Consider the following 144179-nt stretch of genomic DNA (forward strand, 5'->3'; position numbering starts at 1 on the left):
CACCCTCATTTTTTAATCAAATTGATTGAAATTTTGGCCAAGCGATCTTCGACGAAGGCCGGACTTCGGTATTGCATTTCAGCTTGGTGGCTTAAAAATGAATTAATAACTTCGGTCATTAAAAATCTGAAAATTGTAAAAAAAATTATAAAACGATCCAAATTTACGTTCATCTTATTCTTCATCATTTCCTGATTCCAAAAACATATAAATATCTTATATTTGGATTTAAAAACAAGCTCTGAAAATTAAAAATATAAAAATTATGATCAAAATTAAATTTCCGAAATCAATTTAAAAACACTTTCATCTTATTCCTTGTCGGTTCCTGATTCCAAAAACATATAAATATGATATGTTTGGACTAAAAACACGCTCAGAAAGTTTAAACGAAGAGAGGTACAGAAAAGCGTGCTATCCTTCTCAGCGCAACTACTACCCCGCTCTTCTTGTCAATTTCACTGCCTTCGCCACGAGCTTTGGACTGACGATGCTACGAGTTTACGGTCTTGCTGAAAAATTGCAGTGCGTTCAGTTTCATTTTGTGAGTTCGACACGGCTTGACTAAATGTTGTATTTTCGCCTTACCGCGCGACTTGCCAGTTTCCATTTGCCGTTCATCTACGAGTTATTCGTGACATTTGCCAAATGCAACAGAACAACATGGTGAGCAATTTAGTGGCCAAGGCAACAGTATTAGGCAACATAAATGATTTTGGTGAAATTAGCATTCATGGAATTGCACGGAAATGACAGTGACCTCAAGTGGTATATAAAGCTCGCAGTATTCGGCCGAAAAAGCGCGCGGCACACATACAGACAGTGTCACAGGCGGTGACACAGACAGACAACTTGACACGCATGCACGCACACACGTACGCTAGCACACACACACACACACACACACACACACTTGAAAACACGCAAAGGCACACACACTGGCACACAAGAACGCTTACACACTAGACTATTAAATCCCAACGAGATGCATTCATGCAGTAGACCTACAGCAATGTTGATTGTCAGTTGCGATTGTGCGTGCAAATCTGTGAGTGTGTGTGTACGTGTGTGTGTGTGTGAACGCGCGTATGCGTAGTTGTCACTGTCACGTGTGTTTGTGTGTGTGTGTATGTGACTGTGTTTGCGTCACTGACTCTGTGTGTGTGTGTGTGTGTGTGTGTGTGTGTGTGTGTGTGTGTGTGTGTGCGCATCTGGATGTGCGTTCGCGCTCGTTTGTACACTGTGTGTGTGTGTGTGTGTGTGTGCGCACTGATCTGGGTGTGCGTTCGCGCTCGTTTGTACACTGTGTGTGTGTGTGTGTGTGTGTGTGTGTGTGTGTGTGTGTGTGCGTCACGGGTCCTTTGAAAAGAAATACAAACAGTGTGTGTGTGATTGTATGTGTGTGTGTGTGTGTGTGTGTGTGTGTGTGTTACAGAGAGAGCGAAAGAGAGGGAGAGAGAGAGAGAGGGTGACAGAAAGAGAGAGGGAGTGAGGGCGAGAGAGAGAGGGAGTGAGGGCGAGAGAGAGAGGGAGAGAGAGCGAAGGAGAAAGTGCCAGCGATTATCACGCCGTAGACGGTGGCACGCCTAGTTTTTTCCACCGCAGGAACAACACCCAATTCGTTCCCCCGCAAGACGAACAACATGGTAGGTGTCTCCAAATCAATGCCTTAAAATAGTAGATAACCAGACTTTCTAGTATTGAAGTTTATATCATACTGTTCTGTACTTTATTTTGCATTGGATCAGCTAGTTGTCTTACCATTTACACTCTCGTGTACTACATAAGAGAAGAAATGTCATCAAGACAAGTCAGAAATACTGTCTCCCACGTTAAAAATGTTGAAATAACACAAAGCACGGTCAACAGAAGGGCTTAAATCTTTTTGCTGGTCAAAGTCAAACTACTTGTGGATACTGCTCTTCATTTTTAAGTTTAAGCTTACCTTAGTTTAAACTCACGATCGGTTCAAAGATCAACAGTGAAATTTGACGGGGTAAGATCCCCCGCAGCTTGGTCGATTTGCCTACTACGCCCCACCGCAACACTAGGGTAAGATCCCCCGCCGTTATGTTTATCAGAAAAAATGACATACAGCTATAATTTTTGTGTAAATCCACTAATTATGGATGTGATTGGACTCTGACATCTTCGGATGTACTCCAACATTTGGCACGAGCAATAAGTCACCGATTAACCATTGTTTTAGTGTGTGTGCGTGTGCGTGTGTGTGTGTGTGTTTGCGCGCGTGCGTGCGTGTATGTGTGTGTGTGTGTGCGTGCGTGCATGTGTGTGTGTGTGTGTGTGTGTGTGTGTGTGTGTGTGTGAAAGAATTGCACATAAATATGTCCACTTTACACAGGAAGCTGTGAGGTTGTTACTTTTTGCTTTGAGTCCAGAGATATACTCTGACAGGCATGCAAGACTTCATATGATGAGGAGAATGGTTTGTACTTGAAGGATTGTGCTTTTTAACAAAGCAGAATTATAAAACAAAAACAAAAAGCACTAAACTCTCTGTCTCTTTTTACATTTAGTCAAGTTTTGACTAAATGTTTTAACGTAGAGGGGGGAATCGAGACGAGGGTCGTGGTGTATGTGCGTGTGTGTGTCTGTGTGTGTGTGTGTGTGTGTAGAGCGATTCAGACTAAACTACTGGACCGATCTTTATGAAATTTGACATGAGAGTTCCTGGGTATGAAATCCCCGAACGTTTTTTTCATTTTTTTGATAAATGTCTTTCATGACGTCATATCCGGCTTTTCGTGAAAGTTGAGGCGGCACTGTCACGCCCTCATTTTTCAACCAAATTGGTTGAAATTTTGGTCAAGTAATCTTCGACAAAGCCCGGATTTCGGTATTGCATTTCAGCTTGGTGGCTTAAAAATTAATTAATGACTTTGGTCATTAAAAATCTGAAAATTGTAAAAAAAAATAAAAATTTATAAAACGATCCAAATTTACGTTCATTTTATTCTCCATCATTTTCTGATTCCAAAAACATATAAATATGTTATATTTGGATTAAAAACAAGCTCTGAAAATTAAATATATAAAAATTATGATCAAAATTAAATTGTCGAAATCAATTTAAAAACACTTTCATCTTATTTCTTGTCGGTTCCTGATTCCAAAAACATATAGATATGATATGTTTGGATTAAAAACACGCTCAGAAAGTTAAAACAAAGAGAGGTACAGAAAAGCGTGCTATCCTTCTTGGCGCAACTACTACCCCGCTCTTCTTGTCAATTTCACTGCCTTTGCCATGAGCGGTGGACTGACGATGCTACGAGTATACGGTTTTGCTGAAAAATGGCATTGCGTTCAGTTTCATTCAGTGTGAGTTCGACAGCTACTTGACTAAATGTTGTATTTTCGCCTTACGCGACTTGTTTCTTTTTTTGTGGTCATAAACAAAACAAACCTGATTAACTGCGTGTCATATAAAACTGTCGAGCACACTTATTCTTGAATGTTATGGAAATTAAAAGAAGTTGTTCCTCTGCAAGTGTGTGAATGTAGGCATTATAGTAGCCTATATGTGTTATATGCAGTTTCCATCTTGTTGAGCCCGACGCCTATGCCTGGCAAGACCAGAGCGATGCTTATACCGCTTCATGCACGCATTGCATAAATAAGCGTAGCCAGTAGAGTGGGTGATTTGGTGGTCACGAAGATTCTTCTCATGAACGACTTTTGACAGGTTTGGCACTAAAACCCCGGCTTTTCACCCAGACATATATGCTTGTCCAGACTGCGTTTGTGTGCGTACGATTTTTTGCAAACACCACACTGGAAAGGTTTGGTGCCTGCATGCTTGTTCATATGAGACTGGTAATCTACCTGTCGACCAAACCTCTTGTCACAAACTATGCATACAAAACGAGATTCGTTGCCATGTTTCTCACGTTTGTGATTGTCCAATGTTCGCTTGTGTTTGTATGCTGATCCGCATTCGTCACACAAATGGAGGAGACCAACCTTCTTCGGTGTAGAAGTCTGTAAAGGGACTGTCTCACCTATAGTCACCTCACTACTGATGTCTAGGTAGCTGTCGATTACTTCCCCAGACACCTCCCCGGCAGATAGCGTGTGGTCGCTGGTCTCCATCTGTCAAATAAAAACGCTTCAAACGGGTCAGTTTTGCTGTGCATGATGTGCTTTTTCAGCGCGCATGTGCGGGGGGGGCGTAGTAGGCACTCCGGCAAAAATGCGGGGGACCTTATCTGGTGTCTGCGGGGGACCTTACCCACTGAGAATCGAGTACCACAAAATAACGCTAGATTAGAGCAGCTTATCCACGATGCTGGTGCCTCAAAACGCGCATACAAGGCTGCAAGGTATCGAAGATTAAACTGTGAGTATTAAAATAGTGCTTTAAATGGTAGTTCTAGGTTAATTTGTACGAAATTGAGACCTCTCTGTATAATTTTCACGGACTTCGGCAGAAAATCGAACGCCACTGTTCACGAGTACACAACAAGACATAAGTTACATATTATACATATAGCCTAGGCAATTCTGCTTCAGAATATCTATACTTGATAATGTGATTTGCCACAACGTACCTTCACAGGGCAATTCCTTTGCGAGATAACAAGTTTGCTTCCGCGTGCGGGGGAACGAATTGGGTGTTGTTCCTGCGGTGGAAAAAACTAGGCGTGCCACCGTCTACGGCGTGATTATGGTACATTATCAAATGGCAAATGATCATCATGTGCACGACTAAGCCTCGTGTCACAGACAACCCGACGTAAAACATGACGTGTACGTATCCATGCACAGAATAGCGCATATAATGAATAATAAGTATCCTGGAAAGTACACGCGCACAATGGAAGGACTAAACGCAACAGATGCTTTACGAAAATGATGTATTATTAACTCATGTAACATGGAAGGAAAGGAGCATCACTTCCTCCCACCCTACTCAACAAACTGACACACAATCAAACAACCAACCAATCATCTCACCAATCATCTCACCAATCAACAAAACGAAGTATTGAACATTTTTACACCCCCGGTATAGGGGTGTGTATAGGTTTCACTCGATGTGTTTGTGTGTTTGTGGCGGTGTTTGTGTTCGCAAGTAGATCTCAAGAATGAACGGACCGATCGTCACCAAACTTGGTGAACAGGTTCTATACATTCCTGAGACGGTCCTTACAAAAATTGGGACCAGTCAAACACACGGTTAGGGAGTTATTGGTGGATTAAAATTATACAACGACTTATAGACGGACACCCCCGTTGGTCAAAGGGAAATAACCATTCTCACTGCCACCAACTGAGAAGGTTATTTCCCTTGACGGGGGTGTTTTTCCTATCAGAGGAATTTCTTGTTCTTCTCAGATTTATCTTCAATGGCTAAAAAGCATCGCCTATAGCCACATCTAGAATAGTAACCTATCGCGATGATAATGGTGTTGTGTACAATGAATGATCTGCTGCCTATGATTTTAACAGTTCTGACCAACAAACTCCGAGTCCATTAGGACACAAGCTGCCGATAGAGACCAAACAAACATGTCAAAACGGGGCCAGTTTTGCTTATATTTTTTTATGGCAATGCCAGATACCAGAACTATTGCCAAATTTGGCCCTATTCTGGCCCAGTTCTGGCATCATACACGATTACACATTGGTATTTTGATGGGCCAGTTCTCGGATTTTCAGTATCGACCATTTTACCTTCTGGCATGGCATTACTAGGCCAATTTGGGCAAGCCATAATTGGGCCTGATATTGCATATGTCACTAGTGGCCCGATGCTGGGATTTTGGTAGCCGCATACATTTGCCAGAGGTTGCCAGTAAAACCTCAGTACTGGGCCAATGTTGGCATGTTTCTTTGGGACGGGCAAGGGGTAGTGATCATTATGGAAGACGGGGCAGGTGAGGGTCATTTGACTGGGTCTTTTTTAATGGGGAACTTCGAATTATTTACACATTGATTGATTATTTGGGGCTTTAATTAATACATACAAAGAATACAAATTGCGCGCACACAGACACACACACACGCACGCCTTGAAAACACACACACACACACACACACTGACACACACACACTTGCATCATACAAGTTTTAAACCTACCAAAAGTGTTTTTCAGTATAAAAGTACATAAGCATCCACACATTTTACCCCCAAAAAATTCATTCATAGAATAGTAAATGTACATGATTGCAAATACATAGTACGGACACATGTTTAGCATCACGATGTAAATGCCCGTAGACAAGAACAGGCATATATTGACAGCGATGCAGACACATATCAGAAATGGCATATAATGTTGCGGTCATCTGGAGTCTCAAGAGGTGATCTAATTCCATCGTCATTCAGTGGCTCACCATTTAGATTGACATGTAATGTAAGTTACATTCAAAGCAGAAAAAATACACACGACAAAAAGCTCTGAGTAAGGCCAACAAGAAATTCCTCCGAGGTAGGAAAAACACCCCCGTCCTTACCATTCTCACTGCCACCAACTGAGAAGGTTATTTCCCTTTGACCATTAATATGTTCCTCTATAAGTCCTTGTAGAATCTTAATCCACCAATAACTCCCTAACCGTGTGTTTGACTGGTCCCAATTTTTGTAAGGACCGTCTCAGGAATGTATAGAACCTGTTCACCAAGTTTGGTGACGATCGGTCCGTTCATTCTTGAGATCTATATATATGCGAACACAAACACACAAACAAACAAACAAACAAACACATCGACCGAATCCTATACACACCCCTATACCGGGGGTGTAATAACTACGATGGCGAAGAAACTACTACCACCCCTAACCACTCCACCCCCAAGCCTTGTATACAGTTATCAAAAGTAGGGTCTCTCTAACAGTGTCCTAGACCATTAACTACATAGCCTAGACTCATACTAAAGATATCATTCTTCCTGAGTAAACCTCGAAAATGACAATAGACCGGGTCATGCTTGTACACAGGATAAGGGCTTCTTTGAAACTGGACACATACCAGGGTGGATTGTGTTGTTGCTGCTAATTTAATGTCGTTACTGACATGGGGTAACTGAACGAAAATAAAACAACAAACACAGTAGCACTTTGTTTTGTCCTGAATTAAACGTTCCTAAAAACAGTAGCACATAAGCCTATACACGATAATCATGTATGCACTATCAGAAAATGTTTCATGGTGGCCACGGTCAAACAGGGAATGGTCTTTATGTGCTTTGTGAAAACTTCAGATACAAACTGACGCGTTGAAGTAGTCTCAGGCTGCGTGAAAACTAAACGCCGTGACGCACTTAGTCTCAGGTTGCGTCAAAACTGTAAGATACTTGGTTAGACCAGGGACCTATATTTTAGATAGGTCTATGGTTAGACGTATTCTGAAGCTGCAAGAACATAGTATGGAAACGCCTAAACGTAGTCAGAAGCTGAGAAAAAATGCATGTAAATTCTTCAAAGGCTGCCTGAAAACTTTATGTAAATGCGTTGACGTAGTCTCAGGTTACGCGAAAACTACGTAAATGCGCTGACGAGTCTCAGGCTGCCTACAAAAATACTTGATGGCTTTCAGTCCTAGATCTCATAGATCTATGATATTGTTCTTTATTTATTTCTGATCGCCAGAGTCTTATGATAAAAGGCAATGGGACTAAAACCGTAGCAGGGTGAACCGATAGGTATACCTAGTATACTTTCTTTCTTTCTTTATTTGGTGTTTAACGTCGTTTTCAACCGTTCAAGGTTATATCGCGACGGGGAAAGGGGGGAGATGGAATAGAGCCACTTGTTAATTGTTTCTTGTTCACAAAAGCACTAATAAAAAAATTGCTCCAGGGGCTTGCAACGTTGTACAATATATATGACCTTACTGGGACCTAGTATACAAACTAAAATGTCCCCACATATATTATGTATACAGAACTACTTGTACATCTGTTTAGCGCGAACATAAAGTAGTTTCATTGCATTGAGGAGGTACATGTATCCTCATCGTCGTTCCTCCTGCTCATTCACATAAACGGCAACGACACGAACAAGAACAACCACACATGTACAGAATTACACATTCATATACTGAAACGAAAACATACATTCTTGGCTAAGCTTCAGTCACGTGATATTGAACAGACATTATCTACAACAAGCGATGATGATTTTTATTTTTGTTTGCCAAAATTTACTCTAATTTCTATTCAGACCGTCCGATAAATTCATACGCAGAAAATAATTATTCCGGGCCATTTTAAATTTACCATAGGGACATGACACAGTAGAAGAGAGATCAGGCACTTAGATTAGCCAGCAGAGGATACCTCTGTTAACGCTTGCCAGCATTGACATACGTCTGTATTAGAGAATCTGCCTTCAAGTCAATACTCTGATATATATCCTAACAATTGTTTATGTCTCTGTTGGTCAGCCATACAAATCAGTAGTTCCGTGTCTATGTAGTGGCTTTACATACACCGTAGTAACTCCATGACGTTGATGGCTTGCTATACACATTGGTACTTGGATCCATGCCCATAACCGTTTTCCACACACGACAGAAGTGTCAGTGTTTTTTTTATGGCCAGCCATACTCATGTACCAACACTTTCCACACTCACACCGAGTGACACACTCACACCGAGTGACACGCTCACAGATTCCATTCGAATATATCTCATGACCTGCATTGTCACCAGTCAGTCACAGTTAGCCCTGATGACCCTCGAATCCAACGCTCAGATATCCGATTCGAATTTGTCATGATGATCGACACCGTTACGTCCGTCATAGTTCGCCTTGATGATCCTGGGATCCAGCTCCTCGTCGTCGTAACCGCCCAAACGGCTCCCCGCACGGCTGCCCGCTCGGGACCTCCGTGAGTCGTCATAGAATGACGGCGTTCCCGCCCGACCCATGTTGCGCGTGTGGAAAAGCGCGTCATTCTGAGCGGAGTAGCTGACGACAGAAGGAGGCCCTCTAATGCTACCGGCCAGGTTCATGTTGCTGTAGTTGTAGTCTGCAGCGGGGGGCGGGATGTACTCGTTGAAGAGTCCGATGACGAAGGCGGCGACCATGGCGGTGATGGAAGCGACGACGGAGAGGTAGAAAGCCCAAGAGAAGGTGAAGAAGACGTTGCGCTCCACCTCCTCCCTCAGCTTGCCCACGAACACCATGCAGAAGATGAACGCCGTCAGGCCTAGGGGGGAGACACAGCACATAGCGATATTAGTGCTATGGTACAATAGGGTAAGGTCAAAACACTATGTTTTTTCTTGTGTATGTTACCAGCTTGGTTTGCTGCTTTGCCTTGTCTAAATCAGTGTTACGAGTTTCATATCCGCCTGTATGCTTTCTGATGTTTTGCATGCTGCTTTTCTTGGTATGTTTGTCTGTACGTTTGTTCACTTGTGTGCTGATTGCTGCTGCACGAGCTTTTTCGCTTCGCTTTGTATGTATATGTATGTTTTTCATTGTAAAGCGCTTAGAGAACGTCAAGCGCTCTATAAATCTCCCATATTATTATTATTATTATTAAGATGAACGCCGTCAGGCCTAGGGGAGAGACACAGTATATAGTGTTATTACCAATTCAGCCGTGCCCCATATGGCTTTTTGACCAATCAGGACGGATTCTAGGTGACCCTCTAAATGTTATAACGTTCAGACAGGGACCCTTGTTTATCACGCTAAAAATTAACAAGACAAAGTAAAAATGTAATTCAACAATATCAGAGTGATTTAGTCTAAAGAATGACACTTCAAATGCTGTCAGGTCTTTATCTAAAAAATACCGAAAAGCGAGTTTTGTCGGTGGGTGCGTAACGGAACAGCAAGGCACCGCCCATCGTCTGAGTGTGCAATGCCGACCGCTCACTTGAAATCTAAAATACTGATGATCAAAGTTCGGAAAAATCAAGTGAAATTGTGCCACTCGCTTTACATCAAATGTATCTTTACGTCATTTCCCATCCGTCTGGAGTCGGTTCTAAATCTGTCGCTCTCTGTTCAACGAGAAAAAGCGAAGCAACCGAAACGCATGTTCAACATGGTTTATCTTGTGAGATTGTTGTGTGTCAAAGGCATTTGACCTGTGAATATTCATCACGTCAGGTGTGTTACTCTGATTGGCTGACTCAGGTCACGAGAATTCTTTGACTGACAGGCATAATCAGGTAGAAGCGCTCAAGTTCCCATTGCGGCTGTTCTGTCTAATTCGCGGGGTTGCTTCGAAATTTCTTTTGGTCGAATTAAACGGTAATAAAACCGTTATTTCTAATATATGCTGACTGTTAGCAAATGATAACAGACATGTCTCACAAACGATATCAGCATTCGCATAAAAGGCTCATGCTTGATATCTTTTTTCTCGACATGTCTTGTTATCATTTGCTAACAGTCAGCATATTAGAAATAACTCATAATATTAGTGCCATGGTACAATAGGGTAAGGTCAAAACAACATGCAGAAGATGAACGCCGTCAGCCCTTGGGGAGAGACACAGCATATAGCGATATTAATGGTATGGGCCACGGTATACCAGGCCTGGGGAGACATAACAGAGCAGGGGGGGGGGGGGGGGGGGGGGGAGACACAGTACATAGTAGCATTAATGGTATGGGCCAAGACAATCTTCGGGAAATTGTTTGCCCGTTTACTCTGTGTGGGTAATGAACACTCCGCGCACTTTCCCAATTTTGAAGCTTCCGCGCATGTGAAACTCCCGCGCGTGGTGTATATGTAAGATGCGCGCGTGTTTTAGCAAAATGTGATGTGAAACTAGCGCGCGTGTCTTTGCTCGGTCAAATGTGAGACATTGAGACATTAACAACTGACACTTGTATATCCATGAAAACTGACACTTGTATATCTATATATTGAACACGTCTTTATTACACAGACAAGTCGATAAAAACGAATGAAGACTTTTCCAGGCCATGGACTTGACGTATTCCTTCCTGTCGATTTCCCCCGTGTTGTATCGTTGCTGCAGTCTCCCCAGTTCCAGCAGTTTCTGCCTTCGTTGCGGCCTCGGCCGCGTGTGTCCCTGTCCACTGTTGATTGTGCTGATTTTAACGTATGTGATTGTTTGCACCTCTTTCAGTTTCTGCATGAATTCGTGTATGTTGGGATGAGACACGTAAAACTGATCGTTAAAATGTCTGTGGAAGGACTCACATCCATTTGTGGTCCTGGTTAGTGAACAGTCAATGAGCAGTCAGTGAAAAGTGCTAACCGTAGGGACTGTGAGTACGCGCGCAAGTTGTATGAGCCGAACCAGTAATTCGTGCGCGGAAGTTACAACCCGATATTGCGCGGAGCATACATGTATTTTACAAGCGCGGAATTTACATATGCGCGGAAATTACCGGCTGCGCTCTGTGTGTGTGTAGTGGGGGGGGGGGGGGGGGGAGATAGATAGAGAGAGATAGATAGAGAGAGACTCGGAGAGAGAGAGAGACTCGGAGATAGAGACTCGGAGAGAGAGAGAGAGAGAGAGAGAGAGAGAGAGAGAGAGAGAGAGAGAGAAAGAGAGAGAGAGAGAGAGAGAGAAAGAAAAAGAGAGAGAAAGAAAAAGAGAGAGAGAGAGAGAGTCTTTATTGTCATTTTTTTAGCAAGTCGATGAACGGGTACTGAAGAATCACTGCAAAACGTCACTCCAATATTGTCTCAATGTGTCCCATACCTGCAGCGCCTGTTGTAATTTCCAGAATACGGGTACGATTACCCGGATGTCGGGTGAAGCAGTTGTAGAGCGCAGCATAAATACAGGCAAAGATGAGCGCCATGGCAGCCAGGATCTCAAACGCCTCTACCACGTGTACCCAGCCTCCTGAAAATACCAACACATCGGTCATTAGCCTGAGTATGAAGCCATCGCAACCATAACTGTAACCATATTACATCCAAAAACAGCTTCGGACTGCCTGGTAAGGTTCTTTTATCAAGTTTCCGAAAACAAGAAAGGTGTTTTTATCTATTTTTTAACACTAAATGAACAAACAAATGTACAAACGTTGTTACAGGGTTGCCTCGAATAATTTCTTATGCCAATATAATTTATCAATGAATAATACTACTTTTTTCGATTTCAATATATGTTTTTTTCACACAAAATGAATCTTGGGCTCAGTCTCCCTTCAGCAACAATAACAACTGAGACAACAACAACAACAACAACAACAACAACAACAACAACAACAACAACAACAACAACAAGTGTAGTTATGTACAGAATGACAAACAGTGAATATTATATATGAGGGCCCCAAAGGGGGGGTATCATCACGATCACGGGAAGGGAAATTTTATCTTTCACGATCACAGTTACCTTGATTTTTGTTTTCACGATCACGAACACCTTGACGAATAGAGGATCATAGAGTGATACAGCGGTGAAAAATGTACGTTGAAAATAAAATGCTTTGCAATAATGCCCATCACGATCACGAAAACAAATCACGATCACGATCACGATACTTGATTTTTTTGTCATCACGGATGACAGGCAAAGTCCCATCACGATCACAGAAATGGAAATTTCGGCAATCACGGTCACAGAAAGGTCAAAAATCGCCAATCACGATCACGATTTTAAACCCTTTGGGGCCCTCATATATGTACAAACCATATTAATTATTATTTGCTAAACTTCAGTCACTCGGTACTTTAGTAACAACACACTTTATTAGTGTATACAAGCAGCGTACATTAATCAGGTTTCAACAAGAACAACAACAACAACATCAACAACAACTGCAACAACAACAACAACATTACCAGCCAATCAACTACGAGAATCAATTAATAAACAAGAAATGTGCACCCATTATCCTAACATAACAACATGTTAATTGTTATACATACCCATTGACGTCAAGTCTCTCAGATCATCAAAAGCTGTCGAGAAGCCAAAACTGCAACGGGTGTAGTCGAAAGGCTCTGCACCAACTTTCCTCAGGTTATATTTACACCCCACCAGTACCCCTGCGAAAAACCTTTCTTCGCGGATAGCGATGATCTCGTGGTTGTAATACAGCCAATAAGGGGAAACAATTCCGATGACGAAAAGAACTGTGGCCGCGACCAAGAGTGCTACCCCTGTTTGGTAACCTCTCGAGCGCATTCCGAACGCAGTCATTTTGACTGATTTTTGGCTGCAGTCCTTCGTAAACCTTTATTCTGGACTAATTACAACGTCCTGAGACGACTAAAAGTTTTTGAAGGGTGTTGTTTTTGGTCAATAAAAGCAAGTTTTAGTACAGCAAAGGTAATCCCTGAGGCGATGAAATATCAGAAAAACTCCGTGCATTCACAGGCATGTGGTGGAATTGAGGCCCAAACCCACCACAAAGAATGTATTGTTGAGAATCCGTTGATTGGGCTGATCAGGACTGAGAATTTCTAGGTGTGATGCCAAAGTAAAATAGAGCGGTTTGGAACGAAAACTGAGCAGTCCAACTTGGCAACAGCCTAGACCTACTCCGTAGAAACCCGGAAATGAAGATTCGATAAGAGTGAATCACATACACACACAACGGATCACACAAGACGCAGGTGAGACATTAATCCTTTACACAGGTCAAACTTGATCCATGTCCATTCTAAAGTCCACCACAACATAACCACAACACAGCAAATTATTGGAATTCCAACGCGGCTGACATTTTGTGTCCGCGACACACACACACACACAGACGGCTGACACAAAAGCCAATTCACTACGCTGTGGGTTGCACGACAATGCGACGCAGGTAAAAATGGGTCACACACCTTTGGGACAACTCGCTCAGGTGTGTAGAGAAAGGCGAACGCGGTTATCGGTCGTAGTTCCGGCTAGCTGAAACCGGTTTTCGTTTACGTTTCAATGTGTTTTAACCAGTACATTTAAAAATCAAAACTTGACTAAAATTAATGTAAAAAGCTACAGTAAAACCGCGAAGCAAACCCGGTCACTTCAACATTTCAAACGTTCAAAATTGAAATAAGTTTGAATAATAACGTAGTAGCTTTGTTGCAACACAAAAACCTGTCGAATCCTATTTGTCTACAATAACACTGATGATGGCTGATGCACTTCTTTTTCGGTAATTAACACACACTGCGACAAAATACAAAACATTTTCGGTTGATGCAAATACTGGTTTTTAAGGTGATTTTTTTTTATAATCAGCGAAAATTGACACCCCGGAGATCTCGAGTGTGTGCGGCACCTAGATTTCAGAAAAAATGCCAACTAAACATTATAAGCACTATTTTTGACTTTTATCAACCGAGACTCATAATAGTGGACACCATGCACACCTACTGCAAGTAAAGTGATGATACATTTTGCTCGTCATCTTAATCATCATATCATAGTGCGTCACCCACGCCGCGTCAAAATGATTTATATACGTCACAAGTCTTCTTGTTTTTCTTGCAGATGCAGGAAGAGTCAACATATTGATTGGTACTTTTTCGACGAGACTTCTAAACGGGAAACTTGCTTGAACTGTGAGTTGGTTATTTCTTTTTGATTATTCTCTAGATATCTCTGATAGCAAAATGTCTGTTTTTATTTGACAACCGACTCAGCGGTAAACTGAACGTACGAAGCAATTACTTCTCCCAGCGAGTAGTGAACACCTGGAACAGTTTGCCTGAAGAGGCAGTAACAGCACCATCAGTCAACAGCTTTAAGACCAGGACAGACAATTTCTGGCGCCACAGTACTTCTATGTACAACCCTACCTGCCTAGTCTAGATTGTAGAACAGCCCGCCACGCATGCTACAGTCTAGTAATAGGACCTATGTAAAGGCTACACAGCCTACCACATAGTAAACTTCAAGTTCAAGTTCAAATTCAAGTAAAAGGTGGCGCAGAAGAAGGTAACAATGTCAATGTATTTCACAATAATGTGCAACTCAGATGTCCTATATTTTACATTTAATCAAGTTTTGACTAAATGTTTTAATATAGAGGGGGAATCGAGACGAGGGTCGTGGTGTATGTGTGTCTGTGTGTGTGTGTGTGTGTAGAGCGATTCAGAGTAAACTACTGGACCGATCTTTATGAAATGTTACATGAGAGTTCGTGGGAATGATATCCCCAGATATTTATTTTCCTTTTTTTGTCTTTGATGACGTCATATCAGGCTTTTAGTAAAAGTTGAGGCGGCACTGTCACACCCTCATTTTTCAATAAAATTGATTGAAATTTTGGCCAAGCAATCTTCGACAAAGGTCGGACTTTGGTTGCATACACCGATTAACAGTTCCGCGGCCATTTTAGATTCGTACATGCGCACATCTTTTTCTACGAGCACTTTTGCTTCTTCTTCCTTTTCCGGTTTCCTGTTTTTGAGAAAATGCGCATCCGCAGATTGTTTTTTTCGAGAGTGTTTTCTTCTTCTTCCTGTTCCAGTTGATTTGAGAAGGCGTAGATTCAGTCGGCAGAAAGTGCAATCTTGTAGTCTTCCAGCCCTGAAGTTGCTTTTTTTTGAGTGTTCGAAGAAAAAGTGTAAAGGTTCTAAGGATTACATCGGGCACACAAACATGCGATTTTTCTTTTTATCCCCCTTTGATTTGAACGCGTGCGCAGATCGTTTTTTGCGAGTATGTTTGTACTTCTTCCTCTTCCGCTTTCCTTCTTCGTTCCATGTAAACGCCGAAACTGTTAACTGGTGTATTTCAGCTTGGAGGCTTAAAAATTGATTAATGAGTTACTGAAAATTGTAATTAACATAATTTTTTTTAAACGATCCAAAAACAATTTTATCTTATTTTTCATCATTTTCTGATTCCAAAAACATCTAAGTATGTAATATTCGGATTAAAAACAAGCTCTGAAAATTAAAATTATAAAAAGATATGATTGAGATTAAATTTCCCAAATCGATTTAAAAAGAATTTCATCTTATTCCTTGTCGGTTCCTGATTCCAAAAACATATAGATATGATATGTTTGTATTAAAAACAAGCTCAGAAAGTTAAAAAGAATAGAGATACAGAAAAGTGTGCTATCCTGCTCAGCGCAACCACTACCGCGCTATTCTGGATTGTCAATTTCACTGCCTTTGCCGGGCCACGAGCGGTGGACTGACGATGCTACGAGTATACGGTCTTGCTGAAAAAATGCAGTTCGACAATGCAGTTCGGGGAGCATATCGCCTTTTGTCTCATATTTATCAACCGCGGCCTTCGGCCTTGGTCGATATAAAAGATGAAACAAAAGACGACATGGTCCCCTTGGACCAACAAAAAAAAGCTGGTCTGTCAACAAGCTACCAAACATCTTATATTATCGTCTCTTCAATAATAACAATTCTAAACCCGTTCTTAATTTTACAACGCTAAAGTTCAACATTACCATTTGAAGCTTTGGTTTTGCGTAGGGGAAGGGCTCCTAATATGGACCGGCTCCTAATATGGACCACCTCCTGTTCTGACAAACTAACGGCGCTAGAGCGCTCAAAAAAGTTTTATTCGCTGTATTCACCCTCTCTGGATAACTTGCACATGTCAAAACAGTTGCAGAAACACAAATCTCAAAACCGTTGGGCTTTTTCTCTTTTTTTCGCTTTTGGCAGCGTTCACTCTAAATTTGCCGCCTAAAACGGACTCATTTCTGTCCACAGTCAAAGCTTTTATCACACAAAAATTGCTATATATGACAGCTAAGACCGTATTTGTTATATGTTAGCAGGTTTGACCCCAAGTTTCTACTGCAAACAGAAAATAATAGCAAAATCTCAAAGTATGTGCGAGTCCCCTAATATGGACCACCTTCAACAAATCGAAGAAAAAAAAAGCTAAAGGCTATTTTCATTATTTCATTAAGAAGCTTGCTGGAAATAACCTATAACTAGCCCTCGAGATTTAAAAAAAAAATAACAAAAAGTCTTCTTTTCGTGGAAGTTGATAATTTCACTTATTTTCACTCTGTTTTTAATAAGCTGCTTCAGTTTCCTTGTGTGCTTCAAATAATGCTCTCATCAACCCGAAACAGATAAATCTAAAGCATACTTTAATTAGTCTGACTTGTACAATAAGTTGTATCATGTTATTTTGAAGTAAATGGAGCTTTTTACAGTGATTCGTGAAGGCCGCTTCACTGGTCCATATTAGGCACCCAGGCTCCTAATATGGACCATTTGTGATTTTGTTCTGTATTTAATTTTTGCTGAATGTCTATCAAAGCTATTTCACTCTAATTAGGCCTAACCGTTAACCTAAGAGAGAAGGACTACCAAACACAAAACGAAACTTCTTCGGAAGAAAACAAGCTAGTTATTAGCATGAAACAAAAAGTGGTCCATATTAGGAGCCCTTCCCCTACTTCTTTAATTAGAGACGGTTTCTTGCTTCGCGCCCTCGAAAGTTCAAGCTTTTATTACTGACATGTTGAGTATCACCTCTGTAAGCAATAGTGTAAAGCATCTCCTGAACACTATAGGGTTCGTTCGAGTCATTGGTTATCAAAATTGTATACACCGATTAACAGTTCCGCGGTCATTTTAGATTCGCACATCTTTTTCTTCGAGCACTTTTGCTTCTTCTTCCTCTTCCGGTTTCCTGTTTTTGAGAAAATGCGCAAATGGGGGAGCTCACTTTTTGGGGGGTGTGAATTGCAGGCGAGGTATAACTATTAGATCAGACTGTTGTGATTGCATGAGATTGCTGTGTCAGCGGTTGCCTAAGTTTACTTCCATCACAGGTTTGATTAGGTTTTGTTTTAATCTCACAATAAATTATTGTCTCTGGGTTGCAGGTAAGGGAGCAGTTCGTCGTGCTGTCTACAGAGAAGAGAAGGCGTGGCGGTTTGCAAATATTCTATCGACTGAAGATGTCGGGACTTCACTTTCCTTTTTCCATTGCTTTAGCAACACTTTTCTTTCAGATCCCGGTTTCCTGACGCGAAGTCCTCTCTCACATACACTCTTGCCGGATCGGACGTGACGTTTATAGAGATAGATTTCTTGACTGATTCGGAAAGGCATAATGAGCAATTAAGCCTCTTCTTTCGTCTACAAACGTATAGTCTTAATTAGCATAAGGCATTATATCGGATTGTTTGACAAATGGAAATTCGCGGAAGTCTACAAATACGATTTTTTGGAGGTAAGAATCAAGATTTTCGGGAGATACGACCTGATAGCTAACAGCAGATTTGATTATACCGAGAGACACTAGCTGCAAGCACATTGACAGACAGAACTTCATCGACAGACAGCGGAGAATATGAAAACAGATTCCAGATACATGAGAATTTTAGACACCCTTTTTGCAACTAATCACAAACTGAGCAGAACTTCAACACCCATCTAGGTTAATTAGGCGTTTTAAGCGTTCTCTATGGCAGATACCCTGCCGCTGATTCAAGCGAAGAGTATGTGAAAGCGTTCCCTAAAGCTGAGAATCTAGACAACCTTTTTTTGCAGCTGACCACAGAACCTGAAACTAGGCAACCGACTCCGTTTTTGTAAGTTGAGAATCTAGACTCCGTTTTTTGTGTGTAGAAGATGTGAAAGCATTCCATAATTATACTGATATAGCTGAGAATCTAGGCTCCGTTTTTGTCTAAGTTGAGAGTCAAGACTCCGTTTTTTTGCAGAAAAATGTGAAAACATTCCATATAGCTGAGAATCTAGACTCCGTTTTTTGTAAGTTAAAGAATCAAGACTCCGTTTTTGGTAAAAACAACAATGTTAAAGCATTCCATATACTGATATAGGGCCTAGCTAAGACTCTAGACTCTGATTTTTGTAAGTTGAGAATCAAGACTCCGTTTTGTTGTAAAAAAAAAAGTGAAAACATTCCATATAGCTTCCGTTCCGTTTTTTGTAAGTTAAGAATCAAGACTCCGTTTTTTGTTAAAGAAAACACCAATGTGAAAGCATTCCATATACTGATATAGCTGAGAATCTAGACTCCGTTTAAATTTTTTTTATAAAAAGTGAAAACATTCCATTTACTGATATAGCTGAGAATCTACATTCCGATTTTTGTAAGTTGACAAGAATCAAGACTCCGTTTTTTTGTAACAAAAATGTGAAAACATTCCATATAGCTGAGAATGTAGACATCGTGTTTTTGTTGTAAGTGAGCAACTGACCGCAAAGCGAAACACCCTCCCTCCTGCTCCATCTTAAAAAGACGCTTTGACTGAAGTCGTCTCCAAAGAAGACAGCATGTCGCGTACTCGAGACAAGAACCCCGAAGACAGCGACAAGACCGCGGAACCTGAGGGCGTGACCAACCGCGTTGGCGTGAGCTCTAGATCCAGCGAGAATAACGTCCAACAGCGACAACGACTGGGGTCGACGTTCGACTCGTCGTCTGGTGGCGTGTTTGGCAGGGTAGGTGTTGGTTTGCACACGTTTCTTATCATATCTGCTCGTCGGACCCTGTAGACGTTTTCTATGGCATTCCGTTTGTCAAATAATTATTTGGATACTTTTTCATGTTTTTTTCACCAGTTTTAGCTAAATAATCATTATTTAGAAGCTCATGTGCTAAATAAGTAATTGTTTATAAACAATGTAAAACAATTCTAAATATTTTTTTGTTTACGTAAACAATTCATTATTTACCTAAACAATTCATTGTTTACGTAAATAATTCATTGTTTACGTAAATAATGATTTATTTACGTAAACAATATATTATTCAGACTTATATTACATTGTTTATAAAGAATCAGCAATGTTGCTAAATAAATCATTATTTACGTAAACAATGAATTATTTACGTAAACAATGAATTGTTTTGGGAAAGCAGTTTTCATTATTTAGGGGAATCAAGAATTGACTTCTAAGCTTCATTTTTTTTCTTTGTGTATATACTATAATTCAATACAAGGTATCTCCAAACATTATTTATCAGAAAATGTTCGTAAATTTGTTTATTTTACAAGCTGAAATTGCCGTACGAAAAGAACTGAATGCGAAAACAAACAAAAGGTCAAGGTCATAACCGGGAGTGTTTAGTGTTTGCATTCTCTCCCTTGAAGTTGTTGAAAAAAAGTTTTCCGTCCTAAGTTTTCTGTTCTGTCTCAACAAAAACTTTCTCTTTCCATTTCTCTTACTGCATGATTACACTTTTTTTTTTATCTGTAGGTTACACAACACAACACAACTTGGTACAAGAAAAATGTTCATTCAAAATGAACAGCGTCGATGCAATGTCCACCAAAGATTTATTTTGGGAAGTGTTAAAAGGTTAGGGTCAAAAGTCAATGAATTGCATGTTGTGCTGGATATATAAATTGTTTATTTCAGTCAATGCTTGCTATGAATTGATCAAACAGCCACAAGAAAAAAACAAGTCGCGTAAGGCGAAATTACTACATTTAGTCAAGCTGTGGAACTCACAGAATGAAACTGAACGTAGTCCGCCGCTAGTGCAAAAGGCAGTGAAAGTGACGAGCCTGTTTGGCGCGGTAACGGTTGCGCTGTGCTTCATAGCACGCTTTACTGTACCTCTCTTCGTTTTAACTTTCTGAGCGTGTTTTTAATCCAAACATATCATATCTATATGTTTTTGGAATCAGGAACCGACAAGGAATAAGATGAAATAGTTTTTAAAACGATTTCGGAAATTAAATTTGATCATAATTTTTATACTTTTAATTTTCAGAGCTTGTTTTTAATCCAAATATAACATATTTATATGTTTTTGGTGTAACCGTGTGCCGAAACACTACGATCACCTCGGGAAGCGAAGTGCAATCAAACAGGTTTGAAAATGTTAGGGCTAATTTCTTAGCCCTATAAAAACTGTTATGCAAACCCGAAGGTTTCCATGAACATACAGACAATCGGAAACTACCACACCCTATCACAAACAGATTTCCACAAACCACGGGTGTTGACTTTAAAGGCCAACAACTCGGGTGCAGAGTCTGCTGTGAAAGGAGCGGTAGCCTCCCCTGTCACAATCGCCCCCGTTTGAAATGAACTTCGTCCCGAAGTTCCGAACCGGGAGACCACTGTCCATCCCAAGTTCGCAGAATGGGAACAGCACGAACATGTTCAGTGGTCATATTATGCCATTACCTGAACATATCATGCCGAGTCCCATCCCTGCTCGCAAGCGCCAGATGTAACCGTGTGCTGAAACACTACGATCACCTCGGGAAGCGAAGTGCAATCAAACAGGTTTGAAAATGTTAGGGCTAATTTCTTAGCCCTATAAAAACTGTTATGCAAACCCGAAGGTTTCCATGAACATACAGACAATCGGAAACTACCACACCCTATCACAAACAGATTTCCACAAACCACGGGTGTTGACTTTAAAGGCCAACAACTCGGGTGCAGAGTCTGCTGTGAAAGGAGCGGTAGCCTCCCCTGTCACATTGGAATCAGAAAAGGATGAAGAATAAGATGAACGTAAATTTGGATCGTTTTATAATTTATTTATTTTTTTACAATTTTCAGATTTTTAATGACCAAAGTCATTAATTAATTTTTAAGCCACCAAACTGAAATGCAATACGGAAGTCCGGCCTTCGTCGAAGATTGCTTGGCCAAAATTTCAATCAATTTGATTGAAAAATGAGGGTGTGACAGTGCAGCCTCAACTTGTACAAAAAAGCCGGATATGACGTCATAAAAGACGTTTATAAAAACAAAAAAAAAACGTCCTGGAATATCATTCCCAGGAAGTCTCATGTCAAATTTCATAAAGATCGGTCCAGTAGTTTAGTCTGAATCGTTCTACACACACACACAGACAGACACACAGACACACACACGCACATACACCAAGACCCTCGTCTCGATTCCCCCCTCTATGTTAAGACATTTAGTAAAAACTTTTTATAATGGGGGGCCCGGGTAGCTCAGGTGGTAGAGCACTGGACTTGTGATCGAGAGGTCGCTGGTTCGAATCCAGGCCGGGACGGACACGGGTCAACTTTATGTGCAGACCCAGAGACGGTATCCATCTCCCACCCCCGTGTCACCACAATGGCACGTTAAAGATCTTGGTCATTCTACCATAAGTGCAGATGGCTGATACCACCTAAACACGCAAACATCAAAAAGCCGTGAGGGCGTAAAACTCGAATCGTATAAACCAATTCATGTCCAATATAGCCCCTTAAAATTTACTTTTTTACTTTTTAATTAAAAAATAGAGCTTGTTTGAAACAGGTAGAAAGGAAGAGTTGATATTGCGTACGTGGGAATGTGGTGAAAAAGAGTGCTAAAAGTAGTAAGTCGGCCTCAGATCCATTTCAAATATTTATTGCAGAAAAACAAAATACAAATTAAAAACAAAACCACAGAACCATTACCAGGTGTCATAGGAATGTTTGAAAACAATAGTTTTAATTTTACACTGTAAATACAGGAATCAGAATTAAACACCTCAAATTGGCACATGCATAATGAATCACCTGGAATTGCAACAGGGAGATACTGAAGTAATTGGAAACAAACACTTGAAATTGACAGAGAAACAATTGAAAATATATTACTGACATGAGCGTACAATATTTTAATGGAAGTGCATTTTTAGCACGAAGCATCCGCAGGAGGATGCACTAACAATTACATAGTGCCACAAAATGTGTACGAACATTTCACAACCGTGCATTATTAGCACAGAACACATACATGGGGGCGCACAAAACATTATTGTACCATGATGATGATCGGGATTGTTGAAGATCTTTTCTTGGGTATGACCGCAACTGATCCAACCAGCCGCATCTGAACAAACGACGTCGAAACGGCGCGAAACACGTCCTCTCGGTTGGTCTCGGATTGACTCGGCTCCTCTCGGTCTTTTTTTGTGTGTGTCTTTTTTTCTTTTCCTTATGGTCGGAGTGGTATATTTATGTAGGCCTACATCTTAGATTAAAAATAACACCCGAAAGCTGTGTTTAATCGTTTCGCGTAAATTGTACATTTTTTTTCAGCTTTGAAATTGTTTTGGCTTGGAGAGTCAGCGCGCTTTGGCTTGGAGACTAATTCTCCACAGGCACGTTCTTCCCAACCACAGATACCAGCGTCGTCCGCGACGCTGGAATGAGCTCTGACGCGATGACGTCACACAGTCGTGTGCAGAGTTGTCCGGCCTTGCCTCTGGCATTCCGGCGGATGACTCGCGAGAAGGCAACACGCGAAATCTGCACTCTGAATCTTCCGCATTTATCGACATGGTCTCTAGTTGTAGTGTTAAACATTGCCATAACAGACAAGATAGAGATAGGGACAGAAGATTCTTTTCTGTTCCATTTGTTGTCAACGGAAAGGGCAAAGAGACAAGGGATTTGACTGCACGACGCGGGCGAGAATGGTTGGCACAGCTTCAGCTGAAGAATTTCAACTTTGAATCAACAGCTAGGAGATACGTGTGCTCTGATCATTTTGTCAATGGTAAGTGTTCTGCGCGTTCTTAGAATCCGGTTTCATTCTAGAATGGACCGGGTCCAGGTTGGAATTCTAACCCTGCGCAAGTACAGGGGTGCCATTCTAGAATGAAACCCTTGTTGCTGGTCCATTCTAGAATCGGCCGTGCGCAAGGTTGGAATTTGGGTCCAAGTTGGAATAGTCATTTCAGTTAGACTATCACACAGCCAAAGCCACAAATGTGGATTTTCTGTTTGTTTTTGTTTTTTGTGTGTTTGGTTGGGTTTTTTTCTCTCGGGTTTTTTACACTTTACTCAAAGACATCGTGAATTGGGATTGTGATGTTCTGAAAGTGATTACGATTTTGAGAGACACTCAGCACTGATCGCTACGAACGGAAATTTCCGGACTGACAGTGTTTTGCAGATCTCGCTTGTAACTGGATTTTCTGTTTGTTTTTGTTTTTTGTGTGTTTGGTTGGGTGTTTTTTTCGGGTTTTTTACACTTTACTCAAAGACATCGGGAATTGGGATTGTGATGTTCTGAAAGTGATTACGATTTTGAGAGACACTCAGCACTGATCGCTACGAACGGAAATTTTCGGACTGACAGTGTTTTGCCGATCTCGCTTGTAACTTTTAATCTTATTCATATACATGAAGAGTTTGAAACGTGGGCATATCACAGTTTGGAAGCAGGGATTCTGATAGATTAAATAAAAACTGTCAAACTTTTAGGCATGGAATTCCCCTTTGAGAGTATTTGTTGTGGTAGTACTACTACTATGAATTGCTTTCAATGTTTTCCCATAATATTATAAAACCAGACAAAAGTTGTTGATTTCTGTTTTTGTTAATGTCAACTTTTTTTTTTAAACCTGTGACAACAGCTCTATAACTCACTCTGTCCTTCTGTTGGTCTGTCTGTCGGTTAGTCGGTCTGACCGTCTGTCTGTCTGTCTGTCTGTCAAAAAAATTGTCAAAAAAACGGACATTTCCGAGAGGGAGACAGCGCTGACATTGCAAGCGGCCGAACCGGCTCTCATCACAAAAACAACTGCCCTGCAAACATTACCGCCCTGGTAGTCCCCCTTGCTATGGTCTGCCTTTGTTTATTGCGTACTCAGGAGTGTCAACTTTCTTGACATGACATGACATCGCAAGATCGCCAAAGGATTTTTTCAGGGGTAGACAAATCAGCCCCATTTTATCAAAGGGAAGGTGCAGGTGGAGACTTCAAGGGAAGACAACTCTGTCTTACCTACAAACATTACGGCCCCCTTGCTTCACGCATGTCAACTTTCCTCAGAATGGACCAGCAACAAGGGTTTCATTCTAGAATGGCACCCCTGTACTTGCGCAGGGTTAGAATTCCAACCTGGACCCTGTCCATTCTAGAATGAAACCGGATTCTAAGAACGCGCAGAACATAAGTACTCATGCTTTTGTTTACCTGCCTTGGTTAGTCTGTGTTTTATGCAAGCTGTGTTGTGATGGTAGTGTGCAGACAGTCGGTCAGTCCTGCACCGAGTGCAGTCTATGACTGAGTGAGTCAGTCTTACACTTACTCTCAGTATAACAACTTATCATGGTTGCCCAAAACCATGACTTGTGAGAAGGTGTGAAATACTTGGATTTGATAATCAGAATTTATTTGAACACTAAATGGTCATTGTTGATACAACTTTATAGTTCAGTTTTAAAGGGTAGATCTGTGTCTAGATTTACTCATTCATTTTGTTTGGGTGACTTATTTTTAAAATAACTCCCAATCCATAATTTACAATACATTTGCCTTTGATTTTTTCTGCAGGGCAACCATCTGTGAGAAGTAAACACCTACTTTGAAACTTGGGTATGGTGCGGGACACAGCCTGACAGCCCAACAAGGACAGTACCAGAGACTCAAGGAGAGGAAGAAGCTTGTGGGGAGTGAGTCAACTCCTTCTCACCCTAATTTAGCAGAGGATGCTGTTGATGGCGAAAGTGAAGGTACTTCGGATACAGCAGAACTGGCTGCTCCTCTTCCCGAGAGAGGTGACTGTGGCGGTACTTACTGCCAGACTGAAACCTATGACAATTTTGCCTGGATTTCTAAAGATGAAGAAAAGCAGCAACGGGATGAACTAAACAGGCTGGTGCTAGAAACTCGGGAACTTAAAGACGAACTTGCCAAGAAAAAAAATGACACTTGATTCTTTGAGGGACAATGACGATACTGTACGATATTTTTCTGGGATTTCTAATTTCTTCACACTTGTTACATTATTTGATTTTCTTGCATGGCATTTGCCAACACACTCGCGCAGAGCACTGACACAGTTTCAAGCTCTCATTCATGCATGTGATATATGTTACAGGGAATAACAAAATTTAGGGAATAAGCTTAATCACTGAAATTTTAAGGGAATAGGCTTATTCCCTGTTTCAACTGGGGAGTAAGCTTATTCCCTAAAAAAATCAGGGATTTAGCTTGTACCCTGAAATGGGAGATCATTTTTTTGGCTTATTCCCTGATTAGTTTGAAACACACAAACAGAAAGACGTGTACATTTTATCATAAATAAATTCGATATCAGTGAGCTTTGATCACTCTTTAAAACCATCTTTTGCTTGGAAATGAGTTCTTTCTTGACTTTTACTCACTCTCTTGATAAATACAGAATGATTTCGTGAACTGTTGTCGGTGTTTGTGTTTTGATTTTTCCTCGGGCAGATTCAGTTCAATTGAAAAAGTCAGTCGAGTCTGTGATTCATATCAAGCAACATGGACGCAAAAGAACAAGTATTTCTTGAGGAAGTGCTAAAAAATAAGGACAAAGCAAATAGATTACTTATGACCAGAGATGAGTACCACAGAATTTTAGATGAAGTGAAGGAAGCAGCAGCGACAACAGCTACTAAAACCCAACATCAAAGGCACCTTCTAAGAAGGTATGAAATTCTTACCTGTGGGCAAGTATCCAAACTCGTTCTAAAGCGAAAGGACGAAACTGAGCAACCTAAACACTTCATATTTGTTGAGGAAATGTACGATGTTTTAAAGTGCATCCATGTTGTCACTGGCCATGGTGGCCGTGATAAAATGTTGAAAGAGGCTGGGAAAAAGTATGCAAACATAACAGAGGCCAGTGTCACTTTGTTCAAGTCTTTGTGCGTTCAGTGTCAGGAAAAAAAAAGAAGACCTACGATTAAAGGCATTGTTGTAAAGCCTCTCCTGTCAAAGTCGTTTGGATCAAGATCTCAAGTGGATTTAATTGACTATCAGTCACTTAAACAGGGAGGATACTCATGGGTTATGGTCTACCAGGAACATCTTACCAAGTTTTGCGTGCTTAGAGCCCTTACAACAAAACGAGCAGCAGAGGTGGCATACCAACTTTTAGACATTTTCCTTCTCTTCGGAGCCCCGCAAATTCTTCAAAGTGACAACGGTGCCGAGTTTTGTGCCAAAGTCATCACTGAGCTAAAAGAATTGTGGCCTGATTTGGTTCTTGTCCACGGGAAGCCCCGACATCCCCAGTCACAGGGGTCTGTTGAAAGAGCAAATTCCGACATTAAGGACATGATGACAACTTGGATGGCCGACAACAGCACAACAAACTGGACAGTGGGTTTGAAGTTTGTACAATTTCAAAAGAACAATAGCTATCACTCAGGTATAAAGCAAACACCATTTGCTGCATTGTTCGGTGCTGATGCCAAAATCGGGCTTACTTCAAGCAGCATCCCAAATGAAGTTCTTCAACGACTGCAAAGTGAGGATGACCTGCAGGCTGCTCTGGGATCTCCAGAGGCTGGATCCTCAACGCTCATGCTGGGATCTCCAGAGGCTGCACCCTCAACGACCGTGCTGGGATCTCCAGAGGCTGCATCCTCAACAATCGTGCTGGGATCTCCAGAGGCTGCACCCTCAACGATCGTGCCTGGACTTCCAACGTCCTTACTACAGCATGAGGTAAGCTGCTTATTTACTCTCTCTCTCTCTCTCTCTCTCTCTCTCTCTGTTTCATTATTTTCCTCAGATATAAGAGAGGTTTGCCCTGAAATGGGGCAGGAGTCTGGGGGCAACGGCCACATTCAGTAACCGACGTAGAAAACAATGCAGTATGCCTGAAAAAAACACTAAGCATTTAGATTACAATATACATATTTTACAGAGAGAGAGAGAGAGAGAGAGGAGAGAGAGAGAGAGAGAGAGAGAGAGAGAGATGCATGAGACAGGAAGAGTTGCATGAGAGAGAGAGAGCGAGAGAGAGAGAGAGAGAGAGAGAGAGAGAGAGAGAGAGATGCATGAGACAGGAAGAGTTGCATGAGAGAGAGAGAGAGAGAGAGAGAGAGAGAGAGAGAGAGAGAGAGAGAGATTTGTGGGTTGGGGGGAGGGATGGGGGGGGGGGGGGGAGGTCGCCTTTATTTCAGAAAAATGTTCGTCACCTTATAATTATATTCCATAATAATTTATTCGCCATAAAACAATATATCCAAAATTAGTCTTTTGGCATGTCATCATTTCCAAGTTAATAATTGTTATTTCAGGTCATGGACTTCGAGCCAGGATCTTCAACGCCACCATCGGGACGTTCAACCCCAGGACATTTAACGCCAGCATCAGGACGTTCAACCCCAGGACCTTCAACGTCAGCATCAGGACGTTCAACCCCGGGACCTTCAACATCAGCATCGGGACGTTCAACCCCAGGACATTTAACGCCAGCATCAGGACGTTCAACCCCAGGACCTTCAACGCCAGCATCAGGACGTTCAACCACAGGATCTTCAACGCCAGCATCAGGACGTTCAACCCCAAGACCTTCAACGCCAGCATCAGGACGTTCAACCCCAGGATCTTCAACGCCAGCATCAGGACGTTCAACCCCAGGTCCTTCAATGTCAGGAATTGATAAGCATAAAAACAATATACTAGTCTCTCGTAAAAGGGCCTATCAGGCGCAAGAAAATCAGGCTGAAAGGATGGTGAAAAGAAGCAAGCGAATATTTCCTGAAGCTGAAGTTGGAGACTCGGTGACAGTCCCAATACCAGCAGTTGACCATGGGAGATCTGACCCAAGAAACTTGATTGGCATAATCAAAGACAAAGACGACAAAGGCCTGTACACAATTGTGGTTAAAAGTAGGCCTGTACACAATTGTGGTTAAAAGTGGGGTGCTCCAAGGCAAATATTCACGAAATCAATTTGATGTTTGCACATATTCCATGCACAATCTACAGGATATGAACGAGGAATGTTCTATTTCACTACGAGCAGCTGTGAGGCAAGAGTCGAACTGTGGGGGACAGGGGTACATAAAATGTAACTGCTCGGGATCAAAACGGTGCAAGACAAACCGATGCTCTTGCTTCAAGGCTCGCATGGCTTGCAACTCAAGATGCCATGCCCTCTTGACGTGCTCCAACAAAAATTGAAGATCACACTTTGAACGTGCTGTGGTAGATTGAAGAAATAAAAAAACAGAGCTTTGGACTTCAATTGTTTGCTTCAAGTCGCGGATAAAGTATGAAGTCAAGTCACTGTAGGTGATTTTCATGTTCAAATTTATACAATCTGTACTTTGCATGATTTGAATGTATACGTTCGTGTTCATATCAACCAGTCCGCAGAATATGTAAATGTTTTGACATGTTGCCCACTTCTTATTAGGGCTTTCATTGTTTGTGTGCAGCAATATTTTTATCTTGTATTTTGATCCTTGTGTATTCATGAATAAACCAATGTTTAAAGCAACAAATCTTGTATTAGTGTTTCTGTTTGTGTGCTTTAAACTAATCAGGGAATAAGCCAAAAAAATGATCTCCCATTTCAGGGTACAAGCTAAATCCCTGATTTTTTTAGGGAATAAGCTTACTCCCCAGTTGAAACAGGGAATAAGCCTATTCCCTTAAAATTTCAGTGATTAAGCTTATTCCCTAAACTTTGTTATTCCCTGTAACATATACGCCTTAACACACCTCTGCAACACCTGGCATACATCTTTTCTGTGTCAAGAACAACTGCCAGCAAAGTTTTTCACGAGACTGTGCATATCATGTACCACAGACTGCAGCCACTTGTTTTCTGGACAGACAGGCGAAGTATAAAGACAAGTCTACCGCCACAATTCCTTCCCTATCCATGGAACAGAGTAGTCATCTTGAACACACACGGCCAGTACCGTGTAACTGGCCTTGGCACGGAACGATCCAAGGGGGGCAATCTCAGTCATCTCAAAGAGGGAAATCCAAACGCAATCCGCTTTGTTCGATTTTATGGGCTTGGACGATAGAGAAAAATAAGAAAAGCAAAAGCTGGAGTCCAGTCTGGACGAAACTGCTATCAAGAACGCAGAATTGCTTTTTCTGAGGTTTTTTTTAGCCGTAAGCACCATGTTTATCGGAGCAGGAAACTCTTCCATAGTGAGGCCCCTTTGTTGGTTTCACTGCGGCCGCATTGTGAACAGCAGTTGAACATGGCGCTTACGGCTAAAAAAAAACTCAGAAGAAATTAATTCTGCGTTCTTGATAGCAGTTTCGTCCAGACTGGACTCCAGCTTTTGCTTTTCTTATTTTTCTCTATCGTCCAAGCCCGTAAAATCAAACAAAGCGGATTGCGTTTGGATTTCCCTCTTTGAGATGACTGAGATTGCCCCCCTTGGATCGTTCCGTGGCAAGGTCAGTTGCACAGTACATGTACTGGCCGTGTGTGTTCAAGATGCAGAGTAGTGTCCATTATTGACTGTTTTGAAATATATTCATTGAGAGACCCTCCAGTGTTGATGCTAGTGCACTCACCTGGTCAAACTACAAGCACAACAATACAATTAAATACCTAATATCAATTACACCTCAAGGCCATAATTCTTTTATTTCTAAAGGGTGGGGTGGGCTTTCAAGTGACAAGCACATCACTGCAAATAGTGGGTATCTAGACAATATTGTACAAAATGATGTGATTTTGGCCGACAGGGGATTTGACATTAATGAACTAGTGGCTATGAGAGGTGCACAAGTGAAAATCCCTGCCTTTACAAGAGGGAAGAGTCAGCTTACAGCTTATGAGATAGTCAACACGCAAACTAGCTAATCTGAGAATTTATGTTGAACGAGTTATCGGTATTCTTTGTGGAAAGTACAAAATTCTGAACTCTGATATTCTGACTGATCTTTTGTTTGCAAGGGAAGAGGAAAAAGTGGTAACACTGGACAAAATAGTCACTGTATCATCTGGGCTTGTCAATGTTTGCACTGGTATCATGTGATTCTTGCTGTGACGCTGCATAAACACAGCCTCGTGAACTGAAGGCATTGTTTAGACTAGAGAATATGTTAATTAAACTGTGGTGTATTGTATCTGATTCTGATGTCAAGCATGAGCAGTAGCAATAGTCTTTCTGTTATGTTTTCACTGGACGGAATCTTGAATTTGAAGATGAAGGCATTGTTTAAAGAATGTGTTAATTAAACTGTGGTGTATTGTATCTGATTCAGGTGTCTCACATGAGCAGTAGCAACAGTTTTTCTGTTATCATGTTTTCACTGGATGGAATCTTGAATTTGAATATACATGTGTATATGATCTGACCTGCTGCTATTTCCTTCCAATTCAAGAGCAGATTTCACTCTTTCTATCACACACACACACACACACACACACACACACACACACACACACACCACTTTAACATACACTTTGAAATCATTTTGCATAAATGTGACATGTATTGACACAACTGACAAAGGTTGAATTATGCTGATTAACCTCAAAATAGCTCTACACAGGAAACAAGATAAGGAGCATTGAAAAATTAAATGGCCTACACTTGAAATGCGAGCACACATTTAAACTACCAATAACATGCAACTGCAAGCAACACTGAACATACCACTACCAGTATTGCAGGTATGAAGCCAAAGTGAAGAGAACACTTTCACTAAATGTTCAAAATTGAAATAACATACTGTGGGTATGTGAGTCATTAACTATTCATTATGATCAAAGACCTGTGCGCTTTTTTGCAGAAATAAATGTGTTCAATTTTGTTGTCATCAAAACAGAACTAGTTGATAATAGAAACTAACTTTCAGTTCCACTGCCAATTTAAACACTGTATTACTTGACTGTACTGATGCAGAACTACGCTGGACCACACACTCTTATTTGTTCCCTAAATCAAGCAGCCAATCCGTGTCACTGGAAACATTGAACAAGGAGAATGAACAATATACCTGGCTGAATAAGTTGATAATCAAACTGCTCATGCATGATTCTTTGTTATTCACAGCAGTGGATGTAAAACAATCACAAAATAAGGTCCTGTATGCATCATAATTTATACTTGTAGCACTTGATTTTGTATTGTGGTCGGTGATCCTAAACAAAATGTATGTCTACATCTGTGCATGATTTTACTTTAAGAATAAAATGAAACAAGAATGGAACAATTGATGACTTCTCTGTGAGTGTGAACTGTGATTTAAAACATTACATGCTCTCTTTTCTCTCCCTCTCTTCTTCTTCTTCTTCTGCGTTCGATGTATTCTCTCCCTCTCTACAACTTTACTACTGCCACTTTCTATGTGTACAGTCATACATGATGTTTGTTTTCCCACACACATGAGCAAGCGAGTGGCATTGTCACTGTTTCTTGCTGCGTTTCACGGCTGGTGTTTGCAGCTGCTCCTGGTTCACATCCACTGCTTGTAGAGGCTCAGCTTCTCTGTCCAGCCAGTTTCCAACTAGCTCTGGAAGAACTGCGAGTCTGAACACTTTCAAAGCTTTCTCCACACACATTGCCCAAAAATCACAGTCAGGCAATACTCGGACAATAACTTTATCCACAGTAGTCCACACCATGAAATCGCAGTAGGAGGAACTGGTCATAACAATCTGGCACTGTACTTGACTAAAGTATGGGTGGTCTTTGCGCAGACAAAGCATCCCCTCACTGTTAGATTCCAAACAGAAATGGCGGTCTGCCACAGCACACTCAACAGCTGACTCCTTGAAGGTGAAGGGACGTGTGTGCAGGTTTCTCCAACTCCGGCCATGCCGGTTTCTCCAACTCCGGCCATGCAGGTACAGTGTGCTGCCAGTATGTTGCCATCAGAAGTGGTGATGATCCAAGGAGAAAGTGCTGGTTCATTAAGGCGTTGTGAATGAAGAATCTGAAAAATAAATTGAAGGTCGCACAAATCAGCATTCAGCTAGGTCAATCGAATGAATATAACTCTAAGACGCACATAACGTGCTTTACAATAACCTTAGGCCTAAAAAAAAAATAGGTGTGGTTACGGTAACCCGACCTACCCTATTTTTAGGGGCCGATCCTATAACTTTTTATTACATTTGTCAAAAAAAAAAAAAAACCGAGTGCAAAAAACGCTATGAAAGCGAAAGCGCCCGAGTCGCACACTTATTTCCCTGTCAAGTAGGTTTAATTTGTACACATTAGAAAAAAAAGTTTAAAAAAAAAAAGTGATTGCCTACCTACCTACCCTATTTTTTTTGGCTATGTTACCGTAACCACACCTTTTTTTTTTTTGGCCTTAACAATGAAAAGTAAACAACAGATTTTTAACTGAATATGAACATGAAGCTCATTATAAATTTATATAATATTTTGCAAGCTATTTCAAAATATAAATATATTCAAGACTATCTACAGCTTTTGTCGTAGTCCAGAATACAAACTGAAGCGAAGAATATATCAAAGACAAAGCCTCAACACAATATCCTGAACTGCAACTTGTGATATCAGCAACACAAGACAGAGAACACTCACGTTCATTCATTATAAACTGAAAGCACATTCTTACCTTTGCAGAAATGACAGAGTTCTGGGCTGTAGCACTTGACATCCCTCACCCAGCCAGAGACAAAAAGTCGGTAGGAATCAAAACTGTTGTAAGCTTTTCAGCTGCTCACATACATGTGTATCTGTATGCATGCACTCTTGCCAAGCACAAAATAATTTACGATGTTGATGTAACTCAGTTCTGGCAGATCGTCCGGATTTGCTGACCAGCACCTGGTTGAGAATGTCATACGGATCATTCCCGTCAATCTCCAAAATCTTCTGGTGGTATCGCCGCCTCTCCTCTGGTAACAATCGCTCAGAATATTTTCGCTTCTCGCCCGATCGCAATGTTTTGCATGAGGCCTGTGCATGAGGCAAGGGAAGTCACTCCAGAGTCTTCTCGGAACGCGTCGGAGGCATTGTTTCCCGTTTTTCAACGGTTCACAGCTGTTTTTACTTTTCTCTTTGAAATGAAACGATGAAAGGAAGAGAAATGGAAGGACAGGCATGTTGTTGGGACATAAACAGAACAGAGAACATAAGGGGGAAAAAACTGTGTTTCAACAACTTCAAGCAAGAAAATGCAAACACTAAACACTCCCGGCAGGGAAACACCTTAATTGACCTTGACCGTTGACTGTGTATGAGATCAGTTATTTTCGTACTCGGCTTGTAAAATAAATAAAATAATATCCAAACAACAGCTATTTTAAGATAAGAGTGTGTGGAGAGACCTTGTATTCAATTATAGTAATCACTGAAAGACATAAAACTTAGTTCAGAAGCGAATCCTAGAAACCCCTAAATAATGGAAAATGTGTTGGCTAAACAATTCATTGTTTACGTAAATAATTCATTGTTTACGTAAATAATGATTTATTTAGCAACATTGCCGATTCTTTATAAACAATGTAATATAAGTCTAAATAATATATTGTTTACGTAAATAAATCATTATTTACGTAAACAATGAATTATTTACGTAAACAATGAATTGTTTAGGTAAATAATGAATTGTTTACGTAAACAAAAAATTATTTAGAATTGTTTTACATTGTTTATAAACAATTACTTATTTAGCACATGAGTTTCTAAATAATGATTATTTAGCTAAAACTGGTGAAAAAAACATGAAAAAGTATCCAAATAATTATTTGACAAACGGAATGCCATAGTTTTCTGGTTAAATATCACCTTAAAAAGATACTCAGCCTGGCTAGAAGAGAGAGAGAGAGAGAGAGAGAGAGAGAGAGAGAGAGAGAGAGAGAGAGAGAGAGAGAGAGAACTTGACCTGCCCTGTGACGGCTTAACTCTTTGGAATTGTGCTGTATGATATCCCACACACACACACACACACACACGCACAACCTCACACACACACACACACGCACGCACGCACGCACGCACGCACACTGACAGACTGGCACACACACACATACACACCCACACACACACCCCTCCTATACACACATACACACGCACACACCCACCCCCTCGCCACCCCCTCACACACACAAACTTGAAGATTTAGAGTTGGTTACAGGTTGCAACCGCTCAAGAAAAACATTCCGAAGCAACTCTTCGCAGACAAAGGATGAACAATTACTCCGCAACTGTGCAGACCGCGACTTTGGATGGGTCCTCCGCTCGCAGGGTATTATATAGTACAACAGTGGAACCCCCCCCCCTTTTTAGGACCCCCCCCCCCCCTTTATGACCTTTAAAAATCTGAAATAAATCAGGTCTTAAAAAAGAGGGAGTCTTAAATTGGAGGTAAATTTACCGGGGTTATGAACTGAAAATCTGAAAAAATCAAGGTCTTGAAAAGGAGTATGTATTACATGGGTGGGGTGGGGGGTGGGGTGGGGGGGGGGGGGGGTTCTACTGTAGTAGTAGTCGTAGTCATAGTCGTAGAAGTATTAATGGTCATCTTATAAATGGTTTTACAATAAACGGCCTCATCACAAAGATTTGCACTCTAACGCATCTGCCAATTTTGTTTAAAGCGTGTAGAATATTAGTAGCTAATAAGCAGCAGTAGCAATCGGGAGGGCTTCTCCGTTCACAGGGTGGTGGACGTAGTTGCAATGATAATAACAACACTAATAATAATATTAATAATAACAATTCTATTGATGATGGTGATGATAATGATGATGATGATGATGATGATGATACTATTGATAACAATCATAGAATTATTATTTACCTATGAATCACACACACAGACACACACACACACACACACACAAAACATACAAACACACACGCACACACACACACACAGACACACACACACACATACATACACACACATACACACACACCGCATCACACCACCCACGTACATACCACATCACATAACACACACACACCCACACACACACATACCACACTACACACACCAAGCTACAGACACCACATATCCATGCACACACATCACACCACACCACACATTCAACTCTCACACACAAATACACATCACACCACACCACACAACACATTCACACACACATCACACACCACACGCACACACATACACACAAACACATACACACACCCAGCTAAACCCACAAATACACACACACCACCTCAACACACCACACACACATACACTCACTCACACACGCACAGAGAAACGAACGGATATTCATACTCAGTCCGTGTTTCCATCAAGCAACGAAACACGATACGCAAATACACCCCAACCCCCCTCCCCCCCCCCCCCCCCCAAAAAAAAAAAGAAAACAACAACAAACAAACGCCCCCCCCCCCCAAAAAAAAAAAACCAAAAATCAAAAACAACACACACACACCAAGGAATTAGGTCATTTAGAGCAAGCCGATGATTGCATGTGCATCACGTGCAGATGTTGAAGACGGAGAGGTTCGTGCTCCCTGAACTGACAGTCAAGGACCTGTTAAAGCCGAATGAGGACCCATACAGCTCGAGCGGCAATGATGTCTTTGGTCTGACGTCCAATGCCGTCTGCTACAAGGGCTGGGCTGTGTTACGGCCATCTATGAGTGACGTAGTTGACCCATCATCAGAACAGACTGACCGGTGAGTCCATCCTGTCAAAGACATGACACGATCCGAGTTCTAAATAAATAGGGATAAAGGGACGTTAGTGCTCTTCTCAGTCTCGACGGGCGGGGTGGTCTTGTGGATAAGACATCGGCTTCCTTATCGGAAGGTCGTGAGTTCAAATCCCGGCCGCGGTCGCCTGGTGGGTTAAGGGTGGAGATTTGTTCCGATCTCTCTGGTCAACTTGTGTGCAGGCCTGCTAGTGCCTCATCCCCCTTCGTGTGTACACGAAAACACAAGACCAACTGTGCACGGAAAAGATCATGTAATCCATGTCAGGTTTCGGTGTGTTACAGAAATACAAAAATACCCAGCATGCTTCCGCCGAAAACGGCGTATGGCTGCCTGAATGGCGGGGTAAATAGGGTCATACACGTAAAAACCCACTCGTGCAAAAGCATGAGGGAACGTGGGAGTTTCAGCCCATGAACGAAAAAGAAGAATAGAAGTTAGCACTCTAAATTCACGAAGAAGTGGCTTTGATCCTCATAATTTCATCATCATCATTTGAGACATAAGTCATACACGACTACATAAAAGAAAATTGCTAGCCAGTGATAGAAGCCTGACAAGAATCTAGGCAGAGATACGTACGTCTGTCGGCGACATACCGGACCGCACAGGAAAACTAACTAGCCTGTGAATGGATCTTGTGAAGACATAAACTTTTACGAATTCATAAAAGAAGATAGCTAGTCCATGAATGAATCCCGATCAAATATATATGACTCCATAAGAGTCGATGGCGTGCTCGTGAGTGCATCCTAATAAGGGGCTGGGAAGAGATACATCGTCTGTCAGCAACACATCAGACCCCGCAGAAAAACTAGCTAGCCTGCGAGTGAATTCTGTGAAGAAATAAGACTCACACGACTCCATAACATTTGGTAATTTCATATAGCCCTGTAAGGTTTCTCTCGTGGAAATTCGGATTGCCCAGTTTCTCCCTGGGAAAAGCGAACTCCTGCACAGGACGGCGATACTAATTTTATCACTAACACTGATTGGTGTAGCTAGCCCGTGAATGAATCCTGCGAAGGCATAAAACATACAAACACACTTCCGTAAGAGGAAATCAATCATTCAATTAACCAATTAATCCAAGCGGAGCGCGGGCGGAGCCCGCGCGTAGCGAGGTAGTTTTTTTTTTCATCTCCCAGCACTGAAATTTTTTTTTGCCAAGTGGTGTCTGTCTGTGAACATTGTTCTAGAATTCATCTTTTAGCACAATATTAGCGACACTGTTTGGACAATTCTATTAAAATTAGGCGTACAAACTGATTTTGTTTCGGGGAATCCTCTCAGAGGATCAGAATTTTCATATAATATCATCGGAAGCTGTTACAACGGGAAAATGTGAAACTTTTGTCACTTTTTAACATGGAATTTCATCTTTGAGCGTTTCAAGCGGACTTTAATAAAATAGTTATTTGCGAATTAAGCAGCGGAAGACACTCACCGGTTCAACATGTGTATGGTCATTAAACCTCAAAACATTTCAGTAAGTGGTTTAGACAAACACCTCCGACATGTGAGGGTGACTGGTTTGTAGCTGAAGAGTTTTTTTCTAAAGTGTGTTCTAAATACAAATGACGTACTGGTAATGCTGTAATGAGTTGTTCTAATCTTGTTCTTGGAACTCTTGCTGTTCCAAGCTTGTTCTTAGCAAGTCTTGGTGACGAGAACAAAGACTATCAATGAAATCTTTAGAAATAACCTCTGACAACGACGACGATGACGACGACGACGACGATAACAACAACAACAACAAATGACATCGACGACGACGACAACAACAACAACAACAACAACAACAACAACAACAAAAACAACAACACAAGAACAACAACAATCACGACAACGAACATGACAACAACAACACCAACAACTACGACGACAACTGGAACGACTGGGTTATGATGACATCACCAATGATTTAAAGGCCGTTAAAAAATCGTTAAATCCTATTTCTTCACTGATTCTTATGAAATTTTAAAGGTAGGTTTGTTGTCCCCAACTTATTTTCACTCCATACTTTTCCAGAAGAAAAACATAATTTTGGCAGTTAAAAACCGTTAAATTTCAATTCTTCACCGATATTTATGAAATTTTGTGGGTAGGTTCGTTGTCCCCAACTGATTTTCACTCTATACTTTTCCAGAAGAAAGACATAATTTTGGCAGTTAAAAAACGTTAAATTTCAATTCTTCACCTATCTTTATGAAATTTAGTGGGTGGGTCCGTTGTCCCAAACTGAATTTTAAGACATACTTTTCCAGACAAAAAACCTTATTTTTGGCAGTTAAAAACCGTTAAATCTCAATTCTTCATCGATATTTATGAAATTTTGTGGGTAGGTTCGTTGTCCCCAACTGATTTTCACTCCATACTTTTCCAGAAGAAAAACATAATTTTGGCAGTTAAAAACCGTTACATTTAAATTTTAACCTATCTTTATGAAATTTAGTGGGTGGGTCCGTTGTCCCAAACTGAATTTCAAGACAAACTATTCCAGTCAAAAAAACTTATTTTTGGCAGTTAAAAACCGTTAAGTCTCAATTCTACACCGATATTTATGACATTTTGTGGGTAGGTTTGTTGTCAGATTTGACATGATGGCAGAATTGAAAGTGTGAGATATCCTGATGTTTCACAATTTATGCTGCATAATTCAGCCCCATAGGCGCTTGAATTTTAGGTGGAGTTGGGTTTTTTTTCAGCCCAAACCAGTAACCCCCACATGGTTTTCATGTCCCTTTCTGAGAGACTTCAAGAAGTTTCAATTTGACGTCATGATTAGCCTGCCGCATTAGCAAGTATGAAAACACGTCATCGATGACACATTTTAAGACAGAGAGAGAGAGAGAGAGAGAGAGAGAGAGAGAGAGAGAGAGAGAGAGAGAGAGAGAGAGAGAGAGAGAGAATCATGTACACACAGATGGACGACTTCGCTTGGGGTATGTACTGCCCGGCAGTACACATCTACTTAATTAATAGATAAATAAAATAGTCAGTCAGTCATTCAATCATTTAGTAAGTCAGTCAGCGAGTCAGTCAGTCAATTAATTCATCCCGATTTCTTTTCACCACTTAGACGTCCACTCACTCACTCACTCGCTCACTAACTCGCTCGTGCACTCGCTTGCTCGGTCATTCACTCACCCACTCACTCACTCACTCACCCACTCACGCTCTCGTTCACTCACTCACGCACTCACTCACTATACTCAGGCAAGCAACCCCCCCTCTCCCCGCCCTCATTGTGATCTGAAAGCTGTGTTTGTGTGTGTGGACAGACCCAACAGGGAAGCACGAACACGAACAGTGTTTGCGGAGCGCCCCAGTATCCTGACTGATCGGCTGGAAAACTTCAAGGAGCTGTATAAATCCTATGAGGTACCTTGATACTTGTGGTGTTTTTTGTGTACAGTAGAACCCGCTTATAAGAAATTCAAGGGGACATCATTTTTGCTTTATTTCTTTTATCCGAGGAAGTTGTGTCAAGGAGGTAACAACTTCTTTCTTATAACCAGTGCCTTCTAATAAGGGAGTTTCTTTCATCCTGAGAATTTTAAGTGGAAGAAAGAAGGCATTTGGCAGGTAAATGAAAAGTCCTTTCTTGTAAGCGATGTTTCTTACAAGCGATGTTCTTTTTGGTGGGTTCGACTGTATATGTTTTCCAATGCTTTTGTTCAGAGGCTTATATTTTTTGATAAATCGCCTTTTGGTAAGGGGGCCATTACCAGTTTTTTTTTTACAAAGTAATTTTTCGTGAAGGCATCTATATACGACTTGTGTCTGTCTGTCTGTCTGTGTGTGTGTGTGTGTGTGTGTGTGTGTGTGTGTGTGTGTGTGTGTGTGTGTGTGTGTGTGTGTGTGTGTGTGTGTGTGTGTGTGTGTGTGTGTGTGCGCGATGCATGGCCAAAGTTCTCGATGGATCTGCTTCAAATGTGGTGGGCATATTCAGGTACACCCGGGACAGGACACAACCTGGTCGATATTTCAACACGTGCTCTCAGCGCGCAGCGCTGAACCGATTTTGGTTCCACCTCAGCTACCCGGGCCCCCATACCGACACACCAAAGCCGCTAGACCACATCACAACGCCAAAGTTCTCGGTGGATCTTTTTCAAATTTGGACACCGTATTCAGCTACACCCCGGACACAATATCATCGATGAGATATTTCAACACGTGCTCTCAGCGCTCAGCGCTGAACCGATTTTGGGTTTTCTGTTCATTTCACCATTCCCAGTAACTCTTCCTTATCTTCTCCAGTGTTTTGCGTTTATCTCCCTTCCTTCGTGTGGCTTCAATCCATATCCCCGTTTCTACGTTACTATTTTTAGAATGTCACTGCGCTGTCCAGAACGCTTCCCTTGCACCCGTAAGTTGTTCTTACTGTCAAAGTGAAAAGGTCGAATCAATTTATAGCCACGCGAAAAATACACTGTCACCTATCTCTATATATTTATAGATATGACTAAGTGCCAAAAGGTGCGCACGAAAAGCGGACAAAGGGGCTAAAAAATAAAAGTTGACAAACACGACTGATATTGTGATTTTTGTTAAGACAACAGATGCTGGAACCCAATTACGAAAAGAAAAGATAAATTTACCCAAATGATTTTACAAATAACGATAATTTTGTTCGTTATATCATTCAAAACGGCACTGAGTCATAGCATTAAGGTTATCTCGCACGTTTTTAAAGCTAGGGCTTTGAAACTTGGCACACAACCAAAGTATAATGACCTCCAGGTATGGTGCACATCACATTAAACAACATTGAATTTCAAGGTCACAGCGAGGTTAAATTTCCTTTGCAAACTGGAAAATTGTCGTTGTCACGTCTTACATGTTTTAATACTAGATCAGTTAGACTTTACATACTTCACATACTTTCAGCATTTTTATAAAACCTCATTAAAAGTGACCTGCTGGTTAATCTTTGTCAAAGTTCAAGGTCACAGCGGGGTCACATCTGGTCCAAATGTGGAATATTTTCAATTTATTCAGCGCGTTTATAGCACGAGCTTTGAAAATACACACAGTTCTAGTGTATAATGTTCACACACGATTAAAGTCTGGTTGAAAAAGTCAAGGTCACAGCAGGGTCGCGTTGAGGTCAAACATATACATTTTTCAATGAGGTTTTCTCATATGTTTTTTGAAGCTAGGGCCTTGAAACTTGGCACACTACGCAAGTTAAATTAAACCTCATCAAATTCCAAGGTCACAGTAAGGTTAAAGATCCTTTAAGGATATTTTCTAAAAAAGGTGACCGCCTGGTTAATGTTTGTCAAATTTCAAGGTCACAGCAGTGCCATCTGGCTTAAACTTTGAAAAATTGTCAATTTCTTCAACTAGTTTTATAGTGTTTGAAGTCATTCACACATGATGAAAGTCTGGTTGATAAAATCAAACGTCAAGGTCGCAGCGGGGTCGCATTGAAGTCAGACACATACAATTGTCATTTTCACGAACGCCTTTTAAGCAACACCTTTGAAACTTCACACATTCCAAAGTTTTGATGTTTGGTTATAATCAAAGTGTGGTCAATTTCCATGATTGAGAGCATTCAGAGGGGTCAAGTTGAGGTCACACAAAAAATGATAATCTTTATAAGACTCACGTTTGCTGCTATTGCTCACTTGACATTGGTGAAAGTGCTTATTTTATAATTGTTGATCTTGATGTTTTGACCAATTAATATTACTAGGATCAACCATACCAGATTTCAAAGTCCAGAAGTTGTCAAACCTCAAACCTGTTGGAAGTTTCAAAGATTTAAGCATCAACAAATTTCTATTTGATTTGACCTTAAATAACAGATTTGACCTTAAATCTTAAAACAGATCAACCAGACTTTGGTTTTATATAAATTGAAGTTCAATACAATTTCCTTTTTTTTTTTTACCCACGCGAGACCCTGCTATGACCTTCACATTTCTCAAGGATCAACCTTGAATTCTCCATGTTGAACAATCATTAAGCAAAAGCGTTGTTTGAAGTTTGAAGGTTCTAGCTTCAAAAATCTCTGAAAAAATATGTTTCATCCGTTTTCTGAACCACATGTGACCCAGCCGTGACCTTGAAATCTGACAAGGGTCAACAAGACTTTTACCATGCATGGGGGCGATTAAACCCCAAATGTGTGTGAAGTTTCAAGGTTTCAACTTAAAAAACGTCTGAGAAAAATATACATTTTCCTTTTTGGACAATGTGTTGCACGCAAGACAACACGACAAACGCTCGTGTTATCATTCTTTTACTTTAAGGTCGACTTGCGTGCCCGCTCTTTCGCTAATCTCAATTAAAATTCATCTTGGAAGTTCGGTTTTATTACGCTTTTAATTAAGAAGATTAAACTAAGACAACAAATAGTTAGTTTTACCCATTAAACTCGATAAGGTAGTGACATTTTATGTTGAACGCAAGATGGTGTCGCACGCAAGATCTGAAAAGATGTTGACGACATAATTTCAACACTTGATAGCGCATTCGTGGTTCGTGATTTCTTCACAAATTTTGAACACAGAATGTGTCACGTGGTTCCGTAGATGAAGTAGATCTTTGTACATGTAAATTTTGTTTTTAAAAGAAAATAACCGTTAATTACCGAACATTTTGTCGCACGCAAGATATGACGAAATTTTCAAATCGTTTTCAAAAATGCTGTTCAAAAGTTCTGCAGTCTTTGCTGGATTACTTGAAAGACAGCAGTTTGATACACCGTTATCGCTTGACGTGTCGACATCAATTCCAGAGTTTTTGAAAAAGAAATTTAGTAAATATCTGCGATTGAAAAATGTATGCCGTGATGACGACACATCTTGCGTGCGACACCTTAAAATTCGGTTATCGAAAAAAAAAAATTCTCTCGAGATTTAGATTTGACGTTTGGTCTCGTCTGTAAAGCGATGTTTCAGGCATTCAATCAAACTAAATGCAATACATTTGTGCTTCTTGTTATTTTTCTGTGGCATATTCAAAACACGAGGTACCACGATGTCCTTTTTCAGATGGCCGGTTTTGGCGTTATTTTTGACTTTAAACAAAGATAACTTCAAAACCGTTCAAGTCAGACACACGAAATTATGTCCACTATCTCTTCGCACATTCATCCACACACACACCAATTTTCAGCAGACACACGTTTTTAGAAACATTTTTATTGTAAAACAAAGTCGTCTTCTGTTCTGTGAGCACCTTTTGGCACTTAGTCATATAGATATACATATATATATATACGGCTTCTCTGTGTGTGTGTGTGTTTGTGTGTGTGTGTAAGCAACACCTGTGGATTATAGAGTTCTGTTTGTGATGGGGTCTAGCGGCTTTTGTCTGTCTGTATGTTCTGGCATTTGAGAAGCCACAACAGATAATATAGGGCTAAGAAATAAGCTCTAAAATTCTCAATCCCGTTTGACAGGACTTCGCCTTCAAAGGTGATTGTGGTGAACCGCCACGCTGTCTGTCTCTGTCTCGCGATTCACCCCGGCGAAGCCGGGTATTCCTCTAGTATTATATAAGTTAGGTCTTCATAAACACTACTACATATCACAGCAAACGCTTCCCTCTATAAACATCACGCGCTGCTTGGTCACCATGGTAACCACCTTTAATCCATTATACACCCGTCGTTTGCACGTGTGAAAAAAAGCGTTTAAAGGAATCTACTATATAATACTGGTAGGATTTTCGGTGGTTTTTCGATTCCTGTGACCAAACCGCGCGGATTTGTGCCTTCTCCTTCGGTTGCTATGCCAACGTGACCCAGGAAATCGATTCCGCTAGGTCCCGACTTCCAATTTTGTCCACGAACAAAGTTTGAAGAGGTTTGTCTCGCAAATTTGAGCAGACAACAGTGAACTTTGACCTGAACTTTGACATCGCGGCGAAAGAGATCTGTGATTGGTTCTTCTTCAACTTTCGGTTCGACTAAACACGCGACCGCACCTCAGACGAACCTAGCTGTGTGTTTTATTTCTCTACCCCAGACGAACCTAAAATAATAAGAAGATAGATAGATCTGTTTATCTGTTAATGGAACTCCAAAATATTCCATAGATTTGTTTACTAAATAGTTCGAAACATTATCACCTGATAAGTCGCCGTATAACCTTATAGGTTCCAGCGACTAAATATTTTCCCCCGGTGCAACCATAGACATGTACGTCATCATGATCTCCCCTTAATTTGACCGTTATTTTGGCTGTCTTAGTGAAATGGTAAGATATATCTCTATGTTTTTTACATGTAAGTGTTCGGAAAAAATACAGTTATAGCAGTTATGTACAAAAATAAGCAGCATATGCTCTTTTCGCCAAAGTAAAGTCCTTTTTTCTTCTGGTTTCTTATATGTGTCACAGCACACCGCAAGCTTTTAGGCGAATAGCAAGTGAGTGGTATATATATATCATCAATTTTATAGTAGGTAACGGTGTAAATTAGTTGCCATGTTCATGTCCATTATACGTTTTCCATATTCCATATGTGTCATTTAATTGTGTGTTGCTTGATGCCATGTATGTATGTGTGTGTGTGTGTACATGACTTTAAATAAGCATGGATTGGATGTGTGCACTCGATTGTGTGTGTGAACCATGTATATATTTTCTGTTGTCAATTACATATGTTATACTATGCGTTTGAATCATTAAGTATTTTAGACGTCATACTTTTTTTCGTATCTTCACGATGGCTTTTTACCCGTTTAAATTTTAATGCTTCCAACTTTCAAAGCGCTGCACGGCTGGGAAGAGATGCGCACTTTTATCACTGTTGTTCATGTAGACGTAATCATGGATTCATGCAAACGTCATACCTGCTGTATTTTATTTTGTTTGTTTGTATAGTCGCGTGCGGTCGCGCAGTCTTTTTGGTCAGTTCCGATTACCTCCCATTGATGCGAAAACCTATATAAGAAGATAGATAGATCTGTTTATCTGTTAATGGAACTCCAAAATATTCCATAGATTTGTTTACTTAATTTTTAAAAGATAAGTTCGAAACATTATCACCTGATAAGTCGCCGTATAACCTTATAGGTTCCAGCGACTAAATATTTTCCCCCGGTGCAACCATAGACATGTACGTCATCATGATCTCCCCTTAATTTGACCGTTATTTTGGCTGTCTTAGTGAAATGGTAAGATATATCTCTATGTTTTTTACATGTAAGTGTTCGGAAAAAATACAGTTATAGCAGTTATGTACAAAAATAAGCAGCATATGCTCTTTTCGCCAAAGTAAAGTCCTTTTTTCTTCTGGTTTCTTATATGTGTCACAGCACACTGCAAGCTTTCAGGCGAATAGCAAGTGAGTGGTATATATATATCATCAATTTTATAGTAGGTAACGGTGTAAATTACTTGCCATGTTCATGTCCATTATACGTTTTCCATATTCCATATGTGTCATTTAATTGTGTGTTGCTTGATGCCATGTATGTATGTGTGTGTGTGTGTACATGACTTTAAATAAGCATGGATGTGTGCACTCGATTGTGTGTGTGAACCATGTATATATTTTCTGTTGTCAGTTACATATGTTATACTATGCGTTTGAATCATTAAGTATTTTACACGTAATACTTTTTTTCGTATCTTCACGATGGCTTTTTACCCGTTTAAATTTTAATGCTTCCAACTTTCAAAGCGCTGCACGGCTGGGAAGAGATGCGCACTTTTATCACTGTTGTTCATGTAGACGTAATCATGGATTCATGCAAACGCCATACCTGCTGTATTTTATTTTGTTTGTTTGTATAGTCGCGTGCGGTCGCGCAGTCTTTTTGGTCAGTTCCGATTACCTCCCATTGATGCGAAAACCTATATGACTGTTTTTTTGTTATTTTTCTCTCTGTTAATTCACCAGTGGCTATGTAACATGTGTTACAGAATTGCACCGGTGTAAGGGTTAACATTTTATTTTTCACCAAGAGAATATAATTCATTATATGCGGGATAATGTGCGGGGGGGGGGGGGGGGGGGAGGGGTGCAAACAACATTTTCACAAGCACATAACCAACAAAATGACATCGCATGCGCAGCACACAAAGTGCGTAGCACGGGTACCACTAGTTTACTGTGAAACAAGTGATATTGAACTTTGTCCTCCAAGTCGTAAAATTAATAGGAGGGAGTTTCATCCCATTCTACAGGCTCAGCACCTTGTTTCTATCGTACGGGTACAGGTCGAGTACCGAATTCTTTGTTCCCGTAACCTGTCTAATAGAAGGGAGTTTTCTCTCATACAACAGGTCCAACACTTTGTTTCTATCTTACGGGTACATGTCGAGTACCGAATTCGTTGATCCCGTAACCCGTCTAATAGGAGGGAGTTTCATCCCATGCAACAGGTCCAGAATCTTGTTTCTATCTTACGAGTACAGGTCGAGTACCGAATTCGTTGATCCCGTAACCTGTCTAATAGGAGGGATTTCCATTTCACACTACAGGTCGGCCACACCTCTCATGTGTCCTTCCATCAAAATGACGAGGACAGCTACGACCAGCTGTATGACGTCATCTTCGACCTATACAGTACGCAAGAACGACTTCACACCCACAAACATCATGACGATTCTATCGAGGTGCCGGAGAGCTACCAGCGGCTGTTCAAGAATAACAGTGTGCCGCTCACCAAGCACAATGTGGAGACCTTCGTCCACGATGTTGGTGTTGCTGTGCTGGAGGTAAAGGAAAAACAGTTAAAGAGATACACATCTTCCAGTTTTCATAAATGTTTTACCTACAAAGCAACATTTGTATCTCTTCAACTGTTTTTCCTAGAGAAAATTGTTTCGAACAAAACATCTATCAGAATGTCTAAAACAATTCTGCAAAAGTTCAAATCATTCTGATGAATAGTGTTGAAATTATATTGTCATCCGTGAACTAACAAGTTTCGATTCAACGCTTTGCCTATTTTTCATTTAATAATTTTTGTTAAAGTCAATCTAAGAGCAATTTTGTTTTTGATCGTATACTATTATTCTACATACATTCAAGCAAAAGCGGGGGCAGTTGTCTTGGGGCAGTTCTCCCTGGTGATTTTTCTGTCATCAAATGACGTCGTTCATATATATCATACTTGATGTCTCGCCGAAAACACACGCCCTGATGCACAGTGCCCTGAAGGCTGTCCTTATAGTTGAGCCCGAAGTCCTCGCGAAGTCTTTATACTGAAAATTCAGTGCAGCGAGCTTCGTGAAGTAAACTTCCCGAAACCGACTTCGCCGAATTGATATCAGGCTCTAGACAAGTTGAGTTGAGGTGCATGTTCCAAAAGTTCACTCCAATCTTTCTGTCTCTGTGACCCCAGAAAGAAACCCGGGCCAGGGCGCACGGGGTCTCCCACGACCGCAGTGCGAGTCTATCAGGAGACAGACATGTTGATATGCGCCACCCCGCAGCCAGCAAATCCACCGCCAACTCTCCCCGCCACGGCTACCCCCGTAGCCACGTGGACGTTACCCAAGAGAGGAATCTCGGTAAAGACGCCCACGCATTTTACGCCCACATCGGCGCACACAGACCCGTACAAGATGCCTATAGCAGGCGCGTCAAAGGCGTCAAAGGCGTCAAAGGCGTCCCAGGAGCTCACGCCCAGCCTTGGACACCCGGCCGACAGGGCGCGATTCGTGTCCCGATCAGAGACCGGGCAGGCAAGCTGCACAGCCTGGACAAGGTCCGACGCAACACCCTGAAAGGTCTGCGAAAGCGCGGCCCAGGAAACACCTTCCATGGACCATCCGTTTCCGGCACCTCAGGTCAGCAGCATCCTCACATCAGCGCAGAAGAAGCACACCTTGAGCGTTCGGCGATGTTCCCCATGTGGACCACTATGCATGAACCCGAGCTCGTGAAACGCGTTGCGGACAGCATGGATCGCCGAACGAGAACGGTTTGTACTCTGTCTGGGGAGTGGGGAACAGGGGGGGGGGGGGGGGGGGGGTGAGGGGGTGTGTGAGTTTGTGTGTGTGTGTGTGTGTGTGTGTTTGTGTGTGTGTGTTGGTGGGGGTTGTGTGTGTTTGTGTGTGAGTGTGTGTGTGTGTGTGTTTGTGTGTGTGTGTGTGTGTGTGTGTGTGTTTGTGTGTGTTGGTGGGGGTTGTGTGTGTGTGTGTGTGTGTTTGTGTGTGTGTGTGTGTGTGTGTGTGTGTTGGTGGGGGTTGTGTGTGTGTGTTTGTGTGTGTGTGAGTGTGTTGGTGGGGGTTGTGTGTGTGTGTGTGTTTGTGTGTGTGTGTGTGTGTGTTGGTGGGGGTGGTGTGTGTTTGTGTGTGTGTGTGTGTGTGTTTGTGTGTGTGTGTGTGTGTTGGTTGGGGTTGTGTGTGTGTGTGTGTGTGTCTGTGTGTGTGTGTGTGTGTGTGTGTTGGTTGGGGTTGTGTGTGTGTGTGTGTGTGTCTGTGTGTGTGTGTGTGTGTGTGTGTGTGTGTGTGTGTGTGTTGTGAGCATAGAATGTAAGAGTTAAATAGATTAGCACGAAGACAATGCCCACGTGTTCATTATGTATGTCGGTGTATTTTCAGGACTTCAGTCCTTGGACGGGTTTAGCTGAGGGTCCGGAGTTTCCACCGTACATGCCTTACTTTTTGATACACTCTAAGAGTAAGCACACCCCGTGGAAATTCACACGTATTTGAACATACACACGGACGCACGCACGCACATACACACACACACACACACATGCACGCACGCACGCACGCACGCACGCACTCACACACACGCACGCACGCGCACGCACGCACGCACGCACGCACGCACGCACGCACGCACGCACGCACACACACACACACACACACACACACACACACACACACACACACGCACACAGAGCGAGAGAGAGATGAAGAGAGTGAGGGAGAGATCAATCAATCAATCAATCAATCAATGAGGCTTATATCGCGCATATTCTGTGGGTACAGTTCTAGGCGCTCTGCAGTGATGCCGTGTGAGATGAAATTTTATACGGCCAGTAGATTGCAGCCATGTCGGCGCATATTTACCTTTCACGGCCTTATTCCAAGTCACACGGGTATGGTATACAATTATTAACTGTGCCTAAGCAATTTTGCCAGGAAAGATCCTTTTGTCAATCGTGGGATCTTTAACGTGCACACCCAATGTAGTATACACGGGGGGTGGTTCGGACACCGAAGAGAGTCTGCACACAAAGTTGACTCTGTGAAATGAATTTCCGCCGAACCTGGGATCGAACTCGCGCTGACAGCGGCCAACTGAATACAAATCCAGCGCGCTACCAACTGAGCTATATATGGAGAGCGAGAGAGAGAGAGAGAGACAGAGAGAGAGAGAGAAAGAAATTAGTTAAGATCAGAGTCTCAGACGGTAGTTGTAACACATAATTATGATATTTTGCTTGCCACCATCAGTTTACTTTAAAAAGCGGGAAATCGCTTATCTAAATGCAACAAAATTAGGCTATAAGGTGATACATTTCAACGACCCTTGTTGTTGATCAGCTTTGTCAAGTTTTTATCTGTATACAACTTAGAAAGCATGTAGGGTACAGTGGGGTCGGTTGCGTCTTTATTTCTCGCAAGCGCAGAAAACGGGTCATGGGATCCTTCTAACACGAAATTTGTACTCCACGAAAAATTTACTCCGGAGTAAAAATTTCGTACGAAATTCTTACTCCGAGTACACCTTTCGTACGAGAAAAGAACTTACGGTACAAAAAAATTACTCCCTCCACGAAATTTGGACTCCCCAAATTTTTACTTTTAGTAAAAATCTAGTACGCAAAAATGGGATGCGGGCGAAGGGATAATGCCAATAAAATTATGTGATCTCGCGCAAAATAATGTCGCGCTTCCCTCCCTCCAGACCTCCCACCACCAAGACAAACAGGGGTCAGGGGAGTAAAAGTTGCGTACACCTGGCGTGGGCAGTAAATTGCTCGTGTTGGGGTGGAATAATTTATTCGTTATTTATTCGTCAGGGGAGTAACATTTTCGACCGAAATGTTGACTCAAAACACACCTGTCGTTGGAAGTAATTTTCTCGTGTTAGGGGGTAGTTTTTTCGTAAAGGGAGTAAAATTTTCCAACGAAATTTTTACTCCGGAGTAAGAATCTCGTGGGACTAGTTTTCTCGTGTTACACCGGAGTTTTTCTTTCTGTTCAACCATGCGCCGCCTTGGTACAACGAACCCTTCCCTACCCAAACGTCATGATTATCATTGCTTATACGCAAATTGACCAGGTGATTCTGTAGAGGCGTGAAGTCCAGGAGCTTCACACATTCGATGCGTAATTCTTCATATAAATGTAAAAATGTAACATATAAATGTAAATCATGAATTTCGTTTTCTCTTTCAGCTGCACAGAGGACACAGTACAGGGATCTGCTAACACACAGTGGTGGGTACCTGTATTTCTCATCACTCTTGCGCCAATGGAGGCTCTCATTTTGAGCGTATTTAATGCAGTTTTCCTTAATGGGGTCCTTAATTGAGCCCGAGGTCGACTTCGCGAAGTCTTTTAACCGGCGAAAACTAAGCACTAAAGCTCCATGTGGCCAGCTTCGCGAAGTCTTTTAACCGAAAACTAAGCACTAAAGCTCCATGTGGCCAGCTTCGCGAAGTCTTTTAACCGAAAACTAAGCACTAAAGCTCCATGTGGCTAGCTTCGCGAAGTCTTTTAACCGAAAACTAAGCACTAAAGCTCCATGTGGCCAGCTTCGCGAAGTCTTTTAACCGAAAACTAAGCACTAAAGCTCCATGTGGCCAGCTTCGCGAAGTCTTTTAACCGAAAACTAAGCACTAAAGCTCCATGTGGCCAGCTTCGCGAAGTCTTTTAACCGAAAACTAAGCGCTAAAGCTCCATGTGGCCAGCTTCGCGAAGTATTTTTCGCGAAGTCGACTTCGGCCAATTAAGGACAGGCTTTATGCAATCATTTTTGGCTCAGCTGAGTGATCAGTGAGTCATTGTATTGAGCAGTGTTCGTCTGTATCGACGGGCGGCACACGCATAGTCAGAAAAAACCCACAAAATTTAAGCCCTAATTGGTCAAATAACGCAGATTCTTATTATTTGTGTTTTGAGGAAATGTTAGAAATGTTTTAACAGGCAAGTCAAATAAAGAAAGTTATTCCCCCCTCTGCTTCTTTCTCTCTGTAAAGGTGTAGGGCTAGTTATTTTTCGGTAACTTACCCAACAACCAAAATCACTTACCCAACAACGGGCCTGAATCCTCGATAACTCACAGGTTGATGAGTTAGACATTGAGGGAACTACTTTAGCGATTGAAAAGTTCCGAACGCTCCAATGTACGAAATATACATCTCTAGACCAAACAATACAAACATACTTAATTTAAACTGGCAACTACAGGCTTGAACACATTAATCTCCATATAAAATCTATGTGTTTAGTTGTTTTCTAAATCCAAATCTAACGATCAGTGCAGAGAAACTCGCTTTAGATCTCTTATGAGTGCACGCAAACTCCCAAGGCAAGTAACTCTCGTACGACAAGAGTAGTTCCCCTTCCACATTTTCTGAACAGAGTTGCTTGGACAAGAGACTGCAATCCGACGGTTAGTTTTCGACAATATTTTATTTTATAAACAGATCACACGCAACCAAATGCCCACATCGCATCAATTTAAAGAACATACAGCGGTTTCATACACTATTTTGCCCCAGAAAACGGAATTTCATACAGTTTTTAACGTTGGAACGGCGGGTGCAAAAGTTCGTCTGCTTGTCCCATTCGAAGAAAGAACATTTTCTAAGCGATACCAAAACATGAACAGAACACACACTATCTGCCTTTACCGCCACAGCAGAATAACAACATAACTGTGTACTTGATTTTAGTCCAAAACAGGGAAACTGGCAAGAAGAGTTAACAGAATTGATTGATTTTCCCTGAACTATACAACCGCGCATTATTCAATCGCCAGTGCAGGTAGACTGGTTGAGTGATTTTGATTCGATCAAACTTTCGCACAAAAACTCCTCTTTTCTTTGAATAACTGAAGAAAGGAGGAATAAAGAGGTTACATACCTCGTCTCAGTGATTATTACAAATAATGGTCTCAGTTCGCGGTCATGAAAAAGCTCGCTGAAGCTCGCATTTTTCCTGATCCGCTAACTTCGACCATTATTTTTAATAATCACCGAGACTCGGCATGTAACCTCTACTTATCTTCTCACTGAAGTCCGTGTATATTCAGGGTTATAAATACTGTCAGTTATTATTTTCCTGAATGTTTTTGAAGCCGGAGCATACTGTAGGGGATGTGTGTGTGTGTGTGTGTGTGTGTTTTGTTTTTGGTTTGTGTGTGTGTTCCTGTATATATATATAAAACATCAGAAATTGTGAAAGAAACAATTGAAAGTCAGCAGAGACTTTCTTCCGAGATTTGTTAAAATCTCTTAGCAGAGAAATAAGTATTCCTTCGCAGACAGCCTATTGGGAGCATCAGACCCTCCTCAAGGAGGCAAGAGATTTTCAAAGCAAAGTGCCTTTGTGGGGGACGTATCGCAAGGTAATCTAGTCCTGAGGAGGACCATTGTATTTGTACCTAGACCAGACACGTGTTTCGACACTATTGTGTCTCATCAGTGGTCAGGTGGTACTGATGGCGAGAGTTGTCAACCCATGGTATCCAACTAAGAAGCAAACCATTCTCTGAATGGTAGCTTCTGTTGGCATGGGAGACTACCCTCATCTGACAACCCCAAGAGGATATCTGTGAAGGGAAACACTTTGATTTAAGGCCAAAGTGTAGAATTGATATTTATTAAGAAAGAATTTAGAAATTTAGACAAGTTTTAACCAAGAAATTAGGTTAAAACAAGGGAAATTTAAAAAAGCCTAAAGGGAGGTAACTCTGTACCAGCCTGCAGATCCAGAAATGGATACGCGAACAAGTTAGATCTAATTTTGAAAAGGTTAAACAGGAAAAGCGGTCAACTTTTCACTGCTGTTCAACACAGGACTTGGTAAAGAAGAAGTTTTCTGCTTTATTCAATTGGATCGCTTTAAAGGCGATGCAACTTTCACGGTGACCACATTATAAAACATCAGAAATTGTGAAAGAAACAATTGAAAGTCAGCAGAGACTTTCTTCCGAGATTTGTTAAAATCTCTTAGCAGAGATAGAGAGAGAAATAAGTATCCCTTCACAGACAGCCTATTGGGAGCATCAGACCCTCCTCAAGGGGGACCGAGATTTACAAAGCAAAGTCCCTTTGTGGGGGACGTATCGCAAGGTAATCTAGTCCTGAGGAGGACCATTGTATTTGTACCTAGACCAGACACGTGTTTCGACACTATTGTGTCTCATCAGTGGTCAGGTTTATATGTGTGTGTGTGTGTGTGTGTGTGTGCGCGCGTGTGTGTGTGTGTGTGCGTGTGTGTGTGTGTATGAGTGTATTTGTGTGTGGAAGCGTGTGTGTGTGTGTGTGTGTGTGTGTGTTTCACTTCCCTTATGGGATTGAATTTAGAACACACAGCCTCACGCATATTCACACTCAATCTTACGCAAGCACGCGCACATCTGCAACTGCAAGTATATGCTAGCTTTCCATTATTTTTATTCGAAAACGTGTTCACATACACTCAATATTTATTACAGCTCGTCGGAATACGCAGTGGAAGAAAAATACAAAGTCACTTTCATTCAATGAAGGTAAGCAAAGTCATGTTTATGTAGAAGAAAACAATGCAACCATTATACGTAGGGGAAGGGCTCCTAATACGGACCACTTTTTGTTTCATGCTGATAACTCGCTTGTTTTCTTGCGAAGAAGTTTCCTTTTGTGTTTGGTAGTCCTTCTCTCTTAGGTTAACCGTTAGGCCTAGTTAAAGTGAAATAGCTTTGATAGACATTCATCAAAAATTAAATACAAAAAAAAAATCACAAATGGTCCATATTAGGAGCCTGGGTGCCTAAGTAATATGGACCAGTGAAGCGGCCTTCACGAATCACTGTAAAAAGCCCCCTATATTTCAAGATAACATGATACAACTTAGTGTACAAGTCAGACTAATTAAAATATGCTCTAGATTTATCTGTTTCGGGTTGATGAGAGCATTATTTGAAGCACACCAGGAAACTGAAGAAGCTATCAAAAACAGAGTGAAAATAAATAAAATTATCAACTTCCACGAAAAGAAGACTTTTTGTAACATTTTTTTAAAATTTCGAGGGCTAGTTATAGGTTATTTCCAGCAAGCTTCTTAATGAATTAATGAAAATAGTCTTAAGCTTTCATTTTCTTCGATTTGTTGAAGGTAGTCCATATTAGGGGACTCGCACATACTTTGAAATGTTGCTATTATTGTTTGTTTGCAGTAGAAACTCGGGGTCAACACTGCTAAAATGTAACAAATACGGTCTTAGCTGTCATATATAGCAATTTTTGTGTGATAAAAGCTTTGGCTGTGGACAGAAACGAGTCCGTTTTAGTCGGCAAATTTAGAGTGAACGCTGCCAAAAGTGAAAAAAAAGAGAAAAAGCCTAACGGTTTTGAGATTTGTGTTTCTGCAACTGTTTTGACATGTGCAAGTTATCCAGAGAGGGTGAATACAGCGAATAAAACTTTTTTGAGCGCTCTAGCGCCGTTAGTTTGTCAGAACAGGAGGTGGTCCATATTAGGAGCCGGTCCATATTAGGAGCCCTTCCCCTACGTTCATCATGGTATTTTTAATTTTAATTACCTTTCTTGATTTCTAATGAGCTAACTCACCCCACCTCCCGTCCCTATTCAAGTCTGCATTACACACCTCCTTTTAAGAAAATTCAAAATGCGCTGTGCGTGTGTGTGTGTGTGTGTGTGAGTGTGTGAGTGTGAGTGTGAGTGTGTGTGTGTGTGCGTGCGTGTGTGCGTGGCGTGTGTATGTCAGTGTGTGTGTGCGTGTGAGAGAGAGAGACAGAGACAGAGACAGAGAGACAGAGAGAGACAGAGAGACTGATCAACAACTAAATTCTCGAGTTGAAGTAAATGAAAAATGACGGAAAAGGTACCCGTAAACGTCACTTTTGGGACGCAGCAAATTAAACAATGACGTCATAATTATTCGTTACCTTTTGTTCTGTCGAATGTCGTGTCTGTCCATAACAGGAGCCGCGTTCACAGCGCAGGCCTGTCTGTAGGGATAGTGTGGCCTGGTGTGGTACTTTTTCTACGGATAACAACTTTTGTTTCCCGCTTGGAGAAGTAGCCATCCACAGGATTCTGCTCCTAAGACCTGAAAGGCAATTATTTAGTCCACAGGTCGATAGAGGAGTTTGAAGCCTCGTCAGTGCAATTCACAGTCCATGAACGATTCACGTTCAGGTTTACACGACGCACTTGTAGTGTGAGCTTTGCAGTAGGAACAAGCCGACACGTCGTAGAAAGGACTGTGACGGAAGGTTGACCGAACATTTTCAACAGCATCAAGGCAACTGGTTCAACGTTGAATTCATCTGATACAAACACGTATTTGTGAGGAAAAGGAATATCACTGTGGTAATGGAGCCATTTTGAACGAGATTGGTCAGTCCGTATCTCCGGAGGTCCAGTTCTCATCGAGAAAGTCCTCTTTACTAGCAATGACGGAGGAGTTAGATTTGAAAGCTGCGAGATCTGTACAGAGGTGTGGATGATCTTTGGCTACAACTACATCTACTCGGCGCTGTGCGGACACCCCTCCCCCCTACACCCCCCGAATCCTGAACGCGGTTCGGAAACGCATGGCAGACTGTAGATTGTAGATTTTATAACCATCAAGGAAACAGCGAAGTGCTGACGATCAAAAGATTCATTCGGAAGCGTTCTTGAGCACAGACACACGAGCTTTCCATACCAGTCGACTTACTAAAATATCGTTAAGGAGAGAGGACAGTCGAGCGCAGCATCGCAGAATGGCGACAGATTCCATCAGCCAGAGGGCAGACGACAAAGGTCCTGGAACTGGATGGCAGCCGGACCAGCTACGGGGCCGTGGGCAAAAAAAATCCAAGAACATTGTTCTCCCTGGTGTCCATACTCTCTCACAATTCCGCGGTAGAGCGGCAGACATGGGAGTCGAGTTCCTGCACGCCCAAACAGTTGACGGATATGTCCCAGGTGCAGAAAAAGCACGGACGACATCGTATGGCAGTCCCGTATCCCGAAATTTTGGCCACGAAAAGCGCCTCGGCCGCCTTCACTTGCCACTCTCGGAAACATCTTCTGGGGTCGCCGAGCAAGCAGAACGCGATTAGACCTGACAAGAGCGCCATTTTTGGTCAACCGGTGGATCTCAATTACACCTTCTCCCTCAGCCAGCAAACCAACGTGATGCTAGTCTGCAATGATGTTACCTGTGGCCACCGCGGCAAGTCGAAAACTGGGTCGCCGTCTGCCTTGCTCGTCCAAACACGCCTGTCAACACCATGTAAGAATATTCATGGTTGATACGGTGGAGAATGATAGAACTTGGCAGAAACCGACTACGAACGGCAGAGGACACGGAATTATTTTGACTTGAACTTGAAGGCAAAATATCTAGAACAAAAAGTGGTTATGACATAGGACGATAGAGAACACGAAATGGTTAAGACATAGGACGATAGAGAACACGAAATGGTTATGGCGGAGGATGAAAGAGAACACACACACACACACACACACACACACACACACACACAAACACACACACACACACACACACACACACACACACAGAACACACACTCACAAAACACACACTCACACAGTACCAACTCAGACGCGCAGAGCTAGGTTGGGAATAAGTAACAAAATAAAGTATTATATGCTGTACGTGCAGGGAAGCCTGCTGACGGCGAGGCAGTCATCCTGGTTCCCGCCAACAGACAGCTGAAGGACTTCCAGCGAGATTTCTACAAACGAGCACAGGAGGCAGCCATAAAGCGCAGATCCCTCAGGGTGAATCATCGTTGTCTTTGATACCCTCCTTCTCCGTGTGTGTGTGTGTGTGTGTTGGTAGAGAGAGAGAGAGAGTGTGTGTGTGTGTGCGTGCGCGCGCGTGTGTGTGTGTGTGTGCGTGTGTGCGAGTGGATGTGTTTGTGGATTTGTGGATGTCTGTTACTGTGTGTGTATGTGTCTTTGGGTGTGTGTGTGTGTGTGTGACTGTGTGTGTGTGTGTGAGACTGTGTGTGTGTTTTGAGGGGGGGGGGGGGGGTTGGGTGGGTGGTATGTGAGTGCGTGTGCGCTATTCGTATCATTTCAAGCACCTGCCAGAAAATTAAAACACAGCTTTATTTGATGAGATTAGTAAATGTATGTTATTTAGCAAACATTATTGCTGATAGTGTCTGATATTTTTTTTCTTCTGAAAGATCTAAATGATGATAAATCAGTGACGTTGGGCCCCTGGTTTGACTATCAAATCTGTGTTCTCTTTCAGTGCCGGAAACGATGGTTTACAGGATACAGAATAGTTCACACTGTTCTTCGAATTGGCCAAAACATGGCAGAGAGGTAGGTATAGCCCGAGTTCTTTTTTTTTACAACAGTGTCAAAATATTTCTGTCTGAGAAATAAACGACTGAAAGGAAAAAAACACCAGTTGCTTAAGATGTTTAGTATAAAGGCATATTCCTTCTCGTTGAAATGATTTAAACTGAACAAAACATTTATTGCACCCATTTTAGTACCCCAATTAAAACTTTATATGCCATTAAAGGCCTTTTACTTGGCAATCTGGCACACTTTTCGGATCAAAAATTTCTGTTATAGGTATTGCGTGACCGCCGTCGAAGTAAGGGTACACCCAAAATCGACCTGACAAATGGACGCAACAACCTCTCATTTTCCACAACTCGTGCGCTCCACACCTGCATCAGTAGAAATGACATTACACAAGAGATACGTAAGATAGCAAACCAAATCAACCTGTTCTGGATAGATAATTGATTTGGGTTTCTCCTTGTATGTAAAAATTGCAAAGTAAAGCTTATTCTGATTAGTCCATTTTTTGAGTCACTTGAGAAAAAGTGACTCTATGTAATCGGTCAGTGTTAGTCTGTCCGGCCGGCCGGCCGTCCGTAGACACCACCTTAACGTTGGACTTTTCTCGGAAACTATCAAAGCGATCGGGCTCATATTTTGTTTAGTCGTGACCTCCAATGACCTCTACACTTTAACGATGGTTTCGTTGACCTTTGACCTTTTTCAAGGTCACAGGTCAGCCTCAATGGAAAAATTAGACATTTTATATCTTTGACAAAGTTCATCGGATGTGATTGAAACTTTGTAGGATTATTCTTTACATCAAAGTATTTACATCTGTAGCCTTTTACGAACGTTATCAGAAAAACAAGGGAGATAACTAGCCTTTTCTGTTCGGCAACACACAACTTAACGTTGGGCTTTTCTCGGAAACTATAAAAGTGACCGGGCTCAAATTTTATGTGAACGTGACTCATTGTGTTGTGAATAGCAATTTCTTCCTGTCCATCTGATGCCTCATATAATATTCAGAACTGCGAAAGTGACTCGATCGAGCGTTTGCTCTTCTTGTTTAATTGGTACCTGACGTTTTTGTCAGGTCGATTTTGGGGGTACCCTTACTTCAACGGCGGTCACGTGATACATATAAGAGAAATCTTTGATCCGAAAAGTGTGCCAGATTGCCAAATGAAAGGCCTTTAATGGCATATAAAGTATTGTGAATGAAATGACACGGGAATGAATGTTTTAGTTGGGGTACGACAATGGGTGCGTCCTTCCACGTGGACACATACCACAACTCTACAGTCTGGCTGCTTTCTGTGTACTATGCATGGGAACGTTTGGGTTAGAAACTGACACTTTTGTCAATCTGCAAAATTAACTCTTAACTGCCCAGGTAAACAATCAAATCAAATCAAATCAAATCAAATTAACTGTATTATCTCAATCTGAGAAATTACATTGGTGGCGAATAAACATGAAGAAGACAAACGGACGACTAAAACATAACATTATAAATAATAAATGTATACTACGATTCTTATTTTACCAACAGTCTCGACGACTACAAATCATTTTCACGAGAAGATGTAAAAGACTCGGCCCTGGTCTTTGTAAACAAAAAATAAATATAATGACGACTGGAGGTATCGATATCGATTGAACATGGAATTTTCCTTCCTAGAGCCATGTGACACCGGACTCATATTTAGGCGGTTAGCCGATATAACAAAAGAGTGCATGTTTCTCGTCGCGATATAACCTTCGTGGTTGAAAACGACGTTAAACACCAAATAAAGAAAGAAAGTGCATGTTTCTGTGCATTCATTCTTAAAAAAATAACGGAAGTTCTTACTTAAATGGATCAATACATAAATGTTATTTGTAGTTTTGACCCAAATATGACATTTTACACAGATCTCGACAGTCACTGGCGCGGGCTCGGAGGAACACTGACTGTCTCGATCTGTGTAAAATGTCATATTTGGGTACATACGTATAGTGTACACGTGCGCGTGGTTCAGGTCTACGGAACGCGGATCGTATCAACTGATGCATCAAATTGATGCATTCAAAACCAAGATTTGATGCATTATTTTCACAATTTGATGCACCATTTTTACAAAAGGATGCATCGTTTTCAAAAAGGATGCATCATTTTCAAAAACTGATGCATCCGATACGAAAATGATGCATCCTTTTAGAAAATGATGCATCATTCGGTTTTGTATGCATGCGAAAGATCATTCATTTCCGGTCTTTCCGTAAGAAATGCCTGAGCACGGAAAAACTTGAAATGACATTTTGACGAATATAAACAGATTGGTTAGATAAAACAAAAATAAACGTACAACATACCATTAAATAGAGAACAAGTCAAAGTCACGGCATTATGCATTTTAAGGCATTTTTGACTCACATGCGAAGCAAAAGTGAGTCTATGTACTCACCCGAGTCGTCCGTCCGTCCGTCCGTCCGGACGTCCGGACGTCCGTCCGGACGTCCGGACGTCCGGAAAACTTTAACGTTGGATATTTCTTGGACACTATTCAGTCTATCAGTACCAAATTTGGCAAGATGGTGTATGATGACAAGGCCCCAAAAAACATACATAGCATCTTGACCTTGCTTCAAGGTCAAGGTCGCAGGGGCCATAAATGTTGCCTAAAAAACAGCTATTTTTCCCATTTTCTCTGAAGTTTTTGAGATTCAATACCTCACCTATATATGATATATAGGGCAAAGTAAGCCCCATCTTTTGATACCAGTTTGGTTTACCTTGCTTCAAGGTCAAGGTCACAGGAGCTCTTCAAAGTTGGATTGTATACATATTTTGAAGTGACCTTGACTCTGAACTATGGAAGATAACTGTTTCAAACTTAAATATTATGTGGGGCACATGTTATGCTTTCATCATGAGACACATTTGGTCACATATGATCATGGTCAAGGTCACTTTGACCCTTATGAAATGTGACCAAAATAAGGTAGTGAACCACTAAAAGTGACCATATCTCATGGTAGAAAGAGCCAATAAGCACCATTGTACTTCCTATGTCTTGAATTAACAGCTTTGTGTTGCATGACCTTGGATGACCTTGACCTTGGGTCAAGGTCACATGTATTTTGGTAGGAAAAATGTGTAAAGCAGTTCTTAGTGTATGATGTCATTGCTGTCAAGGTCAAGCATGTGAGTCGTATGGGCTTTGCCCTTCTTGTTTGTTTTGTTTGTGGTTTGTTTTCTGTGCACACGAAGTTTTGACGCCCTTGACCTTCGACTCAAACTTTTGTTTTCCGACGTTCGTTTCGCTTCGTATTCCGGTTCAAATTTTGCTTTTTGCTCGGCACTTTTCGGGAAAACCCAAAAATTCTGATGCATCCAAACGATGCATCAAATTGTGAAAATGATGCATCAAATTCTTGGTTTTGGATGCATCAATTTGATGCATCAGTTGATACGATTCGCGTTCCGTACAGGTCAGCCGCTCTGGAGGCTTCGCCCAGCACGTATGTGGACATTGGGGACGGAGTGACGGCCACCGTGGACTATGGCAATGGCCGCTCCATCGACACCGAGCAGTTCAAGAGGAGGAAAGAGGTGTGGACAATTGATAATCTTGAACTTTAGTGTGTTAAATTCATAGCTCGGAACCCAGTGGCATTCTTTACTTATTTTTGATACTAGTCCCTGTAATCAAGCCAAAGAACATTTGTCGTGAAATTAATTGACGGATTGAGCTCCAAACTTAAGCATGATTAATTCATTTGGTTGTTCGATCGACGAAAATGCCGTGAAAATGCCGTACGTTGTCAACCAAGGGACATCATTTACACGATAGTGTTGTTTCCCCTGTCCGCTCATACGGATAATTCCTTCTTTGACGCATGTAAACAAAATGCATTCGTACAGTTCATCGGAGTTCATTCCGTGACTTCAAAGGGATCTAAAATGACTTCTTATGCTTATAAGTGCAGGTTATGCAAATTCGGAGGCTTAAATGCCTCTGAATTCTGAGCTATGAGTTTAACACACTAAAGTTCAAGACTGATTACCGGACAATTTCATCGGATTGCATCTATAATACTTTTTTTATAATTTTTTTTATTATCTGTAAAACTAAACACAGAGAAAATGGGGAGAGGGGAGAGTTGGTTGGTTATTAATTTGTGTCTTCAGCTGATATTGCTTTTCAAGATGCAATGGAGGAGAGGGGAGGGGCAGAGCCGGGTGAGTTTGTGTTGTCAGTGTGTGTGATGGAAAGAGGATTGGGGGGGAGGAAAAGGGAAGGAAGGAGGGAGGGAGATAAAGGGGGGGGGGAACAAAGAAAGAGAGGGAAGGAGAGTGAGAGAGAGAGAGAGAGAGAGAGAGAGAGAGAGGGGGGGGGGGCATATGAAAGTAACCTCGTGTTATCAAATCGCAATTGAATTCTTTCTTTTCATCAGTGAACGCCCCTTCGTTACAATCCAAATTACAGGTGGGGATTAGGATTATAAATCAATGCACTGAATTGTAAAAATGCATTGATGGCTGAATCTTTGCAGATTTCTATAAGTTCACGTGTAACGGACGTTCTGACCTCCAATCCAGCGGACAGAACCCTCATTCAGATCGAAGAAGTAAGTACTCGGAGAGAGAGAGAGAGAGAGAGAGAGAGAGAGAGAGAGAGAGAGAGAGAGAGAGAGAGAGAGAGAGAGAGAGAGAGAGATATTTTTTTTCTTTTTTTTTCGAGGGTTGTGGCGTACAGAACCCTCATTCAGATCGAAGAAGTAAGTACTCGGAGAGAGAGAGAGAGAGAGAGAGAGAGAGAGAGAGAGAGAGAGAGAGAGAGAGAGAGAGAGAGAGAGAGAGAGATATTTTTTTTTCTTTTTTTTTCGAGGGTTGTGGCGTACAGAACCCTCATTCAGATCGAAGAAGTAAGTACTCAGAGAGAGAGAGAGAGAGAGAGACTGAGAGAGAGAGAGAGAGAGAGAGAGAGAGAGAGAGAGACTGAGAGAGAGAGAGAGAGAGAGAGAGAGAGAGAGAGAGAGAGAGAGAGAGAGAGAGAGAGTGAAATTAACAGGCCAGAATAGCGCGGTAGCTATTGTGCTAAGCAGGAAAGCGCGCTTTTCTGTATTCTTGTTAACTTTCTGAGCTTGTTTTGTATACAACCTATCATATCTATATGTTTTTGGAATCAGGAAATGATAAAGAATAAGATGAAATCATTTTTGGATCGATTTCTTAAATTTTAATCGTAAGACTAATTAATCTATTTTCATTAATTGTGATCACATTTTTAGAGTAAACATGACATATATATATATTTGTAGATTCCAAATGTGATGAAGAATACGATGCAATCAATTTTAAATCTGTTTGCGAAAATTCGATTTTAATGACTACTTTAATGAGCAAACTCATTAATTAATTTTTGAGCCTCCAAGCTGAAATGCAATACCAAATCCGGGCTTCGTCGAAGATGACTTGACCAAAATTTCAACCAATTTGGTTTAAAAATGAGAGCGTGACAGTGCCGCCTCAACTTTCACGAAAAGCCGGCTATGACGTCATCAAAGAGATTTATCAAAAAAATGAAAAAAAGGTCTGGAGATACCATACTCAGGATCTCTCATGTCAAGTTTCATGAAGATCGGTCTAGTAGTTTTCTCTGAATCGCTCTACACATACACACACACACACACACACACACACACACACACACACACATACACCACGACCCTTGTCTCGATTCCCCCCTCTACGTTAAAACATTTAGTCAAAACTTGACCAAATGTAAAAACCTAGACCGGAGTTATTTTCCAACATGGTCTATTCCACCATTTTACATGCGACGCATGGCATATATATACACGTATGTATGTACGTTTCAGGCCAGACGGGAGCTGCAGAAGGTGGAGGTGTTCTCAGAGTACCCCATAGACGTGCAGGAACACCTCATCCGTCGGGCGTTCTACGTCAAGTAAGTCTCTAGCCACGCGGTATTGTTGAACTTTAGCGTTGTAAATTCAGAGCAGAGCAGTGGACATGCACTGAGATGCAGCTATGTCAGCTATAGGGAGGACGACCGGGCTTCTACCAAAATAAATCTGCAGATTAAATGCTTCCTCGCCAATTTTAAAAGGTAAAATTATCTAGAGAGAGAAAAGCATGTCAGGTTTTTGCAAGGGAAGCAGATTTGTGACGAAATTCGAAAGATTTTACCCCAACATTCCATTGGGGTCCTGATTTGGCCTATTATGGTCCGCTGGACCCGAAAAGCAACAGCTAACTAACTAACTAACATTCCATTTATATATGAAAACATACCGAGTGGTTACGTCCCTTGAATGAGAAAAAGACAGATTTTGCGATGAAGCAAATTTCAAAGTCAAAATACCTTTTTGACTCACATGCGAAGCAAAAGTGAGTCTATGTACTCACCCGAGTCGTCCGTCCGTCCGTCCGGCCGGCCGGCCGGCCGGCCGGCCGTCCGGAAAACTTTAACGTTGGATATTTCTTGGACACTATTCAGTCTATCAGTACCAAATTTGGCAAGATGGTGTATGATGACAAGGCCCCAAAAAACATACATAGCATCTTGACCTTGCTTCAAGGTCAAGGTCGCAGGGGCCATAAATGTTGCCTAAAAAACAGCTATTTTTCACATTTTTCCCATTTTCTCTGAAGTTTTTGAGATTCAATACCTCACCTATATATGATATATAGGGCAAAGTAAGCCCCATCTTTTGATACCAGTTTGGTTTACCTTGCTTCAAGGTCAAGGTCACAGGAGCTCTTCAAAGTTGGATTGTATACATATTTTGAAGTGACCTTGACCCTGAACTATGGAAGATAACTGTTTCAAACTTAAAAATTATGTGGGGCACATGTTATGCTTTCATCATGAGACACATTTGGTCACATATGATCAAGGTCAAGGTCACTTTGACCCTTATGAAATGTGACCAAAATAAGGTAGTGAACCACTAAAAGTGACCATATCTCATGGTAGAAAGAGCCAATAAGCACCATTGTACTTCCTATGTCTTGAATTAACAGCTTTGTGTTGCATGACCTTGGATGACCTTGACCTTGGGTCAAGGTCACATGTATTTTGGTAGGAAAAATGTGGAAAGCAGTTCTTAGTGTATGATGTCATTGCTAGGTTTAGTTATTTGACCTTGACCCTGAAGGTCAAGGTCATGTAAAGGTCAAGGTCAAGCATGTGAGTCGTATGGGCTTTGCCCTTCTTGTTTAATCACGAATGGAACACGGGGTCAAAAGTTCGATCAGCAGTACTTTGGAGGGGAGGGGGGATAATGAGAAAGGAGTCAGTTTCTGTTTGATCAACCAGACCGGATGACGTCCTACCTAGCTGTTGCCGCATCAACAAGGGCGGATCACATCATTTTTGAGTCACTTGAGAAAAAGTGACTCTATGTAATCGGTCAGTGTTAGTCTGTCCGGCCGGCCGTCCGTAGACACCACCTTAACGTTGGACTTTTCTCGGAAACTATCAAAGCGATCGGGCTCATATTTTGTTTAGTCGTGACCTCCAATGACCTCTACACTTTAACGATGGTTTCGTTGACCTTTGACCTTTTTCAAGGTCACAGGTCAGCGTCAAAGGAAAAATTAGACATTTTATATCTTTGACAAAGTTCATCGGATGTGATTGAAACTTTGTAGGATTATTCTTTACATCAAAGTATTTACATCTGTAGCCTTTTACGAACGTTATCAGAAAAACAAGAGGCGAAGCCATCAAGGCTCACGTAAGAAATCGACAAACAGTAACACAAACTCAATCACTCCGTCACACACACACACACACACACACACACACACACACACACACACACACACACACACACACACACACACACACACAGAAAGAGCATAGGTGAAACTGTGCAAGAAAGCGAGACACTAGATCTAGATCTGTCTGTCTGCATGTTACAAGGACACGACTGCCAACTAGTCTCGGCGCGCTCAAAATAATAATGACCGAGACTGTCAGTACTTCCTTCGCGTGACGTCTAACCCTCTTACGTCATAATGTGACGTCAATGTAATGTGACGTCTTCAAATGTTAGAGTTTCTACCACAGACATACACACGCACAGACGCACGCACGCACGCACGCACAGACAGACAAAGTTACGATCGCATAGGCTACACTTACGTGAGCCAACAAGGGAGATAACTAGCCTTTTCTGTTCGGCAACACACAACTTAACGTTGGGCTTTTCTCGGAAACTATAAAAGTGACCGGGCTCAAATTTTATGTGAACGTGACTCATTGTGTTGTGAATAGCAATTTCTTCCTGTCCATCTGATGCCTCATATAATATTCAGAACTGCGAAAGTGACTCGATCGAGCGTTTGCTCTTCTTGTTAAGGGGGGGTTTCCACATTTCTTTTAGGGACAATTCGACGACGCGAAGCATTTAGTTGAGGGCGCGAAGCGTTCAAACCTCCTATGGGGGTCAGGGGCATGCCCCCCCCCCCCCTGAAAATGTTGATAAAAACAAGGAAAATTGAGCAATCTGGTGCAATCTGAGCCAAGAAACTTCTCCTAATACACCTTCCAAAAAGTAAATTTAAGAAGCCACATTTTTATTAAAACAAGGACAATTGACCGATCTGGTACAACCTGAGCCAAGAAATTACCCAACTACCTTTCAAAACCGTCACTTATTAGTAGACAAAGGCATGCCCCCCCCCCCCCGGAAAATTATGATATAAATCAAGAAAAATGGAGCAATCTGGTGCAATCTGAGCATCAGTATTTCTTTATTTTCCTCTTTTTATATTTAGTCAAGTTTTGACTAAATATTTTAACATCGAGGGGGAATCGAAACGAGGGTCGTGGTGTATGTGCGTCTGTCTGTCTGTGTGTGTGTGTGTGTAGAGCGATTCAGACTAAACTACTGGACCGATCTTTATGAAATTTGACATGAGAGTTCCTGGGTATGAAATCCCCGAACGTTTTTTTCATTTTTTTGATAAATGTCTTTGATGACGTCATATCCGGCTTTTCGTGAAAGTTGAGGCGGCACTGTCACGCCCTCATTTTTCAACCAAATTGGTTGAAATTTTCGTCAAGTACTCTTCGACGAAGCCCGGGGTTCGGTATTGCATTTCAGCTTGGTGGCTTAAAAATTAATTAATGACTTTGGTCATTAAAAATCTGAAAATTGTAAAAAAAAATAAAAATTTATAAAACGATCCAAATTTACGTTTATTTTATTCTCCATCATTTGCTGATTCCAAAAACATATAAATATGTTATATTCGGATTAAAAACAAGCTCTGAAAATTAAATATATAAAAATTATTATCAAATTTTTTTTTTCGAAATCAATTTAAAAACACTTTCATCTTATTCCTTGTCGGTTCCTGATTCCAAAAATATATAGATATGATATGTTTGGATTAAAAACACGCTCAGAAAGTTAAAACGAAGAGAGGTACAGAAAAGCGTGCTATCCTTCTCAGCGCAACGAATACCCCGCTCTTCTTGTCAATTCCACGTGCACTGCCTTTGCCACGGGCGGAGTGACGATGCTACGAGTATACGGTCTTGCTGCGTTGCGTTGCGTTCAGTTTCATTCTGTGAGTTCGACAGCTACTTGACTAAATATTGTATTTTCGCCTTACGCGACTTGTTTCTTCTTTTTATTCCCCCCCTGCGAATGTATTCAGTAACATTATTGACTAATTTTTGTCTGATAACAAAATCGGACGGTGTGTTTTGGCGCTGGACCTAACTTTTAAAATCTAAATAATAAATTGACAGCTTGTTACACAAACATTCTTAAATCATGAAAGAATTCTTATTTCATCAAGACAAGATCAGTACAATTCAAAGTTTTGACAGTTTGAAAAAAGAAAAGCCCGGAAGCAGGGTCACGCAAGGTCGTGGTTCTCGTAGCAGACGCGGACGGTAATGCCTATCGCCAGTTCCTCTGAACAGTCAAAAGCCATCGCTAGAGTTCGTGGGAATTGCAGCCGTCTGTTGCGTTTAGATTCAGAGGTACATAATAACGTGTTATTGCAGATAAGCTTACAGCGAGTCGCATTGGAAATCACAAACTGACGACTACATTGTAAAAAAAAAAGGAAACTGGATCACACGGGTTCACGATGGCTCAGGGGTAAGATAAACCAGGCAAAAATAAATTCTTTGAAAATTGCTCGCTCTTTACGGAGGGCACCTAAGATGTTCTCAATCGGTGAGTGTTTAAATGAAAGTGTGTTTGCATCTATAAAGTTCGTTGCGTAACTTTAAATATATTAGAAATGACTTATTATAATTACAAGAGCAGGTTCTGCAAAATTAGAGGCTTAATTTGGAGTAGAAAACCATTCCTGAGTTTACAACACTCAAGTTAAACATTACCCGCCATGTCTACTTGTACTGAGTGCCAGGATGTTATTATATGTGCACGTTGGACTTGCTTCAGCGCACTGATTATCTGAAGAATCCATATTATGTGAATTGCTCTCTGTGCTCACCCCCTCCCCCTCCTCCTTCTTATTACATTCCCTCACTCGATCACTCATTGCATTGCAGAAACATCACATTCTGGGCTGGGTGGTCTTTCAAAACGAGGCAGAGGTATAGGGGCTGGCTAGGCGGGATTTCTGGGGGTGGGGGCTGTTGACATTTGGCATTTGAAACCTTTTTTTTTTTGTTCTCTCCTTGAGAAAACACGGTACATTTGCCAATCATAAAAGGTCTCTTTATTTTGCAGCATCAGTCCCAAGCGAATTATTGTACGGAGAGGCCATGACCCTCTCTACTTTTACATCATCATTTGTGGGCAAGGTAGGGCGGCAGAGTTTTTACCACACACATGTGAATCAGGATAATATGGAAAGCCGTTTGGCTCATAACCATTACACGTGTAATAAATGATTAATACACGTGTAATAAATTATTAATGCACGTGTAATAAATGATTAAAACACGTGTAATAAATGATTATTGCACGTGTAATAAATGATTAATACATGTGTAATAAATATGTCATGCACGTGTATGAATTATTTATTGCACGTGTTAATGGTTATGAGCCAAACGGCTTTTCCATAGCATAAGAAACAAGTCGCGTAAGGCGAAAGTACTACATTTAGTCGAGCTGTGGAACTCACAGAATGAAACTGAACGCACTGCATTTTTTCACAATGACGGTAGTCCGCCGCTAGTGCAAAAGGCAGTGAAAGTGACGAGCATTTTTAACGCGGTAGCGGTTGCGCTGCGCTGCATAGCACGCTTTACTGTACCTCTCTTCGTTTTAACTTTCTGAGCGTGTTTTTAATCCAAACATATCATATCTATATGTTTTTGGAATCAGGAACCGACAAGGAATAAGATGAAATTGTTTTTAAAACGATTTCGGAAATTTAATTTTAATCATAATTTTTATATTTTCAATTTTCAGAGCTTGTTTTTAATCCGAATATAACATATTTATATTTTTTTGGAAATCGGAACATTATAAAGAATAAAATAAAAGTAATTTTGGATCGTTTTATAAAAAAATAATTTTAATTACAATTTTCAGATTTTTAATGACCAAAGTCATTAATTATTTTTTAAGCCTCCATGCTGAAATGCAATACCAAAGTCCGGCCTTCGTCGAAGATTGCTTGGCCAAAATTTCAATCAATTTGATTGAAAAATGAAGGTGTGACAGTGCCGCCTCAACTTTTACAAAAAGCCGGATATGACGTCATCAAAGACATTTATCGAAAAAAAGAAAAAACGACTGGGGATATCATACCCAGGAACTCTCATGTAAAATTTCATAAAGATCGGTCCAGTAGTTTACTCTGAATCGCTCTACACACACACACGCACAGACAGACAGACAGACAGACACACACACACACACACACAGACACACACACACATACATCACGACCCTCGTCTCGATTCCCCCTCTATGTTAAAACATTTAGTCAAAACTTGACTAAATATAAAAAGATAAATTACACGTGCAGTAAATAATTTATATATAAATACACGTGTATTAATCATTTTTACATTTAGTCAAGTTTTGACTAAATGTTTTAACATTGACGAGGGTCGTGGTGTATGTGTGTGTGTGTGTCTGTGTGTCTGCGCGTGTGTGTGTGTAGAGCGATTCAGAGTAAACTACTGGACCGATCTTTATGAAATTTTACATGAGAGTTCCTGGGTATGATATCCTCTGACGGTTTTTTTCATTTTTTCGATAAATGTCTTTTATGTGAAATCAGTGGAGACAAGGCAGATGAGACACAGTTCACACAATTAACATACAAGCAATAAACAACAGAGTCAATGTATAGTGTTGCTGCAGTAGGCCACCGAAGTGACAATTATTTTATTAAATTCTGTAATTATTTTACCTTACCTATGTTTTTCAAGAATAGATAGTTAATTGCACAACCTGTTAATTAATTTAGTTGGGGATTCTCATAGAATCCAACAATTGAATTTCATTATAAAATCTAGAGAGTCCATAAAGCTTTTGGGGCTGTTCCGCCATAACGCTGACCATTGCGCAGCGCCAAAATTAGGAAGTAAGAGAAATAGTGGCCTATGCAACAACACTGATTAGGGGGAAATCCAACGGATGGAGACACAGACGTGTAATCATATGAGTAGATTTGAGCAGTGTTCTGGTAGCGGCCCTCCTCCTCGTGGTTGGTAAAGACTATGTTGTTGTTGTGGATACCGAGACAGGAAAACATCCTGCACAAATTCAAACAGAGATTCCCGGCAGTAAAATGGACACATAAATTGTACGGGAGTCATAATACTGTCTGCCTTTGCCAAGGAGCTGAAAAAAGACAAGAAATTATTGGAGGAGATCTGAAAAAGTCTCTGCAGGAGGTTAATCTAAACAGACATGCATGACAGGGCAGTAACCATAATAACATGGGACAGGTTACTGAGCACACTCTGCCCTTCCTAGCTGTTGCACCACTGAGAGACACACCGGACAATGCAATTAACATAATAACACTCAGGAGTGGTTACAGAGTACACTCTGCCCTTCCTAGCATAACTGAACTCTGACAAGGCGGGGTTGGAACTAGAGTGCGGACGAACGCCATGAGGACCGTATGTATGTTTTGAAGGCATCCGATTTCCATCTTCCGAGCTGACGGATCTGGGCATCAGACAAGCCTCGCTCGGCTGCTGCAGTTGCTGCACCTATACGAAAGCTATGACTATGGTAGTGAGAGGGGTCAACCTGAAAAAAGATGGTCAAAGCTCGTTTGAGCACTGTTTCGAATTCCTTACGGAGGACTGGTCTACCAGAAGCCATGCAAAAAGAGGGCTGTTACCTGGATTGCGCAATTGCAAGTAGGCTGAGGGAGGACGTTGGATCAGGGACGGCATACATATGTATGTATCCAAGGGAAGACACATATGAGGAGAGTGTAGCTGGCTTGTACGACTTATTCGTGAAAAAGGAAATGAACAGTGCAATGGTGCCTACTGGAATGGGAGGTGCTTTTGCTAGGCAATGCTTGTCAGCAAACTCTAAAAATAAGGTGCAGGCTCGACGGTATGGCGTCTGAGTGGGTGGGGCAAGTGACGATTTGAGGAGTTAAGCCATTTGAGGAGTAGGCTTAACGTGGAGGTTAGGGGTTCAAGCAGGGCAGCAGAGGTACCTGCACTGGGTTGTGTCATTATAAGTCTATCCTTGGAGGTCTATTTGTTGAGAATATCCGCCAAGGCCAGATTATCTGTGTAAAAAGACAAACATTTGTTAGCAAGGGACTCTCGCCACAGTTCCACTGCCGGCACGATGGGGTACATCTCAAGCAGGGTGATTGACTGGGAGCGCCACAGGTCGTTCCATGTCCCAGACAACCACTGTGCCAAAGACGTAGAGGTTACATGCCGAGTCTCAGTGATTATCAAAAGTAATGGTCGAAGTTAGCGGATCATGAAAAATGCGAGCTTCAGCGACCTTTTTCATGACCGCGAACTGAGACCATTATTTTTAATAATCACTGAGACGAGGTATGTAACCTCTTTATTCCTCCTTTCTTCAGTTATTCAAAGAAAAGAGGAATTTTTGTGCGAAAGTTTGATCGAATCCAAATCACTCAACCAGTCTACCTGCGCTGGCGATTGAATAATGCGCGGTTGTATAGTTCAGGGAAAATCAATCAAATCTGTTAACACTTCTTGTCAGTTTCCCTGTTTTGGACTAAAATCAAGTACACAGTTATGTTGTTATTCTGCTGTACCGGTAAAGGCAGATAGTGTGTGTTCTGGTCATGTTTTGGTATCGCTTAGGAAATGTTCTTTCTGCACCCGTGTTCCAACGTTAAAAACTGTATGAAGTTCCGTTTTCTGGGGCAAAATAGTGTATGAAACCGCTGTATGTTCTTTAAATTGATGCGATGTGTGCATTTGGTTGCGTGTGATCTGTTTATAAAATGAAATATTGTCAAAAACTAACCGTCGGATTGCAGTCTCTTGTCCAAGCAACTCAGTTCAGAAAATTTGGAAGGGGAACTACTCTTGTCGTACGAGAGTTACTTGCCTTGGGAGTTTGCGTGCACTCATAAGAGATCTAAAGCGAGTTTCTCTGCACTGATCGTTAGATTTGGATTTAGAAAACAACCAAACTCATAGATTTTATATGGAGATTAATGTGTTCAAGCCTGTAGTTGCCAGTTTAAATGCAGTATGTTTGTATTGTTTGGTCTGGAGATGTATATTTCGTACATTGGAGCGTTCGGAACTTTTCAATCGCTAAAGTAGTTCCCTCAAAGTCTAACTCATCAACCTGTGAGCTATCGAGGATTTAGGACCGTTGTTGGGCAAGTGATTTTGGTTGTTGGGTAAGTTACCGAAAAATAACTAGCCCTACACCTTTTCAGAGAGAAAGAAGCAGAGGGGGGAATAATGCTCCATATCTAGTGAACCAAATGCATCTGTGAACAGGTTAAGTGAATCCGAGGTCAGGAATCTGCCAGGAAGAACAAGAGATTTGCCATTGAAATCTTTCAGAAACAATGTCCACATGAACATGTCAGCGCGGACTTCTTGCGTAATTCTGATAAAGTGATGGGGCTGGGACACACCGACAGTCTGTGATCAGAATCTGATGGTTGACACCAGATAGATGGTGCCTTTAAAACATTCAAAATTTGACCAGTATTTCAACCGGACGGATGGTGTCTTTAAAACATTCAAAATGTGACTAGTACATGTACAACCAGACGGATGGTGCCTTTAAAACATTCAAAATGTGACTGGTTTTTATGTATTTTGGGCTGGGTGAGAGAAACGGGGCTGAAAGGATTGCTGGGGCTGTGATCCAAAGTGAAACTCCTGGGAGCGATTGCCTTTACCGCGGATGTTCAAAAACCGAGGCAGGATTGAAAAGGGGTGGGTCACTGGTTTGGGGCAGTGGGTGATTGGGTGAAATGCTCTGCACCCAGCATTAAAACACTGATGTTGATAAGAACATCGCGTGCCTGCTGAGCATTCACCTGACTTGTGGAAGGAAAAACATGCCCCGCTGGGGATGGGGACTTGTTGGGAAGTACGAGGGAGGGAGTTTGTAAGCCCAAGGGAGGTTTGGTGGGATGCCATCGTGGCATTCATATAAAGTTCCAAGTGAGTGGTACCCCAAATGGCTTCCCCTCGCTCGATCAGACGACGAAACTGGGCGTCATAAAAACGCCAGTCGCCCCGCTTCCCTGCCATCCTGACCACGACCTCCATGTGGTGAGCTAGCCCAGGAGCTAGCTGAGGCCGTGTCGCAGTGACGATGGCAGAAAAACGGTTCCAAGCCAGGGTCCATGTGGTTGGGTCCATTAGGGGCTTCGTTTTGGGGCGCTTCTGTAGATAAAGGCCAGTTGGGGAAGTCGGGTCAAACGCAAAGAGAGGGGGTTCATTAGCGGGATCTTCCAGTAGGTCATGTAGGTCAATAAATTGACCCTGCCAAATTGACCCTGCCGAAATAGTGGCAGTAACTGGGCTGGAAGACGATATAAAGTGGGACTGACCGGGGGTTACGGGAGGGGTGGTACCTGTAATATTGGTGACGGCGTTGTCGATCACGTTCATCACAGGGTCCTCGGGGAGCTCAGCGGCAGATTCCTGGGCCACCAACGCCTGGAGGACGGCCTGTGTGACGGCTTGGACAAGCGCCGGGTCAGGAGCTGCTGCTTGGGGTGCAGCTGGTTGTTGCCTGGCTCTCAGGGGGGCGACATCAACTGGTTGTGCTTGAGCCCTGATGGGTCCCCGGGTTGGTCTCCTCAGTTTGGCTGTAGCCGAGGCAACACCAGCGGCAGCTCTGCGCTTAGGAGGCATGCTGCAAACCAGGAATACAAACGGGCAGCCGAACTAGTGTTCTGTATGGAGGGTGTGAATTCATGTCAGGAGAAAGAAGAATATGGATCTATCGTTTACGAAGGCAAATCCTCAACCCACTGTAGTGGCCCAGTCAGCCCAATTAGGCTGAAGGACAAGTGAAGTTTGGAACATAAGTGCACTGGGGCATGCTTGACAATAACAGAAAGTGCACAGTGGCATAGAGCCAGTGCTTGGCAATCAACATAAAGTGCACGGTGGCATAGTGCCAGTGCTTGGCAATCAACATAAAGTGCAAGGTGGCATAGTGCCAGTGCTTGGCAATCAACTAAAGTGAAAGGTGGCATAGGGCCAGAGCTTGAAATCAACATAGAGTGCACGGAGGCATGAGCCAGTGCTTGGCAATAACAGAAAATGCACCGTGGCATAGAACCAGTGCTTGGCAATAACAAAGTGCAAGGTGGCATAGAGCCAGTGCTTGGCAATCAATAGAAAGTGCACGGTGGCATAGAACCAGTGCTTGGCAAAAACATAAAGTGCACGGTGGCATGGGCCAGTGCTTGGCAATAACATCAAGTGCACCGTGGCATAAAACCAGTGCTTGGCAATCAATATAAAGTGCACGGTGGCATAGTGCCAGTGCTTGGCAATAACAAAGTGCAAGGTGGCATGGGCCAGTGCTTGGCAATAACAGATAAAAATGCACCGTGGCATAGAACCAGTGCTTGGCAATAACAAAGTGCAAGGTGGCATAGAGCCAGTGCTTGGCAATCAATAGAAAGTGCACGGTGGCATAAAACCAGTGCTTGGCAAGAACATAAAGTGCACGGTGGCATGGGCCAGTGCTTGGCAATAACATCAAGTGCACCGTGGCATAAAACCAGTGCTTGGCAATCAATATAAAGTGCACGGTGGCATAGTGCCAGTGCTTGGCAATAACAAAGTGCAAGGTGGCATGGGCCAGTGCTTGGCAATAACAGATAAAAATGCACCGTGGCATAGAACCAGTGCTTGGCAATAACAAAGTGCAAGGTGGCATAGAGCCAGTGCTTGGCAATCAATAGAAAGTGCACGGTGGCATAGAACCCGTGCTCGGCAATCAAAGGAAGCATAGACCTATATAGGTCCCTGAAGGAAGCAATAGTATGCTAGTCAGTACGGATAGAGGGACATCATTCATGCGGACCGAAACAAAAATAGCACATTCCACGGAGGGAGCCGATCATGACGTCATTCCAAAAACAGCCGACGGGTTGGAATTGCGAAAATGTAGGGCGCATGGCAAAACTCACACCCGCGGGGGCTTTTTAGCTCCAGCCAACAAGGCACCGCGAACTGATTTATAAAACTGGTGCAAACTGGCGTGTTTTTCTTCCAGAGTGGCTTCATTCATTCGTTTTATTACACACGAAGGGGCACGTTGCCGAGGTAAAAGCTTAAAAATGATGACGTGAGGCCCGGTTCGAGCTGCTATCACAGACGCAACTGCAAGAATCCGACCAGCTAACCCGTTCGGGTCAGTGTCGAAGGAAATATCGATATCGCCTATGTTCAGGAATAACTGGGGGGTTTCCGTACCGAAAGGGCTGGTATGTCTTCTTTTCGTTTCTAAAGTGTCCAAAGTCTTTCCCCCGCGACACAAAAACTTTACTGATTCGACCTTTCCCGCAAGTTTGAAATCGGGGGAAAACCGAGGGTCTGTTCGACCCGCGTAAACCGCCCGCTAATAGAATGGCCGACAATCACGGCGTGCTTTCCTGGCATCACGGCAAAATAAGATCAACAACGAAGAAAAATAGAATGAATAACAGTACCTTAATGATCGTTGAAGCGAAGACACGGGATCAAGTAGAAGAATAGAAGACACAAGAGAGCGAGAAGGAAGTATAAAGAAGAGAAGTTAGGAAAAAGACGAAGAATAAGTCAAAAGTAGAGACAGAGCAAAAATGATGTTGTCTGTAGGTAGACAAAGAAGAGAGTGACCGAACGCGGTCAAGGGGAAAGCATCCACGCTAAGCTGGCTCGAAGGCATTGCCCAGCGATTGGTCCATGTGCTACTCATTAATATTCATGAAGTTACAGCAGAGGAATTCCGATTACCCATATATGTCCTTGTTGCCCACAAGACTTTTTATGACGTCATATCCGGCTTTTTGTAAAAGTTGAGGCGGCACTGTCACACCTTCATTTTTCATTCAGATTGATTGAAATTTTGGCCTAGCAAATCTTCGAGAAAGGCCGGACTTCGGTATTGCATTTCAGCATGGAGGCTTAAAAATTAATTAATGACTTTGGTCATTAAAAATCTGAAAATTGCAAATAAAATTATTTATTTATGAAACGATCCAAAATTACTTTTATATTATTCTTCATTATGTTCTGATTCCAAAAACATATAAATATGTTATATTCGGATTAAAAACAAGCTCTGAAAATTAAAAATATAAAAATTATGATTAAAATTAAATTTCCGAAATCGTTTTAAAAACAATTTCATCTTATTCCTTGTCGGTTCCTGATTCCAAAAACATATAGATATGATATGTTTGGATTAAAAACACGCTCAGAAAGTTACAAGGAAGAGAGGTACAGTAAAGCGTGATATGCAGCACAGCGCAACCGCTACCGCGCTAAAAAGGCTCGTCACTTTCACTGCCTTTTGCACTAGCGGCGGACTACAGTCATTGTGAAAAAATGCAGTGCGTTCAGTTTCATTCTGTGAGTTCCACAGCTTGACTAAATGTAGTAATTTCGCCTTACGCGACTTGTTTACACGTGTAATGGTTATGAGCCAAACGGCTTTCCATAGGATTACAGTTCCGATGACACATTTGATATTTTACCAACTGTAGATCCACCTCCCCCCAAAGAGAAAACCCCAAAACTTACGCACACACGCACGCACGCACACACACACACACACACACACACGTACGCACGCATCCACACGCACGCACGCACGCACACAAACACTCACACACACACACACACACACACACACACACACACACACTCTTATACACGCAACAAAGACAGCTATCAGTTTTGATATTAAAAATTGTGCAGCCTACGCTAAGGACCTTGAGGCTGACCCCGTCAGACACACACACACACACACACACACACAGTCACACACACATACACACACACACACACAGTCACACACACACACACACACACACACACACACACACACACACAGTGACACACAGTCAAGCAGTCAAGCAGTATGTAAGAAATGTTAAGTCCTTTGTACTGGAAACTTGCATTCTCCCAGTAAGGTAATAATTATATTGTACTACGTTGCAAGCCCCTGGAGCAAAGTTTTGATTAGTGCTTTTGTGACAAGTGGCTCTATCCCATCTCCCCCTTCCCCCGTCGCGATATAACCTGCGTGGTTGTAAACGACGTTAAACACCAAATAAATAAAGAAAGAAAGAAAGAAAGAACACACAGTCACACACACACACACACTGACACACAGTCACACACACACACACACACACAGTCACACACACATACACAGTCACACACACAGTCACACACACACACAGTCACACACACACACACACACACACAGTCACACACACACACACCCACACATACACCCACACACACACACACACACACACACACACACACACACACACACTCACTCACACTCACACACCAAACAATGACAGGTGTGTTGGTATCTGGCAGCTTACGCAAAGGACCTGGAAGCTGACCCGGTCACAGGGGAGATGCGAGCCAAGGCCGCTGTATTCCTCAAGACTGGACAGTCATTCGGGGTGAGGGTCCATCCCAGGCACTTAACACTTTGTACCCCACCTATGTTGACCAAGGGTTTTTTTCGCCGAGACCAGCTGTGCTGCAGCAGGTCACTCAGAATTGTAGTAACTGTGTTGTAATTGTGTATCAACACGTTGGAATGCAGGCGTTAGATCTACGTTACAGGAAGCGACTGAAGCTAACAGTCAGAGCGGATTGTGACAAATGGATTTGTACATAATTTTGTATTGGAGTTATGTGACGCAGGTGTATAAAATTTCATGGGCCACAAACTTTGAGTAGGCACCGCACAGTAAAATATCACTCGTGCAGTGCAGTGCTGTCATGTGTGAGATGTGACCAATCAGAGAAGAGTATTAACTGAGGTCGCGTTTTATAGACAGTACACGGGCAGAGCTTTACAGACCGTTGAAGGAAGAAGACGGGTCTCTTTTTGGTAAAGTTTCTCACCGGGCGCTGGAGGTCGTTGGGACTCGTGCCGCGGAATTGAATCGCAGGATTCAACTGCTGTGTTTACAGGTATTTATTGAATTGTATTTTGCTCGGAGATATTATTTTGCTCGGAAATATTGACTTGAGAAATGACCGGGAGAGTCATGTGTGAATTGGCTGAAAAGCGTGCGCTGTTGTCAGCCATTGTTGAAAAGGGAATGTTTACATGTTTTTCGGAAATGAAGTCGCTTATGAGTAAGCGGGTGTATATACTGTAACCGCATAAGTTAGTTGACGGTAGAACGGCAGTATTATTGAGTAGAAAAGTTTATTCAGGTATGGAGACTTATGGTAGTTTAAACTTGTGTATTTTAGCATCCCGGGCCGAGTGGGTCGCGGAAGTGGGGAGACGAGACGGGAGGTTCCGCCTTTGCGTCCTGAGCCGTGAGTTTCGGGAGCGCAGGAGGGAGTCAGCGTGAAGCGCTGAAGAACGGGGACCCCGTCCCATTCCACCACGCGAAGACAGTTTGCGTGGGTGGTGTGGACCAGTGCGTATCACTGTATGTGTGTGAGTACGACTGGAAAGACGTAACCAGCGAGAGAGCTGTGCGGAGATAAGTTCCCCAAGTTAACAAACACGAGACGTAGAGCGTTCGTGACTTTTTATCTGTGTGTAACAGAAATGACAATTGACAGAAGTATTGCCTGAGACAATGACTTCGTGTGTAGTGAGACAGACAGGCTCTCACGAAACAAAGCTTGAAGTGTTCTGCGTGTGTGCACGTGAATTAAGGACTGCATGAGAAAGTAACATGTGTGTATTTCTGTGCAGCTAGATTTCTGTATCCTGACAGAAATAGAAACTTTTATGTTGAGTGAGAGTGATTTGTAGAATGCATGGGAAATAATATGTTTATGTTGTGTTGATTGAGTATTTCAATAGAGGTACATGGGCAAAGGGCTGTAACCGTGTTCTTGTCTTTGTGCCTGGTTGGAGTGTTGTGTGTGTGTGTGAAGACTAAGTAGTAAACAGAGAGAAGCACGCACAATTTCTGATAGGAGTAAATATACATACATACAGACATACACACGTAAATTCCAGCCGTAACAGGATATATCCATATTTGGTCAGATAGAACCATATGATTGGGTAAGGATATATCCGTACTAGGGAGATACAATGCGTTAATACAGGGTGGGTAGGGGAGTTGGAGGTGAGCTCTCCAGACTTACAATGCTACTAGTAGGAGAACTCGCACCACACCCCCAACCCGAGGCATGCACTCTGTGTCGAGTGATGGTATGTTGGATCATCGCTTTCTGCAAACACAGCATAATTATCTTGCAACAATGAGTGTAGAATAGATTGCATTGCAGCAATAATACATTATGCTGGCTTTTTGTAGCCTAAAACTTTAACGTTACGGTGTTCTTTGATGGTATTGAAGCTAGAAATTTGACTCACTTCTAGGTTTGGTTTGGTGATTTTCAGACATTACGCAAATTTGGTTGATCAATTTTAGCGCATTGAGCATGGTTAAACCCGGGATACATGCGCTTTATGAATATTATGCATTATTACATTTAGTCACGTTTTGACTAAATGTTTTAACATAGAGGGGGGAATCGAGACGAGGGTCGTGGTGTGTGTGTGTCTGTCTGTCTGTCTGTGTGTGTGTGTAGAGCGATTCAAACTAAACTACTGGGCCGATCTTTATGAAATTTGACATGAGAGTTCCTGGGTATGATATCCTCAGACGTTTTTTTCATTTTTTGAAAAATGTCTTTGATGACGTCATATCCGGCTTTTTGTGAAAGTTGAGGCAGCACTGTCACGCTCTCATTTTTCAACCAAATTGGTTGTAATTTAGGTCAAGTAATCTCCGACAAAGCCCGGACTTCGGTATTGCATTTCAGCTTGGTGGCTTAAAAATTAATTTATGACTTTGGTCATTAAAAATCTGAAAATTGTAAAAAAAAATTTTTTATAAAACGATCCAAATTTACGTTCATCTTATTCTCCATCATTTTCTGATTCCAAAAACATATAAATATGTTATATTTGGATTGAAAACAAGCTCTGAAAATTAAAAATATAAAAATTATGATCAAAATTAAATTTTCGAAATCAATTTAAAAACACTTTCATCTTATTCCTTGTCGGTTCCTGATTCCCAAAACATATAGATATGATATGTTTGGATTGAAAACACGCTCAGAAAGTTAAAACGAAGAGAGGTACAGAAAAGCGTGCTATCCTTCTCAGCGCAACTACTACCCCGCTCTTCTTGTCAATTTCACTGCCTTTGCCATGAGCGGTGGACTGACGATGCTACGGTCTTGCTGCGTTGCATTGCGTTCAGTTTCATTCTGTGAGTTCGACAGCTACTTGACTAAATGTTGTATTTTCGCCTTACGCGACTTGTTCTTCGTGTGATGGGCAGGCCGCGGCGCTCATCTCTGGCCAGGGACACACGACCACCGTCATCTCGCGCACCAACATGCAGCTCCTAGCCATCAATGGGGAGGACTATCTCGAAGCCTTCTGGTACCCCTCCTTGAGGAAAGAGCTGCCCCCGCGCCTGGTTTACATCAGGTAGGAGATGACAGGTTGTAGTTAGCCTACAAAGCAAAATACTTGCCAATACGCTCTGATCAGAACTTGTGTCAATCTGGACGTCTTCTTCGGGTAGGAGATGAGAGGTTGTGTCTATCTTACCAAGCAAAATACTCTCAGATAAAAAAAAAAATCAAGTAACGAAAAAAAAAAAAGAAAAAAAAACCCCAATAATAAGTGACTTCTAATGGTGTATCTCAGGTAATTGATAGCTGACGCTATTTATCCAGAAAAAACTGCCTCAGACAAGAAAAAAGAAAAACAATTAGCGTCATCGTCGATCGTGGCTACCACAGATCTATTCAGGCGATTTACAGGGGGTGGTAGCATCCTCCCACTTGAAGACATACCCACATTCAGCGGCCTGGCTACTTTCTGTGCACAGTGTTAAAGTGGTGTCATAAGTAACACCAGTGCCCACATGCGAAATCGTTTCAGTAAGAATAATTCCCGCTTTGCACAAGTCGCAGGCAGCCAGTGTATCGATATCAGATTTCCGATTAAACCAGTTTTCTGATTCGACATGAACCCGACACTGAAATATTGTTTTCTGGTCAAATTAAAGAAGTACACTTATATAAGGAGAAAAAGCATGTCAGTATCTTGCATGTGAAGGAAAGTGGTGGTGAAATTCAATACATTTCATCCCAAAACTCGATTCCTTCGAAAACGTGCACCGAGTGGTTACGTCCCTTGACTGAGAAGGGAAAGGTTTTACGATGAAGCACATTTCTAAGTTTAAATACCATTGTTTTGTTGAACGAAATTGACCCCATGAAAGTAAAGTACCTAAGGTCGATCATCGGTACTATGGAAGAGAGGGGGGCTTTTCAGTGTGAAGTTTATACAAGATCAACAAGGTCGAATCAGAAACCTGGTTCAATCGGAAAATGATATCGCTACATCGGACTCTTGGGTTCGTGTACAAGCGAATGCATGCTCTTGTGACGTTTACACCCCTGGACGGATATGAGATAGCGAACATGATCTCTAACCAGGTAAGGAATTACAATAGACTTCAATTGGAAACTTCGAAGTTATCATGATCGATTTTCGGTTTTGTTTTCGTGATCAGTGAAAAGCAAAAAATTAATTGTTTTGCCTTTCAAAAGCAGTGTTTGGAATTAACTCACGTTGCCCAAGAGAATGTATGCGTCAATTTACGTCAAGCAGTCGACGTCATCACTTCGCATGAATAATTGTCCCGGTGTTTTGCGGCCTTTCTGTCTTTACTATACTTGTAAAATGAATGCCCCTCGCTGCTAACAGAGACTAGTTGAGCGTACATCAATACGCCCATTTTGCTCACAAGGCCTACTGGAAGAAGTAATTTATGACGTCATCCAAATGTCATAATATTATTACAGAAGGCATCTTTTTGCGGGCGAACTTAGCACGGTTGTATGGACGAAGAGGCTTGAATTGAATACGAAATAAAAAGTTTGGACCCTAACTAAGACCGAGCTGGCCGTAATAACGCAGAATTTATTGTTTTTACATTTAGTCAAGTTTTGACTAAATGTTTTAACGTGGAGGGGGGAATCGAGACGAGGGTGTGGTGTATGTGTGTGTGTGTCTGTCTGTCTGTCTGTGTGTGTGTGTAGAGCGATTCAGACTAAACTACTGGACCAATCTTTATGAAATTTTACATGAGAGTTCCTGGGAATGATATCCCCGGACTTTTTTTCATTTTTTCGATAAATGTCTTTGATGACGTCATATCCGGCTTTTTGTAAAAGTTGAGGCGGCACTGTCACACCCTCATTTTTCAATCAAATTGATTGAAATTTTGGCCAAGCAATCTTCGACGAAGGCCGGACTTCGGTATTGCATTTCAGCTTGGTGGCTTAAAACTTAATTAATGACTTTGGTCATTAAAAATCTGAAAATTGTAGAAAAACATGTTTTTTATAAAACGATCCAAATTTACGTTCATCTTATTCTTTATCATGTTCTGATTCCAAAAACATATAAATATGTTATATTTGGATTAAAAACAAGCTCTGAAAATTAAAAAATATACAAATTATGATCAAAATAAAATTTCCGAAATCGATTTAAAAACAATTTCATCTTATTCCTTGTCCGTTCCTGATTCCAAAAACATACAGATATGATATGTTTGGATTAAAAACACGCTCAGAAACTTAAAACGAAGAGAGGTACAGTAAAGTGTGCTATGAAGCACAGCGCAACCGCTACCGCGCCAAACAGGCTCGTCACTTTCACTGCCTTTTGCACTAGCGGCGGACTACGTTCAGTTTCATTCTGTGAGTTCCACAGCTTGACTAAATGTAGTAATTTCGCCTTACGCGACTTGTTTGTTGTTGACATTGACAACCGGAAGTCGCTATCGTTTATGGGGCTGGCAACTCCCGTAAACCCTTCACCATCTGAGTGAAGTTCCGTTCGTTGCCGTTAGATTCTCGTCCGTTCATGACATGCAGAAGAAATTAAACAAAAGGGAACAAATTCAATTCGGCGGTTAGTTCCGTGCTCGTTACTGAATGCCAAAGAACTGGTCGCAATAGTGAATACTTGATCACATATAATGTCGAAAGGTGTCTGAACGGACGAGAAACTAACCTGTCTCAGAATCCGTTACATTCTAAACCAAGCTTGATTGAATTCCAATGAATCTTTAACCATAAAAACATAGGAATTATTCCCTTACACATATCTGTGTTCCTCACGTAAAAGGTGTGTTTTCTGCAGCAAAATGAACTTCATGGTAAACTTCCCCATCCACCTGATCAAAGAAAAGCTGAACATCTGCACTATGCACCACTTTAGGTGAGATATGTGTGTGTGTGTGTGTATGTGTGTGTGTGTGTGTGCGTGTGTATGTGTGTGTTGGTGAGGGAGTTTGTGTGTGTGTGTGTGTGTGTGTGTGTGTGTGTGTGTGTTTGTTTGGGTGTGTTTGCGTGTGTGTGTGTGTGTGTGTGTGTGTGTTGGTGAGGGAGTTTGTGTGTGTGTGTGTTGGTGGCGGAGTTTGCGTGTGTGTGTATGTCTGTGTTGGTGAGGGAGTTTGTGTATATGTGTTTGTGTGTGTGTGTGTGTGTGTGTAGTGTGTTGGTTGCGGAGTTTGCGTGTGTGTGTATGTCTGTGTTGGTGAGGGAGTTTGTGTATGTGTGTGTGTATGTGTGTGTGTGTTTGTGTGTGCGTATGTGTGTGCGTGTGTGTGCGCGTATATGTGTGTATGTGTGTATGTGTGTGTGTGTGCGTGTATGTGTGTGTTTTTATGTCGTCTGAATGTGTTTGTATGATTGTGTGCCGATGTGGGTTTGTGTGTGTGTGTGTTGGTGAGGGAGCTTGTGAGTGTGTGTGTGTGTGTGTGTGTGTGTGTGTGTGTGTGTGTGTGTTGGTGAGGGAGTTTGTGAGTGTGTGTGTGTGTGTGTGTGTGTGTGTGTGTTGGTGAGGGAGTTTGTGAGTGTGTGTGTGTGTGTGTGTGTGTGTGTGTGTTGGTGAGGGAGTTTGTGAGTGTGTGTGTGTGTGTGTGTGTGTGTTGGTGAGGGAGTTTGTGAGTGTGTGTGTGTGTGTGTGTGTGTGTGTGTGTGTGTGTGTGTTGGTGAGGGAGTTTGTGAGTGTGTGTGTGTGTGTGTGTGTGTTGGTGAGGGAGTTTGTGAGTGTGTGTGTGTGTGTGTGTTGGTGAGGGAGTTTGTGAGTGTGTGTGTGTGTGTGTGTGTGTGTGTTGGTGAGGGAGTTTGTGTGTGTGTGTGTATGTGTGTGTGTGTGTTGGTGAGGGAGTTTGTGAGTGTGTGTGTGTGTGTGTGTGTGTGTTGGTGAGGGAGTTTGTGAGTGTGTGTGTGTGTGTGTGTTGGTGAGGGAGTTTGTGAGTGTGTGTGTGTGTGTGTATGTCTGTGTTGGTGAGGGAGTTTGTGTATGTGTGTGTGTATGTGTGTGTGTGTGTGTGTGTTTGTGTGTGCGTATGTGTGTGTGTGTGTGTGTGACTGTCAGTCAGTCTTTCTTTTTACCTGCTCAGCCACGAACGTTACTGTTGTTTGTGTGTGTCCGCTAGGCGCAACACAGTAATCACTCACGACAGCCGGAAAAGTCGAAATCTGTTTATCGTCAAATTCGTAAGTCATTTTTATTCTTCTCATTGTGATGACACCATGCATGCCCGTACGCTTGAGTGCGGACAGCCACGCAGATAGACAGACAGACGCGTTCGCATGTTCATTCTGTTAATTCGCATCATGCACACAATACGCACAGAGATACACTGAGCACAAAAGTTAAGGATATTTTTTTTATTGTTATAGCCCAGATATTAAACAGGAATTTTCTTGTCAAAAACATACGTGTATTTGAAGATTTGCCTTTCTTCCGCTCAAAGATGTGTTTCTTGGATTTGAGCAATATTTGGGTATGACGTCACAGGTTCTTGATCACGCCCACCCTTAAAAATGGATTTTTTTGACGACATGATTCACGTCAAATCGTCAAAACGGTGACTTAAACTAACCGATATTATACATTTTGGTGTCTTACCTAACAGATGTGTGCGTTTCAATCTGCCACGCAGTCAAGTTGATCTAGCGTGTGAAAGAGAGCAACCACAATCCTGGAAAATGGCAAGAAATTCTAGTTTTTGCTGGTTAGCTGCAGTTGATATGCAATAAATATAAAACTACACATAGCAGCCTTTCTAAATTTCACAGAACGATGACTGTCACGATTTAGTGACATGGATCGAGAAAGTGTCACTCTGTGGGGTGCCTTCCTCAGAAAGCGCCTGTGCATTCTGTCAACGCTGGGGTTTTAGCTGACCGAGCATAGCCGAAACACGGGGATTTCTTGTTGCAAGGGTTTCACGTGGGTGATTTCTGCTGTCAGGGCAAAACTGACGGTAACTGAACTGGGTACGTGACAGGGTGAGTCACGTGATATTGTCAAGGTTGTCTGTTTGAGACATGTAACGGCACACTCGAAACTCAGCAGCGAGAGAGAAGCGTCGGTGTCTTATTTCCTACGAGTTTGAAGGACTTCAACACGTAAATTACTTCACTGTATATCAACGTGCCGTTCTGCTTGGTACAGTAGGACTTCTGGGAACTAGACAGACCACCTTCTCACTGTTTACATGCTGGCTGACGGACGAGGCGTCAGGTTTCTTCGCTGAGCGGGGAAGGATTTCCAACGCATAAAGTATTCAGCGCAAGAGGGGGATGACGGTATTTCTGTTGACGAACAGAAGCCATTCAAAAGGGAGCGGATTCGCTTAAAAGAGAGCTACCTACATTAGGCTGTTGAGGTAATAAATCATTATTTAACGCTGTTGACGAGTCTGTGTTTGTGGAAGGAAATACTCTCTGTTGTTCTTTCCAGGTTAGCGCATAATTTGCTCTTTGTGACGCTAAAATACTAATCTGTATATGGTTTTTGCAGATATGGAGAGAAGGAAGGAAAATAGCTGATTTGTTGTTGTAAAAGTTCGTTTGTGCAGGCCCACGTGCTCGATGAAATATGTAAAGGTGACATGTTTAAAGGTGGTGTGTGAGGGGTAGCGTGGCATGTTTAGTGCACCGATGCTTTCTGTTGCAGCCTTTCTTCTTTTGCTTGCTACTGCCTACGTCTACTGACTACTTTCTACGTTACTACGGGATGCTGTAACCGGATCGTCCGCGGTATGATGTAACCTGCTAACCTGATGTTCTGGTGATTTGCTGTCGCTGTCGTCGTCTTACCAGCGACAACTCTACTATTTCTGGTAGACTACGGGGAGGACCGACTGAGTGAGGCGCCTGATGTCTCCACTGTTCCCTGCTTCGTTGCCACGCCAGCCGGCACTACATTCAACGGAGCAGTTGTGGAGACTGTAGACTAATTACGGGCCGCCCACTCAGTGGCAAAAAGCTAAGTGCACCATGTCTTTTGCACCCTTCTTACCACCAAGTCATCTGTATTATTAATGATTACACTCGAGCGGTGACCACGTGGGGTGTGTGACACCTGCATGAACTAGCACCTTTAGGCAGATCAGAAACTTTTCCTAACTATACACGGGATCAGCGTGTTACTATCATTTTTATACTTTTTGGCATTTTTCAGTGACCACTTGGTTTACGTTTTGAACGTAAAAAGAACATCTTTTGGAGTGAAGTCTCGAGGGAGGTGGCGTGATATTACATAAACAGGCGTCTGAAACTTATACTTTTGTTGATTCTATTTATTTGTATGACTGCGAGAGTGGATCGTGGTGTGGTTAGTTAGTTAGAAGTAACTAACCGTTCATAATTACCTTATTGTGATATATTGAAACGTGACAATGACAAATGTCTTGAGGTCAAATATTGCTCAAATCCAGGAAACACATCTTTGAGCAGAAGAAAGGCAGCTCTTCAAATACACGTATGTTTCTGGGCAATACCACTGAAAAAATACCCTCAACTTTTTGTGCTCAGTGTATGTACATGAGCACGGACAGACAGATGGACATGCGATGATGTGTTTCTGGGTCTGCCCCTCTCTGTCTCTCCATCGCTGTCTGTCCGTCTCTCTCATTCACTACTAGGCACACACGCATGCACGCACGAACAAACTGACACATGCAAGAATGAAAGACGGAAAAAATGGAAGAAAGAAAGACAGAAAAGATAATGAAAAAGAAGATATAGAGATAAAGAAAAGGTTCGAACAAGAAATATATCTCATCCCATGTTGGGAAATATGTGTTTGTGTGTGTCTGAGTGCGTGTCTGTGTATGTTTACGATTGGGTGTGTTTGTGTACTTGCTTGCTTGCGTGTTTATGTGTGTTTTCATCTCACAGGGCTACTGCAAAGTGTTTCGTAAGCTGGACTGGCAGGAGCTACCGATGGAAGATTTATTAATATTTGAACGTAAGATGAACGTTGTTTGCACTCTTGTTCACCATCATACATTTGCACAGACCTTCCAACAAACTAACGCCTTTATGGTCAGGAGTAGAATTGACTCACTTAGGTATGAAAGAAGAAGAAGAATGTGTTTCATTTGTCCAACTTTTATGTCTTACCGGAGTATAATCAGTGAGTCCTAGTAATAAGCAAAGTTCGTCTGTATGGACGGACAGCTAGACGTGGAAGCCAGAGCTTTGAAACTGTGCACACTCCTAGGGTTTAATGACCTCCCTGACGGGCGCTGTGGCTTTGTGGAAACGATCGTGTAATCAAGAGTTCGATGGGTTATGGAAACACGAAAACATATGACGGCTTACTAGTGCCAAAACTACATAATTGTAATTATCACGTGAAAATGATTAATTTTCACGTGTTAATTACTAATTTTCACGTGTTAATTACTAATTTTCACGGGAAAATTAGTAATCAACACGTTCAGTTTTGGCTCGTTTACTGACGGATTACTAGAGCAGGCATGAAAATTCTCCGTATTTTCCGTATTTTCCGTATTTTTAAAAAAAATAAACCGTATTTTTTTTTTTCTCCGTATTTTCCCTTTTTTTTTTTTTATATATTTTTTTTTTTTTTTTTTTCCCTAGTCATAGTTATAGTAAAATAGTTTTGGGGCCATGTTTGAATCCAATTTTAAGGCTCAGATAGCCCCAGATTGCACCAAATTCCACCCTTGAATTTTTTTTTTTCGGGGGGGCATGCCCCCGGACCCCCCTAGAAGTGTTGGCGCTTCGCGCCTGCGAAACTTGGCGCTACGCGCCTTCGAATTTTGTTTTCAGTATTTTTGTTTTTTTCAGTTTTCATGCCTGCTAGAGCCAAAACTGAAAATTAGTAATTAACACGTGAAAATAGTAATTATTACGTGAAAATTAGTAACTAACACGTGAAAATGATTAACACGTGAAAATGAGTAATTATTAGTGTTCATCGGTAACTCAGTTTCAGTTTTGGCACTCCGTGCTAGCTATGGGCATGCACGCTAAATCTTTAACGAATCAGCGCTAGCCGCCGGAGTGCCAAAACCGATGAACACTGATAATTACTAATTTTCACGTGGTAATTACTCATTTTTACGTGTTAGTTACTAATTTTCACGTGAACTGGCAGTGTTAATTAGTAATTTTCACGTGATAATGGTAACCCCAGGTTTTGGCACTAGAAAGCCGAGGCCAAAACTGAAACTTAGTAATTAACACGTGTTCCGTGTAATTAATAGTGATAACGCTTACTGACAGTGTTAATTATTAATTTTCACGAACGGATTGCTTGAGCCAAAACTGAAAATTAGTAATTTTAACGCGAAAAATAGTAATTAACACGTGAAAACGCAAACTGACAGTGTTAATTAGTAATTTTCACGTGATAATGGTAACCCCAGGTTTTGGCACTAGTAAGCCGTCACATAAACATGAAAGCGGCGTATGGCTGCGGGGCTGACTGATGGCGGGGTAAGAACGGTCATACATGTTGTGGGAGTTTCAACTCATGAACAAAGAAGTGGAGAAGAGATGACCTGCCGACCAAAGGCCCGTGTAACGCTGTGTTGTTTACTGCAGGGAAGAAGGTGTCGCACGAGCGGAAGACATCGGAGCTGATCCAAGACATTGTGCGACAGGAGATCTACATCGAGAGAGAATCTCCTTACGTCAACTACTATGAGGTCGGTCTCATGGGCGTTGTGTGTGTGTGTGTTTGAGTTTGAGTGTGTTTGTGTCAGCGTGTGTGTGTTTGAGTGTCACAGTGTGTGTGGTAGTGTGTGTGTGTTTCAGTTTAATTTTGAGTTTGAGTATGTGTGTTTCGGTTAGAGTGTGTGTGTGTGTGTGTGTGTGTGTGTGTGTGTGTGTGTGTGTGTGTAGTACTGCCTACTGGTGACGGTGGCGTGGCCGTCCACCAACCGAACGATAGATGCATGGGAAGTAAACCCTCTGGAACGCTAGTATCATGATTGTGACCAGTTATTTCCCTTGTGTTGCGTGTTGCGTTGTAATGGCCACAATTAGCATTGGGAAGAACTAATGTTTGGGCATGAACATACTTGTTTTACCAACTTCTCCCGAATGTCATAGTTCTTACAAAAATGGATGGGTCATTTAAAAAAAAAAGAAAATTTTATAGAGGATTAGTTGATAAGCCGTTTACGGCATGTTTAATGGTGAAACTGAGAGGCCTTGATTGTCTGTACGCTTCCATTTGCTAAAGACTACGCTATTTGTCCTGTAATACGATATTTTGCTTCAATTGGGCCAAAACAAGCAATCTCTGAGATATTATACATTTAGTCCACAATGACAAACACACACGCGCGCACGTACACGGGCAAACACACCCACCCACGCACACATGCACACGCGCGCACGCATATACACACTCATGTTACACACACACACACACACACACACACACACACACACAGACACACACACACACACCTCTTTCTCTCTGATCATCTCTTTCATCGTCACTATAGAAACAGCAGAAGGGCTATATTCTGTCGTCTAATACACACAAGATAATTATCATAACATATCATATTACAGCACAAAATAACGTAGTAACATGAACTGATACCAGCTTTAACCCTTATTATCCCAAAGCGCCCAATACCGCACGCTCAAGCTCCCACATGCAGATCCCTGAAACACCCACAGTTATACATTGGACACATATCTGCTTTCATTTCTACTGGCTTCCTGCAATGTTTGAGCATTTATAATTTGGAAAAACTCGCAGTAGTTTATTTGCTACGATTTGTTCAAGTTTGAAATTGACGGGGGCGTCTTCCCATGCCATGGGGGTAAATGGGATATACTGTTGTATACAGGGGAACCCTCTTTTTACATTTAGTCAAGTTTTGACTAAATGTTTTAACGTAGAGGGGGAATCGAGACGAGGGTCGTGGTGTATGTGCGTGCGTGCGTGTGTGTGTGTGTGTGTGTGTGCGTGTGTGTGTGTGTGTCTGTGTGTGTGTGTGTGTAGAGCGATTCAGACTAAACTACTGGACCGATCTTTATGAAATTTGACATGAGAGTTCCTGGGTATGAAATCCCCGAACGTTTTTTGACTCACATGCGAAGCAAAAGTGAGTCTATGTACTCACCCGAGTCGTCCGTCCGTCCGTCCGTCCGTCCGTCCGGACGTCCGGACGTCCGTCCGTCCGGACGTCCGTCCGGAAAACTTTAACGTTGGATATTTCTTGGACACTATTCAGTCTATCAGTACCAAATTTGGCAAGATGGTGTATGATGACAAGGCCCCAAAAAACATACATAGCATCTTGACCTTGCTTCAAGGTCAAGGTCGCAGGGGCCATAAATGTTGCCTAAAAAACAGCTATTTTTCATATTTTTCCCATTTTCTCTGAAGTTTTTGAGATTCAATACCTCACCTATATATGATATATAGGGCAAAGTAAGCCCCATCTTTTGATACCAGTTTGGTTTACCTTGCTTCAAGGTCAAGGTCACAGGAGCTCTTCAAAGTTGGATTGTATACATATTTTGAAGTGACCTTGACCCTGAACTATGGAAGATAACTGTTTCAAACTTAAAAATTATGTGGGGCACATGTTATGCTTTCATCATGAGACACATTTGGTCACATATGATCAAGGTCAAGGTCACTTTGACCCTTATGAAATGTGACCAAAATAAGGTAGTGAACCACTAAAAGTGACCATATCTCATGGTAGAAAGAGCCAATAAGCACCATTGTACTTCCTATGTCTTGAATTAACAGCTTTGTGTTGCATGACCTTGGATGACCTTGACCTTGGGTCAAGGTCACATGTATTTTGGTAGGAAAAATGTGTAAAGCATGTGAGTCGTATGGGCTTTGCCCTTCTTGTTGATAAATGTCTTTGATGACGTCATATCCGGCTTTTCGTGAAAGTTGAGGCGGCACTGTCACGCTCTCATTTTTCAACCAAATTGGTAGAAATTTTGGTCAAGTAATTTTCGACGAAGTCCGGACTTCAGTATTGCATTTCAGCTTGGTGGCTTAAAAACTAATTAATGACTTTGGTCATTAAAAATCTGAAAATTGTAAAAAAAATATGTTTTTTATAAAACGATCCAAATTTACGTTTATCTTATTTTCCATCATTTGCTGATTCCAAAAACATATAAATATGTTATATTCGGATTAAAAACAAGCTCTGAAAATTAAATATATTAAAATTATTATCAAAATAAAATTTTCCAAATCAAGTTAAAAACACTTTTATCTTATTCCTTGTCGGTTCCTGATTCCAAAAACATATAGATATGATATGTTTGGATTAAAAACACGCTCAGAAAGTTAAAACGAAGAGAGGTACAGAAAAGCGTGCTATCCTTCCCAGCGCAACTAGGCTACTACCCCGCTCTTCTTGTCAATTTCACTGCCTATGCCGTGAGCGGTGGACTGACGATGCTACGAGTATACGGTCTTGCTGCGTTGCATTGCGTTCAGTTTCATTCTGTGAGTTCGACAGCTACTTGACTAAATGTTGTATTTTCGCCTTACGCGACTTGTTATACTTTGTTTTCTCACACTTTTTGTTCATAACTTCAGTAACTTTACTCCCATTTTAAGATTCCCTCCTTGTACTTGTGTTTTGGGGAGGTTTTAACAGGGGAGTTCCACTGTACTATTTTGCTGCAGACGCGGAGTCCTCAAGGCAATACTGTGCGCGTGCCGGTGACCAGAGTGCCGCGTCTGACGGACAAGCTTCAGAGTCTGCCCCTCACACTGCCTGCCGGCAAGCGACAGTTCGTGCCCCTCATGCTGCTGAGAGAGGGCGAGGTCTTCGTGAGTGTCTTTCTCCATCCCCACAACAGTCCAACCCTCATTTTGCATTGCACATCATTTAGTTGTTCTGTGATGGAAATTAGATTTAGGAAACAAATTATTTAAACACTTTCCATTTTAATACGTCCTTTTCCAATTTTCACAAGTTTTTCTTGTTAAGAATGTTTGTTAATTTACTTCCATTTTAAGACTCACTCCTGTTCTAGCTGTTTTGTTTGTTTCTTTGTTTGTTTATCCAGACAATTTCTCCGGAAAAACAATATTTCATGCTAACTTACTTGCACAGGGTTATCCAGTCATTTTCTGTGTACGGGGGAGTAACGAGCCGGGGGAGTAGCGATACGGGGGAGTAACGAGCCGGGGGAATAACGAGCCGGGGGAGTATCGAGCCGGGGGAGTAGCGATACGGGGGAGTAACGAGCTGAGCATCTCGTTACTCCCCCGTATCTCTTCTGCTTAAAATATATACTTTTTTGTCAAAGATGTACTGTACACGAATGTACAGGCAGATCTGACAGTTGTAAGTTCTTTAAACATGCTCTCTCTCCCTCTCTCTCTCTCGGACTCGCGAGATTTCGCCGAGCGGGCAGGTTGGAGTTTTTGAGCTGCGCTTCGTTTCCACCCAAAGTTGCCAATAACCCGTCAGGATGACAGTCGTTGGTTTACCAACTGCTGCAAGTACATCTCTACAAGCCCTGCTCCACGACCACCACGTCACATCATGGAAAATCGCCGGCAATGGGGACAACTTGACGTTTGTTGTCAGACTTGCACCGGCGACCACTGATGGCGACCCAGCTACACGCTACGCTCACAGTGACACACATGACAACAAGGTTCAATGTTATCGCAGAAAACCACCAAGCCAGATGCGAAGAGATAAGAAGAGAGCTGAGGATAGGAAAGCAAAACGAGAGGATAAGGCAAGTGAAACTTTTAATGTGCCTCTTTTTGAAGCTACACCCAAAAAACAACTGAGTAATTGCCATACAAAAGAAGATCACACACCTGACACAGACCTCGACACGGTGACCGCTGGAAAGTCACGTGCAAACAGTAGTGACTCGACTGTGTTGGCAAGTGGCGACCCATTTTCTGTTTATTCAACGACATTGCACGCAGAAGAGCACGGCCTTGAAACAGCTGAACACATGACAACAGAAAGCGTGCCTGGGGAAAACTGTATTGACCCAGAAAAAGACGATCCTTTTGACACAGTTAAAGAGTATACTGGGGCAATCATGGACAGGTCATTACAGCGTCGTCTCCGGGACAGGCGCAGGAACAACACACATCACAGTATTGTGACTAATGACAGCACAACAGAACCGCTGTACATTTTCGAGACGGACGATCTTGTGCTTGTGTCCAACCCACAGATTGAATACAGCGATGAAGTAACATTCTGGTTCATCAAGCAGGGTTCCAAGAACATGATTCCAGAGGAACTAGGCTACATGCAGCGGCTCGCCTCGTGGAGACCAGTGGACAGATGGAACATACCACAACACCATCTACGGAAGGTTCAGGCAAGACAGAAGATCCTAATTGACTTGATCCGGTTCTACCTTGGTTAACGAACGTTTCGCGATCGAACATGAAATCGTGTGTATTGTGAAAAACAATGGGCATTGAACGGACACTTATAGCCTCGTTCAGAGCGCGACACGTCTGACATGTCGTAATGTCAGTTTGAACGGACACTCTTATGCAACTTTGTGTAAATGCACTATCGGCTTCGGTTTCGATATTTGAGTGTTCGAGTACCCTTCCCCAAATCCACCCCAACTTGCAATGGGCATATTGCCTGAGCAAATAAACCATTCTGATTCTCTCTCTCTCTCTCTCTCTCTCTCTCTCTCTCTCTCTCTCTCTCTTGAAAATTCAATTAAAGGCACAGTAAGCCTCCCGTAAACCATCACAGATACGGTCAGGCTTTTACACACAGTACAAACACCCTTTCATTTAAACACTCACCGATTGAGAACATCCTAGGTGCCCTCCGTAAAGAGCGAACAATTTTCAAAGAATTTATTTTTGCGTGGTTTATCTTACCCCTGAGCCATCGTGAACCCGTGTGATCCAGTTTCCCTTTTTCACAATGTAGTCGTCAGTCAGTAATTTGAATGCGACTCGATGTGAGCTTATCTACAATAGCACGTTTTTATGCACGAAACAAACGGCTGTGGTTCACAAGAACTCTAGCGATGGCTTTTGACTGTTGAGAGGAACGGCGATATGCATAAACCGTCGTCTGCTACGACCCTTGCGTGACCCTGCTTCCGGGCTTTTCTTTTTTCAAACTTTCACAACTTCGAATTGTACTGATCTTGTCTTGATGAAAAAATAATTCTTTTATGATTAAAGAATGTTTGTGTAACAAGCTGTCAATTTATTATTTAGATTTTAAAAGTTAGGTCTAGCGCAAAAACGCACCACGGTCCAAAAACATTCTGATAATCATCGATCCACGGCTATCGCCAGTTTACATCGATAGAATGAGACCCGAAGGGAAGTAACTCATTTTTGACCTGAGTTCAGGATGGGTCCAAAAAGTGTTCGAGACAATCTGCAAAATTAATTCTTTACAAATTGCTCGCTCCTTACGTAGGGCACCTAGGATGTTCCCGTTTGGTGAGCATTCAAATGGAAGGGTGTTTGTACTGTGTGTAAAAGCCTGACAGTATCTGTGATGGTTTACGGGAGGCTTACTGTCCGGGCGTGATTTCCGGTATTGATGACATTCATAACAGCCGTCCAGCACCAAAACGAGGCGCCATTGTTGTAGAGGACCAAGTCCACGAAAATAAATTCTTTGAAAACTTCTCACGCTCGACAGAAAGCAGCCAGGATGTTCCCGTTCGGTGAGCGTTCAAATGGAAGTATGCTTGTACTGTATGTAGACGCTCGGGGAGCTCTGTGATGGTTTACGGGAGGCTTACTGTGCCTTAACTGCATGACTTAAGTGTAATAAAAAGGCACGGGGGAGTAACGAGCCGGGGGAGTAGCGAGCCGGGGGAGTAACGATACGGGGGAGTAACAAGCCGGGGGAGTAACGAGCCGGGGGAGTAACGATACGGAGGAGTAACAAGCCGGGGGAGTAACGATACGGGGGAGTAACGATACGGGGGAGTAATGAGCCGGGGGAGTAACGAGCCGGGGGAGTAACGATACGGGGGAGTAACGATACGGGGGAGTAACGAGCCGGGGGAGTAACGAGCCGGGGGAGTAACGATACGGGGGAGTAACGAGATGCTCCCCTTTTGCAACGGTGTTCCAACTTTAAATACTGTATGAAGTTCGGTTTTCTGGGGCAAAATAGAGTATAAAACCGCTTTATGTTCTTTAAATTGATGGGATGTGTGCATTTGGTTGCGTGTGATCTGTTTATGAAATGAACAATTGTTGAAAACTGACCGTCGGATTGCAGTCTTTTGTCGAAGCAGCTGAAGGCCAGAAATTTGAAAGGGGAACTAAAGTAACTCTTGACGCTAAACAAAGTATGAGAGTTACTTACCTTGGGAGTTCGGCCTGCACCGATCAGAGATCTGAAGCGAGTATCTCTGCACCGATCGTTAGATTTTAAATCAGAAAACAACCGAACTGATGGATTTTTTATGGCTGCGTCGCTCACAAGAAATAACGGTTTTAGGTGTGACGAAAAAAAGAACAGGGCCTGAGTACGGTGATAAATACAAGACTTCTTTTACAACCATTTGAAAAATACATACATCCCCCGTGGCCGCCCGCATAACGAAATCGTTTTTCTCGTGTTTTGAACTTGCCAGTGTTACAGCACAGAGCAGAGTCCGTCCCGCACTTTGCTTTGTGTACATCACGTGGCCACCCAAACACCCGCACAACGCAACATTTTCACGAGAAAAACACGTTTATTTGTTTGCTTTGTCTGTATTACACATTTCTATTTACATTTACCACTGACACATCAAATTGTATACTATAGTTTGCAAGTGAATCGTTATCATACAAAATAACGTTATCACGAGACGAACAGAGATCTCAGAGATCGTCAGCTTCTCAACTGTTTCGCGCAAATCGTGTAATATCTATTTTTGCGGAAACCTCCCGAAGAAATGCAATCTCACCGGCTTCCACCTGCAACATAGTCGTGCTTATTTGGAATGTGACGTCCTGTACTTCGTCAGTCACACCTATCTCGAAACTAAGCGTCCCACAGAACCAGCGCCCTTCCATTACCTGTAGTTGCTAGTTTAAATGCAGTATGTTTGTATTGTTTGCTCCAGAGCATCCTGACCTGAGGTCAAAATGAATTCGGCTCATTCTCTACCTGACAGGATGCCTTGAGTTTCCTTGCCTGGCAAGGAAACCGATTTTTTTGTTAAATTTTTTATTTATTTTTTTAATTTTTTTTTTTTTTACATATTTAGAGTTTTTTGTAATGTGTTAATGTTATGGAAGTAAGCAGATTTGCGATCGTCGATAATGATTTTTCATGGTGTTTTGTAATTTTTTAATTACAGAGGAATTTTTATTTTAGACAGTTTCAAGCAAGCTATTTTTCGCGGATGTATTTACTGTGCAAACTACTCTAAATATGGCATAAGTGTCACGTGATAATCAACCGTTTGGTTACCGGCACGGTTGGCCTAGTGGTAAGGCGTCGGCCCCGTGATCGGGAGGTCGTGGGTTCGAACCCCGGCCGGGTTATACCTAAGACTTTAAAATTGGCAATCTAGTGGCTGCTCCGCCTGGCGTCTGGCATTATGGGGTTAGTGCTAGGACTGGTTGGTCCGGTGTCAGAATAATGTGACTGGGTGAGACATGAAGCCTGTGCTGCGACTTCTGTCTTGTGTGTGGCGCACGTTATATGTCAAAGCAGCACCGCCCCGATATGGCCCTTCGTGGTCGGCTGGGCGTTAAGCAAACAAACAAACAAACAAACCGTTTGGTTTCGGCGTTCGCTGGAGCAGACGATCTTTTTGACAGTGATGCAACCATATATTACGGTCTCCTTCCGGCAGCAGTCCCAAAATTTCGACTTGTTTTGACCTTAGAACGATGTCTTTATCATAACTGTGAAGAATAGAACGGAGATCACTGTCGAAGTCGGCCAATCTGCAATCATTTTCGTCTTGCGAACACTGCTCGTGAACAACATATGGGAGATCACTCTGTATTCTGGTTTTGATAGATTCGCGTAGGACTTTTGCATCCGGTCAGAGAGACAACTGGCGATAGCCGTGGATCGAGGATTATCAGAATGGCTTCAGATATGTATATTTCGTACATTAGAGCGTTCGGAACTCTTCAATCGCAAAAGTAGTTCCCACAAAGTCTAACTCCTTAACCTGTGAGCTATCGCGGATTCAGGCCTGTTGTTGGGTGAGTGATTTTGGTTGCTGGGTAAGTTACCGAAAAAACTAGCCCTGCAAGTTTACAGAGAGAAAGAAGCAGAGGGGGGAATAAGTATCAGTCCAGTTATTTATCTCGGTCTCCTTCTTTCTGCTTGTCGACATTATTATGTCTTTGCTCGCCTCATGCAAGTCTTCGCGATAGAAATCTCACGCAGCCCAGCCTGGTAGTGCTTGGCCGAACTGAGGAAGAAATGGTTCTGTGCAATCTTCCATCCCTTCTTGGTATTTTTATCCGTCTTTGGCCTGTGGTATTTTTATCCGTCTTTGGCCTGTGGTATTTTTATCCGTCTTTGGCCTGTGGTATTTTTATCCGTCTTTGGCCTGTGGTATTTTTATCCGTCTTTGGCCTGTGGTATTTTTATCCGTCTTTGGCCTGTGGTATTTTTCCCAGTTCGGCATTCTGTAAATGGTCATGGCGAGAAAGATCATTGATCTAGAGCGATTTAGCCTTCGTTATTCTTTATTGCACCACGCAAACCCTTCTCCCTGTAACCCCCTTACCACCCACGGTCTGTCTCGTCGCTTACCTGAGAGTGTCCTTAGGAAGCCAAAAGCATCGGTCGTTGACCAGGGGGAGGACGTTGGACTCTCACCTTCCGTGTGAGGTGTTGTAAAAATGCGGTTGTGGTATGAAAGACGTGTTTGTTTCTGCACCACCCCGCAGGGATTGTTATATTTAAACCCACACACACACCCACACAAGATCAAAATGACCGATCCTTACAATAAGTTAGGAGCTTTCTTGAAACTGATTGACCAATTTACACGGCGACTGATTATTGATTGATTGATTGATTGAGTGTGTGTGTGTGTGTGTGTGTGTGTGTGTGTGTGTGTGTGTGTGTGTGTGTGTGTGTGTGTGTGTGCGCGCAGGGATTAGACCAGACGCCCATGTGTGCAAACCGGTGTAACTCCAGGGCAGTGATACTTGTGAGTAGACTACACACAGCAGAGTGTTGTCAAACATCTATACAGCTTCTGCTGAATCGCTATTTCTCTCTCTGTGGAAGACAATGAAAAACAAGACAGTCCACAAAGACACACAGTGACACACAAAAGGCAGAGTCCTCACAGTTCCAGCCTGTTCTGTATATGTTCCGGCTTTTTCTCAGAGTATATCGCTTGGTATTCCTGCATTTTGTTTATTCCTGCATATCCGTCTCTGTGTTACTGTTTTCTCTGTCAATAGGTTGCTTCTTTCTCTACCTATGTGCTCCTCAATTCTGTGTCTGTGGTCCTGGACTTTTGACTCACCTGAGTAATCAGTGAGCCTTAGTAATGAGCAGTGTTCGTCCACACGGAAGGGCGACCAAAGTCTGGTTGACCCTCGTCATATTTCAAGGTCACAGCAGGGTGGGACAAACAAATAATATTGTAATAATGGTATACAATTGTCACTTTCTTTAGTGTCTAGAGCAGCAGATAGTTCGTTTCTTCCGTCGCGATATAACCTTGAACGGTTGAAAACGACGTTAAACACCAAATAAAGAAAGAAAGAAAGAAAGAAAGTTCGTTTCTGCATGATTCATATTAACTATGGCGAAGGTGAGCCGTATAAGCGTTTGCTGTTCTTGTTTGTAACTGAGTTTCTGTATGCTCCTGTGTCTCTGTCTTCCTGTACGTATTCTCTGTCAATGTGTCCCTGCATTCTCTATCTGTGTGTTCATCATAGCTGTGTCTGTATGCTCCTGTATCTCTGTCTGTGTGTTCCTGTACGTATTCTCTGTCAATGTGTCCCTGCATTCTCTATCAGTGTGATCATCATAGCTGTGTCTGTATGCTCCTGTATCTCTGTTTCTGTGTTCCTGTACGTATTCTCTGTCAATGTGTCCCTGCATTCTCTATCAGTGTGATCATCATAGCTGTGTCTGTATGCTCCTGTATCTCTGTCTGTGTGTTCCTGTACGTATTCTCTGTCAATGTGTCCCTGCATTCTCTATCTGTGTGTTCATCATAGCTGTGTCTGTATGCTCCTGTATCTCTAACTCTGTGTTCCTGTACGTATTCTCTGTCAATGTGTCCCTGCATTCTCTATCTGTGCCTTGAACGGTTGAAAACGACGTTAAACACCAAATAAAGAAAGAAAGAAAGAAAGAAAGAAAGTTCGTTTCTGCATGATTCATATTAACTATGGCGAAGGTGAGCCGTATAAGCGTTTGCTGTTCTTGTTTGTAACTGAGTTTCTGTATTTTCTGTCTCTGTGTTCCTGTACGTATTCTCTGTCAATGTGTCCCTGCATTCTCTATCTGTGTGTTCATCATAGCTGTGTCTGTATGCTCCTGTATCTCTGTCTGTGTGTTCCTGTACGTATTCTCTGTCAATGTGTCCCTGCATTCTCTATCTGTGTGTTCATCATAGCTGTGTCTGTATGCTCCTGTATCTCTGTCTCTGTCTTCCTGTACGTATTCTCTGTCAATGTGTCCCTGCATTCTCTATCTGTGCGTTCATCATAGCTGTGTCTGTATGCTCCTGTATCTCTAACTCTGTGTTCCTGTACGTATTCTCTGTCAATGTGTCCCTGCATTCTCTATCTGTGTGTTCATCATAGCTGTGTCGGTATGCTCCTGTATCTCTGTTTCTGTGTTCCTGTACGTATTCTCTGTCAATGTGTCCCTGCATTCTCTATCTGTGTGTTCATCATAGCTGTGTCGGTATGCTCCTGTATCTCTGTCTGTGTGTTGTTTCAGGTGAGTCTCGGGGCGGAGGTGATCGCGCTGAACAAAGACTTCTACTGCCGTCACGCCGCGAAGGAGGCCAAGGAAGTGTCGGACAAGACCTTCATTTACGACGACAACTTCATCAAGCGACGCGTGCGGGAGAGAGTCAACCGTGACGTGCACCTGGAGGAGGTTCTCAATCACTACTTCCACAAGGTCACCATGGCAACCAGCGAGTTGTGCAGGACAACGGACGTTACTATGATCTGATCGCTTCACTCACCTGGTCACTCTGCCCCTGGACTTGTTGGACACGGTGTGAATAACCTGTCTTGGGGGCAGCGCCATCTGGCTGTGTTTGACTGCTTGAACCCTCTTTCTCTCTGACACCGTGTGTCTTTCTCACCGTCAGATGTTTGGAGACATCCACACGTCGATCAGCATTTAGCCTCTTATACAGGCTTCAACTTGTGTCTTCTGGTGCCTGGAGTTGTTGAACAGACATGTGTGTGTCACCACCTGCTCGTGTAGTCTTCACTTAGTTACTTGTGCTTTTTTGCGTGTGGAGTTGTTACTTACGGCTAGCTCACCTACAAGAGGAACAGGCTTGTCTCCAGCGGCATTTAGTATCTATAGTATCTTTTGGCTGTGATTGTGTGGACCCAGAAGGGTGTTTAATTGCAAATATCTCTTAAACTAGTTGGAATTTTTTAATAAGCTTTTAAGAATACCTCAGGCACCTGAAATGCTCTTATGTGCTGAAATTTCAGCGAGAAGTAATAAAAACAAAAGGTAATATTTAGACTACAACCATCGTGGGGCCGTGCGGGCCCATGTTTCTCAAAGAAGGAAATGAGAAGCATGGGTGCGCACGGCGACTTCCGTGTGTAGTCGAAAACCCGGACGGGCGAAGGTTAAACCGTCTGTTCATGGTTATGGATTAAAATCATTCGGAATAGATCATGTTCCTAAGTAGTTGCAATTGCCTACTTGACCTTTTGTAGAAGTTTTCTTGGATGCTCTAGTCTTGTACTTCTTTTGTCTGGTACGTGCAACATCTATAGAGTTTGTGGATGCAAAATGTGTTGTATTCTGTCATTAAGACCGTGTATTCAGTCACCTTTTTAAGTGTCAAGTTAAAAAGACAAAGATGCCAAGCTTTTTTTCCTCTAAAATGTTAACTGAACATTTAACGTTGTAACAAGACTATACATGTTTTTTACTTTTGATACCTCACTAAAGGAATTTACAGTTTTATAACCTTATACAATTTTGTGATGCTTTTTAAGCAATAATGGAAAAAAAATATTATTTTTGTTAATGTCTGGCACAACATTGTAAGATATAGCACATAGTAATACATATTTTTGTGATATGCAATTTTGAACATGGCACAACAACTTGTATTGAAACAAGGTGGTAATTTTAGCATGTAGTTTAATAATTGACTTGCGAGCAAATTTTGCGTCTGAACGTCACTTTATTGCACACAAGTTTTTGTGAAAGAATGCTAGACATACATGTTTTGATTGTAGTCATAATGCTCCTTAGAACTGAATAAGAGTAATATGACAGTGATACGATAATAACATAACAGAATGAACAAAAAGATGTAAAGCAATGACTTGCATTTTTATTTGTCACAAAACTTGACACAGCTCAGGGATGACAGGATGTTGACGACGCAAGCACTACTACAGTAAAAGGGCGAGTTAAAAACAGACTGACGCCCACAGTCAAAAGTCTACAACAATATTCAATATGTAACTTGAATGAGAAATGTCTTTGTTACTGTTAAGTAACTTTGGGGACAGATAAGTGTTCAGCAAATGAATCGACTAAAAAACTTCATAACACACACAAAACTTAAAACATTTGTACTACAGAATTTGTTTCACAATAATCACTGCTAACTAAAAAAGTCAAATAAAGGAAAACATCAAGAACATGTCCAGATAATTGAAGTAGAAGAGGATTTGAAAGGGAGCAACGAAATTGACACCACTGGGAAGTGACTGACGTACAATCAAAGCATTCAATTGGATCTATAACCTTAAATACACCAAGCAAAGATTTGTTCTGGTAACATCACTTCGTTTGACATTGAAACGCAACACCTATCAGAATGAGAGTTCTTTTTGTTTTGACCAAATATTCCAAAACTTATCAAGACATCCTATTGAAACTAGCCTAATAAACACCGAGTTTTTCTTCTTCTGGTAACTGCTTAGTCTGACATTGAAAGACAACACTGAACAAAATGCGAGTACTTTTTGTTCAGAGTAAACTTCCAAAACTTATCAATACATCATAATAAAACCAGACTAATAAACACCGAATTTTTTTCTGGTAACGGCTTAGTTTGACATTGAAACTGAATAGAATGAAAATTCTTTTTGTTCTGAGCAAAAATTCCAAAAGTTCAATACTTACTATGACATAACTGATAAACACTGAATATACCTTCACTTAGTTTGACATTTAAACACACAACACTGAGGAGAGTAATTGTTTTTGATCTGAAAAAAATAACCTAATGTTACAGGAATATACCAGCACCGTTTTCCTCCTTTCTTCTGGTAGCTCTCCTTTACCCTTGCGGTTGTTTCAACCATCTTTCTTTTTTGTTACATTTAGTCAAGTTTTGACTACTGTAATTGTTTTAACGTAGAGGGGGGAATCGAGACGAGGGTCGTGGTGTATGTGCGTGTGTGTGTGTGTGTGTCTGTGTGTGTGTGTGTGTGTGTGTAGAGCGATTCAGACTAAACTACTGGACCGATCTTTATGAAATTTGACATGAGAGTTCCTGGGTATGAAATCCCCGAACGTTTTTTCATGTTTTTGATAAATGTCCTTGATGACGTCATATCCGGGTTTTCGTGAAAGTTGAGGCGGAACTGTCACTCCCTCATTTTTCAACCAAATTGGTTGAAATTTTGGTCGGGTAATGTTCGACGAAGCCCGGACATCGGTATTGCATTTCAGCGTGGTGGCTTAAAAATTAATTAATGACTTTGGTCATTAAAAATCTGAAAATTGTAAAAAAAATTATGTTTTTTTATAAAACGATCCAAATTTACGTTTATCTTATTCTCCATCATTTGCTGATTCCAAAAACATATAAATATGTTATATTCGGATTAAAAACAAGCTCTGAAAATTAAATATATAACAATTATTATCAAAATTAAATTTTCCAAATCAATTTATAAACACTTTCATCTTATTCCTTGTCGGTTCCTGATTCCAAAAACATATAGATAGGATATGTTTGGATTAAAAACACACTCAGAAAGTTAAAACGAAGAGAGGTACAGAAAAGCGTGCTATCCTTCCCAGCGCAACTACTACCCCGCTCTTCTTGTCAATTTCACTGCCGGCTATGCCGTGAGCGGTGGACTGACGATGCTACGAGTATACGGTCTTGCTGCGTTGCATTGCGTTCAGTTTCATTCTGTGAGTTCGACAGCTACTTGACTAAATGTTGTATTTTCGCCTTACGCGACTTGTTGATTTTGCTGTTGTTGAACACTTTGATGAAGATTCCTTCTACACACATTATCTGTCTCCTTCCCTGGCTGGTTTGGATGTTGCTTTTCGCTGTTCCCATGGCTGCCTCAGACGTTACTAATGGTGATGTTTCTGAGTGCAGCAGAGCTGACCACCTAGTCCTCGGTCCACTCGAAGGGCTCCGGGGGTTCTGGCTCCTCCTCCTCTTCCGTCTTGGGTCCACCAGCTGCAAATCACATGTCAGATTCAGCTACACCTCTTCTACTACCAACACTGAAGCACCTATAATTATCTGAGTCAGAAGCTTACAGTTTCTGCTGTGTTTTTTGAGTCACTTGAGAAAAAGTGACTCTATGTAATCGGTCAGTGTTAGTCTGTCCGGCCGGCCGTCCGGCCGGCCGGCCGTCCGTAGACACCACCTTAACGTTGGACTTTTCTCGGAAACTATCAAAGCGATCGGGCTCATATTTTGTTTAGTCGTGACCTCCAATGACCTCTACACTTTAACGATGGTTTCGTTGACCTTTGACCTTTTTCAAGGTCACAGGTCAGCGTCAAAGGAAAAATTAGACATTTTATATCTTTTCTCGGAAACTATCAAAGCGATCGGGCTCATATTTTGTTTAGTCGTGACCTCCAATGACCTCTACACTTTAACGATGGTTTCGTTGACCTTTGACCTTTTTCAAGGTCACAGGTCAGCGTCAAAGGAAAAATTAGACATTTTATATCTTTGACAAAGTTCATCGGATGTGATTGAAACTTTGTAGGATTATTCTTTACATCAAAGTATTTACATCTGTAGCCTTTTACGAACGTTATCAGAAAAACAAGGGAGATAACTAGCCTTTTCTGTTCGGCAACACACAACTTAACGTTGGGCTTTTCTCGGAAACTATAAAAGTGACCGGGCTCAAATTTTATGTGAACGTGACTCATTGTGTTGTGAATAGCAATTTCTTCCTGTCCATCTGATGCCTCATATAATATTCAGAACTGCGAAAGTGACTCGATCGAGCGTTTGCTCTTCTTGTTTTTAACTGTACGTGCTTTTGTGTCTTCCCTGTAATCTCTAAATACATCAACACAAACAGTGGGGTTTAATTATATATGATAATGATACCAACACATGCACAGTTTGGTGGCTAGTGATCTTACCAGTAAATTTCAAAAGCTGATATTACTTGGTTGCTGAGATTTTATTCTCAAAATTCTGTGCAATTTCCCAAAGAGACAAATTATTCTCAATGTCACCTGTTCATCAAGTTCTTTTCGATTTTGATGTGGGAGACTTTTCACTTCAGAAGAGAGGGTCAACAGGTTCTTGGCTTGCTTTATTTATTTATTTATTAAGGAGATTTCTATAGCGCATAACTAAAAGCACTATGCGCTAATTATCTCATGAAACTTTGGTAGGACTGCATGTTGACCAAGAAAGAGTTGTGTATCAATATGAAATGTGTTTTGTGTGCGCCTTAACAAACCTGCCACAAACTCCACCAGGTCCTCCTCTTCGTCGGGCTTGACGTTCTTCAGCATGATGATGCCTCCATGGTTCAGCTGTAACATCATGGGACAAACAATAAGTATGAGCTCATAAAAATACTAAAGACATGAGACTCAAACTGGAATCAAAACCTTATCTTCATTCACAGAAAGAGAATTTAGAACCATACTCCACCAAAAAAGGAAACTGTATTCTTATTCACGAAAACAAAGCCAAGAGTCTTGTATTATTGTTCACACAGAAAATATTTCGAAATGACAGCAAGAGTTTAGAAATGATACAAGAAAGTGTCCAACTCTTAAGGGCAGACCGGGTAGGCAAAATGAGTTATTTTTGGTCTCATACACCTTTTTGGGGTTGTTGCATTTTTCACACCTTTGAACATCCTGGAATGCATTCAATAATCTGCTTTTGTCATTTTAGACATGTATTCATGAAAATAAAACCATTTTCAAACCGATGTTTTGTTGTTTTTGTCTGTGTTTTATCAAAAAAATCGAAAAAATGGTCAACTTTGGATACTCCGTGCTGGTAAAAGGCACAGTAAGCCTCCCGTAAACCATCACAGAGCTCCCCGAGCGTCTAAATACAGTACAAGCATACTTCCATTTGAACGCTCACCGAACGGGAACATCCTGGCTGCTTTCTGTCGAGCGTGAGACATTTTCAAAGAATTTATTTTCGTAGACTTGTTCCGTTAACAACAACGGCGCCTCGTTTTTGCGCTAGACCTAACTTTTAAAATCTAAATAATAAATTGACAGCTTGTTACACAAACATTCTTTAATCATAAAAGAATTCGTTTTTCATCAAGACAAGATCAGAACAATTCGAAGTTGTGAAAGTTTAAAAAAAGAAAAGCCCGGAAGCAGGGTCACGCAAGGGTCGTAGCAGACGACGGCCGGTTTATCAGTGCAAATCGCCGTTCCTCTCAACAGTCAAAAGCCATCGCTAGAGTTCTTGTGAACCACAGCCGTTGTTTCGTGCATAAAAAAAACGTGCTATTGTAGATAAGCTCACGTCGAGTCGCATTCAAATGACTAACTATGACGACTGCATTGTGAAAAGGGAAAACTGGATCACACGGGTTCACGATGGCTCAGGGGTAAGATAAACCACGCAAAAATAAATTCTTTGAAAATTGTTCGCTCTTTACGGAGGGCACCTAGGATGTTCTCAATTGGTGAGTGTTTAAATGAAATGGTGTTTGTACTGTGTGTAAAAGCCTGACCGTATCTGTGATGGTTTACGGGAGGCTTACTCTGCCTTAAATGTGCGCACATGACATGACCCTTCGCTGTTCAAACTGTGTGGAAATTTCCGTTCTTCAAGATGACGTCATCACCGTTGGGGAATTTCCGTTGACATAGGCACAAAGAGAGAGAATCCGTTCCAACCGAAACCCCGGAATTAATATATGCAAATATATGTAGGTCAAAGGCATTTGGCGCAAGCGCAGTAGACAACTTATCAGTCCCCCGGTGTCAACAAATCCATGACGTTTTCACCGATTCAGCAGCATTTTTCAAAGTTTTGAGCTGCGGAGAACAACCCTAACATTGGAAATGTTCGGCATAGTGGCAAGAAATATCAGAGAAAGATGAACCAGCAGCAGCGAACAGTAGAAGGAAGTAACAACACTCCGAAATGAACCAACATGATCGTATTTAAGCAGACGACATTCTAAGATTCTTGACTCGACGAGGTGGGTTTTGCTTCTTTCTCTTTTCGATCTTGTTTGTTTGACAACGTGATTTATTGCACATCGTTATGTTGTTGTTGTTGTAAGAATGTGTTAGGGTTTGCAGGTAAATGATAAACAGTTTGTGTCTGAAGTATTTTGCGGGTTTCTTGATCCAATTCACTGCATGACCATGCCGCCGCCGCACACACCCCCCCCCCCCCCTCCCTCCCTCCCTCGATCATCTCTGTGATATCGTCTTCACAACCCCTATTTTATTGTTCTTCGCTGGCCAGTCCTTGAGAGCTTACTATGGTGTAACATGTCATCAGTATTCTTTGTCTGGGGTCAAACTGAGAAGCAGCATCTGAGCGACATGTAAGACTGACACAGTTTCTGTTTCTGGTCATTGCACGTATAGTGAATTTGGGGACCAATTTCAGTTTGCTATGACAGTTCGAGACAGTTGTTGTATTGGAACTAGTGCTTCATGAGTCCCTCGTTTCGAATTTTAATAGATGCAAGATATGTTCAAGCCTTTAATGCGTACAATTTGGCCTCCAAATTTCCCCAAAAAAGTATTGACACAAGTCGGCGGACTGTAATTACGTCACAGGCGCATCCCTTCCTTGCACAATGGCGCGCTTTGTTTTGAACCCGTCGACCGGTTCGACAGCACTACATTTTGTCTTTTAATTTGGCTGGGACACCCACTTCAACACCCAGGCACCATGCAGTGAATGCAGACTAACACCAGCGCAGGTTATTTTTTGGGGAAATGAAGCGGTGAAGCCCAAACGGTAAGTAGATCTACACTCATCGCTCAATTCCGCGTTTCGATAGCTTAACCTTGACCGTGTGTCGTCTGCTAGCGCATTACGTACTGATGTTTGCAAACATATACACGAAGAACACATCCAGCAGTATTATATATGAATGTCACAGGTTCATTAGAACAAAATGAACTTAGTACAGTACTCTGTATTTACATTTAAAGCCTGTGTATGAGTAACAGTGTCGATTGTCTTTCCCTGTGGTACAAAATGTATGGCGGGCCAAATGAGTCAAAATGTCTAAGATACATGCATCATATGTTGAACACGAACAAAAAACTTTTCGGAGGTAAGAAAGCAATCTACATCTAAATGACCAGTTGTAAGTGTTTGTTTTTCATAATTTTAAGCTATTCCTTGGGTTGTTGTGGTTGTTGTTGAAGTTTTTTGTTCTGATCTAAGACAATGTACAGCGCGGAGAGCATAGATTACTGTGGTTTGCGCTATATAAGCTGTCATTATAAATTTTATTATTAGTATTATTATTAGTAGTAGTATTAGTAGAATTAGTATTTATATTAATGTCGTAAAGAACACTGTACAAAGAGTTGTATTATATGTTCCGACATAGCAATAAGATATTACCCCAAACCGAGAAAAGTACACACAAAGTAAATAAGTTTTGTTCAAAGAATTTAAGGCAACAGTTTTTTGTTACAAGTGTATAATATTAATTATTCTTTCTCACTTTACAGAAACCATGAAAAGAGCTTACCAGGACCTACATCCGTGCACAGATACTGATGGTCCTTCGTCTATCTATTTAAAGTCTTCAGCATCAACCAATAAGGTAAACTGGGCTAATTGTGTTATTTGTCAAGAAGACACAAAAGAAAAGACTGTTTGTCCAACCAATGGCAGGCGTCACATATCTGGATACCAGTATGTGGCTGACAACCTTACACAATTCCATGAACTTGGGTATCATTTCTCGGATGTTGATTTCTGTGCTTTTGATAATGGATCAGGAATTGTGGAGACTTTCCAGACACATGGTGCTATCTGGCACAAAACTTGCAGAGACAAAATTAGTACACGTATGGTTGAGAGAGCGAAACAAAAGCAGCAGACAGATGTTGTTACTTCAAGTCCTGCAAAGACAAGAAGAAAAGTTCTCCAGCATGAACGTGACTGCTGCTTTTTCTGCGGAGAACCTGCTGGTACAAACGTTCTTCACAGGGTGTCTACAATGGAAGTGGACGAAAAAGTCAGGAAGAAAGCTACCTTGCTGAAAGACCAGGTCCTGCTTCAAAAGCTAGCTCCTGGAGACATGATTGCCACTGACTCTGTCTACCACAACAAGTGTCTCCAACTCTTTTACAAGCGAGCTTCAAAAGCAGAAACAAATACACCTTCTGAGCCCGACTGTGAAATGTTGAGAAGCATTGCCTTTGCAGAACTTGTTTCATTCATAGAGAGTTTTCAGCATAATGATACAACTGCCCCCATATTTCATATGTCCAGTCTCACGCAAATGTACAAGTCCAGATTAGAAGCACTTGGTGTGGCAACAACTTCAGTACACTCAACAAGACTTCGACAGAAACTGTTAGATGTCTGTCCGATGCTCCAGGAATGTTCAACAGGAAAAGGGAAAGACATTAAGCTGATTTTCAAGCGTGATGTTGAAGAGGCTATTCAGAGAGCTACTGACCATGACTCAGAGGCTTTACTCATAGCGCAAGTAGCCAAAATTGTTCGCCGAGAAATGTTCCAGACTACACAAGACTTTGTGGGGTCATTTGATGAGAATTCACAGGAAAAATCAGTTCCCCGTGCCCTAAGCGCTTTGATAGCAATGATTCTGGATGGACCAGGAGCTGTTTTCAAGAACAGCGTCTTCACAGAAGATACAGAGATAGATCAAACCCAGGCGGCCTTGACTCTGAGCCAGTTGATCTTCTTCAACAGCAGAAAGCGACTGTACACAAAAACTGCACAGGCAAACCATCGCAGTCATTCAAAAAGTAAAGAAACGCCCGTCCCTGTGTACCTTGGCTTAAAAATACACGCTGAAACAAGGAAAAAGGAGCTGGTTGATTGTCTGTATCATCTAGGACTGTCAATCTCGTACGACAGAGTAATGTCCATCTCCACAGATGTAGCCAACACAGTCTGTGCAAAGTATGAAGCCGATGGCGTTGTTGTTCCACCAGGACTGACATCCAATCTGTTCACAGTTGGTATGGTTGACAACATTGACCACAACCCAACTTCAACAACTGCAACTGATTCCTTCCACGGCACAAGCCTTTCTCTCGCACAACAGCCAGCAGTTTCTGACCCAAAAGCAGCACACCTCAAAATCAACCCTAACCTTCAAGGTAAACGATCTGTGGACACCCTTCCTTGTACCTACACACTTGTACCGCAGATTGAGAGAACGAAGGATGCTCAAATTCCTACTGTTTTTGGGCCGTGCAAACCGGATGTCAGCGAGAAAATTGCGAAGAACTGTACGCAAGATGAATGGCTTGACAATACCTGCCGTGTCATCGCTGCTGATTCCACACAAGACGTGATCACGTTTACCCATCAGCAAGGAAAGCACGACGAACCCCTTAGCAATGATGACCAAGCCTCTGCTGCAACTATTTCAACCCATTCTGATCCTATCAGTACCGTTGAAATTGATGTTGAGAACACATCTGTTTCATGGGGTGCTTTTCATGCATCTAAACAAGTGCACCAATGCGACAGGGAGGCACAGATAGCCCTGTTACCACTCTTGCAGGACAATTCCCATTCTCCCTCCCTAATTAAGCACGCGATGTACACCATCAAGGCCAGCATTCAACACGTTAATCCTGGACAAGTGCCAGTCATCGCGATGGATCAGCCCCTCTACGCTCTTGCAAAAGAGATCCAATGGTCTTGGCCGGAAGAGCTAGGTGAAGACTCTTTTGTCGTCATGCTTGGAGGACTTCACATTGAAATAGCTGCATTGCGTGTTTTAGGCGGTTGGCTTGCTGGGAGTGGCTGGACAAGTCTTGTGGAATCTGCTGGTGTCATGAGAGGAGGTGTTGCAGACTCTCTGCTGAAGGTTACCCATGTGGCAAGAACGAGACTGGCCCATGAGGTTACTGCAGCTGCACTTCATTTCATGCAGCATGCAGCCTTCAAACAGAGACAGAAAAAAGAGGAAAACTTTGAAGACTGGTGCAAGATCCAGACTGAGAAACAGCCAATGTTTGCCTACTGGAGTCGAGTTTTGCAGCTTGAACTGAACGTACTGCAGCTTGTCTACGCAATTCGGACTGCAAACTTTGATGAGTTTGTTCAAGCACTGGCGGTTCTGATTCCATGGTTTTTCGCACTGGACCACATACACTATGCGCGGCGGCTTTCTGTGCATCTGCGTGACATGTGTCAGCTGTTGACAAGGATTCCATCCGTGTATCAAGCCTTCTGTCTGGGTGCATTTGTCGTCAACAAAACTCGGCTGCAAGTTTTGTGAGTTGTCAAACATTCCTTTGGTACACTGACGATTCAAATAATGTTATGTTCAAGTGTTTGTTGGAAAACGTGTTTTGTTTATGTAGATATTTTGTTGTAAGGAGGCAAACATCTTTCGCTCCCGGTAGTGATGACCTATATTTCAGCAAAAATAGGTCATATGGAAATATATAAACTTGTCAAAGATAATCAAAAGGTTACAGACTATTGCAGGCATTTATTTGGTTAACTGTTATAGATATTACCTCGTGACTAAACAAAAAGCATTTATTGATCCCTGTGACTGTGACAGAATGGTTGGAGACTGTCGAGGGCACACCGTATAACCTACTTTTGAAGGGTCGGTACCCTGTGTCTGTCATTGAAAACGCTTACCCTTAATTAAATATATTAATCTACATGCTTTCCAATCTTTTGTTTGAAAATGCACGCTTTAAATTAATTTTCAGACGCCACACAACGCTACAATGGGGTTCCGGGCAGCTATGACCTATTTCTAATCTAATGTAGGTCATCACACATATGAATCGATCAAGTGTTTAGAAAAGCTTGCAGATTAATGCAGGACATTTTGTGATCGACTGTTTTAAATTATATCCCTGTAACAAAAAAGCATTTATTGATCGGTGTAACGTTTTCACCGAGTGTCTGAAGACTGTCGAGGGCATATCGTGTGACCTACTTTTGAAGCGTCGGTACCCAGTGTCTGTCAATACAAACGCTTGCCTCTATTAAAAATATTCATCTACATGCTTTTTCAAACACGTGTGTAAAAAAGGCATGCTTCGAACTCGATTTGCATTCTAATGGGGGTGTTTGTTGCCCAACATGCTCACTAGTAGGAAAATAAGTACCCTACTAGAGAGCGTTCTCTAATTCTAAAGGATTGGTTTACACCAGCATGGCTGACCAACCTATCATTGACAGCAATATTGTTGTCAAATCTTTTCCATTAACTAAGGAATAAAAAAAATAGATCCAATTTACTTCACCAAAGAAAAAAAAAGAGTTAAACTAAAGGACTGGGGATGCAACTCATGAATCAAAAGCATAAAGATCACCTGCAAACAGTGCTAGGTTTAGGAAATCTGAAAATGTATACACACACACAGAACACACACACACACACACAAAACAGACAATTGACAAGAAACAAGCAAATACATAGCAAGTGTGATGAAATAAATTAATTTTAAAAGAAAAATATGAAAAGAAAGAAAGAAAGAAAATAATTCAGCTAGTTTCAGTATTAGTTCCTGTGTGTATGTGATTGTGTGGTTACTCAAATCCCATAGTAAACTTGACATGTACATTTTGTGATAGGGGCCAATTAATGAATGTCTTTTGTGTGTGTGTGTGTGTGTGTTCGTCAACCGACATATGTGGGTACGAGCCGCTGAGGTGGTTGTAAGAAAACCCGCCTAATTCAATGGTTGGGGGCTGATTGGGATTTCTGATTTACCAGCCTAGCCAAAAAGTTAAGGTACACCCCATGTAACATGGTCATTTGCAAAATAAAGTACAAGCACTTGTTGACGTTTATATTGAGTCTTAAAATTTGCAGCTTATTACAAACAAAAACCATGGACAGTTGTATCAAATATTAAATCAGTGTTTGTGTATTTATTAGGTTGGAGCAAGGGGAGAGCCAGTCCTCCTGTGGTGGCAGCGAGGAGAAAGATTGACCTGATGGAAAAGTTTGCTAAACCGGAACTACCCTCTTCCACAGCAGAAACATCAGCTTTGCCATCTTCTGACCAACCATAAGAAGATACAGATACTTTGCCATCTTCTGACCCATCACAAGCAGATATGGATACTGGTACTGTGCAACGTCACTCCGCTGACATGTGTTGGGCTTTTGTCAACATTGATCAGCTCAATCTATTGCTGAAAGGTTTATATCCTGTACTGAATGCTTGTCTGATAGCAGTCTGATTATGAAAGAAGGTGATGCATCAGCCCAAGGATTTGCACAGGCCCTGCATCTGGAGTGCATATGAGTGTCCATTCAAGTCTGCAGTTGTTTACTCTTCTCCCGGTGTTTGCAACGCTTCGGGTGGTAAAGTTGCATTTTAAATAATCCGCGTATGACCATGTTGGTACATGGAAAGGGACATTCAGCTTTACAGAAATTTGCTGCAGTGTTAGGATTGAGCACAGAAATACTGTAATTAAAATGTTGCAACTTTTGAATGGCTTGATAGCTTTGTTCCATTTGTGTATATATAATTATGTAATGTTGTTGATGATTTGTGAAGCATCATTAATTTTCTATGCAATGGAATAAGAAATCAGTGCATCCGTTGGGTTTTTATGAGTCTGACAGTTTGGTTCTGATCAATATTTTCATATCAGCACAAACACAGATAATTGACTTTTTTTTAATGTTTTCATGATTTTTTTTTAAATCAAAAAAATCTGATAATTTGATTATCAAATCATTTCCCCTTCATAGTTAAAGTGTTATTCTGGTTAAAAAAAAAGAACACCCCATTAATTCAAGCTCTACTGTGGTACTAGTTTACCGGGGACTCTTTTACATGCTGTTTTCTCTACATGTAATTTGAGACAAAATGTGGTAATTAAAATGTTGTAACTTTTGAATGGCAAGATGGATTTGTTCCAATTTTGTATATGTTGTTTATGATTTGTGAAGCACCATTTCTGTGCATGGAATAAGAATACAGTGGATTCCTTGTGTTTTTATGAGTCCGACAGTTTCGTTTTGATTCATATCTGCACTAACATAGATGAGTTTTCAAATGATTTTTTTTTAAAAATCTGGATAATTTGATCGTCAAATCATTTCCCCATCATAGTAAAGTGGTTATTCTTATAAAAACATATCAATTCAGGCTGCACTGTGCTACTAGTTTGAGGTACTGGTTGGAATCTTTCAAATGCTGTTTTCTCTGAATGTAATTTTCAGACAAACATCTGTAATTAAAATGTTGCAACTTTTGAATGGCTTGATGGATTTGTTTCATTTTTGTTTATGTTGTTTATGATTTGTAAAGCGTCAGTTTTGTGTATGGAATAAGAGTTAAGTGCATTGGTTGGGTTTTTATGAGTCTGACAGTTTGGTTCTGATTCATGTTTTCATATCGGTACAAACAAAGATGGCTGTTTTCATATGATGTATATAAAAAAAATCCTGATAATTTGATTGTCAAATCCTTTTCCCTACATAGTAAAGTGGTCATTCTGATAAAAACATATGAATTCAGGGTGCACTGTGCTACTGGTTTTTTTATGTACTGGTTCAAATCTTTAAAATGCTGTTTTCTCTGAATGTAATTTTCAGACAAAACGCTACAATTAAAATGTTGCAACTTTTGAAAGGCTTGATGGATTTGTTCAGTTTTTGTATATGTTGTTTATGAGTTGTACAGCATCAGTTCTGTGTATGGAATAAGAGTTCAGTGCATTGGTTGGGTTTTTATGAGTCTGACAGTTAGGATTTCATGTATTTTTCTTATCAGAACTGAACTGGTAACTGAAAATGCTAAATTAAAATAATATATTGCTTAGAAATGCTTTTCGATACACAGAATTATTAAACACACACATATTGCTGCAAAGAAGAAAAATTGGATCAAAACATGCACTGGTTCACAAACTGCAACATTTTAAAATAAGCACATTTTATAACGTTTTTCCTCACATTTTGGTGAATAAAACCCCCAAAAATTGCTTTTCACTCAAAATTTAAAATGGTTTCTCTTAATTAGGTTATTCTGCTTGCAAAAATCAAACAAGCAGCAAGCTGTTTCCAAAAAAAAAAAAAAAAGTGCTTGCCTACCCTGTCCCCCCTTAAAAAGGTGCAATACTTTAATAGGCACAACATCGTTATAGACTTGGTTAATCAGACTGTCAGAAAAAGGTATTCTGAGATCAAGTGCAATGTGAGAGGCATCCATGCCAAGATAATTGGCAAGAAAACGGGATGGGCTTCCAGTTAAAAGTCAACAACAACGAATCAATGGGCACTCACACACAAATTGTGGTCATTCTGTCATGTCAACTGATCAAATCAACGGATTACATTATTAATTACACAGTAAAACCTTTCAAACAATCAACCAACAGGTATGGCCGGTTCCAGATTTAATGTCCGGTATTTTTACATTTTCCTCCCTAACATGCCATAAATGTCAGGCAAAAACTATCCCTGTGGAGGTCAAGTGACAAAGTGTAACACTGACCACATCCATCTTCTCCTCCTTCTTCTTCTCGGCCTCCTTGCGGCGGTGCTTGGCGGTGATGGACAGCACGGCGGTCTCCACCTTCTCCTTGGTCTCGTTCTTCTTCTCCTCCAGGGGCGGGGGGTAGGCGTACAGCGAGGGGCGCCTGGCTGACTTGAACTCCACCTTGGGCATCTGGCAGGGCGAGAGTAAAACATGAATGCATGGCATTCTTTCTTTATTTGGTGTTTAACGTCGTTTTCAACCGTTCAAGGTTATATCGCGACGGGGAAAGGGGCGGGGGGGGGGGGGGGGGGGAGACTAAGAGAGAGAGAAACTAAGAAAGAGAGAGAGAGACTAAGAAAGAGAGAGAGAGAGACTAAGAAAGAGAGAGAGAGACTAAGAAAGAGAGAGAGAGAGACTAAGAAAGAGAGAGAGAGAGACTAAGAAAGAGAGAGAGAGAGACTAAGAAAGAGAGAGAGAGAGAGAGACTAAGAAAGAGAGAGAGAGACTAAGAAAGAGAGAGAGACTAAGAAAGAGAGAGAGAGAGACTAAGAAAGAGAGAGAGAGACTAAGAAAGAGAGAGAGAGAGAGAGACTAAGAAAGAGACAGAGAGAGAGACTAAGAGAGAGAGACAGAGAGAGACAGACAGAGAGAGACAGACAGAGACAGACAGACAGAGACAGACAGTCAGATAGACAGACAGTCAGATAGACGGATAGACAGACAGACAGACAGAGCAACTGACAACAGACATACAGAGAGACAGACAGTCTCTTGGAGACAAACAGGCAGACAGACACTGTGACCTCTTGATTTGTGTAAGCTTCATTGATAGTAGGGGAAGGGCTCCTAATATGGACCGGCTCCTAATATGGACCACCTCCTGTTCTGACAAACTAACGGCGCTAGAGCGCTAAAAACAAATTCATTCGCTGTATTCACCCTCTCTGGATAACTTGCACATGTCAAAACAGTTGCAGAAACACAAACCTCAAAACCGTTAGGCTTTTTCTCTTTTTTTCACTTTTGGCAGCGTCCACTCTAAATTTGCAGCCTAAAACGGACTCGTTTCTGTCCACAGCCAAAGCTGTTATCACACAAAAATTGCTATTTATGACAGCTAAGACCGTATTTGTTACATTTTAGCAGTTTTGACCCCGAGTTTCTACTGCAAACAAAAAATAATAGCAAAATCTCAAAGTATGTGTGAGTCCCCTAATATGGACCACCTTCAACAAATCGAAGAAATTAAAAGCTAAAGGTTATTTTCATTAATTCATTAAGAAGCTTGCTGAAAATAACCTATAACTAGCCCTCGAGATTTAGAAAAACAAAAACAAATAGTCTTCTTTTCGTAGAAGTTCATAATTTCACTTAAATCTAAAGCATCTTTTAATTAGTCTGACTTGTACACTAAGTTGTATCATGTTATTTTGAAGACTAGGGGGCTTTTTACGGTGATTCGTGAAGGTCGCTTTACTGGTCCATATTAATAATAATAATGCAAACTTTTACAGCGCTATTCTAGAAAAATGTCTACTCTTAGCGCTTTACAATACATACATCGACCAAGCATACTATACACGCACAGGCAAAGAAACCGACCAAACATAACCAACAACTATACATGCACAGGCAAAGAAAACGACCAAACATACAATACACGCACAGGCAAAGATAACGACCAAACATAAACAAACATACTATGACCAAACATAACCAACATACTATACACGCACAGGCAAAGATAACGACCAAACATAAACAAACATACTATGACCAAACATAACCAACATAGTATACGCGCGCAGGCAAAGAGAACAATCAGCACATGGGCGCCTAATATGGACCATTTGTGATTTTTTCTGTATTTAATTTTTGCTGAAAATCTATCAAAGCTATTTTACTCTAATTAGGCCTGACAGTTAACCTAAGAGAGAAGGACTACCAAACACAAAATGAAATTTCTTCGTAAGAAAACAAGCTAGTTATCAGCATGAAACAAAACGTGGTCCATATCAAGAGCCCTTCCCCTACATCCGTTTTGTTGGAAAAAGATTAAGCTTGCAGCCATAACCTCCTGTTATCCAATAGTCAACTACAGACCGATGTTTTGCTCATGTAACTCGAAGCTTTCATTCCACCTGGCATTAAATGCACATCTTGACAGAATATGAATGAATGAATCTGGGCAAACCATTGAGTGACCATGCACTACAATGGATATAGGGCACACAACCCATCAACAAGGTTGTGGCACAAATGTAACAAACTTGCCACCAATGGCCAAGACTACATGCAGACAGAAAGCACAGGACAATCCAGAAGACGGGCACCTACCTTGAGGTCAAAGTTGAGGCCGACGATGCAGGCGGGGGAGAAGGCGAGGGAGAGGAAGTGGGTGAGGGGGTACCAGTACCAGAACTGGCAGAACACCAGCAGGCCCACCACGGCGTCCATGTTGGTGTGCCCGGTACGGGACTGCAGCGACACCGTGCAGTTGCGTCCTCCTGAAACAGTTAGGAGAAGACTGCTAGAATACTCTCATCATGGATACCACTGGAAGAAACTTTATAGGTAGGTGTCTGGAAAGCCCCAACTAGGATAAAAATAACAACACACACACACACCAAACTAAAGCAAGAAGGAAAACAAAGGGAAACTCTACTGACAAATTGTAAATACAGATCTTAATCAGCCCATCTCTATAGCAGAGTAACTTAATTTCAATCCACATATCGCTTGGATTCAGGTCCCCTGTTATAATTGGAAGTAAATTTAGTGTATCGTACACATATGAGGCATAATCATAGTTAAAGGCCATTCATATAAACACAAATTACAGCTTGTGGCAAAACAGGTAGGGGAAGGGCCCCAAATATGGACCACTTTTTACATTTAGTCAAGTTATGACTAAATGTTTTAACATCGAGGGGGGAATCGAGACGAGGGTCGTGGTGTATTTTTTGTGTCTGTGTGTGTGTGTGTGTGTGTGTGTGTGTGTGTGTGTGTGTGTGTGTAGAGCGATTCAGACTAAACTACTGGACCGATCTTTATGAAATTTGACATTAGAGTTCCTGGGTATGATATCCATGGACGTTTTTTTCATTTTTTCGATAAATGTCTTTGATGACGTCATATCCGGCTTTTCGTGAAAGTTGAGGCGGCACTGTCACGCCCTCATTTTTCAACCAAATTGGTTGAAATTTTGGTCAAGTAATCTCTGACGAAGCCCGGACTTCGGTATTTCATTTCAGCTTGGTGGCTTAAAAATTAATTAATGACTTTGGTCATTAAAAATCTGAAAATTGTAAAAAAAATTGTTTATTTATAAAACGATCCAAATTTACGTTCATCTTATTCTCCATCATTTTCTGATTCCAAAAACATATAAATATGTTATATTTGGATGAAAAACAAGCTCTGAAAATTAAATATATAAAATGATAAAAATTTCTTTTTCGAAATCAATTTAAAAACACTTTCATCTTATTCCTTGTCGGTTCCTGATTCCAAAAACATATAGATATGATATGTTTGGATTAAAAACACGCTCAGAAAGTTAAAACGAAGAGAGGTACAGAAAAGCGTGCTATCCTTCTCAGCGCAACGAATACCCCGCTCTTCTTGTCAATTTCACTGCCTTTGCCACGGGCGGTGGAGTGACGATGCTACGAGTATACGGTCTTGCTGCGTTGCGTTGCCTTCAGTTTCATTCTGTGAGTTCGACAGCTACTTGACTAAATGTTGTATTTTCGCCTTACGCGACTTGTTGTTTATTGCTGATAACTAGCTTGTTTTCGTGCAAAGAAGTTTCATTTTGTGTTAGGTAGTCCTTCTTTCTTAGCGCTGAGTTCAATAATTATTTTCGAGATTTGCTCTATAAATCCCTTAGTGCACTGGGATTGTTTCAATAACGATATTGTCAGTACCGCCAGAGAAAAAAGAAGATTCAAAACGCACACTTGGCAACGCTCATTTGGATAGGCGTAACTGTGTGGTCAGGTCGTATACAGTAGGATCTACTTTTCTGTGGGCTGTCTGAAGTGTGTCGTGCGTTCGTCACACGCAAACTCTTGTTTTAATTTCTGTTGGTAAATTCCAGTGTAGCGTTAAGCTAAAAAGTGATGATCTTTCATAGAGACCTCATTTTAACTCGGAGAAAGGACTATGCTCTTAATTATTTGCGATTCGAAACCTTCATCGAGCTTCGGCAGATTTGACTGTGCAGAGTTTTGCCCCTTGCCAAGGTCGACGGAAAGCACATTTTCAAAATAAATGATTCTCGTGTGGTATCTTCACTCACCGGGGAGTCTGGTACTAAATATGAACGGTAAGAATGCTCTGAACCCTACACGTATTATATACCCATCGTTTTATCGTTCACATTTGCCCAACATGTTAATTTGCTGAACGGGATTTATGTCGTCTGCTAGTGCAACGCACTGCACTGAGTCTCATTTCAAAAACAAAAATTGCTCGTCTCGTTGCACTGAGTCTGCAAGCACGAGGCAGGCTGGTCTTATATATGACATATATGGTAAGAACGTTCTAAACCCTACACGTTTTCGATTCCGATTCTTCTTGCCTTGAAATAATAATTCGGAAACCATTCATTTACTGAACAGATGCAGTCGTATATCAGTGTAGTCTGCTAGCTACGCCGGCCGGTGCTGATCTAGCTGCTAGTCTACGTTATCGAAATAACACTTGTGTTTTCTGTTAGCTGCTGGGATTTGTATACTAACTCATCATTTGGTAATGTGGATAATAAGCTACATGCAACTAACATGGCATAATTATGAGAGGAATCTTCGCAAGTCGAAACTGAAAAATTAGACACAGCAGGTTCTATTTTTAGATTAGTGGCAACTGTAGGCGGCACAGGCGCATGCAATCTGTCAGAAAAAACCCATTTCTGCTTTTAATTAAAAAGCAGGAAATTTATGGTCATAATCATTGGTATTGTGGAGAATATAAGCTACATGTCATTAATTAATTCTGAGGATGAGAGTACAGTCTCGCTTTGGCAAAGGGTGTAAGAATACGCTCTGTGAAAAAGTTAGCGCACTCCAAGAGTGCGCTAACAGATTTAGCGCATCGCCATTAGCAAATAAACTGGTTCACATCAGTCATGTGACACCAGTACTTACTGACAATTATTATTATTATTATTATTATTATTATTGACTCACATGCGAAGCAAAAGTGAGTCTATGTACTCACCCGAGTCGTCCGTCCGACGTCCGTCCGGAAAACTTTAACGTTGGATATTTCTTGGACACTATTCAGTCTATCAGTACCAAATTTGGCAAGATGGTGTATGATGACAAGGCCCCAAAAAACATACATAGCATCTTGACCTTGCTTCAAGGTCAAGGTCGCAGGGGCCATCAATGTTGCCTAAAAAACAGCTATTTTTTTTTTACATTTTTCACATTTTCTCTGAAGTTTTTGAGATTGAATACCTCACCTATATATGATATATAGGGCAAAGTAAGCCCCATCTTTTGATACCAGTTTGGTTTACCTTGCTTCAAGGTCAAGGTCACAGGAGCTCTTCAAAGTTGGATTGTATACATATTTTGAAGTGACCTTGACCCTGAACTATGGAAGATAACTGTTTCAAACTTAAAAATTATGTGGGGCACATGTTATGCTTTCATCATGAGACAATTCGGTCACATATGATCAAGGTCAAGGTCACTTTGACCCTTATGAAATGTGACCAAAATAAGGTAGTGAACCACTAAAAGTGACCATATCTCATGGTAGAAAGAGCCAATATAAAGCACCATTGTACTTCCTATGTCTTGAATTAACAGCTTTGTGTTGCATGACCTTGGATGACCTTGAACTTGGGTCAAGGTCACATGTATTTTGGTAGGAAAAATGTGTAAAGCAGTTCTTAGTGTATGATGTCATTGCTAGGTTTAGTTATTTGACCATGTCAAGGTCAAGCATGTGAGTCGTATGGGCTTTGCCCTTCTTGTTATTATTATTATTATGGGGAGCTTATATAGCGCGAACCCTGATATGGCCCTTCGTGGTCGGCTGGGCGTTAAGCAAACAAACAAACAAACAAACATATAGCGCGAACCACAACTGTGCTCTCCGCGCTTTACATATTAATTTCTGCCGTTCGTGAAATGGAATTTTTTACAGACAGACAGACAAAGAGACATTTTTTACACGCAATATATAACGCATTCACATCGACCAACAAACTTCAAGCCTATTTGGCGAACATTCACCTTTCACGGCCTATTATTCCAAGTCAAACGGGTATTTGGTGGACATTTTTATCTATGCCTATACAATTTTGCCAGGAAAGACCCTTTTGTCAATCGTGGGACCTTTAACGTGCACACCCCAATGTAGTGTACACGAAGGGACCTCGGTTTTTCGTCTCATCCGAAAGACTAGCACTTGAACCCACCACCTAGGTTAGGAAAGGGGGGAGAAAATTGCGGCCTGACCCAGGGTCGAACACGCAACCTCTCGCTTCCGAGCGCAAGTGCGTTACCACTCGGCCACCCAGTCTACAGTATCCGCTGGCTGGCTGTTCTATCAGGCTGCCTGGCTGGCTGTTGCTCCGTGTGAATTCCTCCCACCGCCAAGTCGTTTTTGTGGTTTATTTCGTATTTAGGCCCCTGGTAACATTATGAAGTTTTAATACGATCAATCGAACCTATTATCAAGTTAGTGTATCAACTTTTGAACGAACTGCGCCCAGTAGTTTCCCAGCAATAAGCTGTTAAGTCGAGACAGACACACGGACACACAATTAAAGTCTGTTGAGCCCAAGTACCAGCGTACTCGGGGATAACATAGGCCTATATGTATTTAATTTGAATTCAGGAAATGATAAGGAATACAATGCAACCATTATACGTAGGGGAAGGGCTCCTAATATGGACCACTTTTTGTTTCATGCTGATAACTAGCTTGTTTTCTTGCGAAGAAGTTTCCTTTTGTGTTAGGCCTAATTAAAGTGAAATAGCTTTGATAGACATTCGGCAAAAATTAAATACAGAAAAAATCACAAATGGTCCATATTCGGAGCCTGGGCGCCTAATATGGACCAGTGAAGCGGCCTTCACGAATCACTGTAAAAAGCCCCCTATATTTCAAAATAACATGATACAACTTAGTGTACAAGTCAGACTAATTAAAATATGCTCTAGATTTATCTGTTTCGGGTTGATGAGAGCATTATTTGAAGCACACCAGGAAACTGAAGAAGCTTATCAAAAACAGAGTGGAAATAAGTGAAATTATCAACTTCCACGAAAAGAAGACTTTTTGTTTCATTTGTTTTAATTTCGAGGGCTAGTTATAGATTATTTTCAGCAAGCTTCTTAATAAATTAATGAAAATAGTCTTAAGCTTTCATTTTCTTCGATTTGTTGAAGGTGGTCTATATTAGGGGACTCGCACATACTTTCAAATGTTGCTATTATTTTTTGTTTGCAGTAGAAACTCAGGGTCAACACTGCTAAAATGTAACAAATACGGTCTTAGCTGTCATATATATAGCAATTTTTGTGTGATAAAAGCTTTGGCTGTGGACAGAAACGAGTCCGTTTTAGGCGGCAAATTTAGAGTGAACGCTGCCAAAAGTTAAACAAGTCGCGTAAGGCGAAATTACAACATTTAGTCAAGCTGTCGAACTAACAGAATGAAACTGAACTCACTGCATTTTTACAGCAAGAGCGTATACTCGTAGCACCGTCAGTCCACCGCTTGATGCAAAGGCAGTGAAATTGACAAGAAGAGCGGGGTAGTAGTTGCGCTGAGAAGGATAGCACGCTTTTCTTTATCTCTATTCTTTTTAACTTTCTGAGCGTGTTTTTAATCCAAACATATCACATCTATATATGTTTTTGGAATCAGGAACCCACAAGGAATAAGATGAAATTGTTTTTAAATCGATTTCGGAAATTTTATTTTAATAATAATTTTTATATTTTTAATTTCAGAGCTTGTTTTTAATCCGAATATAACATATTTATATGTTTTTGGAATCAGAAAATGATGAAGAATAAGATGAACGTTAATTTGGATCGTTTTAAAAACAAATTATTATTTTTACAATTTTCAGATTTTTAATGACCAAATTTTTAAGCCACCAAGCTGAAATGCAATACCGAAGTCCGGCCTTTGTCGAAGATTAATTGGCCAAAAGGTCAATCAATTTGATTGAAAAATGAGGGTGTGACAGTGCCGCCTCAACTTTTACAAAAAGCCAGACATGACGTCATCAAAGGTATTTAGCGAAAAAAAGAAAAACATATCCAGGGATAATCATTCCCAGGAACTCTCATGTAAAATTTCATAAAGATCGGTCCAGTAGTTTGGTCTGAATCGCTCTACACACACACACGCACAGACAGACAGACAGACAGACACACACACACACACACATACACCACGACCCTCGTCTCGATTCCCCCTCTACGTTAAAACATTTAGTCAAAACTTGACTAAATGTAAAAAAGAGAAAAAGCCTAACGGTTTTGAGATTTCTGTTTTTGCAACTGTTTTGACATATGTGCAAGTTATCCAGAGAGGGTGAATACAGCGAATAAACTTTTTTGAGCGCCGTTAGTTTGTCAGAACAGGAGGTGGTCTATATTAGGAGCCGGTCCGGCCGACGTCCATATTAGGAGCCCTTCCCCTACGTTCATTATGGTATTTTTGATTTTGATTACCTTTCTTGATTTCTAATGAGGTAACTCACCCCCCCCCCCCCCCCCACCTCCCGTCCCTATTCAAGTCTGCATTACACACCTCCTTTTGGGAAAATTCAAAATGCGCCGTGCGTGTGTGTGTGTGTGTGTGTGTGTGTGTGTGTGAGTGTGTGTGTGTGTGTGTGCGTGCGTGCGTGCGTGTGTGCGTGGCGTGTGTATGTGTGTGTGAGAGAGGGAGAGAGAGAGAGAGAGAGAGAGAGAGAGAGAGAGAGAGAGAGAGAGAGAGAGAGAGAGAGAGAGAGAGAGAGAGAGAGAGAGAGAGAGAGAGAGAGAGAGAGAGAGAGAGAGAGAGAGAGAGAGAGTTTGAAACACGGATCAACAACTAAATTCTCGAGTTGAAGTAAATGAATAATGACGGAAAAGGTACCTGTAAACGTCACTTTTGGGACGCAGCAAATTAAACAATGACGTCATATTCGTTACCTTTTGTTCTGTCGAATTGGGTCGTGTCTGTCCATAACAGGAGCCGCGTTCACAGCGCAGGCCTGTCTGTAGGGATAGTGTGGCCTGGTGTGGTACTTTTTCTACGGATAACAACTTTTGTTTCCCGCTTGAAGAAGTAGCCATCCACAGGATTCTGCTCCTAAGACCTGAAAGGCAATTATTTAGTTCACAGGTTGATAGAGGAGTTTGAAGCCTCGTCAGTGCAATTCACAGTCCATGAACGATTCACGTTCAGGTTTACACGACGCACTTGTAGTGTGAGCTTTGCAGTAGGAACAAGCCGACACGTCGTAGAAAGGACGTTGACGGAAGGTTGACCGAACATTTTCAACAGCATCAAGGCAACTGGTTGAACGTTGAATTCATCTGATACAAACACGTATTTGTGAGGAAAAGTAACATCACTTTGGTAATGGAGCCATTTTGAACGAGATTGGTCAGTCCGTATCTCCGGAGGTCCAGTTCTCATCGAGAAAGTCCTCTTTACTAACAATGACGGAGGAGTTAGATTTGAAAGCTGCGAGATCTGTAAAGAGGTGTGGATGATCTTTGGCTACAACTACATCTACTCGGCGCTGTGCGGACACCCCTCCCCCCCTACACCCCCCGAATCCTGAGCGCGGTTCGGAAACGCATGGCAGACTGTAGATTGTAGATTTTATAACCATCAAGGAAACAGCGAAGTGCTGACGATCAAAAGATTCATTCGGAAGCGTTCTTGAGCACAGACACACGAGCTTTCCATACCAGTCGACTTAAGTATCGTTAAGGAGAGAGGACAGTCTAGCGCAGCATCGCAGAATGGCGACAGATTCCATCAGCCAGACGCAGACGACAAAGGTCCGTGGAAATGTCAGCCTGGAACTGGATGGCAGCCGGACCAGCTCCGGGGCCGTGGACAAAAAAAGTCCAAGAACATTGTCCTCCCTGTTGTCCAGACTCTCTCACAATTCCGCGGTAGAGCGGCAGACATGGGAGTCGAGTTCCTGCACGCCCAAACAGTTGACGGATATATCCCTGGTGCAGAATAAGCACGAACGACGTCGTATGGCATTAACAGTCCCGTATCCCGAAATTTGGGCCACGAAAAGCGCCTCGGCCGCCTTCACTTGCCGCTCTCGGAATTATCTTCTGGGGTCGCCGAGCAAGCAGGACGCGATTAGACCTGACAAGAGCGCCATTTTTGGCAAACCGGTGGATCTCAATTACACCTTCTCCCTCAGCCAGCAAACCAACGTGATGCTCGTCTGCAATGATGTTCCCTGTGGCCACCGCGGCAAGTCTAAAACTGGGTCGCCGTCTGCCTTGCTCGTCCAAAGACGCCTGTCAACACCATGTAAGAATATTCATGGTTGATACGGTGGAGAATGATAGAACTTGGCAGAAACCGACTACGAACGGCAGAGGACACGGAATAATTTTGACTTGGAACTTGAAGGCAAAATATCTAGAAGAAAAAGTGGTTATGACATAGGACGATAGAGAACACGAAATGGTTATGACATAGGACGATAGAGAACACACAATGGTTATGGCGGAGGATGAAAGAGAACACACACACACACACACACACACAGACACACACACACACACACACACAAACAAACACACACACACACACACACACACACACAAACACACAAACACACACACAGAGAACACACACTCACAAAACACACACTCACACAGTACCAACTCAGACGGGCAGAGCTAGGTTGGGAATAAGTAACAAAATAAAGTGACTATTATTTGCTGCCCGTGCAGGGAAGCCTGACGGCGAGGCAGTCATTCCGGTTCCCGCCAACAGACATCTGAAGGACTTCCAGCGAGATTTCTACAAACGAGCACTGGAGGCAGTCACAAGGCGCAGATCCCTCAGGGTGAATCATCGTTGTCTTTGATACCATCCTTCTCCGTGTGTGTGTGTGTGTGTGTGTGTGTGTTGGTAGAGAGCGTGTGTGTGTGTGTGCGTGCGCGTGTGTGTGCGTGTGTGTGTGTGTGTGTGTGTGTGTGTGTGCGAGTGGATGTGTTTGTGGATTTGTGGATGTCTGTCACTGTGTGTGTATACATGTGTCTTTAGGTGTGTGTGTGTGTTTGTGTGTGTGTGTGTGTGCGTGCGCGCGCGTGTGTGTGTGTGTGTGTGACTGTGTGTGTGTGTGTTTTGAAGGGGGGGGGGGGGGGTGGTATGTGAGAGCGTGTGCGCTATTCGTATCATTTCAAACACCTGCCAGAAAATTAAAACACAGCTTTATTTGATGAGATTAATAAATGTATGTTATTTAGCAAACATTATTGCTGATAGTGTCTGATATTGTTTTTCTTCTGGAAGATCTAAATGATGATAAATCAGTGACGTTGGGCCCCTGGTTTGACTAGGCCTAAAAAAAAAATAGGTGTGGTTACGGTAACCCGACCTACCCTATTTTTAGGGGCCGATCCTATAACTTTTTATTACATTTGTCAAAAACAAAACAAAAAAAAAACCGAGTGCAAAAAACGCAATGAAAGCGAAAGCGCCCGAGTCGCACACTTATTTCCCTGTCAAGTAGGTTTAATTTGTACACATTAAAAAAAAAAGTTAAAAAAAAAAAAAGTGGTTGCCTACCTACCTACCCTATTTATTTTGGCTATGTTACCGTAACCACACCTATTTTTGAGTCACTTGAGAAAAAGTGACTCTATGTAATCGGTCAGTGTTAGTCTGTCCGGCCGGCCGTCCGGCCGGCCGGCCGGCCGTCCGTAGACACCACCTTAACGTTGGACTTTTCTCGGAAACTATCAAAGCGATCGGGCTCATATTTTGTTTAGTCGTGACCTCCAATGACCTCTACACTTTAACGATGGTTTCGTTGACCTTTGACCTTTTTCAAGGTCACAGGTCAGCGTCAAAGGAAAAATTAGACATTTTATATCTTTGACAAAGTTCATCGGATGTGATTGAAACTTTGTAGGATTATTCTTTACATCAAAGTATTTACATCTGTAGCCTTTTACGAACGTTATCAGAAAAACAAGGGAGATAACTAGCCTTTTCTGTTCGGCAACACACAACTTAACGTTGGGCTTTTCTCGGAAACTATAAAAGTGACCGGGCTCAAATTTTATGTGAACGTGACTCATTGTGTTGTGAATAGCAATTTCTTCCTGTCCATCTGATGCCTCATATAATATTCAGAACTGCGAAAGTGACTCGATCGAGCGTTTGCTCTTCTTGTTTTTTTTTGGCCCTATCAAATCTGTGTTCTCTTTCAGTGCCGGAAACGATGGTTGACAGGATACAGAAGAGTTCACACTGTTCTTCGAATTTGCCAAAACATGGCAGAGAGGTAGGTATAGCCCGAGTTCTTTTTTTTTACAACAGTGTCAACTGAATATTTCTGTCTGAGAAATAAACGACTGAAAGGAAAAAACACCAGTTGCTTAAGATGTTTAGTATAAAGGCATATTCCTTCTCGTTGACATGATCTAAACTGAACAAAACATTTATTGCACCCATTTTCGTACCCCAATTAAAACTTTATATGCCATTAAAGGCCTTTTACTTGGCAATCTGGCACACTTTTCGGATCACAGATTTCTGTTATAGGTATTGCGTGACCGCCGTCGAAGTAAGGGTACCCCCAAAATCGACCTGACAAATGGACGCAACAACCTCTCATTTTCTACAACTCGTGCGCTCCACACCTGCATCAGTAGAAATGACATTACACAAGAGACACGCAAGATAGCAAAACAAAACAACCTGTTCTGGATAGATAATTGATTTGGCTTTCTCCTCGTATGTAAAAGTTGCCAAGTAAAGCTTATTCTGATTTGTCGATTTTTTTAATTGGTACCTGACGTTTTTGTCAGGTCGATTTTGGGGGTACCCTTACTTCAACGGCGGTCACGTGATACCTATAAGAGAAATCTTTGATCCGAAAAGTGTGCCAGATTGCCAAGTGAAAGGCCTTTAATGGCATATAAAGTATTGTGAATGAAATGACACGGGAATGAATGTTCTAGTTGGAGTACGACAATGGGTGCGTCCTTCCACGTGGACACATACCACAACTCTACAGTCTGGCTGCTTTCTGTGTACTATGACTACTATGCATGGGAACGTTTGGGTTAGAAACTGACACTTTTGTCAATCTGCAAAATTAACTCGGCAAAATAGTGTCCACCTTGCACAAGAAGTACACAGACTGGTGACAGTGAATGGTGCTCTTAACCCAGGTAAACAATCAAATCAAATCAAATCAAATCAAATTAACTGTATTATCTCAATCTGAGAAATTACATTGGTGGCGAATAAACATGAAGACGACAAGCGGACGACTAAAACATAACATTATAAATAATAATTGTAAATCCTTCTTTGTTAATTCGACATTTTGATTGGTCAATGCAATCACTCAGCGGTCAGGCAATCAGCGTGTCTCACCTCCAAATGGATCTGCCTCAATGTACACTTCCTGACAAGCGTATCAATACAAGTCATGTGTTTCACGTGTCGCCATGACTGCAATAGTTTCTGCCAGCCGGTTGGTCATGCGCACGAACGATAGACAAATCAAGGAAAATGGAAGACAGCAAGTACGCAATTTGGTGACCGAGACATGAAAAGGATGTGACGTCATGTTATAATGAATGACGAATTGTTCTAGCGAGAACGTCACTTTGTGATTCGGCCTTTGCAGACTTCTCAAAGAGTCAAAAGGAACAAGCCATGGAAAAGTCAGTCTGTAAAATATAGAAAAGCACATAATAACCACAAGCGAATTATAATGTGCTAAGCACATCGTAATTCCATGGGACTATACTTGCACCGAAGGCGATGGTAAGTACGTGACAACTTTAAGTCATGAATAAAATTGATGAATTGAGGTGCCACTTCACATCCAAAAACAAAGATCCTTTGAATGGATAGATTTACAATTACAATATCGACCTGCTGCTTTCAACATGTCGGGGTGTGCCTAAATTGTCTCACCTGTGATTTGTAAATTCCATTTACAAATCACAGGTGAGACAATTTAGGGCCTTCGGGATTCCATTTTCAAATCACAGGTGAGACAATTTAGGCACACCCCTCCATGTTGAAAGCAATCGGTGAATATTGTATCAATGTATACTACGATTCTTATTTTACCAACAGTCTCGACGAATACAAATAATTTTCCCGAGAAGATGTAAAAGACTCGGCCCTGGTCTTTGTAAAAAGAAAGACGGCTTGAGGTATCGATTGAACATGAAATTTTCCTTCCTAGAGCCATGTGACACCGGACTCATATTTAGGCGGTTAGCCGAGACAACAAAAGAGTGCATGTTTCTGTGCATTCATTCTTAAAAAAATAACGGAAGTTCTTACTTAAATGGATCGATACATAAATGTTATTTGTAGTTTTGACCCAAATATGACATTTTACACAGATCTCGACAGTCACTGGCGCGGGCTCGGAGGAACACTGACTGGGCGGGGATATAGCTCAGTTGGTAGCGCGCTGGATTTGTATTCAGTTGGCCGCTGTCAGCGTGAGTTCGATCCCAGGTTCGGCGGAAATTTATTTCAGAGTCAACTTTGTGTGCAGACTCTCTTCGGTGTCCGAACCCTCCCCCCCGTGTACACTACATTGGGTGTGCACGTTAATGATCCCACGATTGACAAAAGGGTCTTTCCTGGCAAAATTGCTTAGGCACAGTTAATAATTGTCTACCTATACCCGTGTGACTTGGAATAATAGGCCGTGAAAGGTAAATATGCGCCGAAATGGCTGCAATCTACTGGCCGTATAAAATTTCATCTCACACGGCATCACTGCAGAGCGCCTAGAACTGTACCCACGGAATATGCGCGATATAAGCGTCATTGATTGATTGATTGATTGTCTCGATCTGTGTAAAATGTCATATTTTGGTCCATACGTAAAGTGTACACGTGCGCGTGGTTCAGGTCTACGGAACGCGGATCGTATCAACTGATGCATCAAATTGATGCATCCAAAACCAAGATTTGATGCATCATATTCACAATTTGATGCATCATTTTCACAATGTGATGCATCATTTTCCAAAACTGATGCATCCGATACGAAAATGATGCATCATTTTGATGCATCATTTTGATGCATCACTTTCGGTTTTGTATGCATGCAAAAGATCATTCATTTCCGGTCGTTCCGTAAGAAATGCCTGAGCATGGAAAAACTTGAAATGACATTTTGACGAATATAAACAGATTGGTTAGATAAAACAAAAATAAACGTACAACATACCATTAAGTAGGGAACAAGTCAAAGTCACGGCATTATGCATTTTAAGGCATTTTGTGTTTTGTTTGTGGTTTGTTTTCTGTGCCCACGAAGTTTTGACGCCCTTGACCTTCGACTCAAACTTTTGTTTTCCGACGTTCGTTTCGCTTCGTATTCCGGTTCAAATTTTGCTTTTTGCTCGGCACTTTTCGGGAAAACCCGAAAATTCTGATGCATCCAAACGATGCATGAAATTGTGAAAATGATGCATCAAATTCTTGGTTTTGGATGCATCAATTTGATGCATCAGTTGATACGATCCGCGTTCCGTAAAGGTCAGCCGCTCTGGAGGCTTTGCCCAGCACGTATGTGGACATTGGGGACGGAGTGACGGCCACCGTGGACTATGGCAATGGCCGCTCCATCGACACCGAGCAGTTCAAGAGGAGGAAAGAGGTGTGGACAATTGGTAATCTTGAACTTTAGTGTGTTAAATTCATAGCTCAGAATCCAGTGGCATTCTTTACTTATTTTTGATACAAGTCCCTGTAATCAAGCCAAAGAACATTTGTCGTGAAATTAATTGACGGATTGAGCTCCAAACTTAAGCATAATTAATTCATTTGGTTGTTCGATCGACGAAAATGCCGCGAAAATGCCGTACGTTGTCAACCAAGGGACAGTGATTTACACGATAGTGTTGTCTCCCCTGTCCGCTCATACGGATAATTCCTTCTTTGACGCATGTAAACGAAATGCATTCGTACAGTTCATCGGAGTTCATTCCGTGACTTCAAAGGGATCTAAAATGACTTCTTATGCTTATAAGTGCAGGTTATGGAAATTCAGAGGCTTAAATGCCTCTGAATTCTGAGCTATGAGTTTAACACACTAAAGTTCAAGACTGATTACCGGATAATTTCATCGGATTGCATCTATAACACTTTTTTAATAATTTTTTTTATTATCTGTAAAACTAAACACAGAGAGAAAATGGGGAGAGGGGAGAGTTGGTTGGTTATTAATTTGTGTCTTCAGCTGATATTGCTTTTCAAGATGCAATGGAGGAGAGGGGAGGGGCAGAGTGAGTTTGTGTTGTCAGTGTGTGTGATGGAAAGAGGATTGGGGGGGGGGGGGGTGAGGGAGGAAAAGGGAAGCAAGGAGGGAGGGAGATAAAGGGGGGGGGGGACAAAGAAAGAGAGGGAAGGAGAGTGAGAGATAGAGAGAGAGAGAGGGGGGGGGGGGGGCATATGAAAGTAACCTCGTGTTATCAAATCGCAATTGAATTCTTTCTTTTCATCAGTGAACGTCCCTTATCAATTTTGGCGTTACAATCCAAATTACAGGTGGGGATTAGGATTATAAATCAATGCACTGAATTGTAAAAATGCATTGATGGCTGAATCTTTGCAGATTTCTATAAGTTCACGTGTGACGGACGTTCTGACCTCCAATCCAGCGGACAGAACCCTCATTCAGATCGAAGAAGTAAGTACTCTGAGAGAAAGAAAGAGGGAGAGATAGGGAGAGAGAGAGAGGGATGGAGAAAGAGAGAGAGAGAGAGAGAGAGAGAGAAGAGAGAGAGAGAGAGAGAGAGAGAGAGAGAGAGAGAGAGAGAGAGAGAGGAAGAGAGAGAGAGGGGGAGAGAGAGTCGGAGTCGGAAATTTTATTTGTTAGGCCTCCGGCCCATAACAAGACTGGTGACACATTATACAAGCGAACAATGTTTAAAATAAGCAGAAAAAGCAACATTATTGACCTGCATCTTGCAACTGAGCATTTTCCAGAGAATCAGTGCGAAATCGTAGTGCTTTGTAAATATACGTTGCTAATTGTCTTACCACTTGGCCATTTGTTGAGGATAGTAATTGGCACATTCTAAACATGGATGGGTTCCGATAATACTTTGAGGCTATTAATTCAACTCTGATCTCATTATATGCGGGACAAACAAGTAAAAAATGTACTTCCGTCTCCAGTGTATCATCTGAGCACAAAGGGCAAAATCTGTCTACGTTATTTACATTGGGTTTATACTGTAAATAGTGGTTATTTAAGGGTGACATACCAAATCTGAAACGTGCTAATTTTCTTCTCAAATGAACATTTCTTATCTGATACAAATAACCACTCATACACAAGGACTGCTTAAATAACGAATACACATTATAAAAAACGTGTGATTCAAGGGAACTATGCCAATCCTGTCTAAAGCAATCGACAAGTCTTTGGCGAAATTCTCTTACAAACGTGGAAATATCACCAACACCTTGTGCTTCCCACACTTCACCAAATCCATACTTGTACAAAACATTACGAACGTTACAAGCCCATGTCGTGTAATTTTGCCTTTGTATAGACAGTAGCATATTATACACTTTCTTGGGGTACCTGTTGCCATCCATCCGAGTTAATCGAAGCCAAAACTTCATACACTTTATGTGCGTTACCACAAACAGAGGATAACGTCCTGTTTCACCGTAAACTATATGCCTTGGTGACTTCGAATGGACACCGACAAACCTTTTAATGGCAGACAAATGTACTCTTTCAACAATTTGTTGATCAGCAGAGAGTCCCCAGACCTCCGAACCGTACGTCAAGATCGGTTGTATTTGACTGTCAAACAGTTTAAAAAATGTATCAGGAGAATATTCCCCAATACTCCAAAGAAGTTTGGGTGTGTTTGAGGAGAATGGAAGAGAGAGAGAGAAACCTAGAGAGAGAGAGAGAGAGAGAGAGAGAGAGAGAGAGAGAGAGAGAGAGAGAGAGAGAGAGAGAGAGAGAGAGAGATTGTTTCCAAGGGACGCGACTCTCTCACATCCAAGAACAAGTCGCGTAAGGCAAAATTACTACATTTAGTCAAGCTGTCGAACTCACTGAATGAAACTGAACGCACTGTATTTTTTCACCAAGACAGTCCAGCTTCGTCAATCCCCGCGAGAAGGAAATCGCTCACCTCCCACGTGCAAAACGCAGTGAAATTAACACGCCAGAATAGCGCGGTAGCGTATTGTGCTAAGCAGGAAAGCGCGCTTTTCTATATTCTTGTTAACTTTCTGAGCTTGTTTTGAATACAACCTATCATATCTATGTTAAAATCATGTTTTTGTCAGCAAATGAGTACCAGAATGGTCCATGTCGTTGATTGCAGACGACGGTTCCCTGTTAGTGTACATATGCGTGCGCGAGTGTAGTAATGCTTCGTATGGTATTTTTATCTGTTGTCTTATTATTTGTTTTGTCTTTTAATGTGCACCACATTGAAATTTCTCTGTATGAGATAATAAAGTATTCGTATTCGTATTCGTATTCCGCATGAAGCCACGGAAATAACCGAACATTGAAAAACCCACGGACATGTAGGCTATTACGGAGAAAACTCGAGATAACCGGATGTTTGGCATTACGTCAATATGCTAGTAATCATATGACGTCATGACGTGTCATGCTTGCCTACGTATATTGTATGTTCGAATGTCTGACTTCTGTTAGGAATTCGCGTGGTGAAGACTGCGGTAAATCTGTAGATGATAAGAGAACAAAGATTGTCTCAGCTGAAACAACTAAATGTTTCAGACCGGTAACTTCATTTCAACATTGCACTATACAATGGACGTTCTATGTGACAGGAGAGTTTGCTGATTTTGTGTTAAACATTGGAGAGATCGTCTGCTAGAATCAGAGATAGGTCGCTTCAGATTGCAGCTTCTGGAAATTTGCAAGGTGTGTTGCCTGTTAAAGAACTGGATTTTACACGTAATGTATGTCATGTACAGTAAGCAACAACAAAAACACACACAAAGCAAATGGCATCGTCTGTCGACTAGTCACAGAAACAAACCTGGCGAGGTATGCGTGTACTTTATACACGTGGAAGAAACCGGAACCATGCGTCTTTGTTATCGACAATATGCTTTTGGATATTGAGTAAAATGGCCGACTTCCGCCGCATTATGCTTTGATGATCGGAAGAGATCATCCAATCACAGCCCCCGAATTCCCCCACGTGTTCATCAGAATAGCTATATAGACGCATGGTTCCGGTTTCTTCCACGTGTATAAAGTACACGCATACCTCGCCAGGTTTGTTTTTGTGACTAGTCGACAGACGATGCCATTTGCTTTGTGTGTGTTTTAGTTGTTGCTTACTGTACATGACATACATTACGTGTAAAATCCAGTTCTTTAACAGGCAACAAACCTTGCAAATTTCCAGAAGCTGCAATCTGAAGCGACCTATCTCTGATTCTAGCAGACGATCTCTCCAATGTTTAACACAAAATCAGCAAACTCTCCTGTCACATAGAACGTCCATTGTATAGTGCAATGTTGAAATGAAGTTACCGGTCTGAAACATTTAGTCGTTTCTTCTGAGACGATCCTTGTTCTCTTATCATCTACAGATTTACCGCAGTCTTCACCACGCGAATTCCCAACAGAAGTCAGACTTTCGAACATACAATATACGTAGGCAAGCATGATACGTCATGACGTCATATGATTACTAGCATATTGACGTAATGCTAAACATCCGGTTATCTCGAGTTTTCTCCGTAATACATGTCCGTGGGTTTTTCAATGTTCGGTTATTTCCGTGGCTTCATGCGGAAAGGGAACCGTCGTCTGCAATCAGCGACATGGACCATTCTGGTACTTGTTGCTGACAAAAACATGATTTTAACACAGAATTTAATGTCAGAATAGCTATATAAACGCTATTGTGTTTTCATCGTAGCAATAGGGTCCGATATTTAGACTCGAACAAGTATAATGCGACTCGTCTTCGACTCGTCGGCATTATACTTGTCTCGTCTAAATATCGGGCCCTATTGCTACGCTGAAAACACAATAGCTGGTAATGTTATTGACAATATGCTTTTGGATATTGAGAAAAATGGCCGACTTCCGTAGCATTATGCTTTGATGATCGGAAGAGACCATCCAATCACAGCCCCCGAATTCCCCCACGTTTTCATCAGAATAGCTATACTGATGAACACGATTTTAACACAGAATTTAATGTCAGAATAGCTATATAAACGCTATTGTGTTTTCATCGTAGCAATAGGGTCCGATATTTAGACTCGAACAAGTATAATGCGACTCGTCTTCGACTCGTCGGCATTATACTTGTCTCGTCTAAATATCGGACCCTATTGCTACGATGAAAACACAATAGCTGTTAATATTTTTAGATTCAGAATGTGATGAGTACGATGCAATCAAATTTAAATCTGTTTGCGAAAAATCGATTTTAATGACTACTTTAATGAGCAAACTCATTAATTAATTTTAAGCCTTCAAGCTTAAATGCAATACCAAAGTCCGGGCTTCGTCGAAGATTACTTGACCAAAATTTCAACCAATTTGGTCGAAAAATGTGAGCGTGACAGTGCCGCCTCAACTTTTAGGAAAAGCCGGCTATGACGTCATCAAAGACATTTATCAAAAAAATGAAAAAAATGTCTGGAGATACCATACTCAGGATCTCTCATGTCAAGTTTCATGAAGATCGGTCTAGTAGTTTTCTCTGAATCGCTCTACACACACACACACACACACACACACACACACACACACACACACACACACACACACACACACACACACACACACACATACACCACGACCCTCGTCTCGATTCCCCCCCCTCCCCCCCCTCTACGTTAAAACTTTTAGTCAAAACTTGACTAAATGTAAAAACCTAGACCGGAGTTATTTTCCAACATGGTCTATTCCACCATCTTACATGCGACGCATGGCATATATATTCACGTATGTATGTACGTTTCAGGCCAGACGGGAGCTGCAGAAGGTGGAGGTGTTCTCAGAGTACCCCATAGACGTGCAGGAACACCTCATCCGTCGGGCGTTCTACGTCAAGTAAGTCTCTAGCCACGCGGTATTGTTGAACTTTAGCGTTGTAAATTAAGAGCAGAGCAGTGGACATGCACTGAGATGCAGCTATGTCAGCTATAGGGAGGACGACCGGGCTTCTACCAAAATAAATCTGCAGATTAAATGCTTCCTCGCCAATTTTAAAAGGTAAAATTATCTAGAGAGAGAAAAGTATGTCAGGTTTTTGCAAGGGAAGCAGATTTGTGACGAAATTCGAAAGATTTTACCCCAACATTCCATTTATATATGAAAACATACCGAGTGGTTACGTCCCTTGAATGAGAAAAAGACAGATTTTGCGATGAAGCAAATTTCAAAGTCAAAATACCTTTTTTAATCACGAATGGAACACGGGGTCAAAAGTTCGATCAGCAGTACTTTGGAGGGGAGGGGGGATAATGAGAAAGGAGTTTCTGTTTGATCAACCAGACCGGATGACGTCCTACCTGTTGCTGCATCAGGGGCGGATCACATCATTTTTGAGTCACTTGAGAAAAAGTGACTCTATGTAATCGGTCAGTGTTAGTCTGTAGACACCACCTTAACGTTGGACTTTTCTCGGAAACTATCAAAGCGATCGGGCTCATATTTTGTTTAGTCGTGACCTCCAATGACCTCTACACTTTAACGATGGTTTCGTTGACCTTTGACCTTTTTCAAGGTCACAGGTCAGCGTCAAAGGAAAAATTAGACATTTTATATCTTTGACAAAGTTCATCGGATGTGATTGAAACTTTGTAGGATTATTCTTTACATCAAAGTATTTACATCTGTAGCCTTTTACGAACGTTATCAGAAAAACAAGGGAGATAACTAGCCTTTTCTGTTCGGCAACACACAACTTAACGTTGGGCTTTTCTCGGAAACTATAAAAGTGACCGGGCTCAAATTTTATGTGAACGTGACTCATTGTGTTGTGAATAGCAATTTCTTCCTGTCCATCTGATGCCTCATATAATATTCAGAACTGCGAAAGTGACTCGATCGAGCGTTTGCTCTTCTTGTTAAGGGGGGGTTTCCACATTTCTTTTAGGGACAATTCGACGACGCGAAGCATTTAGTTGAGGGCGCGAAGCGTTCAAACCTCCTATGGGGGTCCGGGGGCATGCCTCCCCCCCCTGAAAATGTTGATAAAAACAAGGAAAATTGAGCAATCTGGTGCAATCTGAGCCAAGAAACTTCTCCTAATACACCTTCCAAAAAGTAAATTTAAGAAGCCAAATTTGGATTAAAACAAGGACAATTGACCGATCTGGTACAACCTGAGCCAAGAAATTACCCATCTACCTTCCAAAACCGTCACTTAGTAGACAAAGGCCGGCTCCTAGGGGGGTCCGGGGCATGCCCCCCCCCCCGGAAAATTATGATGAAAATCAAGAAAAATGGAGCAATCTGGTGCAATCTGAGCATCAGTATTTCTTTATTTTCCTCTTTTTTTGTTATGGCTGGGGGGGGGGGGGGGGGGGTCCGGAACCCCCCCCCCCCCTGCGAATGTATTCAGTAACATTATTGACTAATTTTTGAAGTCCCTTTAATAAAAGCAAAGAAAATTCATCATGAAAATAATTAACGGATTGAGCTCCAAAATTAAGATCGATTATTGAATTTTGCCATTTGATCGAGGAGAATGACTGCCATGGTTAAAGGCACAGTAGGCCTCCCGTAAACCATCACAAAATACTGTCAGGCTTTTACACACAGTACAAACACCCTTTCATTTACACAATCACCGCTTTTGAACATCCTAGGTGCCCTACGTAAAGAGCGAGCAATTTTCAAAGAATTAATTTTGCGGATTGTCAGGATAACAAAATCGGACGGTGTGTTTTGGCGCTGGACCTAATTTTTAAAATCTAAATAATAAATTGACAGCTTGTTGGTTTAAACACAATTTTATTCAAAATACATGACATGAAACAATTGACAAAAATGCAGCTAGGACACGAACTTAAGCAGATGCTTATTTGACGTGACCATAACAATGCTAAGTTACACAAGTTTTCATGATGGTGGACAACACAATTATTAACCAGAAGAACAAAATGTAGGAGTGGGGTATGGGGAACTTAATCAAAACAGGAGGATTTACAGAGAAAAAAAATAAAATAAAATTAATCAAATAAAAAAATAAAAGAAAAAAATAAAGAAAAAAATAAGGTGAGACTATGAATGAAGCGCGTGGGACGAGAACATCGATGCTGAGACATGCAATAAGTAAGTTCAGATAAATGTACATTTTCATGGAGAGGGCAGCATAGTTCGTTACGAATGTATGGAAAAAAACAACCACACACACACACACACAAAAGAGAACAGCAAAACAAAAACAACAAGAGGCGAAGCCTTCAAGGCTCACGTAAGAAATCGATAAACAGTAACACAAACTCGATCACTCCGTCACACATACACACACACACACACACACACACACACACACACAGTAAGCATAGGTGACACTGTGCAAGAAAGCGAGACACTAGATCTAGATCTGTCTTACTTACAGCGACACGACTGCCAACTAGTCTCGGCCCGCTCAAAATAGCAATGACCGAGACTTTCAGTAATTCCTTCGCGTGACGTCTAACCCTCTTACGCCATAATGTGACGTCTTCAAATGACGAAATGTTAAAGTTTCTACCACAGACATACACACGCACACACGCACACACACACACACACACGCACAGACAGACAAAGTTTATCATCGCATAGGCTACACTTACGTGAGCCAAAAACTCAATGATAATTATTACTTATTTTAAATATGTAATTGATGCAACAACACTAAGAGGCGGGTTTACGTTCTCCTGCACACAAACATACACAATACCAGTACGTGGGCTAATCCTTCAAGTTAGTCGACCAGATTCAGCAATAAAGGATTGGACCGACTCGAAAATCAATGTATTTATGCGAAATGAATGTTGCTCGCTGCCTCTTAATAATGTTTCCACGTGTCTAAAATTGGCAGGCAGTGAGTTAATTGTGGACATACGAGCATTTTCAAACAACGTGCAGTATAACAAGTAATGTTCAGCTGTTTCGTTCCGGTTACCGCACGCACACTGTGGGTTATCTTTTAAATGGCGTTTGCATAAATCGGAATTAAGGTTACTCATGTTTAAACGCATTCTGCTGTGTTGTATTTCTACATGTCTTTTTCCAAAATAATAATAAACTGGCACATAATGATGAGGACTTTGTAAATAATGCTTAAACTCGCTAATTGAGTTTGTGGTTTTAACCACATCAGGCAGATCATTCCATAAAATTGTAGTCGAAGGAACGAAGGATGTTCGGAAGATTTCTGTCCTGTGAGCTGGTACAAATCTTTCAAGTGGTCGTCTTCTGTGATAAGGATTTAAGGATGAAACTAGTGGTGGCAAAAGGTCAACTAAATATAGGGGACATTTACCATGAACCATTTTATGATATAAAATCAATTTATGTTGTCTTCGGCGTTCCTTTAGACTACAAAATCCGCTTTCTTTGTAAATCTTACCATGACTAGTTCTCCGCACACCGCCAATTATAATACGTAAAGCTTTAAGGTGTAGTTTTTCCAGGGTGTTCGACAGGGCTTCGGTACAATTATCCCATAATACATCAACATAGTCAAAATGTGGCAAAATAAAGGATTTGTACATTATTTCCAAACTTTTTCTGCATAACTTATACTTATAATGCCTTAAACAATTAATCAACAAAGTGGTCTTTTTCACAATATTTCTGACTTGAGCGTCCCATTTACAGTCATTTTGCAAAATAATACCGAGGTGCTTGTGTTCCTTTGTGTCTTCCAAAACAATTCCATTGAAAAATAACGGGTCAATTTGGCTTAAGTCACGTTTTATATTCAGCAATTTGGTTTTTGTTTCATTAAATGTGACTTTCCAATGTGCTGCCCAACAACTAATTTTATCGAGGTCTGTATTTAAAATTTCGGCACGTCTTACCGGATCATTCAATGCAAGTGACATGCTAGTATCATCAGCAAACAATTTAATAACAGACTCAATATCATTTACAATATCATTTATATAAATCAAAAACAACAAAGGGCCTAACACAGAACCTTGAGGAACGCCTGCTTGTATACCTTTCAGCTCTGACTTAGCTCCTTTAACGACAACTAATTGAACACGGTTTGCTAAGTAACTACAAAACCATGACAAAAGTCGACCTCGAACACCAATCGATTCCAATTTTACTAATAATCCTTTGTGCCAGACTTTGTCGAAAGCTTTCGACACATCAAAAAATACCGCCTGTGTTGTTAAACCGCTGTCGTAATTTAAACATACATCATTATATATAGAGACAAGTTGACAAATCGTCGAGTCGCCGGGTATAAGACCTGACTGTGTAGGTGTGAGTATGTTGTTGGATTGTAAAAAGAGATATAGGTGGCTATGAATACATCGTTCCAAAACTTTGCCAACGCAACTCAACAAGGAAATCGGACGATAATTATTACAAGTGTCCGCTGAACCTGACTTATAAATAGGCGTAACATTCGCAGTTTTCCAAATTTTAGGATATACTCCTTCCCTCAAGCTTCTGTTAAACATATGGGTGAGTGGCTCTGAAATAACATCTATAGCTGCAATGAGAAGTCTGTTGTGAATCAAATCGGGACCAATGGCTTTTCTTTTATCAAGATTTTTAATTACATCTTTTACCTCGTTAACTGACAAAACAATATCACATAATTCGCAATCAAGAAACGGCACTTGAGGAACATCATCATCTGGGTCTTCAACATTGGAATTTTTAATAAAACAGTTATTAAAGGCGTTAGCTTTGTCTTGGCTTAGTTCATAAACTTCGCCGTTGTCACAGATAGGCGGAATTTCGTCACCATATAATCCTTTCTTCTTCATGAATGATTTCACTAACTTCCACCAATCTTTTGTACCAAACTGCGTTGAATCGGAAACTTTTGCGTCTAATTCAGAATAATATTCTAAAATCCGTTCTCTTTTCTTTGCTGTAACAAGGTTACGTGCCTGGCGATAACTCAACCAATCTTCCGGCTGTTTACTTGTTTTGGCTTTCAAGTGAATCTGATCACGTTGGTCTATTAACATTAAAATTTCAGGTGTAATCCAAGGTGCGTCGTTAGGACGTATCGTTACTTCTTTTACTGGCATGCACTGTTTGGCTATGTCCATAAATAGTGCAGAAAAAAATATGAACACTTTCGTCAAACACCTCCTTCATGAGAATGTCTTGCCAGTTAACCTGAGAGAGTGCTTCGCAAAAACCATCAACATTAAGTTTACTATAATTAAAGATTGTTCTTTTATAGGAATTATTTTTATTCACAATTCTGTTTAATACAATGTGTGGTACAGCTTGTTACACAAACATTCTTAAATCATAAAAGAATTCTTATTTCATCAAGACAAGATCAGTGCAATTCGAAGTTTTGACAGTTTGAAAAAAGAAAAGCCCGGAAGCAGGGTCACGCAAGGTCGTGGTTCTCGTAGCAGACGACGGTAATGCCTATCGCCAGTTCCTCTGAACAGTCAAAAGCCATCGCTAGAGTTCGTGTGAATTGCAGCCGTCTGTTGCGTTTATATTCAGAGGTACATAATAACGTGCTATTGCAGATAAGCCTACAGCGGGTCGCATTGCAAATCACAAACTGACGACTACATTGTAAAAAAAAAAAAGGAAACTGGATCACACGGGTTCACGATGGCTCGGGGGGAAGATAAAAACCAAGCAAAAATAAATTCTTTGAAAATTGCTCGCTCTTTACGGAGGGCACCTAAGATGTTCTCAAGCGGTGAGTGTTTAAATGAAAGGGTGTTTGCATCTATAAAGTTCGTTGCGTAACTTTAAAGATATTAGAAATGACTTATTATAATTACAAGAGCAGGTTCTGCAAAATTAGAGGCTTAATTTGGAGTAGAAAACCATTCCTGAGTTTACAACACTCAAGTTAAACATTACCCGCCATGTCTACTTGTACTGAGTGCCAGGATGTTATTATATGTGCACGTTGGACTTGCTTCAGCGCACTGATTATCTGAAGAATCCAATTTATGTGAATTGCTCTCTGTGCTCACCCCCTCCCCCTCCTCCTTCTTATTACATTCCCTCACTCGATCACTCATTGCATTGCAGAAACATGACATTCTCGGCTGGGTGGTCTTTCAAAACGAGGCAGAGGTATAGGGGCTGGCTAGGCGGGATTTCTGGGGGTGGGGGCTGTTGACATTTGGCATTTGAAACCTTTTTTTTTTGTTCTCTCCTTGAGAAAACAAGATACATTTGCCAATTAAAAAAGGTCTCTTTATTTTGCAGCATCAGCCCCAAGCGAATTATTGTGCGGAGAGGCCATGACCCTCTCTACTTTTACATCATCATTTGTGGGCAAGGTAGGGCGGCAGAGTTTTTACCACACACATGTGAATCAGGATAATATGGAAAGCCGTTTGGCTCATAACCATTACACGTGTAATAAATGATTAATACACGTGTAATAAATTATTAATGCACGTGTAATAAATGATTAAAACACGTGTAATAAATGATTAAAACACGTGTAATAAATGATTATTGCACGTGTAATAAATGATTAATACATGTGTAATAAATATGTCATGCACGTGTAAGAAATTATTAAATACACGTGTATGAATTATTTATTGCACGTGTTAATGGTTATGAGCCAAACGGCTTTTCCATAGCATAAGAAAAAAGATAAATTACACGTGCAGTAAATAATTTATATATAAATACACGTGTGTAAATGATTTATAACACGTGTATTAATCATTTTGTACACGTGTTATGGTTATGAGCCAAACGGCTTTCCATAGGATAACAGTTCCGATGACACATTTGATATTTTACCAACTGTAGATCCACCTCCCCCCAAAGAGAAAACCCCAAAACACGCACACACGCACGCACACACACGCACGCACACGCACGCACACACACGCACGTACGCACGTATACACACGCACGCACACACACACACACACACACACACACACACACACACACACACACACACACACACACACACACACACACACACACACACACACACACACTCTTATACACGCAACAAAGACAGCTATCAGTTTTGATATTAAAAATTGG

The 144179-nt window shown here is 41.6% G+C and overlaps 6 protein-coding genes and 2 long non-coding RNA genes across 11 annotated transcripts in view; 3 read left to right on the forward strand and 5 right to left on the reverse strand.

The window, feature by feature from the left end:
* Positions 1-4863: 4863 nt before the first annotated feature.
* On the reverse strand, positions 4864-13747 carry LOC138945597 (uncharacterized). The gene is made up of 3 exons (XM_070317043.1): positions 12849-13747; positions 11668-11814; positions 4864-9179 (listed from the first exon to the last, which is right to left on the reverse strand). The coding sequence occupies exons 1-3, from the start codon at positions 13120-13122 to the stop codon at positions 8719-8721; spliced, it is 882 nt and encodes a 293-aa protein (XP_070173144.1). The 5' UTR covers positions 13123-13747; the 3' UTR covers positions 4864-8718.
* A 5109-nt stretch (positions 13748-18856) lies between these two features.
* Positions 18857-102495, forward strand: LOC138945600 (uncharacterized). Of its 2 annotated transcripts, XM_070317045.1 has the most exons (24): positions 18857-19322; positions 34659-34769; positions 35986-36179; positions 39500-39599; positions 46670-46906; positions 47536-48117; positions 48740-48818; positions 50555-50596; positions 53823-53876; positions 57005-57123; positions 57605-57678; positions 61129-61249; positions 62194-62268; positions 63523-63611; positions 68392-68465; positions 77676-77764; positions 80642-80793; positions 83530-83607; positions 84833-84893; positions 87588-87657; positions 89265-89368; positions 92350-92496; positions 98766-98822; positions 100580-102495. In XM_070317045.1, the coding sequence occupies exons 1-24, from the start codon at positions 19155-19157 to the stop codon at positions 100817-100819; spliced, it is 3117 nt and encodes a 1038-aa protein (XP_070173146.1). In that variant the 5' UTR covers positions 18857-19154; the 3' UTR covers positions 100820-102495. The 2 variants fall into 2 exon arrangements, with proteins under 2 accessions (XP_070173146.1, XP_070173148.1); XM_070317047.1 differs by lacking the exon at positions 98766-98822.
* On the forward strand, positions 24782-29071 carry LOC138945598 (KRAB-A domain-containing protein 2-like). Its single transcript, XM_070317044.1, has 2 exons — positions 24782-27281; positions 27860-29071. The coding sequence occupies exons 1-2, from the start codon at positions 26091-26093 to the stop codon at positions 28478-28480; spliced, it is 1812 nt and encodes a 603-aa protein (XP_070173145.1). The 5' UTR covers positions 24782-26090; the 3' UTR covers positions 28481-29071.
* Positions 31015-34002, reverse strand: LOC138945599 (uncharacterized). The gene is made up of 2 exons (XR_011449047.1): positions 33135-34002; positions 31015-32483 (listed from the first exon to the last, which is right to left on the reverse strand). It is a non-coding gene; the product is annotated as an uncharacterized lncRNA (long non-coding RNA).
* LOC138946084 (uncharacterized) lies at positions 69895-74255 on the reverse strand. Its single transcript, XM_070317593.1, has 2 exons — positions 73691-74255; positions 69895-70379 (listed from the first exon to the last, which is right to left on the reverse strand). The coding sequence occupies exons 1-2, from the start codon at positions 73971-73973 to the stop codon at positions 70342-70344; spliced, it is 321 nt and encodes a 106-aa protein (XP_070173694.1). The 5' UTR covers positions 73974-74255; the 3' UTR covers positions 69895-70341.
* A 1560-nt stretch (positions 102496-104055) lies between the features above and the next one.
* On the reverse strand, positions 104056-105835 carry LOC138945601 (uncharacterized). The gene is made up of 2 exons (XR_011449048.1): positions 105544-105835; positions 104056-104285 (listed from the first exon to the last, which is right to left on the reverse strand). It is a non-coding gene; the product is annotated as an uncharacterized lncRNA (long non-coding RNA).
* Positions 105836-115610: 9775 nt separating this feature from the next.
* LOC138946085 (26S proteasome non-ATPase regulatory subunit 1-like) lies at positions 115611-118276 on the reverse strand. The gene is made up of 2 exons (XM_070317595.1): positions 118067-118276; positions 115611-115918 (listed from the first exon to the last, which is right to left on the reverse strand). Exons 1-2 carry the CDS (start codon positions 118184-118186, stop codon positions 115694-115696), a joined length of 345 nt encoding a protein of 114 aa, XP_070173696.1. The 5' UTR covers positions 118187-118276; the 3' UTR covers positions 115611-115693.
* Positions 118277-124909: 6633 nt separating this feature from the next.
* Positions 124910-144179, forward strand: part of LOC138945602 (cyclic nucleotide-binding domain-containing protein 2-like) — a 57930-nt gene continuing 38660 nt past the window's right edge. For 2 of the 3 annotated variants that reach the window (XM_070317048.1, XM_070317049.1), the window contains exons 1-7: positions 124910-126259; positions 126688-126803; positions 128176-128249; positions 131492-131612; positions 132570-132644; positions 136954-137042; positions 143373-143446. In XM_070317048.1, coding sequence (XP_070173149.1) covers positions 125725-126259; positions 126688-126803; positions 128176-128249; positions 131492-131612; positions 132570-132644; positions 136954-137042; positions 143373-143446 — 1084 coding nt within the window. In that variant the 5' untranslated portion in view covers positions 124910-125724. The remainder of the gene's footprint in view (positions 126260-126687; positions 126804-128175; positions 128250-131491; positions 131613-132569; positions 132645-136953; positions 137043-143372; positions 143447-144179) is intronic. The other variant, XM_070317050.1, reaches the window with a different exon arrangement.

The sequence above is a fragment of the Littorina saxatilis genome, linkage group LG13 (genome assembly GCF_037325665.1).
Source record: "Littorina saxatilis isolate snail1 linkage group LG13, US_GU_Lsax_2.0, whole genome shotgun sequence".
In the NCBI taxonomy this organism is placed as follows: domain Eukaryota; kingdom Metazoa; phylum Mollusca; class Gastropoda; order Littorinimorpha; family Littorinidae; genus Littorina; species Littorina saxatilis.

What these genes read in the sequence shown, in the direction of transcription:
- LOC138945597 (XM_070317043.1), bottom strand. Translation starts at nt 13,122, where the DNA reads ATGACTGCGTTCGGAATGCGCTCGAGAGGTTACCAAACAGGGGTAGCA. An exon ending in GAGAGACTTGACGTCAATGG is followed by an intron (nt 11,815 to 12,848) that starts GTATGTATAACA and finishes TGGTATTTTCAG; the next exon opens with GAGGCTGGGTACACGTGGTA. An exon ending in AATTACAACAGGCGCTGCAG is followed by an intron (nt 9,180 to 11,667) that starts GTATGGGACACA and finishes TCTCCCCCCTAG; the next exon opens with GCCTGACGGCGTTCATCTTC.
- LOC138945600 (XM_070317045.1), top strand. Translation starts at nt 19,155, where the DNA reads ATGTCGCGTACTCGAGACAAGAACCCCGAAGACAGCGACAAGACCGCG. An exon ending in GTCACTTTCATTCAATGAAG is followed by an intron (nt 53,877 to 57,004) that starts GTAAGCAAAGTC and finishes CTGTACGTGCAG; the next exon opens with GGAAGCCTGCTGACGGCGAG. An exon ending in CATCATCATTTGTGGGCAAG is followed by an intron (nt 68,466 to 77,675) that starts GTAGGGCGGCAG and finishes GGTATCTGGCAG; the next exon opens with CTTACGCAAAGGACCTGGAA.
- LOC138945598 (XM_070317044.1), top strand. Translation starts at nt 26,091, where the DNA reads ATGGACGCAAAAGAACAAGTATTTCTTGAGGAAGTGCTAAAAAATAAG. An exon ending in CGTCCTTACTACAGCATGAG is followed by an intron (nt 27,282 to 27,859) that starts GTAAGCTGCTTA and finishes TTGTTATTTCAG; the next exon opens with GTCATGGACTTCGAGCCAGG.
- LOC138946084 (XM_070317593.1), bottom strand. Translation starts at nt 73,973, where the DNA reads ATGCCTCCTAAGCGCAGAGCTGCCGCTGGTGTTGCCTCGGCTACAGCC. An exon ending in CGCCGTCACCAATATTACAG is followed by an intron (nt 70,380 to 73,690) that starts GTACCACCCCTC and finishes GAATTTGTGCAG; the next exon opens with GATGTTTTCCTGTCTCGGTA.
- LOC138946085 (XM_070317595.1), bottom strand. Translation starts at nt 118,186, where the DNA reads ATGGACGCCGTGGTGGGCCTGCTGGTGTTCTGCCAGTTCTGGTACTGG. An exon ending in GCCTCAACTTTGACCTCAAG is followed by an intron (nt 115,919 to 118,066) that starts GTAGGTGCCCGT and finishes TCGCCCTGCCAG; the next exon opens with ATGCCCAAGGTGGAGTTCAA.